The sequence below is a fragment of the Tyto alba genome, unplaced genomic scaffold (genome assembly GCF_018691265.1).
Source record: "Tyto alba isolate M040663 unplaced genomic scaffold, T.alba_DEE_v4.0 Super-Scaffold_9, whole genome shotgun sequence".
Lineage (NCBI taxonomy): Eukaryota > Metazoa > Chordata > Aves > Strigiformes > Tytonidae > Tyto > Tyto alba.
This window is the reverse complement of record NW_024881330.1, coordinates 40,977,099-41,095,636: the sequence shown is the minus strand read 5'-3', so window position 1 is coordinate 41,095,636 and position 118,538 is coordinate 40,977,099. Positions and strand designations below refer to the sequence as shown.

Sequence of the window (118,538 nt, the reverse complement as noted above, 5' to 3'; positions counted from 1 at the left end):
GATTTGAACCTTTTGCTGTCCAAATCGAATGCTACACTGAAGGCAGTGAGCTGCAAATCTGGCAGATGGAAATATTGTCATGGCTTCAAACCACGGAAGGCACAACGTAACTCTGTGCACACGCCATTACATTTGAGGCAATTTTTGAGTTGCTGTACTGAAGAAATAAACTCTTTTCGCAGCATTCAAGCTTGCCCTCACTTAATCTAAAAGCCGAATCTTTTTGCAAGTCAGCTCAAGATCCAGTTCCCCACCTCCATTTCCATTTAAGCACAGGCATCTTTTTTATTTTCCTAGAAAACCTGCTTTTACATCAGCTGAATTTAGCCTGTTATAACAGAACTGCTTTATAAAAGCCATGCTTTCCTATTTCCTGCTTGCTTCCGTTACGGGAAATTTCAGTTCTGGTTGTCATCTTGACTACATCCTATCACCTCCTCATCCTAAACAAGTATGATCATTTTATTATGTTGTTGTCTAATTCTTAGTGCATGTGGAGGTCTCAGCCTTTTGAAGTCCAAACAAAACTGAACAAGAAGGCAGGGAGCTTCTGTCAGTTTTGTGTCTAACACACAGGAATAACGTTCAACCAGCAACAGATACTTGTGGCCCCTCACACTATCATGTGCTGAACCAGGCAGAGCTGCCAGTCACCCTTGCCTCTTCCTTACATGCTTTGGGCAGTTGTACCACAGTGTGATGATAACATCACTTCTAAACAGCATCCTGCTGCCACAACAGGAATTACTTCTCGAAAGCTGCCCACCTTCTTTCTCTTTTTTATTTGGACATCCACCTTCTTTCACTTTTTTTATCTGTACATATATAATAGTACTCACAGTGTAACCAAATGCAGGCAGAGAACAGGAGCTGCTTGGCAGCCTACCTTAAATAACTGTTCTTTCTCTCAGGAAAATCAAACGTGCCCCCTCTTTTCCATTTAGGAGACCCTATGTGGCAGCACCCTTGATAAATAACTATTATGATAGAACAGAGTCACTCCTGCATAGTTTGAGGTGCCTCTTATTTCTAGATAATCTCCCACCTAATTTCTTAAATAGGCCAACCTCCAGCCCCAAAGCCAGCCAGTTCTATAGTAGGCTGCAGCCGGTGACATATGTCTTTGTGGTAAATGTAAGCAGGAGCACTGTCTGCCACAGATACTCCCCCCAGTCCAGCAGATGAGAAGTGTGAATCTCCTTTCATTTATGTCAGCGGGCATTGGGCTTCACTGATTTTTCAGCAGCACCATTCGAGTGCTCTGACCTTCTGGATATGGTATTTCAGCGTTCTTCAGTTTCAGACAGAGACATGACATCTGGCTGGACTCTAGGTCCCCACTGCCAAAGCTCAGGCAGTTGCCACAAATCTGTGCCACAGGGCTTGGAGGCACCATCTTGTCCCCCGTGGTGACAGATATTACGCTTTCTGCAGCACACTGTGTGTTGTATACGAGGTTGGCCCTCTTGCCTCAGTCCAAAAGGCCAGCATCTAGGGGTTATGGATGCAGGCAGAAAAAAACACACTGACTCATTTTGCCTTGGCTTTGTGAAGCAGACTCCTAGCATAAATGGTAAGAAGAATATTAGTGCAAAGAACTGACATGACTCGGGCACAAGACTCACCTCAGGCCGATGACACCAGAGGAATAAAGCACCATGTATCTCTGAATGTATAAGCCTTTGTCATTGCAGGTTTGAACATGGGTATTATTAATTCCTAAAGAACAGTGGAGAAACTCAGCAGTGCATTGGATGGCAGTTAGAAAGTGCAAAACCCTTTAACAACTGTCATTTCACCTCTTGGTTGAGCCCTAGTGCATACTGCGTAAGAACCAGTCCAAAAAGAGCAACTCAAGAGAACGTGGATGCAGACAAAGCAGCGTGCTGACATTTTACCCAGTACGATGTGCTCAGCACCTCTGCCTGGCCGCCCACACCAGCTGCAAGGTCAGAGAGATACGGCTCAGCTTGTGTCTTCAGGGCCAGGACTTGCGTTGAGACCGATGCATGGCTACATTGCACCACTTTCCCTAACAGAGCACCAGACATTTTTCACCCAGATATGCCCACTGCCTGTGGGCAGAGGCTGCCAGGAGCACTCTTATCTATCACCTCTGCTCCAGCCGGTGAGGCGTGTTTGGTTGTGGCCTTCGTGGAGCCAATACCGTTCCCACAAAGCAAACATGCCCAGCTCCCTTCTGCAGTTATTCCCGAAGGGTAAGAGAAGCCTTCTGGCTTGCTTTGTACAACTGCTCGGAAACAACTCATCAACCAGCCAAATCCCAGCTTCATCTCATAAATTGTAGCTATATGGCTTTCATTAGTCATGACCCACACATGGTATTTAAATAGGCAATAATAGATAGGCCAAGCCGAAGGGAATCCCTTTTTTCCAGTGCTACTGGTGGTTTCATAGCTTGGGATCACTGGTGTGCAGAAGAGTGTGATGGAGTTACAAGAGGCTGATGATTATATTTGGCAGTAAATAGCAAATTTGCATGCAGCTAATGATGAAACCTGTTTATTCACTGGAAGTAAATAAGAGGTACATCCTATACAGAACTTACTGACTTTTTTTCTCTTGCATGTGTTGTGAGAACTGTGTTAGTATCTTTCATCAACAGATGAAAAACACTGGAACAACACACACACATACACAAAAAAAACAACCAAAAAAAACAGCTCAGCAATGCCAGGGCAACCCTGCAGTTCACAGAGCAGGAGAGGACTGATATGCCAGGAAAGACAATTGCAGCTATGAAACTTTTCTGCAGCTGTGAAACATGTAAAAGTTATCTCAGAAAGGTGGAGCAATATGAAGGGAGAGCCTACACAAAAAGTTGCACAGCTTAGCTGCTTGTAGCTCAGAACCTTTTGCAGCTAGAAGATTGCTAATAAATAATTCTATGTCACCACCTACTGGTAAACCCCTTTGAATAACTTTTCTGCGTTGTGTTCTACAGCAGTCACTGAACTGTGCTAGCATTTGTTTCTTGTTTCTATAAAATAAAAATGGTATTTATTCTATGTGCCGATGTATTTTTCTTTGTATTTACATACAAGTACAGCTTTCATGAAAGCTATCATACTACTGGTTTCTGCAGAAGAATGACATAGGTTTGTTCAGATTGTGGGTGTTTTGGAGGCCATGGATTGCTGTCTGTGCTGATATGCTGGGTAAGACTGCTGAGGTTCCTGAGGGCTGAGCTTTTCTGGGGTCACTGCAAATGTTGCCGTTGATGTCAACAGAATCAGGGTTTTACTCTTCTCCAGCCATGAGAAGTAGCTATTTTTAGAGAGGAATGATCACTGCCATCACATAGGATCCTGTACTAAGGGGACAGTCCAGAAATTGAAGGTCCTTGCCCAGCATCACTGTTGACTTGACACAGACACCATGTGTCTAGAAACTGGAAAGCATCAGTGATGCTCCAGGCACAGAGGAGAGAACGCTGGCTGCCAGGTCCTCTGGCAACAACAGGCCTGACCTCCAACCATGGCGTGCCATTGCCCAGTCTGTCTTCACTGTGGTTTCCAGAGCTCAGCACTGGTTCTCAGCTCTGCACTCCAGTTTTTCTGTGCTTCCCCTTCGGGAAAAATTACTACTAAGAATTAGAATTACAGCACCTCTTGATTGCTGCCTCTTCTCATCCCATCTTATTTTCTCTACCATTTTAAAGCTCTGTTGAAAGAACATAAACTAGCTGCTGTTATCAAGTGATCATGACAGAAAGGTAGTATCTTCCCCAGAGCGACTGTAATCCCCACAAAAAACCCCAACAGATCCCCAGCTGGATTCACCTTTTCCCTGATTTTCTTGGGTCAGTGGAAAAGTTGGAAGTCTTGTATACCTGGATAAGAATAGAGAATCTAAAAGAATATGAGGAAAATTATATTAAAGATGCTGTAGAGAATAATGCTAATCAGTTTAATTATTTAATGACCTACACAATGTATAATAAATTCGTTGCTGCTACAGTATCACGCTACAGCTCTACTTCAGCAACTGTCATGGTTGTTCAAAGGGCATTTTGTCTACATTGCACTCTGTCTTCTGCAAAATGTGTGAGTCATCTGGCTCCAGGGAAATAGTGTGCTCAGCTTTCTTTTTTATTATTATTATTTGTTTTCCTGTAGGTTATTTGAATGTATTATGGTAGTGATACAACTCTTTTGTAAACAGGTACCTTTGTGGTATCTTTGACCCTGTCATTTTGTTTCATTATGAAGCACTCTGCATATACAATGCCTTATATTTGCATTACGATAATCAACATTGCTGGGTTATAAAGTTGAACAGGCTTGGGAAATGGGTTTATTCGCATCCTGTTTCAGGACAATTGCCCCACAGCATTTAAATAATAGTATGGACAGATGTTTCCTCTAATGACCAAGTTAATATTTACATATTTATCTCTGAGTGTCCTCTGAACATGCTCATATACCAAATAATGAACTTTGCTTGCGTATGCTATATCAGTTCATTCTCTCTGGGGGATTTTCTTTGTTCTTTCTGAATGTCAATTCAAAATTTATCAATCTTTCCATCAAAATCTGGAATTTACAATGCCACTATCTTCCCTTTAATATCAAGCATTACAAACTAAATCTCATTAAAAAATACCATCCTTTAATTTGAATGAGAGTATTTTAATAATATGTTGCATTCTGTCATGACAGTTGTCCTTAAAACTGTAGAAAAGGGAACTACTAAATGTATGGTTGCTTATAACAATTGATAATATTAAGACTTAATTAATTTACTTTTTCATATGTATTGCAGCGAATAAACTGTAAAGAAAGAGAGCAATTATGAAAGCAGAGACAAAAAAGAACTGAGATGGCAACCCAAGCAGGGAAAGGAAATGGATGCAAAATAAACCATGAGGAGTTATTACTACTCAGTGCAGAAAACTGCATCTTCTTAAATCAATTTTTTTTTTTTTTTTTTTTAACTCTGGAGTTGAATCGTATCATTTGATAACAAAACAGCAGCTTCTATATTATCCTATTACACCTAAAAGCCTAATTGCAGGCACTCAAAACACTGAACAGGGAGAAATCAATGCTCAGATGTGATTACAAAAATGATGCAGCTCACTACTACAAAATAATTATTTGAAGAAGGGTAGTTCTGTAACAAGCCGGTAGAAGATTACTACAGTACAACTGTCTGGATGAACATGACAAGTTATTCTGGGCTGCCCCAGCAGATGGAGCAGGGAATGTAACAGCACCTTCTGCCTCACTTTGCTTTCCTTTGCTTTTCTTATGCTGATGCTTTTTCCTTTTTTTCTGTTTTTTTTTTTTTTTTTTTTTTTTTTTCTGAAAAAGAAGTGCACTGTCCTGTCTCCCACATACAATGTAGCTTCCTAGCTGCTCTTTCATCTGCTGATGATACTCCATATGCCTGAGTTAGACATCCACTAAGCTTAGCTCTTAATTCACGGCCCTGTCCTGGTTTGAGCTCAGTGGGGAACTGAGCACTACACAGCCTTTCACTCCCCCTTTCCCCCTCAGGAATGGGAAGGAGAAAATAAAGCAAAAGGCTCTGGAATCCAGATAAGGACAGGGAGGGATGACTCGCCCATTAAGGTCACAGACAAAAGACAGACTCGTTAGGGGAAGAAAAAGAACATTCTTTTAATTCAAACACTAACAACAACACTTAACAGACAGAGTGGGACAGTGAGAAGCATTATCATGTCTTAAAAACACCTTCCCCACCTCTCTGTTCTTCCTGGGCTCAGTCTTACCCCCCTATTTCTCTACCTGGTTCCACCCAGCAAGCAGATGAGGTTTGCAGTCAGTCCCCTGGCTCCTCCCTCCTCAGGGGGAGGACTCCTCGCATTCTTTCCCTGCTCCACATAGTTCTCCTCTCACAGGAGACAGCCCTCCACAAACTTTCTCCCATGTGATTCCTGTCCCTCCCACAGGACGCAGCCGTTCCCAGGCTGCTCTGGTGTGGGTCACCCACCACGTGCTGCAGTCCTCCCAGCACCAAACTACAACAGAGAGGGCTGCTTCTCCCCTCAGAGTCCCGGCCTTCTTTGGGTACAGTCACCTGCTCTAGTGTGGGCTCCTCCACAGGCCACAGGTCGGCCTCTGCTCCACCGCGGACCTCCGTGGGTGGCAGGGGAGGGTTGGCCCTGCCACCTCACCACGGGATACAGTGAGGGGGGTGTCTCTGCTTCGGTGCTTCCTCCTCCTTTCTTCCACTGACCTTGGTGTTTCCATAGGTGTCCTCCTTGCAACTCTTCCTCACAAGTCCCCGTCCTTCTCACAGGTTCCCCTTCTTAAACACATTATCGTAGAGGTGCAGCCACTGTCACTAATTGGCTTGGGCTTGGCCAGAGGTGGGTCCGACTTAGAGCTGAGGAATCTTTGAGAAGTTTCTCACAGGGTCCACCACTGTAGCCTCCCCACTATCAAAAACACCCCCACACACAATACGCTACTTCATCATACTCACAACTCAATTTACATGCCCATTTAGAAGCCACGGAGGTTGAGATGATGGAAGATCTCTACACATCCATGTTTATGTCAGCAGTAGCAAGCGGTATGAGACAACAGGAGTGGATATGTAGAGTACAATGGTGCTGAAGACCTGATGTCCACTCTCTCCATATTTTGTTTTTTCTTCTGTCTTCACACTAGCTTTCTGGCCCAATGGACTGAGTACTCACCAGCAGAACAGACTAGATGTCCTCCTGTATTGCAGTTGTATTGTATTCGTCTAAAATAAAAAAAAAAATGCACTTTGTGAAGTCCAAGCTGGCTTCACCAAACGCAAACCAACACATTGTAAAAGTGGGACATCTGGAAGATTTGCTTTGCACTCCTGACCCAAACTAAAATGCTAAAATATGTACACCCAAGTTTATTTCTACAAAAATACATAAGACCTTCCCCCTTTTATCTTACATAGCCACATAAGATACTATTGCATGTCTCTTGATGGACATCTAAATCTCACATTTGCCAGGGAAAATATAAAAAGGTGGCCAAGTGAGTCAAAACAAAGCCCCCAAATCAGCAAAGACTCTCAACCACCAAGAAAGCACCAAGCCCTTTCATAGATGCCTTGGCTGTTGATTTAGCAGACACCTGAAATGGCGACCAAAGGACAATCAGAGAGAAGGACTGTTTTGCTGTTCTTCCTTCCAAGGCAGCCATCTAGGTGAAATCAACCTGGTTTTAGCTTTAACAGACTGGAAGATGGATGCAAGGCTTTGGTGACAGAATACGAGAAGGCAGAGTGTGGCTGGCCAGTTTGTAAAGGACTGTGTGGGCATGTCAGGCAATATTAAAAATAACCAGTGACACCTTATTCTGTGAGAAGGATGGCATCTTCAGAACCACTCTGTTGTTTACAGCTATCTCCATCTTCTCCGTGCAGGTGCTGGTATCCCTCTGGTCCTGCAGTCTGGGTTTGTGCCAGCTCAGCAAACCTTGCGTCAGGTTGCTGAGAGGTTGGCTACGCGCTCCGTTTGCTCCTGAAGTGATCAGCCTGTGCAGCGGCATCCTCCATTGCTGCCGTATGGAGGGAAAGCAGAAGGTCCACCACCTTGCTGGCAGGATGCCACTTTGGCTGGGGGTCAGCTTGGGACCTGTAGTCACAGTGGGGACTCTTCCTTCAGGCTACGGCCACTGCAGATCTAAGAGGAGACAGAGGCCAGCAGGGAACCAGCAGTTGGAAACCATCAATGGGTTCCCCTTGCTGGGGATTTCAGTGGCTATTGTGGCCACTTTGGGATTGGAGAAGTCTCCAGAAGTTTGGGGGAAACAGAGAAGATGGATTAACAATGCCAGCTAGAAAGCATCCACTGCCAAGAAATGCTGGGGGCTGCCTGGTGGGCAGAGAGAAGCTGTCATCACAGCTTTTCCCATTTTCTCTCCTGTTTCAGGATCCTCTATCACTTTTCCCTTGGATCTATACATGAGCACAGGGATTGTTCTCTGAGAGCATCCTTGGTGGATTGCTGCCAGCCTGTTGCTTAGGTCTGGGAAATTTTGCCTAGAACAGTTGTACATAAATGTGTCTTTTAATGTAGATCCAAGCTTCAGTGGACTGTGCAAAGTGTGAAGAACTAGATGAAGTGTGGGGAACACAGCTGTGCAACTGAGCCACATTTTACTTTTCCATGGGAAAATACACATGTCCTTCTACTACTAGAATTACTTGAATATTTATTTTCCCCATCTCTATGTGCTACGTTTTATATTGCGGTATTTATTGGAGGATATAAATGAATTGAAGAGTGAGTGCCTTTCTATATTACAGCAGAAAACTGCCAGTCATAGTTTCAATCCTTTTCCGTGATATATTCCTCTTCATGATCATATTTATATGCAGCCAAAGCTTTTTTTCTTTTTGGTTTTTCTTTTTTTTTTTTTTTTTTTTTTTGGCTAAGGGGAATGGTGGCAGCGAACAATGTCTTCATTGTACAGAAAAAAGGAAAAATAAGGCATGGTGTTGTGACAGACATAGTATGAAAGCAACTTCAAAGTGTGAGGCTGTTCAACTGTCCAGATTAGATTAAAAAGAGATGAATATGGGACTACATAAACAAGCTGTCCAAAGCACAGCCCGCTAGCTTTACATGTGAATCAGCCTTCTGGCCTGAGAAAACTGAATTGCAGCTGAATGCAGATGGCTAATTTGAAAAACTGTCTATCTGTGCTGATGTTTAATAAGTAATTCTGATTTGCCACTACCAGAATTGCTATAATATTGCATTTTACCCATTTCTTTATGTATGTTTTATATTATTTTTTAACTTAAATAGGCAAAGACCAGAGATCTACCCCTTACGGCTTTGCAGGTGAAAATTCTTAAACCACAAGTAGAAAGACCAAAAAAGAAAAAAGAAATACACAAAAAGAACATGTTAACATAGGAAGAAAAAACTGATGGATGAGGAATGACAGGTAGATACGGCAGGGAACAGGAGCTGAGAAAGATAAAAACAAAACACAAGGTAAAAGACAGAAGCATTGAAACAACTGGAAAGTTTACAAATGGGAAGAAATCATTGCTTTTCTTAACAAATTAACAAATATCAGTGCTCTTGTCACCGTATGACTCAAGACTGATCTCATAAGTCAGACAGGTTTGGTGTAGTCAGAAATGCGGTGGCAGACTTCCAAAAAAAGCCACTCCTGAGCTACGGAAAGCATTTGACTTGCCGGGTCAGTGCAGAAACAGTTCCCCAGAAAAGCGCGGGCAGGGCGCCAACACCAATACATGCCTTTGGATGAGCCGCCTTCTGATTGCTCATGGCAATTCAAGTTCCCACGCCAGTCTGCCCCAAAAATCTTCAGGTTGGTCTAAAGACCCACAGTGGTGGCAGACGTGAAAGGGAAATTCTAATTATAACGGCTCAGCTGTGGTAGTTTGTGACCGATGAAAGATCTGGCATGGAGGGCAAGGAAGCTCAGCTGCAAGAAGGGGTTAAGCTGCCTGGAAGCGGGAATGCCAGAGACAGAACAGACTTCTTGCAAGGGAGTGAAGTTTCCTTTGGTGATGAGATAAGAAACAGCCTCAGCATTGTCTTGTAGCCATCTGCTCTAGGGTTTGGTGCTGGTGCAGATGTACATGAGAAACCCGCTTGTGACACATCTTTGCAGATTCTGTGTAGAACCGTGTATTGTTCGTTAATTTCTTTCTTTTATATTTAAGCACAGTTGTGTTTAATTCGCCTCAAGGGGTACCATAAAAATTCTCCAACAGATGCTACCGGTGAGCCTTGCCGAAGCAGTTGACATTGCTGTCAGCCCCAGCTCTCCTTCACCTCTTCTGCCAGAGGTTACAGCCCGAGTAGCCAGAGCAGCACCCACCTCTGTCCCACCACCCCAATCCAGAGGCCAGCGGCTGCTCAGATTTATCCTCGACGGCATTTGAAGACAAAGTGCCAGGCTCCCGTCGAGGCACCAGAGCTCATGTTTCCCTGTGCTTGTGCCCTGTGATCGCAAAGCGTGAAGGAGAGGTGGCCCCGGTGTCCTCCCTGTGTGCACCAGCAGCCACCACAGCGTCTGCTGACCAATCTTGGTGGAGCTTCCCGGGCAGTGGCACTCAAGTCCATCTAAATTCTTGCTGCTTTTTCACATTCAGCTGACTCCAGTGTATCACTACAACCCAGCAAAGGCAGAACACAGAGGTATGCTCCAGCCGGCTATTTTATTCACATATTTTGAGTGCAGGGGGATCTGTCTGTAGTCCTCTAGTCTGGCTTGACGCTTTGTCTAGACCACAGAATGTCACCTAAAACGGAGACCACAACCTTGGTCTGAACCAGACCGTATCTAATGTGAATGTATAAAATGTTGGTTTAGTGACACTGGGAGAAAGGAAAAAACACTGAATCCCCGGGGAAGCAGTGAAACAGTAAAAATCAGTGTTATTGTGAAATATGTGCCTTATTTCTACTATGTCTAGCTTCTGTTTCCAGTCTTTACCACATGAAAACAAAGAATACAGATTTTAAAACATTGAAACGTGTACGTCAGAGACAGGGAAGAGCTGTTCAGTCTATTTAAGTCCTTTCCAGCAAAGTCCCACTTGCGGATTAGGAACAGGAAGAGCAGAGTCAGCCCTCCCACCAGACCATGCAAAGCTCAAACCCACCCCTTCCTCAGCTCTCTTTCCTGTCTCCTTTCTCCTAGGACTGCCTCAGGGTCGTGCATGAAGGAACCTGTTGTCTGCAGGATCTCTGCTTCATCGGTCGTAGAGGCTGGAAGGTGTCTAATGAATGAGGGGACGAGAGGAACATCTTACTGCTCACGCCCTGGCCTGGCAGGCTGCAGAGCTGGACGTTCCCACCTCTGCCGCAGAGCTCCCCTGCAGTGACAAACAAGTCCTCTCGCCAGGTTCTCCACAAGCGGTTCCTGTGTTGTCCTCATTTTCCAGTTGTCCCACAGAGGCCCTAGAGTCTAATTTGCAGAAGTGTTGGGCGCACGCAACCGTGGGAGAAGTCAGGAAGGTGGCGATTTAACAAAAAATCTTCTGTATTCTCACAAACATGAGACACAAGTCTGTAGAACTGAGAGCTCAGAATAATGCATTATAAGCATATTCAGCTTAAGTGCCTGAATTCCCTGTCTGTATCTTGGGAATTATGTTAGAAATGAGTGATTGTTTGCACAGCACTCGGACACTAGAGTGTTACTTAGAAAAGACAGTGACAGCATTAGTATTTCCATCTTTAGAGCGGAGTTTGAATAGCAGACAGGAAATAAGGCATGAAACTGCCAACTGAACAGTGGAAAATTATACACTCACTGAGCACCATCCACCCTGTGGGCTGAGGAGGGGACAATGAAAGTAATATGTTATATTGCCCTTAAAAGACATGATCAAACATATATGAACAGAGAGTGAGAAACTAAGTGAGCCAGGCAATTTTAATTCCAGCAGTTTCTAATGTTAACTACCTTCCTGGACCGAAGCTCCTGTAATGTAATTTCCTCTGTATGACAGGGTTTTATGCTGAAATTCTTGTTTCTATCTGCAAACTCCAAACATTTCTGTTTACAAAGTCTAGAGGTGTATCGGCACAGCTCAGTGCAATGCAGCACAGTTACTTATGCTGGTTTGGGGCGGGTTTGTTCTAGAAATACAAACAATATGTCAAGACAGTCCTTGCACCTGGCTTAGAGTAGAACCTGTTAACTCCATCGTAGCTGCCCCAGGTACAGAACTGCTTTAATACAATTATTCTATTTCCAGTGCAGACAGGGTGCTATCTTGCACGGTTCATACATGTTTTAAGTGACCATTGATAAGGTCTCATTGTTGAATGGGTGGAGAGTTTCCTAACGAACAAAAGCACAACTTGTTTCCAGCTTCAAAGGAGAAATGTGCATTTTTGGGTAACAACCATGTATTATTTTATTAAGATTTTTTGCAACAGCTGAGACTGATACTGATCAGTAGGTGGATTTTATTATTCTTTGAAACTTGGCACAAGACTAGTAAAAAAAAACGAAAACCAGTATATTGACAATGGAAAATTACCACACTATTGCCCATGGCTGTTCTACTTTCAACAAGCAAAGTCTGATAACTTAGCCATGTGTTCCACATCTCTCAAACAATAGATAATCTTTCTGCAAATACCTCAGGAACTAATCAAGAGACATTTGCTTGGATGATCCACCTCTGACTCCTTAGAGTCCCCCAGAGTCAGTGGAGTTCCCATAAAGATATGGCCAGGCCCTTCTGCTGCTCCCCTCCAACCTCTGGGGCACAGAGTTATCTCCCTTCCTCAGGTCCTCAGTTCACATTACAGAGTCACTGAGGTGTGTGCCATCCCCTTCCAAGCTTTGGTTTCCCCGGGAAGGAAACAAGACTAGAACAGTAGCTGGAATTGCCTTTGGTCTCTGTGTTTGAAGGATGAGGACCCTGAGACATGCCAAACTGCACTAGTTGCATGGATCAGACATAGCCATTTCCCAGCAAATATCTTTCTGGTTTACTGTTTTATTCCTATATTTAAATGAACCATAATTTTGAGAAGGCTTTTTCTGTCCAAAACCCGTTCTTAAGCAAGAAGCAACTTCATACTGTTCTTTGAAATCTTTATTGAAGTTATGTTTCATGATACGTTTGGAGAGGAAGAGGATAAGATTCACCTTTATGACCAAGACAGATGTCCCCCAGGTGGACGTGGTGTCAGAGCTGCAGAGCTACTGCCTGTAACCTGCTTGGTTTTAGATTACGTAATGTGGTAATAGTGCACACACAGTAATGCCCAACAAGTAATAAACTATATGGAGACGAGTGTTTGGGCTAAGACATCATCACAAAGAAAATGAACATCCGTTACAGTCTTGTGGGTAAAATCAGGAAGTTTGCATTGACAGTTCAGGTCTGACATCCACCTACAAAGGCTGCTCCCTCGACAGCAGGCTGTCTCGAAAGACCACAACAAGCAATAATGTAGAAAATATCAAATAACAACCTAGCTTTCCGGAGAAAATGAGAGGGGCATTCAACATCAAGCCAAAAGAAAACATTGCCCTTCAGTTGTCAGCACCATCACCCAGCAGAATTGTACCACCTGAACAACTGTCAATCACACATCTGCAATTTTCATGCTATCTGGACACTGAGGTGCTCTTGCTTTTCCAGGGCGGGTATGGGGCTTCGCCGCACTGAACTCACTGCAGGCTGAATAGTTACACACTCAGTCTGAGCACACAAAGGATTTTCACTGCACTTATGTTAAAAATCACTTTTGGCTAGCAGAAAAATTAGCACTTCAAAAGCAGTAATCGTCTGTCATCGTTAAACCAGAGCTAGATTCCCTCCCTCCCTCCTGGCCCAGAAGGCACCTAATACAGTAATTTTGTGAATTCATACACTGAGCCCCAAATTCTACTTTTATGTATTTAATGATCTGTAGTTGCATGACTTGGTAGCCGATGGTTCAGGCTCTGGCACGCAGAAAGGTGCTAGGCCCGGGTGATTGTTGGATATAGAAATGGACCTTCTGAGCAGCCGGCGAGAGGCCGTTCCTCTGTATTTAGCACTGCTGTGGCTGCCACCCCAATCCTATGCACCCCTGTGTTGCTCACCAATGATGCTGGCTACCGGAAAGGACCAAGAAACTTATGAGGATCGGAAAATACACACTGCAGCAAAATTTCTGTTTAACTAAGGTTATAATTGTGCTGGCAGCTTCAATGATGAAACAGCCTGTTAGTGCCAGAAGGAAGGGAGATACCCTTCCCTCTCATTTCTGTTTCTCCTTCCTCCTTTCTCCTGTTTGCAGACACACCCTCCCTTCCCTTGCTCTGGCTGGTGCTTGCAGGATCCTTTCATTGCTGGTTTGGTTCACTAACCCAGCAGAAAAACACTTCCGTTTTTTGGGTGGATTTGATTTCTGCTGGAGCGGTGAGACAATCTGTCTGACAGAAGAGCCTGACAACTCCTGGGACTGGCTGAGGACCAGAGAAAGACACTGGAGGTGGGAGCAGACCTCCATCCTCGGTGCTGGCGAACTGTTAAACTTGTTACTGAACGGTCTGGTTTCTTAGCTGAAGAGACGCTTCAGGGTGCTCAGCATGTTTAATCATCTATGTGAACAAGATAGGACAACAGCAGTCTAGTGCAGAAGGATTTTAAAGACTGAAACCTGTCGTCAGAGCAGTTCCTGCTACATATATGGCAAATGTGGAATAAGTTTGGTAGAGCATGAAAGTCTCTTTCTGAGCTTGTTCTGGGATTCCCCTGTTGCTGGTATACTTTAAATCGCGATTTCTTGAGGGGAGCTTCTCCAGGAGTCCTGCTCTGCTCCAGGGGCAGGCGGGTGGCGCAGGCCCACGGCGGGGCTGGGCGGTGGGACAGCTGGGGCCGTCACCCCGGCCGCGGTGTGTCGCCTGGCTGGCAAACCAGGGCTGACACGAGGCAGTCAGCACAGCATGCTTTATTACACGAAGGAAAGTTGGGAAATAAATAGAAAATTACACTTTTTTTTTTTTTTTTTTACTTCGTATAGATGACAGCTGTGAACCAATAAAGGCACATGAACGGTGCAAAAACGAAGGATGCCAGTACTGAGCTATCGGATAAGTAAAAGAAGGGACCAGAGGGGCGCCTTGCCGGCCGAAGTGCGGAGCGGGGACCCGCTTCTAACGCCGCTGGGCCACCGCTGGGCCACCGCCGCCCCGCACCCGCCGGCGGAGAGGCCCCGGCCCCGGCCCCCGCCCCGGCCCCGGCCCCGGCCCCGGCCCCGGGCCCGCCCGCCGCATGCGCAGGGCCGGGCCAGTTCCGCCCCCGCCCCCGCTCCCCTCATAGCGGCGCCGCCGGGACGTGGGGGAGCTGCCGCCGCCGCCCCGCTCCGCGCTGAGGGCCCTGACCAACGGCAGCCGCCGCCTGGGCCGAAGGTAAAGGAGGGCCCGGGGCCCGGGCCCCTTCCCACGCGGCCCTTTGTGCGTGGGGCCGGGGCGGCGGCAGCAGCGGCCTGCCCTCGGGGGTTGGGGTTGGGGTTGGGGGGGGGCGGTCATGGCGGAGCGGGGTGGGTGGCGGGGCCGGTGCCCACCCGGCTTCGCTGTGCCGGTTGCGGGGGCAGCGTTTGCCCCCGCTCCCGCCGGGGAGCCACGTCGTGTTCGTGCGGGGCGGCCGCTCCCCGCAGCCGGGATGTTGGGGGGGGGGGGGGGGGACGGGACGAGGGCGGCCTCCCTGAGGGTCTCTCGCCCGCGGCCGGAGAGCACAGCGAGCAAATCGGCGTCTGTGTGTCTGTCTGCACCCACGGGCCTTCCGCGGACTTGGGTTTGCGGGCGTCTTCTGACCTCTTCGCTCCCGCTGCGGGGTCACTGCGTGGGGCCCGTACTTCCCGGTCAGGGTCTGTGGGGACACCCGGACATTTGTAATAACTTTTTTTTTTTTTTTTTTCGGATGGGTTAAGTATTGCTTCAGGGGTGGAGTGGATGTGACGTGTCTTTGTGGGCGAGCGAGCCCTGCTTCAGGTCTGAAATGGAGGCAGCAGATTTCAGAGCTAAATACATAATGAGAGCAATTGCTCAGAGGCTAATTAGATAGGCATCAGAAGGGAAACACTGAGTTATTAGTGGAGAAAGTGTTTTGCAAAACAGTTGCTCAGCTCCCGATGTCTTAGCTTGACCTCCAGGAGGTTTTGTCCCAGATCTGCTTTAAAAATGAATTTTTGAGTTAGTAAGCTTTTAACTTCTGGAAGTGGAAACCAGTGTTTCAGTATAGGTGCTGGCTTTGTGGCCTGCTGTAATCTTTCCACGGGCCACAGTCAGAAAACGCTTGTGGTTGGCGCTGGTTTTGGTTTGGTTTGATTTTTTTTCCTTCCCCTGGTATTGGCGGCTGGTGCTCTCGGAGCCAGCAGTCACTACAGGCCGGCCAGAGTTGGGGATCAGCTGGATCCCGTGCTGCCTTCAGCTCCGACCAGGAGAGTGTGTTGGGAAGCTGGTCTTCTGCCAGCTGTGCCACCCAGGGTAGTTGGGGATCCTTCCCACCTGCAAGACTTCCTGCTGGCAGCCCCGGGGTGTCACGAGTGCTGCCTTTCCACGGGTCTCTGGCCAGTGGCCCGGCGCTTCCCTTTGCAGGCAGGATCTGTTGATGGACGCCAGCGGTCAGACTTCCCAGCCAAGGGTGCTGAGAAATGGGAAGAGGTCTGTCATCCTCAGGTTTTGTGGGTCACTAGTTGAGTGGTGGCTGTCCCTCTTGCCCAACCCTTTTCCTTTTGCTTTCGTAAATGCTTGTGCTCCTCCCAAGATGTGGCAATATGGAAATGATCAAAGAAAGTAATTCCAGTGTCAGTGTAGATTTTTAAGAGAGAAAAGGAGGTTATAATGACTCATGTTTCGTGGTAGTTGCTCCCCAGCACCTCAAGCCATTCCTGCTGAAACTCATGTTTATATTTTGAATAATGTTGCACAGAAGTCATGGACAAGTTCTTCCTGTAGCTACTGGTGGTCACTGACAGTGGCAATTGTTATTAAAAGGTCATATTTTTAAACTAAGCATAGTATTTTTTCAGATCTTGCTTTACCTTATGAGGTTTATTTGCTACAACTGCCTGTGCAGAAATTGAAAATGCTGTATGCAGAGTTACAGCTCACTGAATGCAGTTACAGCGGTGACAGTTATTCTGGCTATTTGGAAAACTGAAAATAGTAACTGGTGAGATAAGGGAGCTAGCTGGGCAGCTCCTTGGTAGCGTTGACAAACGTTTGAGTTTGTGAGCCCTGGGCTGGGGAGGAGAGGTGGGCAGGAGGGGATTGTAAAGTGGCAGGATAAGCTGCTGGAGTGTCCTCTTACGCCATCTGAGAACTAACATATGTTTAGCTTTGCTAATGCTTTTCTACAGAAAGCACCGTGCTTCTCTTTGTAAATTAGAGGAAGGCTGAGGTTGCCTCTCTGTGACAAACGTCACCAGTATTCGCATGGAGACTGGTCTGTGGAAGGAGAGCTAAAGCTGGCTGAGATGTATACACGCTGGGGTTTGTGATGTGGAAGCTGGTCCCTGGGACTGGGGAGCCCGCAGACCCTGTGCTGTGCTCCGCTGCTGTGCCAACGGCGGGGCTTGCCATCGGCAAAACGTTGCTTCTGTGCCCCGAAAAGAGGTGACTCCTTTGGGAACGCACTGTCCTTGGCCTGCCTTCTTGTCTTGCTGGTGTGCTGACTTTGAACGTGTGCCAGGGCTCGGACCAGCACCTGAGAACGTACTGGGGCTGCTGTAGGTTGGCAGTAGATGTTGAGGCTGATGCTGCGTGTGACGGGGCTGATGTTGGCAGCAGAATGCAGCGTCCGGGCACTGCTTAAGGGGTTTGCTGAGCTTGGGCTTGCGTATTTGCTGTTACCCATTTTGGATGTGCAGAAGTGCTTGATTGTTTCAGGCCAGTGCTGGATTGAAACAGAACTTTAAACTTTTAAAAAAATGTCTATGCTTCCAGGCTTCAGCTGTGTTGGGTTTAGTTGCAACATTTAAGTCAAAAATGTCAGTGGCAGTTAATTACTACAGCGTAACAGCCGCAGTCACATGTTCACAGTTTAGATCTCTGTCATGTTTAGGGTGAACTTTTTTGAAGTTTTAATTCTAGTTTGACATGATACTGGAGCTTTTGGGCACTCTGCTGAAGAGAAAAGCTGTTGATGAGCTTAGTGTGATACAAAGAGATGTCTATTGTGTTACTGCATTATCACATTAGGTATCAGTGTGGTTTGTGTGTGGTGTTGTTTCTTTTTTTAATCAACTTAATATCTGCACTTAGAGAAGCAGTAGCTCAAGAATTTATGCAGTGGTCACTTTTAGTCTGGAATTTTTGGTAAATGGCTGCACAAATAAGAGCCTGTGTTCTCTGGATGAGAAAATTAATCCCCAAATCAAAAGCTTTTAATAGAGCTGCCTCATTAACTGCGTTCTCAGGGCCTTCTATAACTTGCAAAACTATATCACATTTTGTTGTCTTCTGTTTCTGTTCCACACACCTCCCCCCTCACTTAATATGTTCCCATACATTGATGTGAAATGTTTTATGATTTTGAAATATTCTGCTGGCCTCAGTGACAATGTGAGCAAAGGAGCTCTGGAAAAATGAGATTTCCTGAAGCATCAGGTGCCCAGGACTAGCAGAGCTGGATGTCAGCATGGTGCCTGAGAAGATCATGTGAAGTGGATTTTTTCCCTGTGGTGCTTTTTTTGTTATATTACTTCCTGATAAGTTGTCACAGGGCTCTCCCAACATCACATGAGAGCCAGCCTGAAGTCTCTATGTGTTTTGAAACTCACCACTGACAGAATATTGCTGGTTTATGGTCTCACACTGCAATTAATATATTCCAAATGGACATGGGAAGTTAGTTCTCCTTAGTGGCTTCTTACTGGAATATCAGAACTGCTGAAAGTGTTTAGATACTTTGGGTAAGGGAGTGAAAGCTTCTGCAGTTGTATATAAAATACTGTCCCAGTTGGGAGGAGGAGTAGGAGGAGGGTGATTAGATTTTTCCTCTTAACCCTCATCAGTCATCACATCCAGGCCTCCTAAGGTCTGTCCTTGCCATATTTCATGTGAAATGTTTTTTTCTGTATAGGCTTTCTCATCAATGAGAGCTCAACTTTGACAATGCTGAGCATATTAAATCTTATTATGCAAAGGTTATTATTGATAATAGATTAAATGAGTAGTCTTAATGGAAATTATCTGTAGTGCTAAGACTTGCAGGTCACAGATCACTTATTTAACACTTTGTCTACTTTCTTCTTTTTTTATTTCTTTTAAGTTGTAATATTTGATGGCTAACCCTGTTGCTTGATTGCTTCCCTCCTTGTTTTTTTTTTTTTTTTTTTTTTTTCAGTCTTCCCGCTACCCAATTGAGACGACATCAAAATGTCTCTCTATCCTTCCCTGGAAGATCTGAAGGTGGACAAAGTTATTCAGGTATGGTGAGTCTGGTGATCATAAGATGAGTTTAAATTATAGTAATATATCTGATGATGTTTAATCCAGGGAAGGGGAGAATTTTGTAGGTGAGAGTTCATTTTGCCATCACACTCTAAAAGGGGAAAGACAAACAGTTAACTTTGTAGTTTGATATAATATAACTAAGCTTATTTTATCACGGTTTTATTTATTTTATATATTGATTTATAGTTATTTGTCTTTAATGTGTTGATATGTTTGGGTTGGGGTGGTTTTTTTTGAAGTATAGGTACTTAGTCTTAAGTAGACAAACATAATCAGTCTCATAATTCAGCTCTGATGTGATGAATTGGGGTTGACTGAATTAATAAACCTGCTGTGTCTCGCTCCTGATGTCCAAACCTGTGTCAGAAAGCTTTCATGGTCAGTTGGGCACAAAAAAAGAGCACTGGCTCTGTTAACGTAGTCTGGAATCACAGACTTGTCCTCTGGCTATTTCATGCTAGTGACTAGTTCTCTCAATACTTCCAAGACTATCACGTTTGTATAAAACCCTTTATGTGTAAGAATATTGGCAACTTTATTATTAGACAGGATGAGGATGAAAAAGAAAAAAAATCTGTGAAACAAAATAATGAAAAACATTTTAATGGATAAAATATCCATGGGAAATTTGACATGTAGTCTATGAGGGTTTTCCTTGCTTTTTTTTCAGCATATTGCCTATCTTCCATTTTTCTTTCCTAAACTTAAACTGGATTCCCTCCCAGTTTAAACAACAGCAGTGTCTTATACTGCATTTTAAGGTGGCTGCAACTTCTGTCTTTGTCCTTCTCACTGGAAATCAATCAAACTGTACAGAACAGCTTATTAACTCTCCTGTGCTGTGCCAGAGTGGAGTGCCTCAGTCTCACCTGTGTTTGTCAGTGTGAGGTGGGGCTCTTGAAGTTGTGGGTGCTGTGTTGGCGTTTCTCCCTGTTGTGTTTGCCCACCTCACCCCATTCTCCTTATCTTGCCAAAGTCCTTTATCTACAGTCAAGTAATGCTGGGAAAAAAAAAAAAAAAAAAAGAAAGAGTAGCCTGGAGCCAAGAATGTTCTCCTTCAGCCTTTTAACAACCAACTGCTAGAGTTTTTATATTGCAAATAATAATATTAAATGTGGTCTTTCTACTGCTTAACTTTTGTGACCACTGAATGAAACAGTGAGGAAATGGAAGTAAGCTATCTCTGTGCTGAGTCCTGTAAACCTTGAACTGTAGATCATGTTCTGTCATTTTATAGAGGAAGGACTCTTGTACATTGTCTTCCCTGTATACTCAGCAGGGCTTATGAACTTGGGCAGGGTGCCTTGTTTATGTGACTGTGCTTGTAGTCTATTGTGGCGTTTCGCAGCCAAGTAAGAGTAAAACCTGTAGAGGCTTCTATAAGGAGCAAAACAAATTTTTCTGTTAAGGCAGTTTTATAGTCCTTGGTGACACTGTAATCTCAAAGGTCAGTTTTCCAGAAATCAGTTCATACAGGACATCCTTGCTGTCATACTTAGAAATTACTGTCCACTCAGAGTTTAAATTAGGATTTCACGAAATTGTTCTACTACTTGATGAGTGGTATGTCAAGCAAGACAACCTTTGAGAAAATTCATGTGGATGTGGGAGAGAAGGGAGGTAGAGCCAAGAGCATTTGGTTACAGATCCCCAGTGGAGAGGCTTGGGTGTTCTTGTCGCCATCGTCAGTGGGGAAGATGCTCTTCAGCAGTTTCATGACAGCATCTCACTCCTACCAGCCTTGGTAGGAACTAGGGGGTAGTAAGCTGTGTGCTGAGTGTAGCTGTGAGGGAGGGGAGGTAAATACTGTTGTTGCTGAATATTATTTCAAGAGTAAGACATTCCATTTTCTCTGATATTATTAATAGAATGGTTTGGGCTTGGAAGGGACCTTTTAAAGATCATCTAGTCCGACCACCCTGCAACAAGCAGGGACCTCTTCAACTAGATCAGGTTGCTCAGAGCCCCGTCCAATCTGGCCTTGAACGCTTCCAGGGAGGGGGCAGCCACAATGTCTCTGGGCAATCTGTTCCAATGTTTCATCACCCCTATCATAAAAAAAAAAAAAAATCTCTTCCTTATATCTAGTCTGAATCTACCCTCTTTTAGTTTAAAACCATTACCCTTTGTCCTACTGCAACAGGCACTTCTAAAAAGTCTGTTTGCCATCTTTCTTCTAGGCCCCATTTAAGAACTGAAAGGCTACAACAAGGTTTCCCCAGAGCCGCCTTGTCTCTAGGCTGAACCCCATGTCTCTCAGCCTGTCCTCATAGGAGAGGTGCCCCAGCCCCTTGTGCCCCTCCTCTGGACCCGCTTGAGCAAGTCCATGTCTTTATGTTGGGGGCCTCAGAGCTGGACCCAGCACTGCAGGTGGGGTCTCACCAGAGCAGAGAAGAGGGGCAGAAACACCTCCACAGCAAGTGGCAAAGGCTAAATTTTTTGCCTTCCAAAAAGTGCATTATAAAATTACTGTCTCTTTAAATGTATCTGAGAACTCTTGGGAGAAAAGGGGGCAGAGTACTGAAAGGCAAAGTCTGTATCCACAGCACGTGAGTGAGATTAAAATGACTGCTGGTTAAAACAGACTTGTTACATTAAATATTTTAACTTGTTCTTTTTGTCCAGCATTTGAGTTGGAGGTTGTTCTTCTAAATACATCTAATCGATAAATAATGAGTCATTCTTGGTCTGAAACTTTTTTCTAAAAACAACATCCTGGAAAGTACAGGAATATGAAGTCTTCTATTTTTAAGCATGATTTCCTTAAAAACATTAAGTAACTTGACCGTCATGTTGTGGTAGATGATTTATGTGTCCTGCTTAGCATAATGTTTCACTGTGCATTTAGTAATTTCCCGCCCATCTTTGATATTCAACTTCAGGAAAGCCAATGGGATAGCTATTTCATCACACTTAACAGGCCTCTGTAAGGCAGTGGTTTTTTTCACTGGTCGTGATTACACAAGGCCAAAAGCTGAGGTATCGAGAAGGAAGGAAACTGGCTTACTTTCCTATGGCCTCTGGCATTTGTGAGTTGGTAAGCAATATAGAAGTTAAGCTTAGTGTGTTCACTGCAGTGTCAGCTTCTGTAGAAAAATCATCTTAGAAGGTCCGTTTCTTTCGGAAGGTATTAAACGAGTAGCATTGGATTCTGTGGAACTGCCATAGTCCCTTTCAGGCTGCTAGAACTCATGAATGACGTCTGTAAGTGGTGAAGAGGTAAAACTGCTGCTATCCAGTTGGAAAAAGTAATTACAAAACACTCTGCCAAAGTTCATACCTTAAAACTCCAAGTTATAAAGCTTTGACAGCCTTTGAATGTGTCTTTTAAGGCTCTTTAACTTGCTTGATGAGAAGAACAGAACAGGCCGATAGTAAAGCCTTTCTGCATTACAACTGTAGCCTTGTCTCTGAGGAAGATACAGGTTGATGTACTGAAGTAGTTTAATACTATTACAGCATACTGATTGAAGTTAGTTATTTCAAAGAAAAAAATTGACTTCAGAATTTCAAGATTAATAGTAACTAGCGTGTACAAGAAAAAAAAAATTGTTTCCTGCATGCATAATAGAGATTTCATAGATTATTTTTTTTTCTTGTACAAGATAACGTATGTGATTTTCTTTGTTTTTAGGCTCAGACTGCCTTTTCTTCAAACCCAGCTAATCCAGCAATCTTGTCTGAAGCTTCTGCTCCTATTCCTCATGATGGAGGTAAGCTCATGTACTTTATAGTACCCCGATGTTGTGAAAAGCAGTTATGAAATCCTGAAGTTAGCAGTACAGTCAAAAATACCTATAAATATGTAACCCTGTTTACAAAGAGTGGGACTGTGCCTTTTGGAAATGCCAACACCCACCTTGGGAAGGTGCCATATGAGTCAAAAAAACAGCATTTGCTTATAAAAGGAAGTTGTGGCAAACACTAACGCTTCTCTTAATTTTTTTGAAACCTTTTCCGAGTGAGCCTAACATAACAAGATTTGATGCTGGTACTATTTCAGCTCTTTTTGACTTTTACCTCAAACATTTAGTTGTCCTTATTTATAACATGTATATTTGTAAGCTTCAGAGGGCATCATGAGTCCGAGTGTCTTTCCTCTCCAGATGAGCTTGCTTAGGAACAAACACAAATCTCTGTCAACAGGGAAGTGCTCTGGAAGGTGGTGGAACTTAGTCTTCTCATGCTATCAACATAAAGCTTCTGCCAGATTTTGGGATGAAATGTCTGGTGGGAAATCCATCAGACCTAAGGCTGAATGACTTGTACCCATTTCTTCTCCTTTTCTCCCATGCCCGTGTACATCCATGAAGGTGCGCAGGTATGTTTGAGGTCAGAGATCTGGATTAGTGAGTCATGCCTGGTCTCAAAGGCCTAAAGTCTCTAACCAGCACGACCAGCAACGGTGCTGGAACAGCTGTCAGAATGATGGTGGAACACTTTAAAGCTTGGTGGATGTAACTTGTCTACAGTTCTCTTCTTGGCACTGGTGTGTCTAAGATGACTTGAAGGAAGGAGTCTCTTGGTTCACCAGAGAGCTGCCTCTTGTCGATCCTTTCTGGAATAGATACTTACCTGGCCTAAGCTCACCAGACCAGACCTGAGTTTGTTTCAGCAGTCCCTTCTTGGCAGCATTCTTTCTGTTGTCCAGGGTTTGAATTCTCCGGCTGTTTTTGTGCCCGCTGACCAAGTGACATCATTTTGACATCTGCTTGTATGTGAATTTCCAGGAGCTGTGTGTGGCTGAAGTGTGACTAATCACTAGATGTATCCCAAATGAAGGGAGGCTTACACCATCTATAGGATGTGCCAAACCTGCAGGAAATCCATCTGCTCTGGCGGAGGCAGGAGAATACGCAACATCAAGAGCTTTTGGATGTGTTTTGCTGTTTGGAGGTCTCTGTTTTGAATGAGAATGTAATACAGCCAGCAAAGATGCGTCCTGTGTTGTGATCTTGGATGAAGAACAAAAGAGAGAAATCAAGTAGCTGCAGAAGTTTTGTGCGGTGTTAATTGTGTGTGATCCTAGGGGCTTGAAAACGCAAGCAAAAATAGAAGAAATATTCATTAACGGCTTGTTAATCAATATTGGTCAAACTACAGGCTGATAGATCAATCTGGAAACAAGATCAGACAGCTCTCACGTGAAGCAGCACGCAAACGTGACCACTGAAAGTATTAAGGAGCAAAAAAAAAAATCTCTTGTTTATACTGGAATTCACCTTGCAGTGGCCTTTGTTCCTTCCCAGAAAAGTTATTTTCCATTTCTGGTGAAATGTGGATTCTTGTAATAGCTGGTTTTATACGTGTACCCATAAATGAACACTAGAAGCCTGAGTTTTGTGAGCTGGGGAGCCTACTTGTTTCCAAGGCTCTCCCTTGCACCACCTTGCTTTCCAAGCAGCTTTTTCTGTCCCCACTGATTTGGTTGAATGCCGGGTGGACTCCTCATAACTGCCACTTGTTAAATGGCACCAGTTAGTTATCTGGGGAATATCAAGAGCAGTAGCAAGCTTATTTCCAGAGTGGTTTGACTCGAGACCTGACAAGTCTGTCGGTTTAACTTCCTTTCCTCCCACTCCCTGCACCCTGCTCCTTTTGAGTGGAGAGGAATCTCCTGCTGTGGGTATTTTAAGGGCTGTGTTTTCTCTTGTCGGGAAGCATGTCTAAAACCAAATCATTTTGAAGCCATGAGAAAATGACAGCTACTTTCTTATGAAGACTCTTAAAGCAGACTGTGCTGTGGATCTTGCAGCCAGGCGGCTGTTTTCTGCAGAAACCTTACCGTGCCTGGGATCTGGAACGTCCTTGGCATGTCCTTCCACCTCTCTTGGTGGAAGCTTGTGCTGTGTGTGTGTGCGTTTTCTCTCCCACATATCTGGCTTGGGGGTGGGAGGGGGAGTAGGTCCCCACTAATTGCCCAAAAGCTTTGGAGGAAGGTCGTATCGTAATGGATGGCAGCACAGCATTGATTTTGGACCTTATCACCGTGTACCTAATGCTGCTTGTGCTGTAAAGGATAAATGGAGTGACTGAAACTAAAAGTTCTCTATAAGCTCTTTCGTGATGAAGTGCTGCTTGTCTAGTTACTTTTCTAAACTGGCTAGAGTAACAGTCCTGATTCAGGTGGGTCTTCCATCATAATTTTCAAATACGTTGTTATAGCAGAGGATTTGTTGAAGTACTTATACACGTGAAAGCAGTGACTGCTTGTTCTGTTAAACCAACCATTGTATTGATGGGGGTTTTTATTGTTTTGTTTTTTTCTCCTGTAGGCTTATACCCCCGATTGTATCCAGAACTTTCTCAGTACATGGGCCTGAGCCTCAGTGAGGAAGAGGTGCAGAGAAACTTCCCAGTGGCAGCAACTGCTCAGCCACAGGATGTAGGTACCAGTCGAGCATGTTTTGGAAAGCAAAAGCGTAGAGACGGAATGTATATGTAGCATTCAAGAAAGTGGACTACTATTTGTCCTGTACTTGACTGATAAATGAATTGTTTTAAGTAACACTGCCTATTTTAATCTGGTCTTAAACTGAGCAGTATATTTCCAGTGTTGGGGTGGGGAAGAGCTGGTGGTGTGACTTAGTTTGTGTGTTTGTTTTTTTTTAAATATCATGTCATATAAACTGACATATAGCTATTTTAAAAAGTTGAAACTAAGTTGTCTGGCTATTTTGTTTTAATCAGCAACTGGTAACACGACCTTCTACTAATTACATGGTAGCTCCAGTGACTGGAAATGATATTGGAATTCGCAGAGCAGAAATTAAACAAGGCATCCGGGAAGCAATTTTATGTAAAGATCAAGATGGCAAAATTGGACTTCGCCTTAAGTCAGTTGACAATGTAAGTACAGAAGCTTGCATTTGCCTGTAGAGATCTTACTGCTGGATTAAATTAGTAGTGAAGCTAGTATATGATCACAAAATTGTCTTCTGTATAATAGTGGCTTATCCATTATCAGAATTAAAAAATCCTTCATTAGAGCCGTAACTAGATTTCCATCTCTCCAGACTAGGATCTAAACTTAGTCACGATTTTCTTCAGTGTGTTTTATAACACCTGAAAAGTACTCGTTAATTTTTTTCACTTTAGAGCAGGAAATTCACGTTGCAGAGCTGCTGTGATACTTGTTAGCAGTTCAGCACTCCTTGTCTCTATCTTTGTGAAAATGCTGGGCAGTATGTGAAGTTCAGCAGTGTGGGGAGAGCTGCCCTGCCTTAGAAGTAGCTCCTCTTTTATAGATTCTTGTAGTGTGTTGCTGGTGAGAACAGTAAGGACAGTGAGGGTGTCATCTTACCTATATGTAAAGAATAATTTCAGAGTAGGCTATTTCGAGTTTCCTTTAACATGAACATAGCTGCAAGGTGATCTTTAAGCCTCCTCTGGAGCTTCTCAGTTTCAGTATCTTTTGATTATCAACATAGGAAATACTACTCTGTGTATTTGGGTTTGTTTTGTTTTCCCTTGGCAAGGCCATTTACTATGAATGTTAAAAAAAAAAAAAAATTATACTCAAGGTTTCATAATAGGGCTAAAGTGCTTTTATTCCTTTTTTTTCTTTTTTTGAAAATCCCATTTACACCCACCTCTCCCAAGGTATTAAGATAATATCTACAGTTTGCCTTGATATGTCTTTATTTTTTAGGGATACTTTGACTAGAAATAGAGTTTTTTACCTCCTGTTTGTTTTCTTTTTTGTTGTTTGTTTGGTGGTTTTGTTGTTTTTTTTTGTTTGTTTGTTTGTTTTTTTACCTAGGGTGCTAGCAAGTCACAATCAGTAAACAGTTGAAAACTAACTGGGTTGTGAAAGAAGGAAAAAATCTGCCATAGGGTTCCTAGCATTGCTGATTGATTTCTCCAGCCATATATAGACTCTGATGTCTGACAAAGGAATTAATAGTTAAATGCACAAGGAGATATGCAAATTTACCACTAGTCTGTCTTGCTCCAGTTGTTTAGATATCTTGTTAAAGCACAATAGTATTTACCCCTTCAAGGAATCAAGGAAGGTTTAAATGTTATGCTTGAATCCTTTTTTTTTTTTTTTTTTTTTTTGTCTAGAGATCTAGACAGAGCTGACTTGCCCATTTCTGAACTTTATTCTAGCATTAATTATCTGTCGGTCTCTTAAAGACACGTAGAAACAGAATGAAATTTGAAAAACTTCTCTTAAGGAGAGATAATAGCGAGTCTTTCTGTCTATTTGGTAGTAGAGAATGGGAAACTTCAAAGGGCAGTGTTCTGTTACTGGTCTACATCTTTAAGAAAACATTCTCTTTTTGTTTGTGTGCTTTGGTGTTTTATTTTTTTCCCCTTTTTTCTCTTTTGTAGGGTATATTTGTCCAGTTAGTTCAGGCAAACTCTCCAGCATCCCTTGCTGGTCTGCGGTTTGGGGACCAACTTCTGCAGATCAATGGTGAAAACTGTGCAGGATGGAGTTCTGATAAAGCTCATAAAGTTCTGAAACAGGCTTCTGGAGAAAGGATTTCGATGATCATTCGGGACAGGTAAAGTCAGCTGCAGATCCGGATTGTCATTATGCATCTCAGAGTAGTTCTGTGGGCTTTGGGTCTCCCCTGGCTTGAGCAGGACTTCAGGCATAACAAAATCTATTTGTCCGTGTACTTCAATAGTAAAGATCCTCAGAAATGTTCCCTTTTATGAGGAACAGTCAAAAGAGTTGTTAACTTGTAAACCTCCAGTGCATACTTGGCTGGGTGTGATGAGGCATAACACTTTTCAAGGTAAACTGATGAGTGATAGCATAAGTTACATTTAAACTTGGACTTCAAGAGTTCTGTGCTTACTTTGGGCTCGACTTTTGCTTATGTTAATTGAAAAAGCAATAAAAGATGGTACCAATGTATTTGCTGTATTAATGAATACACTGGCATTTTGATGTAGCGTGATAGCTTTCTTGTGATCTCTGCTTACACATGAATTAATGCCAGTGTCACTGAAAGTATGCTTGATGAACCAGCACCAGTTTTTATTTGTGTTAAATAATGAGCTTGTAGCTAGTTGTATGTAGTAGTAATAGGTCAGATTCAACAGAAGGTCCGTAGGCTGTGAGAAGACAGATGATGTGACTAGATAGACATCTCCAAAGCTTTTTTTCAGTGTTCATTCTTATTTAAGAACAAAGTCTGACCCAGTGGAGGGCATGCTGCTTCTGGCAGGGCAGGTACCTCTAACGTGTCTCGAATCAAACCGAGGTGGTAGCAGATTCCCTGCTCTGCCTACCACCCCTGTGCCCAACTCCCCACCCCCTTCCTGGATTTACTAGCTTTTTAAAACACCATTTAAAGGTTTAGTGACTGTAAAGCAGTAGAAGTGTTGAGGAAAGCCTTGTGCTCCGGAATCCTGTGGTCTACCTACAGTTGTTAAAACTGCCTGTGCTGTTTTATCTACCTTGTAACATTTGTAGAGAAAACTGAATTTTTAATGGCCATTTGTGTGTGTGTTTGGTGGTTGTGGTGGATGGGTGGGTGTGCTTGCATTATTATTAATCCAGGTAGTAAAATGCCTGTAGAACAGGGAAAACATGTAAGGTTTCTAAACAAGTATATGTTCATATAACAAAATTAAGTTAAACCCAACTACTTTTCATTATAGTTGATGTATGAGTCTTTTGGAGTACAATTACTTTTTGTAAATCAAAGGTGCTGAAATAATACGTGCTTCTTTCTGTGGTTTAGCAGACTGAAAACATGGTTTTGCATTTTAAATGTCTTCTGTAGGCCTTTTGAAAGAATCATTACTATGCATAAGGACAGCACAGGGCATGTTGGTTTCATATTCAAGAATGGAAAAATAACCTCAATAGTGAAAGACAGTTCTGCTGCAAGAAATGGACTTCTTACAGAGCACAACATCTGTGAAATTAATGGCCAGAATGTAATTGGATTGAAGGTAAGATAAGTACTGTGTGGTGGGTGTGGATAGCTGTGACCTTTTTGTGACAAGAGTCACTGTTTTGGAGAGGGAAAAGGACTGTGATGCCATGTTTTAATGTTCATAAAATAAGAAAGTCATTAGAGGTAACTTAGCTTGTACATGAGACATGTCTGTCTTGAGGCTTCTTTACAGTTTTGTATCTATAGGTAGGGCAACTCCTTTTCTTCCCCTCTGCCTAACTAGGCTGATCCTCAGTTCTTACCCTTTGTCTAACTGTTGGCAAAACAAAAAAATAAGCTGCTTCCTGCCAGCCTGCCTCAAATCACAGTAGGAATTCTGCGTCCAGTGTCTGTATCCCTTCTCTAGTCCTTGCAAGTGAGAACCAAACGTCTCTGAAGTGGTATTGCTGCTTCAGGCGTTTGCCTGGAAGGTTAAATACTCCAAGCCAAGGGGTTGTGGGTCTCTTAAGCTGCATGAAATGTGTCTAGAAAAAGCTTCTGAACTGCTGCTTTATTAGTCAGCTTGAGTAATGTTGCTCATATGACTTCTTGTTTTATAACAGGACCCTCAGATTGCAGACATCTTGGCAACAGCTGGAAATGTCGTGACCATTACTGTCATGCCTTCTAGTATTTATGAGTATATAATAAAGAGGTGGGTAATAAACAAAGCAGCCGTGGTGTTAATTATAATCAAATTGACAGTGACTGGTTTTTGTAGGTTGGTTAAAATGTACTCACAGTGAGACCCAATAACAAATTTAATAAGAAAGGCTAGAGAGGAGGGGGGAGAAGCCTGAAAAATTGCTTAATCGGATGTTTTAACCAAAACACCCTGGTCTGGTTCTGTTCTTAAACTATTGATACGTTAGTGAAGCTCCTTTTGCCTTTTCTCCCAAAAAACCCTGTTCTAAACAGCGTCTGACTAAACTTCAGTTCCAGAGAACTTTCAAGTACACAAGTGTTTGTTACCTCGTAACCAAAGCGCACCTAATTTTGGTGACATAAACATGATTCTTGGCAGGATACAGGATTTCTTCTAATCCTTTGGCAGCAGTGGCTTTCTACAGCTAAATCTCTCCTGCAAAAATACGAAGTTGCTAGAAACTAATAATGCTTCAGGTGTAACGGAGTCGCTTTTTTGCTTGTCCCCTCCACGTGGTATGCTCCTACAGAACAGCCTCACGGCCACCTTGCCCCCCGCGCTCCTTCCCTGGGACTGGGGCCGTGGCTCTGCTTGCACGTGTGCTCACGCCCGGAAAGGTGCTGGTAACACAGCTCAGTTCCTGATAAAAACACTGAGCGTTGTGGGCTCCTCTTCTGTGCGTGCAGGCTGGGGCAGCTTCCTGCAGCAGTGTATTTGCTGAGTGAAAGGCCAACTTCTCAACTGCATTCAAGGGCTAGCCGTGACAGAGATGCAGCGATCAGAAGATTTTAGTGGTCTCCTACAGTTGTCTGTCTTACAAAACTGAACTCCTTTTCCTTCTCTTTAGGATGGCAACTAGCATTATGAAAAGCCTGATGGACCACTCTGTTCCCGAAGTCTAGACTTGCATCGTGTATGTGTGTACATATCGATAATGATGATTCCGCTATTACACTCAGTGATTTCTTTCTTCTGCACATGAGCCTTTCCGGAGGCTAAGAGAAGATATGCTGCATCAAGCATTTGCATCTATAATGGCTGGGAATGTTACAGTTCAACATATCTTGTTTCTTCACAAACTGTAAAACTTGTAGCCTTATATGCTTGACAAATGTGAAATTCCAGTTGTGTTATGACTTCTTCTCGTAGGTCTTTAGTTTCCTACTACTATAAGCCATTGCAACTAAAGGAACCAGATATCACTTGCAAAGTTACGTGTCGTTACCTAGGACAACACGGTGCTTTGTATGTCTTAAGACAAATGAGTATTTTTACCGCTTTTCTGCTTGCAAGAGTAGATTTGAAATAGCAGATTAGATGTATGGCTAGTACTAGTTAACTTCTTGTTCTAGTAAATACTGTTTACACAAGAATGCCAGCTAAGCTTGAATATAGCTGAAGGCATCATTCAGTAAGTAAGCGTCTTAAATAAAAGTAGTGTACAGATACTCAAATCTTTTTATTACTTGTTATACAAACTGTAACTAATATGCTTCTCTCTCGCCTTAACCATGTTCGTAAGGATTTGGAAATCACCAAATAAATGACTGAAACTTAAGAGACTCTGTGTGTGCATACTTAAGGTGAGCAGACACACTTATTTTGTTGAAGTCCGTCTCCACCAACAACAAAGACAAGATAGGAAATAGTTGAAAATATTTTTCTAAATAAACTTCCCGTGTACAGTGCTGACGTTTTTTAAAAGGGTAGGACTGGGATACTTAAGACAAAATATGCTGAACTTTATTTTTTCTCAGCCTTTCAGCTTGAATAGCAGCCTGGTTGCTCTACGAGACATACAATTTGTATAGCTGTAATTTAATTTTAAAGGCGTTTGTGGCTTGCTGGGTGTGCAGGCTCTGGCTGGGATGGAGTTAACTTTCTTGCTAACAGGGTGCTGTGTTTGCCAGGGGGGTGTGGCTGCAACTTGATGACACACCCACCTTTTGGCTGTTGCTGAGCAGTGCTGGCACAGTGCCAAGGCCTTTCCTGCTTCTTGCCCTGTCCCCTGCTCCAAGGGAACGGGCTGGGGGTGGCCAAGAGGCTGAGAGGGAACCTCGCTGGCTCTGCTGACCCAAATTGACCAAAGAAAAATTCTGTACCATTTGACATCATGCCAAGCAATAATTTACCAGGAGTCTTTCCAAAGTGGTTGTTGCTTGGAGACTGGCTGGGCATCAGTCTGCTGGTGGGAGGTGGTGAGGGATTGCCTTTGCATCGTGCTTTTTTTTTTTTTTTTTTTCCCTTCACTTAGTAAATTATCTTTATTGCAACCCACAAATTTTCCTAGCTTTTTCCCTTCCAATTCTCTTACTGACCCACCCCACAGCAGGATGGGTGAGAAACCTGGGGGGAGAGGGGGAAATGTGCAGCTGCTGCTTGGGGTCAACCCACCACACTAGGTCCTAGGCATGCTCGGTTGAGACTATCAAGTGATCTGAAGTTAAATACCAGTTTTGGTAAGTGATTTCATTTTTTTTTTAATGCTCTGTTGCAGGTTTCAGCTATGAACAGCTTTAGTATAGGTATTATTTGTTGTAAAATGGGTGTGGAGGATCAGTTTAGCTATTCTTTTAGAACTAACTTGCATCCAGAATTAGTCGGGGGATGGTGGTAATCTTAATTATTTACCTGCTTGTCAATTCAAATGAAATAATACCTCAAAAGATAACTGCAGGAGCTCACCCCAAAAAGAAAAGCACACCGTTCATAGCTTGGCACCCTGCAATACTCTCAGGGGCCAGGCCCTTATTAGCACGTGGAGCGCGTGGTCGCTTTTCCATCTTCTAGGAAAAATAGTGATGGGGGCAGGGTTGGGAACTGGGGTTGTGGGTCTGAACTGCAGCCCTGCTTTTCTTCCTGGGAGCGCTGTTAAATTTAGCAGCCTGCGCTCAGCCGCGCCGGTCCCAGAGCCTGGCTTGTAGCATCCTGGTTCCCAAAGGAGTAGCTCGGTTATGGTAACTGAGGGAAAACCAGTCCACTAGTTTGGGCTGTAGCGGTGATCAAATTAATCCTGGGAGATGTTTTAATTGGGTTGTTTGGTTACTAAATGATACGTCTCTGGAACCACTCTGGCAGGCACTTACGGGCAGTAACTGGGGACTTCGTGGAGCACTGGCATGATTCAGGCTTATGGGCACAGGACCCGTGCCCTGCAGCAGTCAGCTCCGAGTTCCTTGGCAAGCTAGTCAGCTTAGCTGCGAGACCCCTGGAGCCCAAACCAAGGTATTCTTGAAATGCTGATCTCTGCCACTCACTAGTTTTGCTTAGGAGCAGGTTATTCAGCAGGGGCCAGTTCTCTACCTGCTGAAGCTTTCAAACTACTTACTTAAGCAGGCATTGTTACGGCTTGACCAATGTGGTGTGGCCACTTAAACCTCCTGACTTGCTCCTAAGTAGAAGTCTGGCTAAAAGTTCTTTTTAAAAAACAGACAGAACCAGGTTGGCAGAAGATAGCCACAGAGGATAAACCACACTGTTGTTGTTTAACAGCTGTAACTAGAGGAGCAAGCTCTTGGAAATGGAGAGGTGGGACTTCAGTACAAGTGCTTAGTGTTTTCCTTCCAGGTGTAGCATGTAGCAACCAGAGACTTGAAAGAATTAATCTAAACCCCTCCTATTCTCATGCAGAAACAAGCTTGCATTTAGTCAGCTACGCTTAAATGAATGTATGGAGATAAACTTTACGTTAAGCTTTAAGAAAATACTGGTCTGTATGTGTACAAATCTGACTGAAGAAGAAACACCAAAACGACATACTGATGATACAACCTAGTAAGAGGGTTACCTTGATTTTATTTCCCCGCTGCCCTCAAAGCTGAGGCTGCTTCAGGCAAGGCAGCAGCTCTTTGTTTTCTGCACATGGCTTTACAGCAGAAAGCAAGCCTCAGGTAAGAGCAGGGTGTTGTATGCATCTGTATTTAGCCCAGAGAAAGTTAAACTACCTCACAAAGAAAATACCCTTCAGTCAAAATTGAGGGTTCCCAAACTTCAGTCATTTTCCTCTGGTTTAGATCAGGAGGAGGAGGACCCCTAGAGACAAAGGAGCAGAGCTGTGCCCAAAATCTGGGCGAGACAGACAGCATCAAGTGAAAGTGGCGTTTGCTATTGCTCAGGTACTTTGTGATTTTTTTTGAGCACAGTGGAGTCAAACTTGAGTTGCAAAATTGCACGTTAGCAGAAACAATACAAGACCAGGATGTGCTAAAAGGTAAAATAAGTCACAGTGCAGCTTTTAAACTCAGGCTGGTACTGTAATACAGAAGACCTAAAAATTCAGTATGGGTAAACAAGCAACGATAGGCATACTGAAAACAACACAGAGAAAGATTTTAACGCAATCCAGAAATCACTTAAGACATTTGCAGGTACGTGTAGAATTATTTTCTGTATTTGGGAAATAAATATAATGACAGGTGAAGAAACAAGGCAGACGCCAAACATTGTGCTGCAAGATTAAAGTTGGGAATGCATGCTGTGGCTTAGTCTTGTCTCACGTGCCTTCACCACACAGTCATGGATTACATCAAAATTCAGCTCTTTGCTAAGCCAAGCGAGTAATGAAGCTGGAAAGTGACTTTGCTTTAACATTTTGCCCTTGCCTTACTGAAAAAGAAGTTCAAGCTCCAGCATAATAAAAAAAAAAAAAAATGAGGGAATGAAAAAACCCCCTCACCATAAAAAAATTGTTGGACTCTGCTAAAGAAAACAAGTGTAAGGTGTCAAACCCAAGGCAGGACGGCTACAGAGGAGTGACTGAACGTATTTTAGAAGAATGCTTGGCCTGGGCACGGTGACAGGGCATCTTCATAGCAGCACTAGAGAATGCCAAAGAAATAACTATGGCTCTTGAGTCACGCTAGGGCAGGAGCACAACTGCAGATGGCTGCTGCTGTAATGGTCTTTCACTGGCTTCTGTCAAGTCTTTAAACTTCAGAACAGCTCCTTGCAGGGGATCACAGCCTTGGGTCCCCCAGAGAAAGCAACGCTGCTTTGTCACTGGGTTAAGGCAAGGGGTTGGCTAAACCCAGGAGCTGTAGCTCCGTTGAAATGCTGTATTTAAATTACATCTCCAAGACAATTTGAGTTCAAAGGGGTTGAGAACCCCAAACAAAACAGGAAAATGCTGCAGATTAGTAGGAGGATAGTAACAGAAGTGATGAAAGGCAGAAAGAGCACAAGATTAACTTCAGGCACAGCGTCAGGGGAAGATTGATATCAATCAATCCATTACTCGTCTGTGTAACTTCTCTGTTAGGGGATCAGTTTTATGTTTGGCTTCCTTTCAGGCTGACACATTAGTGCCGCTTTTCAATAGGAAAGAGCAGCACAGAATCTGTTGTTATTCTCTGTGCCTTTGCAAAACGCCCCGGTTGGGGACTGGCCCCTGCGCAGAACAACAGCTGCCTTGGCGCACAGGGCGGTGGTGTCCAGCCTGAGCCTCTTCACTGGCAAGAAAAGTTGACTATGCAAGAGGGCACGTACGTTATGCCATGAGACGTGGCATGAAGCTCTGAGCATCCTCTAAGACCTAAGAATGCAAATGCTGCTGCTTTTAAACCAGTTCAAACAGCAAGCTATGATGCATTCTACGTAAACCAAACAATGAGTGCAAGTTAAGAGTTCTTTAATTACAGAAAAATAGGTCTTTAATTTCATCTCAGATATCATTTTAGACAAGCATTTTCCGTATGATAGTCCATGAAAAACAAATGCATACATTATGGAAGTTAAGAGCTCTCAGTGAAGTCACCATAACCTAGAAAGTTGTAGTTGAACAAAGCTTCCTGTCTGGTTGAACTTCAGCAGCCATCATTGCACACAGTTAAATTCCTTTAAAAGGTTTGGTTTAAAATAAGAGTTCATTTAAACGTTAGAGGGAAAGGCACTTAGTATTGCAGTTTCCAGAACATGATTTGTTTGTCTTCCCCTCCTGTAATGACACTGTTGCACTGTTCGCTCATCCACATGGCCATTACAGCACCTGGGGAAAAAAAACAAACCAAAAAACAAAAAACCCCCCAAAGACACAAAACAAGTAAATCCAAATGCAAATAAAAGTGGTACTCAAGATGACGAAACAGATCTTTTTGAAAGTTTAAGATCATCTGAGCATTAGTTTAGATTATGCTGACACCACATAAGCTACGAAGAATTTTAGCACGCTTCCAGGTGGCTGCTCTTAGTCCCAGTGACGACTGTTACTGCTATATTGCATCAGCCAGCTGGAGGGTACTGGAGGGACAATGTCAGTGGCAGTGTAGAACGCAGATGATACTCCGGGAAAAGAATTCACGGGGCTAAGGGGTGGAGGTTTCTCTAGAAAGTAAGATTTTTCACTCTGCCATCTGGATTTGCATTAAAAGCGTATTCACATCTAGCATGGGCCTAGAAGCCCGAGCTACAGAACGATCTCTGTACAGCTCAGCTTCCAGAGTACTAGCTTATAGGTTTAAATAACTGTTCGTGAAGGCAGCCTCAAAAATCAAACTGAGATAGTTTCTCCTTCACACATCCTGGTTGCTAATGTACTAAGGAATATACAGCTAGACTTAAGAAGTCTATAAATCCCCACCCAAAATAAGTTCTCCAGTGAACCTTACTTAGTTTGTTGGACTCACCGCCCGGATGGACTCTGACAAAGTATACCATGCAGCCTATACTACGCTTCATTAGGTCTGTGAGGTAGAACAACGTTGACTTCTGTGATGTTGGGTGAATTAGAAAAATCCCAAGTCATTTACCTTCGGTCAGTCTGGTGAACAGCAACGTTCCTCCACTGTTATTAAATTGCCTAGGAGGCTCCCGTGGACCTACTTTCAGTTGTGGTGTTCCAGGTAACACGAACAGGCAGAACAGCTCACTGACTGCACAGATGACCCTCAAACTTTTCAATTCTAACAGAACTGGAAAATAGGAATCTTCCATTCAATATGAAAATAGGAATAGTCCAGGCATACCTGTATGTCCTTTGATTCTTTCAATAACTTTTCCTCCAAGAAGGTCCCAAATCAGTAATTCACCAGACTGACTTCCTGATAAGATGGTATTTCCATCCCATTTGAAGCACCTGCAAGTCAGTCTGAAATCAGTTCACTTCAAGCTTTTGCATAATGAGCACCAAACACATTTCCAAACTAGGCCCAAAAGAACTGAAACTGGAAGTATGAAACTGAAGGAAACTCTACCCTTTAATAGTCTGTCTGGAAAAGTTATTCCCAAATTATCCTAAAGGGCCATGACCCAAACTGGCTTCTTTGACTGGCAGAGACCCAGCCAGAAGGATGAAACCTCTTCCCTTAACAGAAGAGGCCTCAGTCAGCTGCACATGTACCCGAGTGCCACCACCTTCACTTCTGTCCCTTCAAGCGATTGTTTCGGGAACATGAAGTGCAAAGAGGGCTTTCAGGGAAATAACTGAAGAAGGTAATATATATACACATATATTTATGTCTACACGCACACAAGAAACCAACGAGTGCACTCCATGTATGGCTGCTATATTTTCACTCCAGTAACTGAGTAAGCATTCCATCCGTTTACCTGATAAACCATGAAGAACTGTATGCATTCTGGTTTGGGAAAAAAAAGTGATCACTCTTTAAATATAATAGCCTATCTTTTCTTAGATTATTGAAACAAAAAAACCCAAAAAAACAACAACAAAAAAAATCAAGATTATTGACAGTGATGATTCAGGTAAGAGAACTGTCTCCTTGTTAGACGTTTCAGGAGCTCAGCTGCTGGAAGAGCTGGTTAGCTACAGATCTCATCATCTTTTATGGACACTAAAGCTGGTGTTGAAAAAAAACCCAGGAGTTATTTACTTCGATACTTGTTTGGTTTTGTCCCAGTTTGGAAGGTTTGATCATAACGGACACAGCGTGCTCGAATGTCAGCCTTTGCAAGTCAAAAAGTAATTCAATAAACCAAAGTTGCTGGTATTATTTCCCTTTCCATTCTGCTATCACCAACCATCAAGAATCTCCACAGTTAACTAAGCTGGCCACAACGCTTCATAATCTGTATGTTCTCGGTTACCTCTGTGGCTCATCAGCAGTTATAGAAGATATAAGCATTCCAGTTTGTACATCTGTTACTTTAAAACAACAGTCCTCTCCTGTGCTGAGTAGATGTCTGCTGTCTGTACAAAAGAAAAAAGCAAACAAAAGAAAGGGCGACCAAAAAAAGCATGTTTAGACATTTGGTTCTAGTTACCAAAGCAGTCCGCGATACAGCATGTCGGATGTGACACTGCCTGATCAGATAATTTTTATTATATTTACAGATAATTTACTGTAAACTAAGTCTCTAAGCAAGCAATGATACACAAAACTGGTTCAGAGTCTAGATCGCTGGTCTACAGTCTAGTATGGCCTTGTGTACAATTAACACACTCTTTATGATGTAGGTGCCTGTCAATCCAAAACACCTCACCATCCCCATGAAAGTAGTAATATCCAGTAACAGGGGTATGTTACATGACATCAAGAATAAGATTCCCTTTGAAACTCCCAACGGTGCATGTTGAAAACTGAAATCCAACGTACCAGGACTAAAAGCAGCATCAAACACAGTCCCAGAATGACACGGCAACTGGTGCAGCGCTGCCGCTGTAGTAACATCCCAAACAGTGATGGTGCCCTCTTTGGTTCCAGATGCTAGCATAGTATTTGCAGCGTTAAGGTCGATTGTATTTACCTAGGGAGTTAAACAGCCCATGAGTTTCCTCCTCTTTCATGTAAAAGCCATCTTGAGACAGGTCTTGAGCATACACAAAGCAAGCCTATTGTCCATAAGATGATATTATTTACAAAAAGCTTTTACATGTAATTCTGCAACATCCTTACTTAAGTACAATTATTAAAAATACTGCCTATAGAAAGTAAAAGATAGGTCCCTTTGATGATATTTTAAAATGTTTTTTCTTTGCAGAAGCAGAAACCCAGATTGACATTTCAGAGCACTTCTAGTACCCACGCTCTCCATCTAAACGCAAGACTTGACCCTTAAGGGTAAAACTCTTCTTTACTTTTAAAGAACTCCCTAGCTATCAGTTGTTTCCAATTCTCTTGGGTACAGTTCTTAAACGTTATCAGAACTGGTTCAGTATTTGCCTATGTTGTGATCTGTTAACAAACTAATTGTTAAGAAGGTTTTACACACGATAATTCTAAATATCCTACTAGAGTGACATTAGAGGCTATAAATAAAAGTCTGCAGTTACACATTTATGATCCACTGCACGCAATGTGTTTATATATTTACAGTGAAATTCACTAATGCATTTTACAGCGTGATAAACAACTCAGAAGAATTATTTTTCATTTGCTTGCCTTTGGCAAAGATGCATTAAGAAGAAGCTGTAACAATGAAACTACCTGAAAAATATTAGTCTGTTTTCAAAAGCAAAGAAACAAACAAAAAACCCCAGTCCTCACTGTCCCTCTGGAACTTTGTGCAGACAAGCTGAGCAAGACAAATTAAGAAACCTCTGTCTACACTATTGCTTCAGTCCCCAGGAGCGGACCATTCCACCAGCAAAGCAGGGGACACTGGTGCAGGACACGGGGGGAAAACAAACAAACAAACAAACAAACAAAAAAACAAAAAACAAAACAAAACAAAACAAAAAAAAAAAAAACAAAAAAAACCCAAACCAAACTCTACAGGTACACTTTGCAAAACAACATGCTCCCTCAGCCCCTTAGCCCAACCCTGGTGCTTCACCACTAGATCCTGACTTCTATTTTAATGAGCAATTAATTTTCATATTCTGAGATGCTATATACCCACATACTTACACTAACATCGTGTTCTAACTCTGCAAGCAGTTCAAAGTGGTGTTTTTTATTGCTCCGGGTCTCTCCAGGGACACAGTGCCACACCTACAACACAGATATTTAAGTTTGCACAGATATTTAAGGGAGCATTAGTATAACCCTGGCTGAGTGTCGCCAGCACCGAAGTCTCCCATTACAAGGAAGGCTGATTGTGCTAACGAGCAGCCTTGCCTAAGTGGCAGGATACCGCAACAGCAAGGGGCACCTGGACTTGTTGACCCTAGGCAGAGCCACAAACCCAGCTATGCTGACTGCAGACAGCTTACAGAAGCCTACCTAAGTGCAGGTGTATCACCGCCCTGAATGCATACTTACCCAAAAGCCATCCACAGAAGGCTTCGGGAAAGTCTTTCCTGTCCCTCACTTCCAAATTACCTTTTCACCTAACTGCAGGCATGCTCTTTAGATTAGCAAGTTCCTGGTCCACTTAGCTGAAGAACGTAAGCTACAAAACTATTAAACATGTAGAAGCCTATTCCACTCAAACAGAATCACCAGTCAAGGTCACAGAACATTCCAGTTCCTCCAACAAATAGTCTGACTCCAAAATCCCCACGTTTAGAATAAGTTAGAATGAATGAAATTTCTTTAAAGTAACACTTTAGCCTTGAAACAGTTGAGATAAAGCTAAATGAAGAAGGTATTCTAGAAATGAACTTACTGTGATACTAGCGAAATTATTATTCTAGTACAACAGGTATACCCACTCCAAAGCATTTGGCTGGCTGAATATTACAAAGTGCAAGCTATAAATAGTTACTGAAGTATAATAAATCCATATACAAACCTTCACAGTGGAGTCCCAGGACGCAGAATATAAACGCCCATCACGCCAACAGATCTTACTGACTGCATCATCATGTCCCATTAAGATGTCTTGCCGTCTTCCAAACGCAATTGAATAAAAATATCTAACAGGAAAGGATTACAGAGGCACCACATCTTCAGAAAACTTAAACATTTTTTTCTAAATAGATAAAGATAACTTTGCTTCTACAGTTTCTAACAGAACTCTACCAAAAAAAAAGGTAGGAATATAGATACTGTGTTTTAACCATTCATTTCTGCATCACTATCTAAAACCATAAACATAACGACCAAGACACTCAATGTAATTCAATTAAGTCAGTAAGAAGCAAATACACACATATGATTGTCCCACGAAGAACTTATGACAGTGGTATCTCCTGGTAAGATTAGACAAGATGACAAAGCCTGTTAGAAAAAGAAAAAGTAGTGTTCAATTTCTTACCCCAAATGGAATGTAAGTACATTAACAAGCTTTTGGAGAACAAGAAACACTTTAATCTTCTATACACCCAATATACAGGTGTTGCACGAACACTGATCAAGAAAAATCTCATAGGTTGGACACTGAACAGCAAGAATACTTAAGCCCTCGTAAATATAAAGGTAGCACTGAAGTTCGGAAAAGCTAGTATTTCAGGGACCTGGTATGTAATTCCTCACTCAGGAGAAACTGGGTCAGCTCTTCATCTTGTAAGCTACTGTCAATTCTAGATGCAAACAGCTAACAGCAACTAAAAACGAAGGTTTCCTTTGATGTTTGTTTTCTAGAGCTACTTATCAGCTCAGCTGTTTCACACAAATAATGTAACTATCTAATTTCTACTATTCTCAACAGTAAGCATGGTTTGCAGACAGCTGCTCAGTTACATTACCATCACTGGATAGAGCAAGGAGGGGAAAAAAAGAATAATTAAAAAAAAAAAAAAAAACCCAAACCCAGTCAAGCAGCTCTACTAGTATCATTACTGGTCAGGTTTTAGATCTGCTCCAAGAAACAATAAGCTGCTGGACTGTAAATAGAGTATTGCTTCTAGCATTGCTGCAACAGATCAGCACTAAAACTACAAAGAAGAGAATAATAATTAAAAAAAAAGTATACAAGGCCTCCTCATGAAAACCTGATTTTTGGCCTAGGAGTCAGCAAAGAGCTGCCTTTTTACAGGGCCAAGAAGCAACATTCCTAAGTTTGCCCTGGCTAAAGCATTAGGAATTGCTGTGTCTAGATCCACGTGGTAGCATGTGCCGTGGCAAGCCGTAAGGTCTTGATCCTGCAGCTTACTTGAGGACTTGTTGGAGCATGCTATGGCTTCTGTCTGGGCAACCCATTTGCCTTTTCTGTTCCCCCTAGGGATGAGGGTACAGAGAAGGCGGATATATCCTAGTGCCTTGCCTCAGGAAAGGACTCGGAGCATGACAATTGGGACTGAATATAACCCAGGTGTGACCACAGTGCTCAAGCACAGAAATTCAAATATAGAATCTCTTTCCAAGTTCTGTTTCAGAAGCAGGGGAAAAACATTGTTCCGAGGTTGCCGAGATCACTGCTCATCGAGGAAGGATGGCTCAAATTCAGCCTGCACTGATTCCACTCTCTGTGCTTGGTTCTCCTCTGCTGGTTGACTCACAGCCTTGTGAGTCAGCTCCCAAACCCCTGGGAGCTGTAGGGCAACGCCGGATGGGAGCACACGGGTGGAATTTAAACTTTGAGATTCCGGTCCCAATGGCAGTTCAGGGCTGTCCATGAAGACTCTACCCACGCCAGCCCATCTTTGTATACAAGCCCTTCCCTGGACAGCAGGGCAACTCAGGACAGAGCTAACACAGAAGGAAAGTGCAACCACTTAATGATCCCCCTCCCACGTTCGCCGAATGTGCTCTGTCTCCCTGGAGGCCTGACAAGAGTCTCAGTTCACTCTGCTAAATTATTCACACACAATACACGTGAGTAGGCAGGAGAAGAAAAGAGGCGCTGATGTATGGTAAGAGTCATTTCTGTGAGTAGCTTTCAGAAGATTCCAAACGATCTCATTTTTATTTTGGCAACAACTTACCATGTTTGAAAAGGACACACTTCTCTGGGTTGTTTTTGATTCTTTGGAAAACATCTTCAAAGTTGAATCTGGGGATAATGGACAAAACAGAAGATAAGAGGACTGTTTTCTATTCTAGAAGATAGCAAATTTGCTCCTGTTTGAATGTTCAAATATCTTGCTATGAAAAGCAGGTATAGGTTGCTCACAGTCTTTGAGGAACTCTTTACAAAGCTTGTGACTTGAACCTGGAACTAGCATGTTTTGCACCACTTACAAATGGATGACACCCCCCCCCCCCCCCATGCTCATCAAATGCTAAGAGAACTCTGGTACCTAAAGGAAGAAACTACCACTTTCCCAAGCCTAAATATAGAAAATATCGAAATCCTTGAGTCAGAATGATCTAAAACTTAACCAATTCATGTACTTAAGCTATTTAATTACAGGAAATACATATTTAACTTAATTTCTGTAATAGGCAACTTGCAAAGGTGACAATCCAAAAGCCAAGCAGATGTACCCTTCGCATATGAATTCTGAAATTCCCTCAAACAGTAAGAGGGAATTGAGCATGAAGTGAAAACAAGAATCTTGCATTTGGCAAAAGATTAGGGCCACTCCTTTCACGACTGTAAAAAACAGAACTCGGTGACTCCAGAAATATCCCATTTAATGTTGTCTTCATTTTGCTCTCCATGAAGCTATTAATGCGATTCAGTCTTAACTACATTTCAGTGTTTCATGCTATTTTGTTCACAAAACATTATTTGGTCTTACAACCTGCATTGACACTGCAGGTTCTAGTAAATAACTTTGCAGTAATACTTACCCTGGGATGTAGTGAAAACAGAAGACCCATTGCAGGCGACTGCTATGCCAGTAATCCCCCTGTTTAATACAAGTAAACTTGCAGGTGATTTCATATGTTTTGAAACTTAACCACCATACTGTATATTGACTATAACTGAAATTTGTTATTTTATCTAAGAGCTAAGACATTCAAGGAGATTAAAAGTACTGCAGTGGTGCGTTACATGCCTGGAGACAAAACTGTATCTTAATATAAAATATGAAACCCTCAGTACAGGTTCCTCATTGTTCTGCAAAAACTTTATCCTCATCAGAAAGGACACGCCCATGTGAGAGGATCAATAGCTTCACATTCAATCTTTCCCATTTGGGATTAGCTACAAAGAGAGTCAGGAATCCACCTACAAGCAAATACTGAATACCTCAAGTGTCAGGAATCAGAACCTGCATGCCTCTTCTCCTCAAATCTGACACTGGCAAAGTCACAATAGTTTAGAAATTTAGACATATGGCTTATGCTAGGGAGTTCATTGTTAGGAAGCACAGAGCATTCTGCACAGCCCAACTTCAGTTATACAGACCTGCTTCTATTTTTGTCTCCGCAGTCTTCAGAAATAAAGCATCAGAAGCTGAAAGTCAAGTCTGTTTTCAGGATGAGGATCTCCCTAACTCTAACCACCTGGTAACAGGGGCACTTTCTCACTGCAAATATTACCTTATTAGTGGACAAGAGAATGTCTTTTCTAGATTGGGTTACAGTCACCAAGAAAGTAGTTGCACTCCAGCTAGTAAGAAATCATCCTATTAGTCCAGCCACTAGGACAAGGGATGAGGCCAATGGAAAACCTGTTCTTTGAAATAGAAGCTGCTGTTGTTCACTGTTAGGTATTTTCAAAGTTCACCTGAAGTGCCCTTGCTGACTCATGGCTGCCTAGAAAACCATCAGAATAGTAGTCTGGTACCTGGATTAACTGAAAACACATAGCTGGAGGCTCGGAAAACTGCTCATACAGCAGCAGCTCAGTGTCTACAGTAGTTGAACATAAGTGGTTTAACCTTTCAAATCAAGTGGGATGAAAAAGAAGTTAGGCCCTCCTGGGGTTATAAATAAATAAATGGAAGTCTATCCGGTTGCTGCTATCACAGTTTTATAGAAGGGTAATCAATATCTGCTTTAGGTACTAAAAGGATAATGAACTTAGCCCTAGATCTGTATAAGAAGCAAACAAACGAAAAAATTCCAGCTGACAAATATCTTTGCTGGATTGAACCCACCATATACTCAAATTCACCTTGCATAATCAATGAGCTGTCTCACAAAGAAAAGTGTTTACCTTAAACCCTAACCCTGCCTTCAGATTGACATGCAGATACACCTCCCCCCTCCCCAATTAAATGGAACAATTTTGACTGTGAAAAGAAAAGAATAGTACCTACTCTTTGTGAATTTTATATTGCTCATCTAATTTTAGTTTGGCAATATTGTTCCAAGCAAGTGTTATACTTTCTTCTGTCAAATCTTCAAATGATTCTTCATTTGGAGGAACTGCAATAAAAAAATACCACAATAAAGTTTCGTTATAAACAGAAAAGAAAAAGATAGATTTCAAATAGCTAGTTAGCTGAAGTGACAAACATAAATATGAGAGTACAGAAATCATGCAGAGCTCCAAGAATAGGAAAGTTTGGCTAATGCAGAGAGTGACAACATCACTAACTTTTTTCCCATCTCTTCCTGAACGCATAAGCTCATACAGTCAAAAATACAATTTTTCTCCCCAAACCAGGGCTTTTAAACTGGAGACTTTACAGAATACATTTCCAAAATGGGAAAACCAAATCAAACCAAAACCAAACTATTTTCTTCAGAGATGTTTTAGTGTTCCATTGAGATGTCAAGAGCTTTCCAAATGGAAAAGTACCAGGAAAGCCATCTACTGCTACAATACAGCATGTATTTTTATTAGTCTATTACATTCTGTTAGGAATGCCACAGCTTCATTTCAGTACAGTGTTTCAGAAGTTAAGGGATAAAAAAAAACACAACAAAATTGAGACAATTAGATGTCAATTACTGTAAAAAGGCCAAACCCAATAGGAACTGTTGATGTGTGAGTTAATGGCTTCGGCAGCATACCACTATATCTGTTTAACACATATGAACATTATTATCACCATATATAACTTTCAAAGCCCCTCTTGCCATTTGGATGCTACAGGTTGCCATGCCAAGTAGCACTCATCTTCACTTGTCTGCTTAAAGATGAAAGCCATCCAAAGGTAAGTGAATTTTAGACAACCAACTGAGAAAAACCTTTCCAGGTCATACCTGGGCTTAAGATTCTGTCCAATTTATGGTAGACCACTACACATACGATGAGGACCATAGTATCTTAGTTTCAGAAAAATGGTCCAAGTTCCACATTGAACAGAAGCCTGTGATGGCATCACATATCCTTTTCTTGAAGATAGTTATTCAATCAACATTGTCCCTACAGTATGTAGGGAAAACTAAGTAATTTCTTTACAGATTTTCATTCGAGTCATGGAAAAGGAAATAAAAAAAAAAAAAAAAAAACAAACATCAGATGCTTAAGTTCTTAGGGTTTACTTAGATCAAGCCAATCGATCACCCCAAAGACATCCCTCTTCCGAGACTGAACAAATCTTTACATCATTTAGAACGCCTGCAGACACGGTCATTGAAGCTGCTGTCATACCAGCTTGATTTTTGAAGTGTCAGGAAAGGCCAGGGATGATAGTCCTCCCACAGCTTTAAAAGCAGAGGTTAGCAGTCCCAGAGACCACTGGAACAGAAGGGGAAAAAAATGGAGGACCATGCCTGTCTGTTCAAATTTGAAACTGGTCTTGACAGTTCTCCCTTAACAGTTAGTTCGAAGACTTATTCTGAGTTGGCTTACAGGGAAAGTGGCCAAAATAGTTGTATAATGAGATCCTGTGGGAGAAAGATACAGAACTTCTCAAAATTACAAATCCGTTACGTCGTCAGTTTATCTGTTACACATTTACCTGGAGACTCAGTTACGGAAACACTGTGACTAGACGTTCGAGACAAGCTTTTCGACTTCGGTATTATCCTTCGGGGATGAGGAATTGTAAACAACTGTTTTGGCGTCTGTCCAAACTCCAAGATTTGTGTCAGCAGGGCTACTTTTTCATTGGGGTCCATAATACTTTACAAAAACAAGATCTTTCATTAAGCCAAGTACGTGAGTGCTTTTTCTTCCTCCCCTCCCACGAAAGCGCGGGCCTGCATGCGCGGTTACCACAGCGCTGCTGGCCGCCATGAATTCTTACAGAACAGATTTACCACAGGTGTGACCGACAGTCATACAGCACCTTCATTCTCTTGTTTATGTATGATGGCAGGATGCTCATCAATTAAAAAAAAATAAAGCAATTTCATGAAAGCCAGACTTAAAAAAAAAAAGTTCAAGTAATAATCTTTCAATGCCTGCTAAAAATAACAATCTGATGATGGTTCTCTCCATATTTGGAAGTATAAAATGGATGATCTACACCATTCATCTACAAAACACTTTCACAGCCTGATGAGAACCTGGAGGGATACTGAGAAATTTAGCTAACTGCTTCAACAAAAACTTTCTGATTCTTGTTAATTACCTGTTTAAATCCACTCCTCCTTCATAGGTTAATGGGTGAAACACTGGGAAAAAAAGAAAAAGTTTATTTGTACAATGTAGATATACAAGGCTCATTTTCCTTCTCTTGCATACCTACTATAAGAAAAGTTGTATTCTTCACTCCACTTGGCTATATTTAAGCAACAAAGCTATTTCAGCAGGCTACAGAGTTTGAGATCGTGTTTTAATCCTGGGTTTCTTGCTTGAAAAATGTTTAGAATTTCTAAGAGACTCATGGAAAGTTTCAGAAGAAATCAGTCCTTCATAAAGGAAGAATGACTTATTTAAGCTTCATTAAACACCTGCCCCCTCCAACAAATAAGGGGAAAAAAAAAAAGCACAGTTGTATAATCAGTCATTACAGATACGCTGTTATTTACCATTCCTGCCTAATTAAAGCATCCTTTTTATTTTTCCCCCCCGCTATTTCTAAAAAGTGTGTATTTACCATTGTGAGCTGCAACTGCTTCGCTTCCTTTCTGCTTGTAGCCAAATATTATGTCAATCCATTCATGAAGATGTTCTGATACATACTGACTTTCTAAAGCTTCTTGGCTCTTCTGAAGAAAGTCATCAGGACCTGGCAAGAGAAAGGTCAATTAAAGGAGAAGATATTCCACTCAGTATTGGTATCCAAACAAAAAACCCCAACACCACACACCAAACCTACAATTTGCTGTAAAAATTAATCACAACTATTAATTATAGCAATGTTTTACAGCAAAAATAGAATGGGCATTTTTGAAAGAACCACCACCACCATCCCAGGAATCTAGATAATCTTGAATTAATTCATAATACAAGAAATTTGACTATTATTACCTGATGCCCAAGGGGGAAGCTCTACATCTTCAACCATCTTTCCACCCTGCCTTTTTCCCAAGTCCAACTTCAAACTGTTTACTAGAAAATTAGAATCATTTTCATAAAATTCTGGAATCAACTGGAAGAAAAAAAAAAAAAAAGGAAGGTTTGAGATTAGCTTAGCTTTAATCACTTACAATCAGCAAAACCTTAAATTTATCAAAGTTCATTTGTAAAGCCCAGAAGTTGAGTAGTAATTTTTCCAGGCTTTCTTCTCTGATAGTAAAGAAGCACCAGAAACTTCCTCCCATTATCTTTCCCACTACTTTTAGGCTTCTTGACTACCTAACGAGGCAATTAGAGTGGCATAAATATGTTTAACATGTAAGGTGTGACATAAGAATCCATAATGAGTAAGAGCACCTTTAGAACACTAATTGGATAGGTACCTTCTCATTTTTAAGACATCAGTTAAGAGTCAAGACAAAAATCTAGAATGAAACTAGAATAATGACAAACGTTTCAGAAGTTAAGTCAATTATTTAAAGATCACCATGGATAACCAACCTTAATTCCATTACTTTTTTTTTAAAAAAAAATATCATTATATTAAAATCCTTTATCAAAGAAACATTATTTAACAGCACCCTCTATTTGACAGTTAATGATTCTCAACATAGTCTACAAGTTATGGTTCCTATAAAGCTCAAAAAACAAAGATAAAACTTCTATAATTTAATCTCTCCAGCTGTACTGTTGTAATACAGCCAAATTCTTATGAGATTCTAACAGACGATACATAAAATTGCATCTTTTCAGCCTTAATCCACTCTAATTATTCCCACTTATTTCAATAACATATCCACAATGACACTTCTGTTAAAATAAAAGCCAGAAAGCACACAGACAAGCAATCATGGAATTACAGAAAAAGAATCTAAAAACACTGAAGGATTCATAAAATGCAGTCTTTAAAACACACACACAACTAAACCCCACAAACAACATAACAATAGATCAATCAAACACACCCCACTCCCACCCCAAAACTTCCAAATCAACAGGAGACATGTAAGAACAGAGAGCTTAGCACAGACACCAACAAGGACTTGAATCGTTCCCCAGCCACTTACCTCTTTGAAATCTGTTGCACCATCCAAACAGTTTTTCCACGTTTCTGCAAGACTAGATAACACGTGATAACACATATCAATCACAGATTTGTTAAAAAAAAAAATTTTTTTTAAGGCTGTGCACTCCCTTGATGCATATTTGAAAACAAACCCAACCTAGCTGTAGACAAAATGTAAACAAACCTGTTGAACATTCTGTCAGCATGATCAAACTTTCCATTCTGCAGACAGAGCATGTATTCTGGTGCTAAGGAAAAAGAAAAAAATCATCAGCTCACTCCAAGCCTTGTCCACTTTGGAGGTAACTGTCTGCTCAGGGGGCGTGTAAAAACTGTCTTACCAACTCTAACGAGATAAAACAAAACATAACCCGGAGATGAATAGTGGCTCCCATACATGAACTTGGGCTCTGGCATTTCCTGATAACGTGTCTGCAACATATGAAGAAGAGAGAGATGTCTGTTTAAAATCAGCACTCCTGCTTTCCTTCAATATTGAACACATACACACGTTTGGTTTTTTTTTTTTTAAAGACATGTATCAGGAAAACCTTTTTTTTTTTTTTTTTTTCCTAATGATAAAACAAACTCTAAGTTCTAATAACCATGCGGCTTTAATCAGATCAGTAGATCAATAAGGCAAAAAATTTGTTGTAACTTATCATCCAGAATTATCAGGTTTTCAGATTTTTTTCCTCTCTCACTTTCACACATAATGACTCAACTTCAGAGGACTACAAACAAGTATTTCCTTTTTGTCTTTCACATGAAGTTTAATGAGAGTATGGAAGAACATACTGACTTAATTCAACCTGGAAGATTCCTTCCTGTCTGAAGCTCCTATGCGTTATCCCTGAAATCTATCATAATCTAAATAAAATAACTTACTGTAGTAAGCATGAAGCAGCTGACAGTTTGAGGAAACAGTCAGACCTTTGAAAGAAAACTTTTTTGCTGTAATTGAAAGCATAATATTGATCAAGTTCTTACCTTCCACAACCTTAGGAAGGTTTATGATTTTGAAATATTTAATCTTTTCTGTCAAAATAATGCAGTTAGTTTAGCAATATTTTTTCTCTTTCTAATGCTTCATTAAGAACTAATAAAGGCTCTAAAAGATTAAATATAGTTCTGTTCTGTAAATTACTTTGGAGTAATTAACTTACCATAAGAGACAATAGTTTTATACAAAGAATTAAACAGCAAGAAGCTGAGGACCTTCTAAGCCTGTATCTATGTGTTTAGCTGCTTATGGAAAGAAAGCCTGCCTATTTTGTAAAATGCAAAAAGTTTGCACACTATTATCTGCATGTGGTAATTTAGAAGTTGGTGCTCTGATCGCCATGGATTCAGATTTCCTCCCTTTGAAGTACTCTCCCTCAAACTCAGCATTTTTCTTAAATGCAAGTACTTAAGATTTCTACTACCTTTGTTTAATTCATACATATATTTTACATTACACATTTAAATCCATTGGTCTTGAGGTTTTATACTTCCATGTATGTTTATAGCATCTCAGTGCCTGCCACACAAATGCAGTTACAATATTGAAATGGATTTGGGGATTTTACTTTAAAAGTGATGTAAAAAATATAAAAGTATATATAGATGGAACTATAGTAAGAGAGAAGAAACAGATTAAAATAATTTTAAATTAGTACTGATGAAATCAAGCTGAAAATTAATGTGGTGTATTTACAGGTAAGTTTGCTGCTGATAAGGTTTATAGTTAGTTTTAGATATCCACATAAATCCCAAAGCGTGCTTGACAAAGCTTCTTTTATTGCCAGTATGTACAAGGCCCAAAACGTGCCACACATAAAAGCCAAGATTTACATACCAATAGTCTATCCAGCCTTTCCTTATTCAGGGCACCAATTGGTTTACTAAGGTCACGGAATGTTTCAGGTTTTGTCAGATCTAAAAAAAAAAAAAAAAAAAAAAAAAAAAAAAAAACCAACCAAAAAAACCGTAGTTAAACTTTGTGAATTCTACTAGACAAGAATGTTGCCCAATCAATATTTAAAAACAACAACCCTCCAAACATCAACAAAACAAGCAAAAAAAAACAACACAGAAGCCCTCCAGTAATTTTCACTGCTTCCTAACTGCAAAAAAATAAAGGCTTACTCAATCTTCCTTCTAGGTAGATGTAATATCATACCTCTTACTTAAGAGCTAGTAGTTACATGTACTTGAACTAGTAGTTACTCGTATGAGATTCCCCTACTCTATCCCTTGTAGAGGGACAGGGCCCTCAAAAAGACAAAACTTCCAACACAGACTGCACTTAGACCCTTAATCAAGGAGCCTATTTAGGCACAACCCTAGTTAGCCTCTTCCTTTCAGCTTGCAATGCTAAGAATTGTAAAAAACCACCTGGATTCTATACATTTCAATGCATCCAACTTGTTCAATAAAAAAATCATTTTACAGGTTCTTTTGCATTTATTAATATCACAGAGTTTCTGAACGCTCAGTACTGCTGATTTTCAAGGCAACCAAGCAGATGTGTGTAAAGAATGAAATATTTAACAGAAAAAGGTAGGTTATTTTGTCCACTACACTGAGGAGGGTTAAGTGCACAAGAAACCACTGAAGATGACTAATGCCAGGTTCATTCTGATGCAACATGAACTTCATGTGGTGTAAAACCCCCGAGACATTTTGCGTTGGGCACGATGCACTAACATGCCTTTTTGTATACACATACCTAACACTGAACTAGAGTAGTCTGCTATGATCCAGGGAAATACAGGATACTGGGAGAGATCGTTGCAGCTTCTATCAGCCAGATTGTTGAGATGAAGAAGATATTGGTAATTTGATATATGTCCTCGCTGCCATTGCAACATATAACTTTCAGCTGTATGCTCTGTAATATGATTTTCTAAAATAAAAGAAAAAGAGTTTTGATGTTTGGAGTTCCACCCCCAAATTATACTGTGATTAACATTATGCAATGTACTATAAACTAACCGAGGGCATAGTTGTTTAAAAGAACAAGTCAGAATTAAGTGGTAACTTCACGTTTCAAGAGCTATCATACTTTATACATTTTTTTCAAGATCTGTTCAAGCAGGCCTATATTTAATTCAACAACAACAAAAAGAAAAACACACAGAAGGAATGCTGAAACCAAACATAGAAACAAGGAATGGGAAAGCCCCGAATCATTTATGGAGGTATAGACAAATATTTGCAGACCATGAACGACTCTTGGCAATTAGGCAACTTTTAAGACTTCAAATTTCTAGAAGTTGTTCTGCTAGAGTAAAGAAAAAAGTTGAATATATTTTCCTACTGCACAACTAAGTATGCCCACTAACAACGACTTGTGGAAAGAAGTCGTATGTATGTAAATAGGATTCAGTTTCAGAACCACTGAAACTGAGAGACTAGAAGATAAAACTTGACCACCACTCAAGAAAGTAGGAATTATGCACCTGGAGCTTCTGTCTGAAGCATTAGACAGTGGCTCAAGAAATTAAAAATTGCACTACTTTCTACTCAACAGCTATACAGGTATGCTGCTGGACAGCAAAATGACCTGGGAATATTGATTTCATTTTGTCCCTCCACCTTAAAATGAATTAAAGAGGTTTCTTTGTTATCTTAGTCTGTTCTGTGTGTGGCAGGTTTAGCAAGAGAGATGGTGGTGGGGGGAGGAGAGGAGGGGGTGGTGTAGTTTTGCACAGGGGCTTTTTTGAGTTTTTTATTTTAATTGTTCCTCTAGTTTACCACACCTTGGCAAGTGCCTGAACTAGCAGAACTGAAGAACTGCAACTATGGCATGACGGTAAGAAACCATCCAAACATCAAGTAATCACAGTGAAACCACATCCTTGCCACACAAAGCATTACATGGCACACTTCTGCATGCTTGCTTTACTGCATCCATGTAGTAAGGCTGCTCTGCCTCCTACTTAAAAGTCTTTAAATATCTTTTACCACCATCTGCTGCTGAAGGCTACAACACAAAGCTAAAGAATTAGTATTTCCATGGAACATCAAATTATTCAAATATTATCACTACAGTTATTAACTAGAAGGAAAGGAATTCCAATTAGGATATGGCAGGCCTCTATTTTAGTTCAGCATAGGCCGTTAAAACATATTCAAACCCCCCCTCACCTTTAATACTTTAAATTCTACAAGTGAAAAGTGTTAGCACCTTCAAAAAGAGAATCTTCTGCTGTCAGAGAAAGCTACAGAGGTGCTGTAAACACCTCCAGAGAAAGGGCTCACCCTTTTTTTATTTCTAAGCTCCAACAATAGCATCATCATCATCTGCACCTTGAAATTTCATCTTTTAAGCTAACCAGAAAACAAAGTCTGAAGCAGGGTAACAGCATGCAGTTATTTCAATAACAGAGAAAATCGTGTCAGAATCTACTTCCTTTTTCTAAAAAGAAAATCTAAAAGACTGAAATGATTCTCAGGAGAAGTGATCGTTCCTTTGTGGACTTTCCACTTTGCTTTGTGACGTGGGGAAAATGGCAACTGATATTTAGGCAAATTAATGAAAATAGAACTAGAGTTCTGGTACAACAATAAGATAGTACAAAATTTACATAAACACTTTCAATATTGGCAGTAAACATGAGTTTCAATGTTTTAGTTGTAAGTAGCATTACAGAAAAACTACTAGTTTTCCCCCCTCATTTTTCCAGCACACACTCTAGCCTTTTAGAAAGTTTCCGTTCATGATCTGCAAAAGATATGTATAATTTTATAGGAATTAATGCATACAAGATTTAACAGAAATGAGAACGTAACTGTGTCAAAATGGTAATTTTTATCAACCACTATTAAGACTGAGGAAAGTTTGAGTATTTGTGTGTGCACTGGACATCCATCCATTACAGGAATTTTCTCAATAGGATTTTTACTTGAGTGGGGGCCAGGGGGATCCACTCAAGTCAGTCTATATTCTTTCAGCAAAACACAATTTAGATGAGCGGATCTTATTTATCCCCTTCTTTGAGGACAAAGTGTTTTGTGGGTTTTGTTTGTTTTGTTTTGATTTGTTTTGGGTTTTTTTGTTGTTGTTGGTTTTTTTTTGTTTGTTTGTTTGTTTCTTTGTGGGTTTTTTTTTTTGGAGGGAGGGGGGGAGTTAAATGACAGACCATATCAAGATTTCAAGTTGCAAATAAAAATAATTACTTTCACCTTAATAATTGTATCTCAGCTTTCAAATTCAGCTCTCCAAACAGAAACAGAATATATGCAACTTTGCAACATCCATTCAGAACTTTTCTTACTTCTATCAAAAATTTTTAGGGCTAATACATCTGTCTACCCTTCTCATTCTTCCCACAAACCAACAGAGCAAAACCCAGACAAATTTCCCCTCACAAGTTATTATGGACTACATTAATAAATAAATACTGCAAACCTATATATGTCGCAATAAGGAAATAGAGCTCATCTCGATCTTGATAGTTGTAGAATTTCAAGTAGATGTCAGAACACAGATCATTTTCTGTGCAAAATACTTCAAGTCCCTTAGAAGTTAAAGCAAGAAGAGAAAGTAAATGAGAGCAATTACTGACGAGCTGTAATATTCATGCTTTTTTAACAGAACATTCCGGTTACTAATATCTAAAACTTGAGACTCTAAGCTGTGTAGCAGTTTTGCCCACAAAGGCTAACATTTTGATCTTTCCTATTTCCAATCATAAAAGCATTCTGTTTACACCCAACTGAGCAAATAGCTTTATAGCTGTCCAGAGGGGCTCTGTCTGGATTGATTAAGCAGAGGTAATACACTTTTTTGTCCTAAGTGAATGGAGTGAGGCAAAGACTTAAATGTCTGTTTAGTTTAAATGTATTTTGAGACAAAAATTTTGTTCAAGACTGAAACTTCAGTGCAAACACTGAAAGCATATAGCTGAGGTTCTACTGCAGCACTCTCATCATCCCTCAGCCATATACAGCGGGACTCATCACTCTACATTAGTCTCAATCTGAACCAGTGATCAAGCTCCCTCCATGAATCAATCCAGAGAGAAAATATACCATGAGAGAGCAATTCATTCTACCCCAAGATCAGTGTTAGGAGATAAATGGAATGAATTGCTCCCTGGAGGTACTCATTTATCCCTTCGCCTACACTGAGTGCTTATGAAAGAAATTTTTCAACCTTGACAGAGTTCACTCTTCCCATTTTCATCTTTTTGACAACACAGGGAGCTAAACCACTTAAAAACCAGAAAGGATCTTGGAAGTACTGTCCACTACTTAATCCAGCGTTTTCTAAAATCGTGTAGCTTTTACCTAATGATAAACACAGCTTCAGCTGGTCATTTTAAGAAACAATATATGAAGCAAGACATTGAAAAAATAAAATAAAATTTGAGCTTACCAGTGGCATTAGCCCATGTCTTCTTTTATAGATGCGACGCACATTTTGCAGTGTTATTTGTACTACCGGTTTCTGTGGAGGGTGAGGGAGGGGGAAGAAAAGATGGAGATATTCTAGAAGATATTACTCTTCTACATTAAACTCTCCAGTCAATTTGTAGCTTTGCTTGACTAGTGATACTAGCAATGTGAAAATGATATCCGTCCATGTCATTTTAGCAGTGTAGCAGTGGTGCTAGGAAGTTACGTGAAAAAAGAAGCAGCTTGTCTTTGTTGTTGGTTCTTGTCTGAGTAGCAAAGCAGTTTAAGAATAAAGAATAGTGTACTAGCACCCGAGTCTGTCGCCAGTTATAACAATCATGCAAGAGAGGAGCAGAACACAAGAAGACTATATAAAAAATAAGGAAGCCTTTGGGCTGCTGGGCAAACTGTTTGCCAATGGTACCACCTGGTGGAGGGAAACTGAATGGCATTTTGTCATCAGCTGGGAAAATCCATTTTCCTTGTCTGGACATACTTTCAGCATATTAGTGGCCTGCTAAAACTATTGCTGCTATTTCTGTTATAAAGTTCCAAAGCATTAATCTGTCTGCAACATACACTCAGTTTTTCTCGAGAGAAAGAAATGATCAGTTCAATAAAAAACCTAGCTAAGATATTCCAATATCAACTAAACACATATAAAGCTCTCACTAGGTAGGAACAGCATCACAGAGGAAGATTAAGAAATGTATCTTAAATGAAATGTTACAAAAAGTGATCTTTAGATATTAATAGAGAATGAGCAAAGGATATTTTGTGCTTAGTAGGGGGGTCAATTTTAAGCAAGTTAGCACAGAATAAAGCCTCAGAAGTAGAGAGACACTGAATGCAACAAAGCAGCACAGATCACAAGAAAACCAAGAAGCTTCTGATTATGACAGAAAATAGAGTCTTCTTGGAGATATGCTCCGTGTGCATTAAAGAGGAATAATATAGAAAATGAAAACTGTCCACTAGAGGAGCAGTGTGCTCACATCATATGCAAGACCATCTATGAGGCACTTACAGGATATCCATTAAGAGGCTGGAAGTACAAGTTAGCATCAGTAACACACACATGCCCTGGATTAGTCACCAGAGGTGTCACCATTTCTGCTTTACATTCCATATGCAGCGTTTCAGAAATGCTTTGAAATCTACAAGTGAAGAAAAGGAGTAAGTTTACCTCCAGTTCTTACTTAGGTAGAGCTACCCTTAAATTCTTTAGAAAGGTTTTAGGTTAGTTTATAATCTTGGGACATCAGAATGGGGACTTCACTAAGCCTATTTTAGATATGAAGAAAGCTCTTTGTTGAGACCTCTACTTTAACAGGCCCTCCAGAAGGGAAACTTGCTGTGCTCTGCACCAGTCTCAGAGCAGTAAACCAGCAGACTTTGCTATACAGAGCTTTGTTTGGCATCTATAATGATGCCTAATTTGCAACAGATTCACAGATAAACATAACAGTTTGGAGAGATAAAAATGTAACACGTTCATCTTCACAACACAGAATTTCCCACTGTCCATTCCAAATGGTTCAGAATACAAAGAAGGTAACTCTCTGAATCAGAGAACTTATGCTGCCCCAAACGAGCACCTGTTAAGTACTGATGCATGAGACTAATCAGCCAACAAGCTGAAAATAATTTCCCAGTAGAAAGTGATTAGAAAGATACCTGTTTTTATCAAATGAAGTTCTAGCCAAGCGTGACTGCAATATAGCAGTTATCTAATGTGGAGAGAAAAACAAGTTAATATGGTCTATGATTCAAACACAATTAGGTTTTATTATTAAACAGTGATATCAGAAATACTCAGATACTTACCATGGCAGCTTGGTCTCCCATCTTATCTAGACAAGAAGCCCTGTAAAGCTAAAGAACAATGAGCTTTACGTGAAATAGCACAGAGATCTCCCACACAGCTCAGAAGTCAATAGAAAATGGGGGGGCTTTAGCATTCTTGGTGACAGAGTACTAAATGAGCGATTATTATTTCTTTTTAAAGTCAGACATATTTGTTCATTGCCACTGTCATGTTATTACTTTGTCTGTATACCACCACCCTGCATAGTAAAAGCTAATATGGGTAGCTTACAACAGCTGTCAGAACTAGATGCTGTGTTCAACTGTTACATTTTAAAAAGAGATACTTCACCTTGAGATTAAATATTTAAAGAAAGCTCTCCATTAAATATCAAAAAAAGATGCTGTGAAGTGTGTAATGATACTAAATAATCGCATACCTGATGCAGAGTTTGCACAACATCTCCTAGTTTCCCAGCAACATCTAGTTGAAATAAGTGTTCTGTTCTACCCTAAAATCAGAAATACATTTACCACAAATGAGTCTAAAATAAAGCTCAGTGAAAAAAAAAAAAAAAAAAAAAAAAAAAAAAAAAAACCAACCCTAAAATCAAAATATTCTAAAACCTGGTCAAAGTATGTATGCTATCAAAGGTTGCATAAACATTCCAAAGACAGATGTTAAACCTGCTTTTTATTTTTTTCTCTACAAATGTATCTTCCCTGTGGTAATCTCTTTGTGCAGCATTTAGTCTGTTATTTACTACAATGAAACATAATAGCTTTGAAGTGAACAAATTAATATAGTGTAAACATATGCAGTAAATGCAGAACTAGTACCTGCTCTGTCTATTTTAATATCAAGTAAACACACGTAAATATAGAACTAGTAAATGACATTTAAACACCTTCTGTATCTCTTTTGGAGAAAAAGATACTGGCCCATCAAATCTTTAAAGATTAGGCTATAAAAGTTATCATTCTCTTCTATATAAATAGTTTTGAGCTGATCCAATCACAACCTGTTTTGACTAGTCATAAAAACCTCACTAGCATATCACCCAGCATATGTGGCACACTCATTTTTCCCCTACTAATTTTTCCCAGCTTTCTTAAGCATTGTTGCATAGTACATAGTTCTGGTTTTGACTTAAGTGTATTAAAAGTATGTTCATGGATCAGCTGATACTCTTACACATAACTCATATTTAGCAAAGGTGGTGGGGTCAGTATGACACCTGAATAAAACTGTACCTACACATTTATGCAGGGTTTTGTAATTTCTTGCAATAGACTTTAAAAAATTGATCAGTAAGGCTACATCAAGACACTGATCAGTGGATACGACTGGATTAATTTAAAACTGAAGGAAAGAAGACATGGAAATCTAGATGGCCTTCGGTGTAATGCATGTGACCTGAGCTGAACTGACAGCAATCCAAGAGGAAAGAGTGCTTCAGGAAGCAAATGGAGCTGGAGTAAAGGGAGATGAGAAACTCAGTAGCAATTTAAATAAAAACCTTGTAACATTTCACCCAGAGCACCGTTTCCCTTCAACAGGGAAAGCACAGCTCTCAGAAATCCTAGGGGATGGTCTACAAGGTTTTCTTACAGCCAACAATATGAAAGCTTTTGTGAGCAGTTCTCTCTGTAGCTCTCCAGCCATATGCCAAGACAATACCTCAGTATTTTGTAACTGATCCAAAACAATCCATGCAAGACATGGAAGATAAAGTGTAGTGCCAAATTCCAGCACTCTGGGACACATCTGGAACTGGCAATGTTTTAAGCAGAAGTACTTAGCAGCAACATAAAAAATTTGAAATGATTGAAGGCAAACTAGATTTCTTGTTTTAATATGCAGAAACAGCTGCGTATTTGTGAAGCAAATTGTAATGGTTAACTCTCAGGAACGTTTTAGGTATGAATAAATCTTGACTTAAGAGAAAATAAAGTGACAAGCCTTCCAAACAGCCCCTTCGATTCTTTTCTTTTTCACTGTGTTGGCAATATAAAATACTTGTATGATACTTAATAAATCTTGCACATGGAGGCAAAACAGAAAATAGAAGGACTAGAAAACAGATTCAACACATGAAGAACTAATGGCACAAAGCAAACAAAGAAAATTAAAAAAAAAAAAAAATCATCCTAGTTTAGATACAGATCTAATCACAAAACCAACCCAAAGCAGTTGTTGAGAGAAGAGAGATCATCTCTTGACTCTTTGCTGTTCATTACAATAAGACAAATTTATTGTCTTTTTGTACTCCATTCCTTAAATTTATTACTTGAACAAATATGTAGAGAAATATAATTCTGTCTGTTTCAGTTCCTGAGCAAATACGTTGTTTAATGACTGCATTTTCATTTTGTGTTTGTGTCTTAACCCATCCCACATTCTAGGTGAAAACCCCCTACTTCTATGCCTTGACACCTCCAGGCTCAGAACCAGAGCAGACCCACCTCATCAGCAGAAAGCAACCAGAAGTTTGTTCTGATTTCTGCTGTGAGCAGCCTTATCTGCCATTTCTTTGCACTGTGAAGCACTCAGCTGAAAAATACCAATTAGAAACCTCTTATCTGAGGTGTGAGCAGAACTGAGAAGTCATTTAGCCAGGATGCAGTGTCCACTGAATACTAGTAGCCAGCTAAAAGCTCTGACTGTTGAGCCTACATAGTTACACATCAAGGTAAAGAGCAAGTGTCAAGTCTGCAGTATAATCCTCCAAGAAATAACCCAAGCCCATTATGGAAGAATTCAGACACTTGTTTTATCAATATGCACAATTACTTTTTTAAAAAAAGGAAAAAAGCTATCATATTCCTCAAATGATAATTATCTTACTCTTTCAGAAATGAGAACATAAATCCTTGCAAAACATTAGTTTGCTAAGAGTAGCGAAAAAATATATACTTACTCTTACTGTTTTATAGGGTGCAATAATGTTTCTTTCTTTAATGAGAAAAACCTGAAAGAGCAAGAGATGTTACAGCATCAGTCCTTAAAAAAAATAGTAAAATAAACCAGAAGCACTGATAAATACAAAGCTAAAAATGCTGCTTAAGCAAGCAAAGCACTGGGTTGCAATATCCTGCTTTGGCTACCCCAGATAAACTGCAGAAAAACAATGACCTTTCAGAGCAGCTAACTGCAAGAGGGGCAAGTGTTCAATTTAGTTGAGAGGCTTACTTACTTATGCAGTTTATTAGTGGGCTTTTATTCTAATCATATGACCTTGAAGGAGCTGCAACATTAAAGCCAACAGGCACAGCCATCAATCTAATCCTAGTCAATGGAAGGATCCTCCCCCTCTTTTCTTCTGGTGGCTCTTGCCCTTAGGGTTCTGTCCTGATGGGAATTGCTACACAGTGGCAACTCACAACGAAGTACTGTGTAAACCTTCTCAAATGAACCCCTTCTTCCACTGCCAAACATTTCACTTCCAGTTCCAACCACCACGAATACCAGATGTCCTCTCTTATCCAACAGGATGTTTTTGAACAGATTGGTTTCTCTGGTGCTATTCTCACATCTGAGAGCATCTTCCCTCCCTAAAACCCACATGAAACTACCCTCCTTCTTCAGAGCATTCTCAACTCCTATAGAAAGACTTGACTGCTAGCACATTGGTTTGCAGATATCACTTTAATATCTGCTGTCTGAAAGAAGACAAGCCAGAAATAAGCCATGCTTTTGCTCTGTTTGTAGGGAAGGCTCAAACTTGCTGAATCTCAGGCCTGAGCACAAGACTCAGTATTGGTTAGGAACTGCACAAAACACTGGACTGCACTACCAGCTGTCTTCTATTTCATGGCCCAAGAGACTTGGTCAATCAAAGGGCCTTTTCTGGCGTCTCAGTTTGCTTCCTGCAGGTAGCACCATGCCTCTGGTTCCACACCACAAGGCGTTGTGGCAGCAGCCTCAAACCAAGAGCAAATATTAAATTTACAAGAACAGATGCAGTACCATTGTCTAGCCAGAAGCCTTCTGGCTGGCACACACAGCCTTTCCCACTTCCCCCCCGCCGGCTGACAACAGTCAACCTTCACCACAGGACCACTCAGAGCACCAGCCAGCCAGAAGAAAGTGAGTAGTATGCTTAGAAGCTTACAAGCTCGGCGTGCCTCTCTAAGGGCTGCATTAAAAAATAATAGCAATTAGTGCCCTTCATCTGACATCAGCATGTACAGACCTGAATCAGGCCATAAAAGAATAAGAATCAGACACCTGTTTTACACTCAGATCACTCTTCTGCAGGATAATTAAACATTTTTGTACACTGAGAGCCCCAAATTACATAAAAAAGTAGACAATACAAGTAAAAAAAAAAAAAAATGTAAGCAGAGGAAAAGTTCAGCATACTGTATTCATTTCCTATTCTGGAGAATTTTTTCTCAATTTTATCTTGAGAAAAACACTACTGAAATAATCTACAATTATTATTTCCATTTGCTATATCTTGTAGCCATTAGTTTCTAAGTTGACTGTTATGTAAAGCAAATCGTTTTATCCAGCTATGCATTAATAGTTTTTTTTGAGCCTGAAAAGGCAAAAGATGTTTAAGATGTTCCAATTATTTGCTACCTGCGGTTTCCTACATGATAGAAATTCTACTTAGAAGAAAATATTTATCATTAGCTCATGATTTGTCATAAGTACAACTAGCAAGTACTTCACACTCAAAAGTCCCTATGCCTTTTACACAAAATACCAGCATTTATCATGGTACCCAACTATTTCAGAACATTTCCCCAGACACAGGAGGATGACTGGCAAGCTGCACATGGGAAGGGCAGGGAATAGGGGGTTCCAACCACACTTGCTGTTTTAAAAGTTAATTCTCCTTTCCTATGACATGTTTTAATAATCATCTGTTCTTCAGAACATACCTTAATGTTGTATAGTGGAACAACTGCAGGGAACAATTAGAAATACCTTTTTTTGAAAACACTCAATACACGAGAAAACTGCCAACACAAGAAACCTTGACAGCACAATACTCTTCATAGAAGCAGTTTAAAGGTGAAATTAAATATACTTATTTCTTTAACACAGTCCACAAACTTCTCCAGCATATATAATATTAAATGTTTGAGTTTGGTTTTGACTGCACCAGTAATTAACTGAGCAAGGCTATCAATTTCGGTAAATCAGAAGTGCTAAAGACAGATTTTACAAAGATGCTAGAATGTTTAAAAGAATATTTCCCACTTCAACTCTGTTCTCTCCTGAAATTAAAATATGGACATTTTTTGGAAACTTTTTACAGCTGTGGAACACCTATCAGGTGAAACTCATCAAAGCTTGAAGTATATTCTCTTGGTTAACATTAAGTATGAACATATCCAAGTTAATCACAACTCATGATTGAAACTTGAACCCGATATTTCATCACAGCTACTGAAAACTATTTGGTGGACATACAGCACAGTCCAATATTTTCACAAAGCTGAACTGTAAGGATCAAGATGGCTTTGCCATTACCACTACACACTGCAGAAAGTAGGAGAACACAATATAGCAAGACCAAATCAAAGATGATTAATAACCAGTTTAATTTCAGTCCATTCTCCTTTTTTCATTCAACTCTAAAATTGTCCTAAGCTCCATTATAAAATGCACAGTGCAAAAAGTTCACTTTATCAAATTAATGACTTAAGTCATTAACAGTTTGAAATTTCCAGCCTCACATTAATGCTAGGGTTTTGATACTAATTAGTTTTGTTTCCAGTTAATCCCCTACCCTAAGACTCCAGCTTCAAGAAAGACACCATTAAAGAATGTAACCTCACTCATTCATACATCAAGAACCTGTTATATGCAGGTCTTACCTGGTTACATACAACAGAAATCCCTCCAGATGTATCCCTAAAATGTAAATAAGATATTTGAAGAGATGGGCATTTCAGCTTTAAGTGGAGTTAAATGCATATATAAAGGAACTCAAATTCACATACCGTGTGAAAGGGTTATTTGCTTCATTATCTTCTGGGGCTTTTATACTACTGCAGTCTCTCAGTGGTATCTGTAGCAAGTTATAAAGATATATATTCCTTCTGAAAAGCTTTTTAAAGAGAATCTTAACTTACCAAGAAATAGTAAGTTTGCACTGCCTACCTTGATAATGGGTTGGATATTGTCATCAGGTTCAAAAATGATTGACTTTGAACAGATTTTCAGAGAACCTCTGAATTTTCTAAAACAATTGAAAATAAAAGTAGTTGTGTATGTGTTAGGGATACACGAGACCAAAACGACTCCAGTAAATGAATATAAGAGTTTTGTACCTTTCATCTCTGCAACCTTTATTTATAATATGATTGGCTGTGTGCTGTTCAAAGTAATATTCTTCCAGGTTAAGCAGCAGCAGTGAAAACCTACAAATAAATACAAAATATTTATTCAAAAAGAATACACCATGACGGTTAGTACTTTTGACAAAATATACCAAATGTTTGGGAAGTCTTCACTGATTTCTGTGCCATGCCTCACAACCCATGAATGAATTAATTTAAATTAACATTTTAAAAGAACAAACCCATATAGAAAATTTGGGTACACATGAAGAAGATTGATTGATGCTCTTCCAACATATATAAGGTTAGATATTTGATGTCTCAGGTGGGAACTATCCTAACACAGCTAGGCTTTCCCCTCAGCAAACGCTAGTTTAGCCCTGATGCCAGTCAAAATATGCAATGACACAAAAGGAGGGGCAGGAACTAACCGTGTGGAATGGAGGAGATCAGATCTTTCTGAAGCAAAGCCAAATTAGATGGGTCTAAAGTGTTAAGTGATAACACAGCCATGGTTTTTACAACACAGCTGAGCCACTTGAAGGATAGCTTCTGAGGCAGCTTTACCTTCCTCTCCAAGTATATTTCTGCACTCCCTCTGCAACCCGTGTCTGTTCAACCTCACAGGAAGCCTGTTTATGGACTAATCTAATAGACAACAAACCTCAACATCAAACAAAAAATAAAAATTGAAGTCTCCTAAAGTATTTAATTGCAGGATCACAGTACTGACAGTGCTGGTACGAGGTGAATGCAAATAGGCTAGATTAGATACAACATGAAACTGCGTTCTCTGATGATTCAACTTAAACTGCTGCAAGCGACTAAAACTCACCAACTTTACCAACGGGGTGACCATGCGGTCAACCTAAGCGTTTGAGCTGTGCAGAATGCCAGTGGGCACTGGCACAGTAGGAAGAGCAAAACCACCCTGGATCACTTTAGTTGGAAGTACAACAGCTTGTTCATGTGCAGCGCTGGTCTGATCTGCAGAGGTACTTAGTATTTGTTCTCATCCACGCTTTGAGCTTTTTGTACTGTATTCCTGATGTGCTTTATGAGAAATGCCCGTGACAATGCTAATAAATGCCAAGTGTCCCCAGAGCAGTATTCAAACAGCAGTAAACATGTCGAGAGTTCACAAAATGAACTGAATAGCCTGCTCATTAAGAAAGCATATTTCACAGTAGAGAAAACAGCATTATTGGAAAATGCATCTTGTTCGCCTGAGATTTGTGTTGTGCCTGTTATATTAAACAGAACATAACAATAAAGGTTTACTGTAACTACAAGTAACAGTGGGTCTATATACTCAAAAATGCTTGTGTGTCCAAGACATTTTGTCCTAATCGTTATTTTTACCTCTCTTCTCTTGAAAACAGATATTTTATGATGCCATTAAGAAACAACTGATGTTAAAACGTTAGAAAACATATGAGTTAGAACAGTATAACACAATACCAAGCTCCCTAAGCAAATTCAACAAAAATCTCAAAAAAATCTCTTCAGCCTCTATCCCCATTGCTGGTATTGTGTTGTTGTTAAATATCTCTAGTTTCCAGTGGGGTATTAGGGCTTTGCCTTCACGTATCCTTTCTCAGAAGGTATAACTTCAGTTGCTTTTTATTTCTCATAGAATTCTGTTCTTCAAACTTAGTACCACCTATGAAAGCATGTTCTATCAAAAGGTGTAAACTGAATTTCCAAGTTTCTGAGGCCTTGTTGTCTTTGAAGGAGCCAAACAATTATTTTCATATTTATTTTAGTCACTTACCTTCAGAAAGACTAAAATAGAAGGTCTAGCTCTGCATTTTGAGGAAAAAAGGCTTTGCTAGGAACAGTCTACAAGCTAAGAGGGAAGACGACTATGAAATCAAAGTAGCTTCTGTACAGTTACCATTAAATCCCATTTTTCAACACATCGTCCATTTGAAATCATCTGGGACAAACTTAAAATACCTGGGATTCTTCAAACTCAGATCTAGCAATGCTATCACATTTTGATTGAAAGCTTTTCAGTAAAGCTACGTTAGGATATATAAAGAACAATTCACCATAAGAATGTTTTTCTTTCTAGTATATGCCAGCATACACACTGAGTTTATTATCCACAAGCCAACATATTTAAATAAAAAAAAAAAAACTAAGCACAAAGGTAATACCCATATTTGTTTGAAAAAAAAAAAAAATCTTCTATTCTCATTCATCAGAGGACAGATACTATTGACATAGGGAACAATGAGCTTCACAGCAATAAGGTTCATGGTCTCACAACTTTTATTCCAAGAAAACTGATTTCTGAAATTCTTCATTCTTGGCCTCTTTCCTTTGTCAAAAGAATAGGTGGAGACAAACTCCCCCATGTTTTTATACTCTTTCCAAATTCACCTGTTGGCAGCACTGCTAATTACTAGACTTCCCTTGTAAGTTTTTGGTAAATGCAGGAATCTTTCAAATATTCAGGATAAGCCATGTTTTTACATCAAAACATTAGCTCTGTTACTCACAGTAACTACAACACGCTTACATAAGCTGAAATACATAAACCGAGTGCGTTATCTTTCAAATTTTTCAGGATAACCATCCCCTAGAAACTGTTGCATCTTTATACTCAACGCTTTATGCATCAATTCACTTTCCCAAAATCAGAAGCTGTGGGCTACCGGGAAGGATTTGAGGTACAGTTTCCCTGGCATCATCTTCAGAATGGTTTGTGTTGAAAGGGACCTCAAAGATCATCTAGTTTCAACCCCCCTGCATGGGGAGGGACACCTTCCGCTAGACCAGGTTGCTCATGATTTCGTGGAAAAAAAGTAACGCACAAATTATGCACACAACCTCAAGAATAACTTCATATACACTAACTAGGCACAGTGGGAAATTGTAGGTTTCTTCCTTTTTAAATACAATATGTAGTAGCAGCATCCAGTTCACCCTTTTGCTAATAGTCTCTCTGTGTCTCTTCCACATGACTACTCACTACCTAGTTGCAGAGAAAGCATCACTGTAGAGCTCCTTGCTGGAGACCAGCAACCTCCAGTGCTGTAGCCTCCTGTCACTTTCTGATCTCAGCTTTGCTGTCTTGAAAAGGGTTGTACGGCTGGCAGCTGTTGAAGTGTTTTCCTCCAAACACTCTATGTCCTATAGGCCAACTGCATTTTCCACATTTTATCTTTACCTCCCACACTCTCCACAAAAAAATCTTCCAGGCAGTTCTGCAGTCTTTTCCAAGCATTTCTGTACTTGTTGCTACTTTCCTACTTGCAAGTCCATTTACCCTAGCTGCATTTTCCTCTATTTTCAGGCTGCTATGAGTCAATTCTGCAGGCAGACAGAACGAGACATCACACCTCCACAAATACAATCATCAATCTCTACTCCTTCTCAAGCACCCATTGCAATTGGGACAAACTTACAGCCTGTCCGAAGATTCTGTCACAAAAACTGCATCTCTCAAAATTCCACCTTTCGTGGCCACAAAGTAGCCCTCAAACCACATGCTTTCACCATCTGCTTCTTCACCAGGACAAAAGAATTTATGATTAATCACAACATTAGCTAAGAGGAGATATTGCTATTCTTTTTCCTGGACTCCAGCTGCCTACATACATTTATCAAGACTATCTTTAACTCCTTTTCATGATACTGCCATTGTGTTCCAGGTCCCTGGAGCTTTTCATGTCTCCTTTTCTCTTGCTGTTTTCTTTCAATCACTCCTGATGATAGTCCATCTTACCTTCATTTCTACAAATACATTTTCAAGTTCTAGTTAAGACTTGCATCTCAACTACTGGTAAACAAATCTAGAGCAGTTCAAGTTACTGTTAATTAAGAACTTTGAAGATTATGAAGCATGATCTCTGGAATCTCTCAATTCATCTCAGTCCTTACAGTTTAAGTATTTAAATTTCACTTGTCTGTGTTAATGATCCATAGGGTTGTCAAAAAAAGGAAAAGTCAAGTTTCATCAGATGTTACTAGACTACAGTCAGAGCTTTTTATCTTCTCAGAACAGATTTCTTTCACATAAGTAAGTAGAGGCACTGACAGTTATTGTATCAACAGGGTACCTCTTGAGAACCATCACTGCACAGGATGATACTTCGGGCTTGCCAGGAGGTTTAACAAGTATTTACAGACAGCAAGGGAACAGACCAGTCTCTGCCATGTTGCATGAGCAGGCAAACACAGTGTTGTGAAGGCCTGAAAAAATAGGAAATCAATCACAGTATCTATACAGTTAAAGCAACGGGGATCTTCAACATGCAACTAAGCAGCTGGACTTTAGGCTAACTGTCTTCCAAAGAGCTAAAGAAGGTATTTCAAAGACACTTGTGATATCAAGCTGACTGACACACAAAATTTATATACTATCAACTGCTATGCAGTCCCATGACAGGAATTTGTACGCACACTTAGTATAGATCTAAAATAGTAATTTAATTCTTCTGCGTGTGACAGGAAAACAAACAAACAAGCAACAAACAAATAATAGTAGGAAGAGAACGCATGATATCCTGTATAAGAAACTAATTAAATCTGTAACATTTGAGAACTGTATTTTGGTCTTCAGCCACTAAGCAGTTGTACTGTTTCCTGTGCTGAGTAATTAACAGCACACACTGTAAGCCTATAACTTACCACACTGCACTGGAAGAACAGCCTGGATCACAAAGCCAATGTCAAGTCAAGTAAGACTAAGGAAGTCTGTTCCTAGCTTACCCTCCCTTGCCTGACTCCAAGACATAAAAATTCCTCAACTTCAGAAATTAGTCAGGCAAACTGATCTTCCAGTGAGAAGGACTGGACAACTTCAATAATGCAACTGCTTCCCTCTTAAAAAATAAAAAAATATACCAAAAAAGAAAAATATTTTTCCTCCAAAAAGCAAATTATAATTATTAACTGGGAAAAGTACAAATATACTATCATATCTAAAATGAAAAAGGTTTTTTGTGGGTTTGTTTTTGCTTTGTTTTAAATTATCAGCAAAAACTAGTATCTGAAAAAACAGCTCTGGTTCTAACAAACAGGTGTAGTTTTTAATAAAAAAAAGCAAAGGGATCTTCTACATGTGCCTGCTGCTCTCAAACTGCATTCCTATAATACAGTAATAATCAAATATCAGAAACTAATCTGTTTCAGACAAACAGAAAAGGATCGCATTTAAGATATTTTTCTTAACATCAGAAAGTGGTTCATTTTAACCCATTTTTAAAACTTATAACCCGATTGTTACTTGAAACTTCTCAAGTATAAATGATTTAAACAGGATTTATTAAAAATGTACTTAGAGAAGGTTAATGCTATATCTTCTCTTGGAAAGCAACTCAAACATCTGTTGACGCAAAATCCTTTTAAATCAAGCAATAAAACACACCATAAAGTGTATTACAAGCTATTTTTATGCTGGCTTCCTAATAAAGACACATTTCACAGGTTTATGTTCACAAAATTTGTGGTCACCGTGCTATTTAATAGCTCACAACAGACTGACGGAGTTAGTAAACCACAGTCGTGTCTTCAGGGATCATTTACCATTTTCTCCTGTATATTGAACTTAACATACTAGACTATTTTAACAAAACCCAGTATATTCTTTTGAAAGTGACAAATACACAAATTAGACAAGCTTTTCAAAGAAAGCTCAAACCCCACGAAAGAACCTGTAAGGGGTGAGAGTTCAAAAGATGTTCAATACCTTATATTATAGCTTCTTAACAGTCTGGTCTTTATCCTCAAAGTGTCAACAACAGCAAACAAGTTTTCAGAAAACTTCAGAGAACACGATATTTTCTTAATACATGTGATAATTTGAAAATTGGAACTTAAAGAGAAAAAAAGCTTCAGTAGCTTCGCTGGTCCAACCTAGCCCACCAACTTGTAATGCCTCAAAAAAAACTTACAGTTGTGGAAACCATCCACTTCTGACTGAAAAATCTGCCTCATTAGCAGATAGATCAGAACACAAACTTCTGTTCAGAACTACGGAGTTTCCCCAGGACAGTTTTGCACAGATTTAGTAACCTGAATCAGCCCACGGAAGGGAACATGGAGTACCAGAGACAGCACAATGTGAAGGGGTCAGGGGCAAGAACAAGGTGGCCAGGAAGAGGACCTTACCCTTTGGAAGGCAGCAAGCCTGCGCAGTCGTTCTGCTGTCAGAGACACTGAGAGAGGCAGTTTCCAGGATGAAATTAATTGGTAGCCATCACTGCCACGAGGGCAAAGCCTTGGCCCTTAGAGTGGGTGGAAAGGCACTTCAGCTGTTAAACTGCCAGTTTAATGCAAACCCTGTATTTGAAATCAACAGCAGAAGCAGCTTGGAGTGGGGAGAACAACACGCTAGGTCAGGGAACATCTTCTGTTGTAACTCGCATAGCTGGAAAAAGAACCCCACATCTTTAAAAAGCATAAGGAGTTTCCCAAGTCTGAAACAGAAGGTCACAGTTGTGTCTGTCTGGGGGGCATATGTTGGGGGAGCAGGAGAGGAGGCAGTGCATAATCAGCATAACGTAGTCACACAGAATTCCAAACGCTCCCAGATAAGTTTAATGAAGGCTCTGACAGCTTCTGTGTTGGAACGTCTTCAATTCCCATCCAGTGTTAAGAGGTATACAGAACCTGGTAGAGTAAAGAGTTAATCTTTTCATAGCATATGATGGAGCTGTTTGAGCTTAAAAGGTACCACCTACACTTAAGGGGAGAGGTAAATTAAAGCACGCTAATATAATTTGGCTTGAAGACTTATTTCAAATGCCTGGATTCATATTGTCCCAGAAAAGTTATAGTAAGAAAATCCGAAAAATTCCTATGGAAGTGATGTGAAAGGTATTTTCGTGTGAAGGGAATCACAAGAAGCACACAAGAAGCAGCTTCTTTTTTTTTTGGGCGGGGGGGGGGCGGGGAGGGGAGTGGAGGGCTAAAAGAAAATAAAAAGGCAAGCACCTTGCCAAGAAAAACAGAACTTGATCTACAGCAGGAGAAAGCTAGGGGTGACACAGGTAAGGCTGGTAAATGAACAAAGCAGTGAAGAACTCTGGTTCCTCTCTTCTAAATACAAAGTTGAAGTGACTTGTTTATTTATGCCTTTTTCACGAAGCTCCCATATAATTGCCACTCAGAAAAGAGCCGAGGAATATGAGTCAAGAACACACCCAAGACACATAGGAAAACTAGGCATGACACTAAGTAGCAGGAAAATCCTTGCAAAACTTCACTTTGTATGATGTCATCCTCTATCCACAAGGTTTGGGAACCCAAACGGAACCCAAACATTCCTGTTCAGAGTATGCAACAAAGAAGCAAATCACACTTTACAAACTACAATCTGGGGTTTATAAATCCTGCCAAGATGCTATAAAATATCGTTCAAATACTGTGTTGTATCAGGCTTAGTCTACTTGAGAATTTTACTGTTACTTTGCTTGATGTGCATGTCCCCCTATACTTCAGTTTGAAAAGATCTCATCTGAGATACAGCAACACGGGGCAGGGGGTGGAGCAAAACAAAACCCTCAAACGCACTATTTATTTTATATACTAATGCCACCCATCACCTGAAGCACCGGACTTGTTCAAATCGGACACAGGAATGAATGTGCAGCAACCACTGTCTTGGCAAAATCCTGCTTATACCACCCAGAGAAAGTACCCCATTGGTCCTGCTTTAAATTCTTAATCTGTGATTGAATTCTTACCATTTTCATCACTTCATCAGGAAAGCACATGCTGGAAATCTACTTGGGCACAAGGGTTTCGAGTGGCTGATCTGATATAACCTGCACAATCACTTGACCCAATAATGGAACTACAGTCCTGCTAATGGAAGGACATTGCCAGGGATGAAACAGCAGGCCAGCCAAATCAGCAGCAGGACACTGCTGTATAAAACCAATTCTAAAATGAAACCTTTGCCTAATGAAAGCAAAGTTTCTACAGGCCAGCTGTAGGACTCATTTGTGGATGGTTGAATAAAAGCCTTCATCATGTATATTTTGTCCCAGGAGAGTAATATAAGGCTACAGATTTAAAAAAAAAAAAAAAAAAAAAAAAAAAGCAAAAAATGAACAAAAAAACCCAACCAACCAAACAAAACAAAACAAATGCACAAGCAAACATCACGTGAAAGATCCATCCACAGGACCTACACACTGCCTGTGTGTTGCTTTGTGTGAGTGATGTTCCCAGCAGAAGAGATAAGCCCCTCGAACAGGAGGCCGAGCAGCGTGCAAGACAAACTAGCAGAACTGTGTTATAAAGAGTCTCTGTACCAAGCGTTAGACTTGGTCTTCTTTGGGCACACCACCAACAGAACCCAGAACTCAATCTGTAACGACAGCAACAACTTGAGCCAAACACCACACCATTTAATTTGATGTTTTGCAACTAAAATTGTTTGTAAAAAAAGATTCTTACTCATGAATGCTGAATATTTTAAAGAATAAATTATGTAAGCATGCATGTAACTCTAATTGAAAAGGGACATATCTCATTTTTCTTTACTCTCAACACCCGGGCAAAGAGAAAATAGATGTCTACCAACGTAGATTAATTTGAAGGGAAAATTCCTGACAGAATGAATGCCCCTTAGTAGGGACATGGATTTGTTTAATCACATGAAAAGTAAAACTTGCTGCTTGTTCTCTGTGTGCGCGCACAGGACATTTCAGTATTTCCTTGTTTTCTTTTAGAAAACAGCATAAAGTCAGAAAAGTATGTTTATGTAACCACATTTTAAAGCAGTCCAACTAATTAGTTACGTGATCTGAAAAAAATTATTTCCTCTTAAAACTGATCTTCCTTCTCCCCAGAGCAACTATGTAAGATTAACTTTTAACCTACAAAGTGTCACAGTACTCTTAACCAGAACTCTCCTAGTTTACATTTTTTGTATAAAGCAACATACAAGTGACTACAAAAAACCCAAAGGACACATGAAATGCAGTTGCCACAAAGTTTCAGAAAGTCCTGGTCATCTCTCTTGGAAATATCTACACCAAGATGACATCAATCAAGTGAAGGTTTGAAGCAGGAGTTGGTATCTCTGTAACAACTACCCAGCAAGAAGGCTAAAAGAAAAGCTTTCAGAGACTATTCCTTCAATTAAGTGTTATAAAGAGCTTTTTTTTTTTTTTTTTGTATTGTTTTAAGGCAAAACTACAAAGAATATGGTAGTCAAAACTTTATATTTCTCATTTGTTATTTCAGATCCCAAAACCTTTTAAATTACCTAAATGTTTTTTAAGATTTACTAATTTAGAAAAGCACAGAAAGAGAGGGAGGCAAAAAGACCTGATATAGGGTACAAAACATATACAAATCTACTTCTGTTTTACACAAATATCAATTGTCAGGCAAGGGGAAGAAACAGAGAAATGAGTTTACAGATATTTAGATAGGAAAAGCTACCAGTGAAAATGAGAACAAGACTTATTTTTCATGACGTGCTCAAATTACAAACTCAGATAGTAAGATCCTAAAATGCTTCCAGATACAAGCAAAGAAAAATACTTCTCATTAGACTTTCCATAACTGCAGGTCAGTAATACCGACAGACACGGGTATGTTGGTTTTGTTTTCAGAGCTTTTTAGAAGAGATTTAGATTCCACTTGGTTTCTTTGGGACAAGTATGATGAGTTTTGGCCTTCTCAGCTTCTCATAAAAAAAGGAGGCTATGTACAGTAAATCCTTAACAGATCTAATATAGTCAATTATTCTAGCTTTCCCTATACTTAAGATGGTTTACTTCAAAATTTAAAATCCTCCTCTTTTCCTCCTATTCAGGAAGTTTATCCATTCTCCCTGCAGCCCCTCAGACACAACTGAAACCAACAGCAGCCCCCAAAAGCAACAAAAGATACACAGGAAGACAATAAAGGATCCAGAATAAGTCTGTACTTTGAAAATGTTTCAAAAGCTGTAGTGGCTTCACAGGCTGAATAGCTATGAATCAGAATTTATATGAACAACCTGAGCTGAGCTCTTTGTCATGGGGCTTTCTCACCAACAATAAAGTGCTTTGTAACCAGCAGCATCAGGCACATCAGGAATTTGCACAGGACTCGTGTGGGACCTGTCTGCTGCCCGTCCCCTGTGCCTGCTGGCCCCCCAGTTTCTGCAGTGGGAGGCAAAGGGGGAGCCCTGCTCCACCCCCCCAGAGAAGACACCCGTGTCCCTCTGCTGCATGACCCTGCTGACCTACTGCTCTCACCTCACAGAGATTTCCTACATGGCAATACTAAGACTGCACAGGGCTTCAAAACTTGGTGACAAGCCAGATGCAGGTAAATCACATAAAAGAAAGCATGACACTAGCTAAAAATAAGAGAGTAAATTCAGGACATACTCAAACACGTGTCATAAGCCTTTCTTGTATGTTCAGCTAGCCACACGAACACAAAAATAGAGATTACAGTCAGAAAGCAGGAATGGGCTAATTAAATTTAACACTTTAAAGAGCCATCACAGAGTCTGTAATTTAAGGGATGACAATACAGTGATTATAGTGCTCAGGAAAAAAAAAAAAAAAAAAAAGTAAATAAACTCCATCTATAGTGAAGCAGAGCTGTAACTCCACGCCACTAACGCGACTGAGAACAAACGAATAAAAGTCTACACATGCTATTTCCATGCAGCGTACACACGGCGAGCGGCATTTATATTCTCCCAGGTCTATTCCGCAGCCTCCCCGCTCCCAACTCTGGCGAATCATCGGCCACCGGATTAAAACCGCCAGCAGAAGGAGGGCGAAGCCCAGCTGGCCGGCCGGCCGGCCTCCGAGCCCGCCGCTCCGCCGGGGCCGGCGGCTTGCGTGGAGGCGGTCCCGCCGCCCGCGGCGCTGCCCCGGGCCCCCCGCCCCCCCGGGTCCGGGCGCCCCCGCCCCGGCGGAACTGGCAGGCCGCGGCGGGGGGCGCGACTAGGCCGGGGCGCCGCGCTACCGGGGCTCTCTCGCCGGCGGGGGCCGGGGAGGCAATGCCGCTCACCTCTCCTTGGAGTACAGCTCCCGCTCCAGCCGCCGCTTGCGGATGAAAGCCATGGAGGGCCTCGCTGGTGCCGCCGCTGCCGCAGCAGGCCAGGCCGGGCCGGGCCGGGCCAGGCCGCGGGGAGGCGGGGAGAGCGGGCCGCCCCGCCACCGCAGGGCAGGCAGCCGGTCTGGCGGGCCCGGCTGCGGGCGCCCGCCCCGTTTATACCGCCGGAGAGGCGGGGGAAGGTGTCACAGGCAGCCGGAGAAGGGAGCCTCGTGGCACCGGGGGCTCTGCGCCCTCCCCCGGGCTGCGGCGTTTCTGCTGCCCTTCAGGGCCTCCGGGGAGACGGGGCCTGGGCTGGGCAGGGGCCCGCACCGCGGGAACGCGGCCGCCCACCCACACCCCTCCCTCTCTTCCTTAAAGTTTCTGCCGGTTTGTGTGTGTTGTTGCTGGCGGGGAGGTGCCACCCGTGTCCGCGGCTCACGGCAGAGGAGGCTGCGTGTGGAAACGCGGGGCGCCGGGCGGCCCGGCCGCGGCCCGGGGCGGCCAGCGAGCGTAATGCCTGGGCCGAAAATCGTCCTCGTGTGCGCACGGAGGGAAGTGTACGCTTAATGACATAGCAAAAGGGGCAGTGTACTGGCATTTATATAAAAAATGTAAATATAACGCCGTTGCAGTGACTTCCTTCTGCCTGTAAGGTGTGTGACCGATGCTGTCCGGGCAGGAGGTGAAGTTCTGCCAAGTGTTCAAAATGTGAAAAAACCTCTGCGGAAAGGGGAGGTAACTAAAATCGTGTTTACTGACACAGTCTCTTGTGAGATAGAAAAATACTATGTGCATTTTTATAAGTTAAAAAATTATTCACAGAGGGGATGTAATTTTTCACATAGAAAAAAAAAAAAAAAAGAATTATAGGTTTATAGGCCTCAAGAGATTGTCTAATCTAATCTCTGCACTGGGGCTGAATCATGTATATGTTGATCAGTGTTACTCAAACATTTCCAGTTTGTGGACCCACAAACATGAATATGAGAAGTGTTGTATATACTGAGAAGAGGCTTGCTTTTGCTGATTTTTTTTTCAGAGACCTCTTAGGAGTAGTTCACAGACTCTAAGGAGGCAACATCACAGCTTGAAAACCAGTGATATCATCTGTAAGACCTATTTGTCTAATCGATTTGTAGAAGCACCTGTTTGAAGGAAATCTGCAACACTTGTATGTAGCTTGTATAAATGCCTAACAGCATTTATGAATGTGTACTTGTCCAATATCCAACCTGAATTTTATTTGCTGCATTCCTTGTTGTCATACTGGCAGTGGAAATGGACGAGATTTGTTACATTGTTCAGACAGGTTTTAATAAATACGTGTGTGTAAATATATATGTATTTATACAGTTGTTTATATGTGCAGATACTATATAATCTCACAGACTAAACAATTTTGTTCACTTTCCTCATAGACTGCATTCATAAATGATTTATTATTATAGCTTTACTTGTGACTTTCTAGCATGATTTTTTGTCTTTATCTTAAGGTATAAGACCCCTTACAGCAGTCCAATTGAGGGATCAACATTGAGGGATCAACAGCAGCTGAAGTGCAGTACTTACGTCCCATGTGTTACACAAGAGGAATGTCCCAGAAATAGCTTGCTTTTCTTCTTGTGACAGAAGCTTTTCTTCTTGTGACAGAAACTTCCACTCTGAACCTTTTCTAACATATTGCCACCTAGTTCTCCCCATTTTATGCTATATTTTAAAATTTGTCTCAGGTACAATGTTTTGCCTTAGCCTTGGTGATTTCATCCTGCTAACTTTAGACATTTATCCAAATTATGAAACTAGTTTTGAAATCTGATTCTATCTTCTAACTCCCAGGTTGGTGAAAAACATTTTTGCATATATCTGTATTCTGTTGCATCTTGCAGATGACTAACTGAAGTATTGAATAGAACTGAAATGACAACAGATCCTTACAGGTTCTCACTTGCAAATGCTGTCCAGGTTTGATTTTTGCAAGCAGCGTGCCAATTGGTTGGTGGTTTCATGAAAACTATTTCCTTTGCTTTTTTGTTTTAATGAAACTGTCATGGGACAGCATCTAAATGATACCAAACTCAAGGTCTATGATACTTACTGTTTCTCTTTTTCTACTGAATCAGTGAAACTGATTGTAAAAAGGGGTATTAGACTAGAGTGAGAGCATATGTTCCTGACAAACTTAGGCTAACCGCTTCATTGTGGAATTTCTTCTGGAATATTTATTGGGATCAAAATTAATCTGGATAGTTTTGGACCTGCTTTCTTTAGATAGACACATGTTAGCCGTTTCTAGTCTCCTTGAACCTATATAGTCTTTTAGCAACTCAGAAATTATTTTTGCTATATTATTAGGTAAAATTCTTCAGGCCCTATTAACTTGAATATATACAATTTAAATACTTTTTAACTCATTCCTTCTCTAAATTCTATGGTAAGATAAATTAACTGAGTATCTGGGCACTTCTAATGTATTTCCAGAACATTTTCTTGTTGCCCTTTATACCCTTTTTAACTGTCACTCATTTTGTACTGTAGGCTTTGTAATTTTATTCTTTTATTCATATTCTTTTATGTTACTCTTATGTCACTTTATTGTGATTTTTTTTTTTTCCAAATCCTTGAAGAGCTCTTAATGTGATGTTAACACAGTCTACTTAAGCTTCCCCTGCTTCCTTTTGTTCACATCAAGATAGCCTGCTATTGTATGGTTAATTAAAAATGAGTCTATTGTTCTCTGTAGAAAATCTAGGTTAGCTTTAAATGACTGAGCTCAGGCCTAGACCATACAGAAAGGAGGTTAATTAACTCATATAGAATGGCATGCTGTTATGATGAGCCTGCTTTTAGTACCTAGACTAGCTTGATTAAAGCTAGTTTAGCTATTTCTATGTAACAATGCAATCCACAGTTGGCAGTGCAGGCTTGCTTTTTCTTCCTTTTTTTCTTAGAGTAGGGAAGCCTATTTTGGTGAAATGTGTCATGATCACTTTCACCCAGTTTACCTTCTGCTTTTAAAATCAAAATGTGCTCCTCCCTACCTGTCATGCAGTTTGAGTTGGTAATGCCTCTCATAACTTCCTCTGTTACAAGAATTTGATGGACCTTTTATGTCCTGCCATATTATTTTCTAACTGATATTCGAGTAATTGAAATCCGCTGTTATCTCATGGGCAAGCTTTTTGAATACCTTTATTAGTTGCTCAGAGTAAGAAAAAGTATCCACTTCCTCCTTTTGAATACAGCTATAGACTATTACAAAATATAGACCCCAATCGTGACATACTTTTACTTCCCCCATTTTATTTTCACCAAGAACAGTATCTTTTGTCTCTTCCTGGATTCAATACAAAATGAATCATCCTCCCCTGATTTCCTGTGCCCATTTTCCTTTAGCATTCTTATACACAACTAGCACTGAAGTGTGCCACCATATCTCTGGGATGATAGTAAACCCATATATTTTCCATAGGTTGACTGGATCCCTGGCATTTGACTTCAAATATCCTAAGATGTTTTCCATTATTTTCTTCTGTCTCTTAATGCCTACGCCTTTATTCTCTCTTCCTCTCTAAGATTCCTGATTTCAAGCTCTTTAAGTAACTGGCCTCTTTCAAAGCCCCTTTCTAATGTTGTTAAAAGGTCACCTCCTCATGTCTGTTGGTCACTGTCCTCAAATGATCTTTCCTGTCCTTGTTGAATGCACATCGTATCTTCCCAATAATATTATGGAGCAACACCCCATGGTCGAGTAGTTCAGACTTACTGCCAAACCATCCACAATATCGTGCCTTTAACCCCAGTATTTGTCACAGAGTAGCCAAAACTCAATCCTCCCCATAGAGGTATTAGTCTTTCTTCTGTCAAAGTGCTGTTATAATCCTGTCAGTCTGGCTAGTTTCCTCCCTTCTAGATTTGTGCCAGAATATTGCTAATGATGCTGTTGTCTTCACTTGTATTTTCCAGGTAAGCACCTCTGCCCATTTTCCTTTTCCTGAAGAAACTGGTGGGGAGCAGATGATTGAAAGAATCAGAATGACAACACCTAGAACCATTATATTTTCACGCTGGTAGTGCCACCTTAAATAAATAAAGGGTTCAACTCAGGCAATGCCCACTTGTCAGCCCAAGCTTAAAGATCTATGTAGCTTTTTCTCTGAGGAATGGGGAAGTACATATGAATGTATGTTGCTCAGTGTATACATTAATGTAATTACGAACATAGGATTCATGTCTCGGGTTGTGCTGGGTTTCTGTGGCAGGGGTTTTGGTAGCTCCCTTGGCTCCAAGTCAGACGCACCTCTACACCAAGGTTGATCCAGTTAGTGATGGTGGACACACCTTTGTGATAATGTATCTAAGAAGGGGAATCAGAGAGGAGGAGTTGGGAGGAGGACTTGTGAGGAGGACACCTATGTGAACACCAAGGTTAGTAGAAGGAGGAAGGGGGGAAGGTGTGCCAGAGCAGAGCACCTCTATATCCCATGGTGAGTTGGCTGACTGTCCCTCTGCCACCCTTGGAGGCCCACGGTGGAGCAGAGGCCGACCTGAAGCCTGTGGAGGAGCCCACAACAGAGCAGGCGGCCGCACTCAAAGAAGGCCGGGATTCTGAGGGAAGAAACAGCCCCCGCTGTTGTTGTTTGGTGCTGGGAGGACTGCAGCACGTGGGGGTGACCCACGCGGGAGCAAGTTCTCGAAGGACTATCTCCAGTGAGAGGGGAACCATGTGGAGCAGGGGAAGAATGGGCGGCGTTCCCCTCCCTCTCCCAAGAAGGAAGGAGCGATGGACTGATTGTAACCCCCATTCCCTTCCCCCTGCGCCACTGGAGGGGAGAAGGTAGAGAGATCAGGAGCAGAGCTGAGCCCAGGAAGAAGGGAAGGGTAGGGAGAGGTGTTTTTTGGATGTGGTGGCACTTCTCACTGTCCCACTTTGTTAAGTGTTGGTTTTGTTAGTGTTTGAATTAAAGTGATGTTCTTTTTTCTTCCCTTAACAAGTCCGTCTTTTGCCATCCCTCCCTGTCCTTATCTTGATTCCCAGACTTTTGCTTCATTTTCTCCTTCCCAGAGCTGGGGAGGAAGGGGGAGTGAATGGTGTGGTGCTCAGTTCCCCTCTGGGTTCAAACCATGATGGCTGTAGTGTTATACTTACTGTGCTGGCAGTTTTATTAGGGAAGGTCTTTACAATAGTGGGTTTCTGGCAAATATTCTTCAGGGTGTTTATCCAGTAAAGCTTTGTCTTCCAGGTACCTAAAAAGCCTTTGTGAAATACAATGCTCAAGGGTTCTGTGTCAATCCGTACTATTATACTGAGAATTTTTAGACATGCTCAGAATAGGCTTATCCTCAACTGTTAAGTCAGTGGTGAAGTTCCCACTGAATTGTTGGGAGCGTAAAAGACTCCTGAGTATATTTCAAGGATCCATCCAATAATATATTTATTCTTCAAGGTATGTCAATGGCCAACCCGTGACACATTAACCAAAAGCAAAGCTACTGAAGAATACTTTATCTTACTGTTAAAAGAACTAGTCAGAAAACAGAAGCACATTCTTTTAATGGAAAATAACATAGTCACCTCCCACTGTTTTTCAATTACATTTAAACTATTTAAAATAAGTTTGTGGTTTTGTAAAGTTCGCAGTTTTTTAAAGATACAAATGAATAGTTTTGCTTTCAGCCAAAATTTAAGGTAGGCTAAATTCTGCAAAGCAGGTGCTAGCTCTGAGTTCTTTGTGGCATACAGAATCTTTTCATGGTGTGTGTAATCACAGCCTAGAATAATAGATCCTTAACTGGTACATCTTGCTCCTACCACAATATCAACAATAGAATCAGCATCAGCAACAACGATTAGATGTGCCATGGCTTACCCGTTGCCCTGATCTGAATGATGACTTGGAGGTACATGCAGAAATTGCACTAATTTAAAAATAATCATATGAAGTTTAAACTGATCGTACCATTGCAAGCTCTGGTGTGAACACATTTAAGCTAGTTTGTAATCAGCTTATTCATACTAAATTCTGCTAAGCTTTTTTGAGCTAGTTGTAAATTAATTTATATGTGTACACAAGTCTGTAAGTGATTTAAAACCAATTTTAATTAAACCAATTTTTGTCAATAAACCAATGCATAATTTATTGTTTTACCCGGAGCAAAAGAATCCTAGAGGAAGATTTTCAGTGTCAGCAACAGCTGTTCTGTAAGTAAAACCATGAAGGCAAGGAAGAGAGAATTTTGGACAATTATTTTACACATCAATTTAAATTGACAATTTTACATAAAATTAATGTTTCTAGTGAAATCCTTCTGAACTACACCCATGATTAAATGGAGTCCTTGACTGTAAATTGTTTTTTGTACTCACTGAAGGATTAGGTAGTTAATACATCTCCTTTAGGTCTCTATATTCCGTTGCTAACATTACTACCAGCTCTTCTTCATAGGTTAAGCCATGCAGAATTTGAGGGCTGGATTCTCAGCCTCTGGTTCGGCATACACTGCTCAGATAGATCCCTGCACTTTATTATGGAAGGGTCCTGAAGAGTACTCGTAAAGTAGTGCTGGATGTATGGTAATCCAGAAGTAATCTGGGACACTTTTATATATCTGGACTGCTGGGGAATGCAACGATACTAACTTAGTCTCTTTAAAGGCATGTCAGGTTTATTGATCAGAGACAAAATTTTAACAGAAAAGGTTATATTTACTTTATTAAAACAGGTTTAGAATGCATGCTAACTATACTGGAAAAAAACAGCTGAGTATGTTCATTAAGTAAGATCCCTCCTCACACCTTCAGTGTCCCAGCTACTTTATGAAGCTGATGACTTGGCTCCTCTCCAACACCCATATATATGTAATTAGACATGTAAGAGTCACCCTGCTCTGCTGTATAGCTACTAAATACGGTACCACAAACGTTGATTTGAAAAGTAGGTGAACGGTTGAGTCATTTCTCTGTATAGTCAGTGTTTTAAGAAAAGGCCACTCAGTAAACTTGTTACATACAGTCCACAGGACAATTTTATATAATAGTAATGGAAATAAGTATGGATAGTGGTGGTCAGAGAAAACCCAGAAAATCTCAGGAAGGGAGGGAACATCTATTGATGACAGATACATTATGCAAAAGTAGTACACAAATACAGCCTTACGGATTAAATTCTGGTTTCCATTTTATCCACCACCAAAATGTATCACTTAAATGGAAATTTTAAAAATAACTTGTAATGTCATTGGGTTTTCCCTGTTTTTGTATGGGCAACGTTGATTTGTTGGCAGAATATTAGTTTGCAGATTCATACATTGTTTTATTTCTTTCCTTGTGAGAAAGTGCACGTGACTCTATGTTTAAGAATATATATGTATAAAACTCTATGTCAAAGGGAAGTTTAAATCCGACTCTCTAAATGTTACAATCACAAGTCTCCCTTTTTTGGTCAGCAGGTTCAGTGTTCTGCTAAGAATTGTGTTCTCTAGCTGGGGCTGGTTTGGTTGGATATGGGGGAGAGAAAGGAAAGCAAAAGAAGAACTGTGACTGAAGAACAACAGGACTAAACTGTTTAATTTGCTTAGGTAGGTTGCCTTTAAAACTTTTCAAAGGCTTCAGCTAAGAATATTTTAAATACTTATGTTTTCCGTAGGCAATAGTGCCAGGTATGGTAGGCCATTTATTTATCAACTATCTATCCAACATCATTCTTGCTGCAAAGAAGAGCTGTGACAGAATAATATTCATGCTTCCATTTTTGTTCAGTAAAACAAATGCATAATTTAGATAAATTTTCAGACCTATGTGCAAGCATGTAATGTCTTTGATATATATTCTAAATTATTGTTTGAGTGTTCCTTCTTTCCATAAATCAGAACTCAGTTCAGCAAAGATAAAGAGCAAGCCTATGATAACATAAGTTCTGTATAAAAGCTAATACTGTGTGATGAACTGGAGAGATACAAGATCAGCTCACCCAAAGCTTGAATAAACAAATTAGACTGCTTTCCCTTTATTGAAGAACACACAACAAATGTATAAAGCCCTTCCTTCTTCATTCCCATCTAGAAAACTTGACACATTTTGTATGATGTGTAATACAGATGTCCTATGAATATATTTTTGAATGCAAGACCAGATTTTTTCTTAACTGGAAAATACTGTCTCATCTGTCACCAGTCAATAGAGTTATATTTTATTTCAGAGCAGCTGGAGAAGTCACGAATACAAACTACTCTTCTACTCGGAGCGATTGTTTAGAACAGCATTTCCTCAGGAAATAATTGTACTCAAGGCACTAAGGATAGATTCTTCTCACCTAAATTTAGCCAAATATGTAAATTAAGCCCCTAGTCTGAGATAGTTTTCCATGTTTCTACTGTACATCAAGGAGAGAGGTAGGTGATTCACTGTTCTTACCTCAGACATCACACCTATGGAGAATGAACTGCTTCTCATAGGATCTCCATTCACTATGGAGAGAGTCCAGATGACTGTCTTAAATTAGACATTTAATTTTAAGGTAACTGCAGCTGGCTAAAATGAGCCACGTGCTGCAGGAGGTAATTTTCAAAGAAAAGTAATGGATTATGTTAACATTATTTGTTAACAGCAACCCCAAAATTGTCCTAAATTTTGAGCTAACCAGTTGCCATATCACACACATGCAGGAGTATCTTCCAGCACATTTTAAGCACGTCAAAATCTCTGTGGCCATGCTGATCTCATGACTTATAATGATCAGGCATGCCTGGACAGGCTGTCCACCAGGCAGCATTGTGGAGGGAGAGTTCACCAGTCAGTAAGCACACTGCTCTTATAGCTGCTTTGTAAGTTGTGCTTTTAGTGGTAGAAACATAGCTGCTATCAGCTGGCTGGTTAGAAGGAGAGAGGAAAGGCAGTCTTTTGCTTTTAAAGAGGACTGCTTTTAATTTGGGAGCAGAGGTGAAATTCTAGGTTCTTGTGCGCTCTGAAAAACTTCCAAAACCAAGCTAGCGCTTCTGCTCGGTAGTCATAAGCATATGGTAATTTTTGCAGTATCACATACAGAGTTCCCACTTTGTATGATATGAAAGAGAAAAAAATCACTGTTTGATATTGCTGCCTCATTAGAATAGCCCTACTTCAATAGCCTTCTGTTCAAAGAGTTGGAACAGAATAGGGTGTGAGAAGCTACTTAGGACTACATCACTCAGCAATATACAGAAAATAAATTGAACAGCTTCTCATGCTGTATGCCTTCCAATATTTAAACATTTTTTAAAAATTCCTAAAGGGAAAGACCATTAATGGAAGAAGCTGTTCAGCTTCAAGGTACCTGATCACTTATTTCAAAAGGATATTGGAAAAATGGTTTAGACACTGAAGTAGTATTTGGTTTGTCATTCTTGGGTGGTAAAGATTAAAGAGTTCATATGCTGCAATGGCATGCTTTAAGTAACTAAGGATTTTTGAAAGTCTAAAGCAAATGGCACCTACTCTTCTTCTGAGGTTTGGAACCTGAAATCCATTGCTTCAAAGGAGCCTGTGTGCTCAGCATCTCTAATAGTCAGGCATCAAGGCATGCAGCACTTTGGTTGACAGTTTAAGGAATGAGCTGTGGTGGTTTGGGAAGAGGAATCAGAAGAAAGAAAAATCAAAGAGTATGGTTTATCATCACGACGTGGATCACCACATCTGTGTCCAACAAGTGGGATGTGTTCTAGCCAGATGTACCTGTGAATTGGATGGTTTTGACTCTGGTAATTTTCCTTCCTTTGACTCTGATTTGATACTTCTTTATGTAAGAAATCAGTAATTTGGGGGGGAAAGGAAGCATCTTTCGATTTCATTTGTATAATATGTAGCAGGATATTGTAGTCCATGACACTAAATGAATTACAACAATAGAGCTACATTGGTTATTGATGATGGCAGCAACTGGACCATAAGAAAGTCAAGGAAACCATTAAGACCCCAAAAGCCTAAATTAATTTTTGGGACCAAAACCAAATGCCATTATCAAAAAGAAATGTTATGATGGACAAGGTAAAATTCTACCTCTACATTACTGACAGCATTTGATTGACGTTCAAGTTTTCCTCTTCTCTGACCACTGTTTCTCAGTCAGTCACCAGAGCAGTATCCAAACCCTTCCAGAATTTGAAACCTTGTATTTTAGGAGTGATGTTTAAGTGAATTTGTCTCCTCAAAAATATTTTTCAGATTTTGCCAGCAGATACATATCTCTCTGCAACTGGTACAGAGATTTCTCTGGCTGATTTCTGCTGTTAGCTGTGCTCTTGTCACTGTCACATGTCCCAAAAAACATAACAACTCTTTTCTCCACAACCTTTTTTCTAGAGAAGCAAAGAGTTTTTAAATTATAAATTTTTATAACTTCATAGGGAAGCGAGAAACGAAGCAGGAGGAAGTGTAATGAAAAGACAAGAAGTTATCACACATTTAAATATGCATTTAAAATGTAGGTAAGATATAAATGTATGAATACTGACTACACAGCTCCCAGTGCACTTAGGACACTCCCAGCCAACACATGAAACCACTTTAAAAGCTCAGGGGTATGTACAGAGCTTTCAATTCTCTCAGGCTTTTCACAAAATAGATCCAACTATAAACCACAGGCTCTTGTGAAATAGCAACACCACAAAGGTTTGTTCTTCTGTGTATTTCGTCAGAAGGTATAACCACAAGTGCTAACTGTCTACACATGATATAGGAATTAATTTGTAAAGGGAGAGACACAGTGAACTGTCAAGAAACAACCTTTACAAAATCACAAAATGCTACTCTTTCTGCTTTTGGGACTACCAGGTAACAAGCATGCTTTGTAATGATGCTGCACTCTGCTCTCAACCACAGGAAGCCCTGGCAAACCAGTATTCTTGAAGCTTGCTTATCACTCACCAAGGTGTGACCTGGGATTTTTAAAATGCTTGTATTTAGTGTCCTGTCTGCGGATGCTGAGCTCTGTCACCTCTCCCCTATCGCTCAAAGGTGTTTTATGGAGTGTTTGCATTGCTATTCTGCCAGTTTGCAGGGCTCGCATTTACGTGGGGTCCAATGCGCAGCCCGGCTGCTGGTGGAAAATCAGTACAACAGACTCGGGAGGAAATGCGCTCACTCCACCTTGGGGGATGATGCTTCTGAGGCTGATTCAACCCTAAGAAATCAGAAACTTAACATGTATTTATCTACTACATTAACTAGTGTTTGAGATTAATTTCTATTTCTCTTAGATAAAATCTGGAAAAATATTTTGTAGAAATTTCGTCTTAGAAGTTTACATTACCTATGCTTTTTTATGCAATGTTACATCATATAATAAGTGAACATACTAAAACCTAAACATATTCCTTCACGTATCCATTTTAATTCATTTAGGATGCTTGCTTCTGACAGATCTGGAGTCTGCATTTCAGAAACCAAATAAGCATTTATACACCAAGTTCATGATATCCTTCATTAAAAAACACTCTGTCAGAGCCATAGGATACCACCACATGACAAAAATTGTTATGAGTTTTCACCTAGGTGAGATCTTCTATTGAAAACTACACAGTGAAGATTTCACCCAGAAAGGTGGGTGAAGTTCTTCAAACCTTAGAAGCTGAGAAACTGGACGAGGCCTTGATTTATTAATGCATGCAAGACATTTTTAAGCTAACTTCAGCATGCTTATTAGAAATGCCCTAGAAGTAGACCATTAAAAGCCTGTGAGGCTATTTCGCTGTACTTATATCAAACAGATAACAGGTCAGCCAGCTTTCCCTAGATTAAAAAAAAAAAAAAAAATCTGAAAAACCAACAAAATAGAAGTGCTGTTTCACATTTTTGGTCACTTGGTGGCACTCTGCTAACACTGTATACATATTAATCACCAATAGCATAAGAATATTTTTGTGCCAGTGTATTTTTTATTAAGGCCTGGCCTGATGAAAGTGCTTTGTTTTGTTGAGGACAGATTTCAGACATAAAAGAGATTAAAAAGTAAGTAAACATAAACCCAAGAAACAATTGTGAAATCTGGCTGTGTTCTGTCTGTCTTATTAAAGTTCATGACATACTACAAATACCACGACCTAATGGAATACATAGCATTCCTGAGAAAAACAAAAGTCAGCTTTCCAACATAACACACTGAAGACCAAACCAAGCCTTCCAGCATAAAATCTGAGAGAAATACCCGCAAACTTTGGACAGTGGTGTTTCCACCAAAATGTGTGGCCATCAGGTGGGCACCTACATGAGGCAGAGCACGCAGACATCCTGGCCTTTTCCATGACTCAGAATCTACAGGGAAACTGCCGATATTTCAAGGCTAAATGTTGGGTATATTGTGTGAATGCAGAGGCAAAGCAGGGAGAGCTTTTCTTGGATGGTCTCAGTCATGTAATAGGAAGCCTCTGGTGTGGCGGGAGGCTGAAGAAGGGATTGCAGCCTGCCGTGTCTCCCAGTAAAGGCACCTCCTCACAGATTGTCCAACAAAATGTCTGTATTATCTTTATTTGTACTTAGAAATCTGAGAACTGAGAAATCCTCAGCTAAATTGAGCCTTTTTTTTAAACTTTTCAGGATGTTATTTAGAGTAGTAAGGGAACATTTTTATTTGACTGTCAGAAGTTTTGAGCTCTCAAAATATTTTCCCCTCCTAAAAAGGTAGGAAACCCCAAATTTTTGAAAATTTTCACAAATCGGCAATCAAAAATGTGTTTGTTGGATCAAAGTACATATTTTATTCTGATAAGGCCTTTTCTCTGGATGTTTTTAACTTCTTTTTCAACAGGAAGTTACTTAGATTTCAAAACCTCCAAAAGTTTTGAAAGATTTTTTTACAACCTCCAAAGGCAACTTCTTATTTTAGAAACCTAAAGCAGGATATTTCAGCAAGTTGGAAAGGCAGAGAGGTGATTTTGTTGTTGTTGTTGTTCTTTTTAAAACGGGGATTACATTCAAAACTTTCCCACAAATAGTTTTTAATGAATCAGTAAACACAACAATTCGTGGCACAAAATTCCCAAGCTGCTCTAGAAATGATGCTGCAGATTGCAGCCGCTCTCCCCCTTCCTTGCAGCACTCCTGAAAGAGCTGTTGTGACCGACGGAGCAGCGCTTGCACAGGGGGACTTTCAGAGAGCTGAATATGGGAAATCCCATGACGCTACATGCGCCTGTCCTAGCTTAAGGGGAAGGAAATGTGGTCATTGTATCTTAAGGCAGTGGTTTTTTTCTTTTGTTAATTTTTACAGTTAAAGACTTTTTTTTTTTTTTTTGCTGTGTTTCCGTTCTTCTTTTATTGCCTATTACATTTTCATCTACTTGCAGTACGGGGGACTTGGATGGTACTCATCCTGAGGGGAAAAAATCTCCATGACTTCACCACTTCTGGAGCACTGGAGCATTTATCTGTGCAGGTTTTTTCACGTTGTCATTGTCTAACTGAGGGTCATGATGGACTTCACTTTCTCATATACTCATACTTTCCTATCTTCAATGATTCTCCAACTTTTGAGAAGTATGGTGCTACCTGGGAGTTTTGTGAACTTTACAATGCCTTCGGTTAAGTGGAAGATTTGCAATTTGCCAGCCAGTGAATGTCAAAATTTTGGTTGGATTTGTCATCTCGTGTATCCTTAACCACGTTAAGCTTGAGGAAGGGGATTGGCCAAAGCATTACAGTGACTTCCACAGTCTGCAAAGCCAATTTCTGCCCTCCTTTCTACTCATGAAAGTTAATGGCTTCCCGCAAGAGGCAAATGAAGACAAATTTGTCTTTCTTGGCTTAAAAATACCTTGTTTTCATGGTTATCTGATTATGTACTCACTAAATTTAATCCAGCTACAACAAACTGAATCTGTTTATGAAGTTGGATAAATGTGAGTTAAACTAAAGTAAACCATGTGAAAAATCACACTGTTCCATGCAGTACCAGTCAAATGGTATTTGAAAAATACATGGAAATATAAAAATATATATGAAAATCTTCTCGAAAATAATAGATTCAGGTCTAGTTTTTAGAAGCAGATCTATTTTTTACATGATAAATAAAAGCATAGGATCCAAAGCCTAAATTCAAATTCACAAACTCACTGCCAGACAAACAGAGAAGATAAATGAGGAAAAGCTCAAGAAATCCTCCTTTCTATATCACACACTGTCATGTAAATTTTCCACTATTGCATGTCTTAGTCTCTTACGCTTCCTGTACATGCGCTGGAATCACATAAAAACCTATTTTTTTACAGGTCTGGTAAAAAATGGTCATCATTTTAATTACATATGAATGTTTGATTATGGTGGTATGTATGTAGCTCAGAAACTGCCCTTTCCTTATGTTGCTGGACTGTGATAATTTTCCAAATTGTCTTTTGGTCATAGAGCATATATCACGTTTTTTTTCTTCTTTTATCAGTTTCTAAGGGGTTTTAAAAACATCACAAAAGTCATCAGCCTGTAGAAATCTGAATCAAAAATCTGGCATTTGCTGAAAGGGATACTAGAATGACCTTTAGGGAGATGAAAACAGGGAGACTCAGTGGATCTGCCTGGCTGAGGGGTGAGTTTGCTGCCTAAATGGCATGGGCACTGCTGCCTTGCCCCTCTGTGTCTTCATGGAACCTCATGATCCTTATTCAAGCAGATTTACATTACATTTCTACCTGAATAAAATGGGATAAAATGAAGAGATGACTGTCACTCAACCAGAAACACTCCTGGAGACTCCTAGGGAGAGCTCTCACGCCCACTCACTCCGCTGCTTATCCCTTTCAGCCCTGATCACCCATTATCTACCTAACAGGACGGACCCACAGCTCTGCTGTATTCAGTTCTGTCTTCTCTCTTACAATTGTGTATGATATATACTCAGATATGCTAAGATTTATGCATCTGACATGTTTGGCCTAACTAAATCTTCATTACAATCTTAGCTGTAGGCCTTCCTAATTGTTGAATGTGCTTGCCAGAGTTTCATAATACAACTAAAAGATAAACTCTTGATCTCAGTGGATAGGTTAATACTGATTCTTGAGGGACATCCCGAATAAGGCTCAAGTTTGCAGCTCATCCACTCAGCAAACCTGGCCACAGCAGTGGCTCCTGCAGAATACCCAGGACCTTGCACAATACTTGGTTACTTGTTAGATGCAAACATTAAATACAATTAAATGCAAGGATTTAGCTAATCATTAAATTCAAGGAAGTGGATGGCAAAGGGGTCGATAGGGAGAGCAATCCATGGGTGTCACCAGTTAAGGAATGGGCAGATGAGGGAGTCTGGGGCGGCCTCAGGCTGCTTTTGAAAGATGTAGACATGGAGACTGATGGCAAAAGTCGTGTTGCTGTCACCTTCTAATTCTGGGCAGCTTGTGTCTGAGTGTAAAAGATGGAAGGAAATCGTCGCAACCTCTTCTGCCTTGCAGAGACCAAAGAGAGTCTGTCCCTATGATTTTGCTCATTCTCTGCCCTGTCAGCATTTCCACTGACTTCAGTAGAAGTCTAAATTGGCAAACTCCAGCTTTCATATCTTTTTATGCCTACAACTTTCCCCTCCCAGAGACTACTAATTTTCTCAAATTCACAGACTATATTTTTACTTATAATAAAAGAAAAAAACATTTAGTTACAGACTTCAAACAAATTATTAGTGCATGAGTACTGAAGGCTGAATTCAATACAAAGAGAAAAAAAGTTGTGAAGCCAGATACTAAGCTAATGCAGCTTGGCATAGTTCCCTTAACATCAGTGGAGTTCTGCTGATTTACCCAAACTGAGAATCTGGCCCATTAAAATTTAAAAATAAAATTATAAGTACCTACTAAATTTGAACTTTGTACTTTGAAATATAAGGCAGACACTTTATCCATGGGTCTGTGCAGTCTTTGCTTAAAATCCACTGGAATTTAGACATATTATTTTTGGCCACAGGAAAGTGCTCTTATTGTTCTCTGAAAGAAACAGAAACGTTGTGAATTCAAAAGAAAAGTTAATAGAAAAGTTTTTAAAAAGTAATTAAAATAAAGAAGGCTATGGAGTTCACACAAAGTGCATTCCTTCATCACAAAGTAACAACTGTGTGCATGAAGATCTGCTCAGGAAGTCAGTCTTAATTTAACTGTCTTCCCTCAGTAATTAAGTGTGGTAACAGTAGTGAAGACTTTCTTTCCTCTTTTTGCTCACTCTTCATTTTCCTTTTAATCTCTCAATTCCAGTCCTGAATAATGTGTGAAATTTTGGAAGGACTTAGTCTTTACCAACGAAGTGCAGTTATGGTTGTGTGTTGATGGTGCAGTTCCTCGATGGTAGCTGTCCTCTCCGCCTTTTTAGGTTCCCTGCCTGCTGAGGGACCCCCCTCCTCTGCAGCCCCCCGTGCCAGCGGGGTCCTGGCGGAGACCACGGCTGCGGGCAGACAGGCTCAAAGGCTCTCTAAGGAATATATCCCTGGAAATGTTATACAGGTAAGATGAACTCACCTGCCGGGCTGGACGTGTCTATGAGGCCACGCACAGCCCCGTAACTCAGAGCTGAAAAAATGGGGCGGTTTTCCTGTTATCATGGGTTAAGCACGACAAACTGGGAGTTTTGACTTTTCAGTCAGCAGCGGAAATCAGGAATAACGAAGTGAACGGTTAATGGTCTCAGGTGGAAAACTGAACAGAGGTTGTATGTACCCAGACAAACATACACACCTGAATCCTGTACTCGCCAACCGCGGGAAGCTGTGGAGGTGTTTAACACACATCTACCCAGCTGCACAGCAGGAGTCATGTGGGAAACTCATACTCAGATCATCCGCGCTGATTGATTACTCAGGAGCCCACTGGCGTGATTTTGTGCTGTGCCAACTAGCATGCTCTGACATAATGGTCAGATTCAGATTTGGGGTTTGGAGGCACTAAGGACCATTCCCAAAACGGCAGCATGAACAAGAATGACATGACTTGGCTCCCCCCCACCCTTTTCAGTTCTCCAAAACTGTACTACCAGCTTTTGTACCTCAAGCATGTCAGCATATCAAACCCAAGCTGTGCAACCCTAATTTTATTTTCATGCTGCAAAAGCACTGTTTTGGTAAGCCGCAATGCACTTTGTATTACTGTGAACATTTTGAGCACACACACACACACACACATACAATGATAATTATATGTTAGAGTCTCAGGGGTACCACACCAGGCCTGAAGGAGACCTGAAGGACAGGTGATACCTAGTGTAGTCAGGATCAGGCCAGGACACTTTGCTTCAGGGCCAGAGAATGGTCCCTGAACAGGTGTTATTTAGCAGTACAGCCGTAGTCACAGTGATTGCAGCATCAGGTTCAAATAGGGAATGTTAGTGCTGCAGAGTAACTTATTTTTGTGAAATGAAATGCCATCTCACAGAACATAGCAGGTACAAGCATAGGAAAGGCTTTTATCCTATTCATGGTTTAAGTAAGCACATTAATGTAAGGATATAAAAATAAACTAAAATATCAAAGTATAAATCAATCTGGCACATGTTTTTCATTACAGTATTTTTTTTTAAATAATGTCCCTTTAAAAAAAATGTCCTAAATTTTTAGACAAGTGCAACTCATTGATATGCTGTATTACGCCTAACAAACCAGAACACAACAATAATAAAGCCCCATGTTTTATTGGACAGAATGCATAATGTAACATTTTCCATCTAGAGAGGTTCCTCTTTTCTCATTGGGATGAAGTAAGAATATGAATAATAAACTAAGTGGTAGCTCTGAGAGACCGGTGCTCTTTCTCTCTTGTGGAAGTTAGAAAGACAGAAAACAGGAAAAGCATCTTGCAAGTGAGAGATGGCTATTTTTTAAAACATTAGGTACAAGGACATTTAAATCCAGGTAGCCATTACTCAGATACACTCACCCAATTCCTATTGCCTTAGATGTGTATTTAGTGCTGATCTGTGCACTACAACACTTACATATTCATGTTCACTTATTGAGAGTAAATATTCTTGAGACAGACTGCTGAAAACTCACTATGGAAAAACCACTTCAAGCATAGCTGAGCAAACATTACAAATCCTTGGCCAGGAGAGGCACAAAACATCCCAGCAATGAGAAATAGATATTCAGAATGGCCTTAAGATAGAATGCAGACTTTAAATTAGTTTGTAATGTGATGGACATTCTAGTCTAAAAGGGTCAGACTTTCTTAGGAATTGGGAAACAGCCTGAGACTATGGGACTTCTCCCCACAATGCAAGTCTGATGAAATGGTGTTGACATTAATATAGAGCCTGAGTTGCATTCTGCCAGTGTAAGGACAAAAGCAAAGGCTCAGTAGCTGTGTTAGGCCACTGGTTTGGGCAAAAAGTTGGCTAATCGTTGCATGTATATGTGGAAACATGCTTAGGAAATGACAGAATTCTGGTTTACATTTTATCGAAGATCTTCTGCCACACTGCATGAAAACTGTTCTTAGGACTGCTCTCTGATGTCTCCATCTGCAACCCACAAACAGTGTGGGATGTACGTGGGAAAGTGCATAGGGAAATTAAACTTGTTAGAACACTTTCTCCTCTTAGGGACAAACAAATAGGTCGATGTTTTCCAATGTTGGCACCTACAGTTAGGCACCTGAGTCCCCAGTTCAGCATCTATTTTTAAGATTCTTAGTCCTGATTCCCCTAGTGAATTTGAGAAGAATTGGTGATACTGTCTAAGGATTAGGTAACTGATCCTTTATTCACCACATTTTTAAAAATACAGAGATATTTCTCCACTGGAAGACGGCTCATTGTTCTGTAGATTATGCATTTGTAGCAGGTTGCATTTGGCCTTCGGTTATTGATTACAAAAAGTTGAAAGCATGTGAGTTTACATATATAGATTTAGTTAAAATAACAAAAAATCTTTCCTGATACTGTACAAGGCAGTAAATGTTAACTTAAAAAATTTCCATTTGACATATGGTCTTCAGGTGATTTGACGTAATTCAAAACAGGCATTCAGTAGCCTAATAGTTTTACCATACCACAGATGTGTGCATTCCCTTGAAATATATTTTTAGTTTGCTTCTCAGGCCTTGATTCTTCTGCTGGCATTAGAAGCCCAATTACAGAAGCAAAGCAAATTCCAAATTCAGTCCACAAGCCTGCATTATCAAAAGCCTCCACTGGAAAAATATTCATGTCAGGCTTGAAATACCTTAATCATATTTCTCTTCTTCATCCCCCAACACAGTATATGAGGATATGATGTAGAAGAGCTAGAAACTACTCAGGAAAAGCTTTTCCCTGTGTTGTCCGGGTCATTTCAGAGAACTGTGATTTGAGTCTGAGCTTATGCTCATGGGTTCGCAGTTTTAACACGATTATGCACATGCATGACTAGCACCCATACTCAAGTGCACATATTGTAGATTTTAAGCCAGTGGTTCCAAACACATCTTAGGGTTTTTTTGTTGTTGTTGTTGGGTTTTTTTTTTTGTTACTGTGTCTGAAGCAGCAATGATAGCTCTGCTAGAGGCTTTAGGGAAAAGGGTTTTTTTATTTGCTGCACTGATTTCTTACAATAACAGAAGTATTAGTGTGAAACCTTTGAGCTCAGATGGGCAAATTTTCAATCAGAATGACTATGTATTCATAGACTGATGAAGTTGAGATACCAACAGCCATTTGTTTGGGCTGCTGTCTAACAGCTGATGCACTATCTTTCCCTTTCCAATCTACCTCATGTAGATCTGACAGATTAAATAGGGAAGGTAGTAATTCTACAGCATGAACTTCTTCTCTAGGTGTGGCCAGTGTGAGCTAAGTGTTCTGTAATTGAAAGATATGAATGTTTTGTTCTGTTTTAACCATATGGATGAAAGATTAGTGTAACAGACATCATAGCTGGCAATCCTCTATTAAATCACGTCTTTCTGCCAGTTGCTCACTATTTTTCCAAGCATTATATCCATTTCCATCTAGTATATACTTCTGGTGGTTTTGTTTTAAACGACTGGAGTCTGAATGGGATTGTTTCAAATGACTGGAAAGATGATGAAGCCACTGGTTCTTTAAAAGATTTTCAGATGCTTCCAGAATGAGCAGTAGTGAAACAGGACTTCACACCCACCAACTCTCACACCAACTCACCAGGGGCAGTAGTATATACTGAAACCACATATGTTGTTAGCATGGTGAAGGATTCACCATACCTTATGAGAACCAGATATTGACAGAAGGCTGAGAGGTAGGGCTGTAGTGGAGTAACGACACAGGGCATGTTAGCAGAACAAAGGGGACCACAGTTCATGAGATATGACATATTCTTGTCTGAAATGAGCTCTTGCTTTGCTAAGTCACCCATGTTGCAAACCCTTATAAAGTATTACTGCTCTTTTAACCTTAGCTTTTATTACATTAAAGCTAATATGGCTAAGGCTAGTCCTATAGTTGCACTGTCATGTTGCCACACTGTCACACCACAAAAGCCAGCACATATTAGAGGTACGTGGTGGCACAACATTTTTTTTTTGGCACAGTGGTTATTCTCTTGGAGAGCCTGTCCAGGAAGAGGGTGGTGCTACCACATTCTGTGGCTCTTTTACTCTCTTTGCAGGTTAGCAAGTACAGCCACGAGCATCTTAACTGCTCAAAGGTGCCGGGATAACAGTCGTGTGCCCTGTCAGGACTTGAGCACAGAAAAGGGAGAGCCCCTCCGTTCTTTCTCAGTCTTGTGTGTATGTAGGGGTAGTTACAAAGCTCTTGATGTGGGAGGGACATGAGTTGTGAATCATCACGAATGCTGCTGCTAGGTGTCACACACTCCTTTTCCAGCTCTAACACAGGGATACTTACGGGAACTACAATGAAACTGAACACTATATCTAACCTTTTATTAATGAGAACACAGTTCCTAGTTCAAAGCAGGTGAAACAATAAATGCTTAGTTTGAGCAAAAAAATTTAAATGGTATATGGAACTTCTTATTAAATAAAAAGTAAAAAATTATATTGCAGACATGTTGCTTCTTGCCAAGCTCTTGTTGGTGTTCCAAGAAAAACTAATAACTGACCTACTATAACACCCTATTCTCTTATTATTTTCTTCAAGCTTTCATCAAAAAATAGATATCTTGAGTGTGTTGGATATTTCTCGTTCTGATGATTTGCTGTAATGTTAATCTCCACAATGTGGTTGTATTAACACCTTCCCTCTGCTAAACCAAATTTCACCTTCAGACACAGGGGGACTGAATTTTTAGACAGGGATAATCCAGAACTCAGCAGCGGTGGGTTTTGGAAAAGTGAGTGAAATATAACCCAATCTGGGCTGACTTGGTTGGCAGGCTGAAGCTGAGACAGCTTAACAAGAAATGAGTCTTTAAAGATCCTGTGTGTTGTTACGTCAGTAGTATGTTACTTTTCTGAAACTTCCAAGGGACTTCATGAGGACTAGAAAGCACTATTTTATGGCTGCATAATAACAGATTTTTTCCTTGGGAACAAGGGAAGTCCATCTCAGCTGAATCTGGCCCATCATCTGCTCTGACACCATTGATCAGTGGACCTATTAAAATGGCTGCAGATTTCCTTTTCTTCATGAGTACATAGAAATTAGAGTTGAATGTTTGCTCAAGTATTGCAAAGTTACAGGTACTGCGGTGATATGAATTGTACAAGTCTGATGGACGGATATGCGGGCAGATAGACATAGGAATGTTCTCAGAACCTAAACAAGACCCTCAAAAGTTGATGCCATCGGTATGCGTATGACATCAATTTGATGTAGGTGAACCTCTCCTCAGGCTGCAGTCTGGGTAAGAGATTGCTTGGATGAGGTTCGACTAACAGCGCTGCAGGATGTTCACTGGATATGAGCAATTCCTGAAGGGCACAAGGGAGGTGAAATCTGAGCTATGGGTTTCTACAGCCATTGCAAATGAAGTGGGAAATCTGTCCAGCTACTGGTACCTTACCTCTAGTTACAGGAATAAACTACTGTGGTGGTCCATTGTCCTGGGAATGTAACTTTTCATTTCAGCTCAGAACAGTTCATTATGCCTATACATATATATATACATATATGCATCTATATGCAATATATAGCATTGTGTTCTGTGTCAGCCTCTGCTTGGAAGAAAAATCTAAGCAGAAACTTCAACTAGTGAGTGTTATAATGATGTGTTTATTTTGTGTACCTTGCTTGTGCAAAAAGGTTCTTGCATTTACTTATTTTTTGAAATAACTCAGATTGCCCTTTGACCTGAAAAGCTCTTTGGCTATGCCTACATTACATCTGCAGACATTCATATTATATACATTTAAGGTGCTACTTTGAGCTAATTCTATTCCAGTCATATGGGCTGAATACCTGTCAGCAAATGGAGTGCACTAGGTGTGCTGTTGGAGGTTTTTTTTTGTTTGTTCGTTTTTGTTTGTTTGGGGTTTTTTTGTTGTTTTTTTTTTTTTTTGTTTTTGTTTTTTTTTGTTTTTTTTTTTTAATAATTTCTACAAGTGTCCACAGTTCTGAATGTCTAAACGTTACCCTTTAAACATTTGATAAATGGGCCTCAGGGAGCTTTATAAATCTTTGCAGATCCAGGGTGGTTGAAGTAAATGCTGCTATCATTGTAGGGAAAGCGTAACTTGTTAACAAAGGAAGTCTTTGTTTGAACCAGGAATATATGCCGTGTCTATTGACTTCCAGCTAATTTTTAAACTTCTCTTCAGTAGTTTAAATATAGTGTCTTTCAGAACAACAGATGGTTATAGATTTGTACCTCAATCTGTGCAAAATAGTATTGCTTATCACCTAATGGACAAAATACCTAAGCTATATCAGGTTTGTTCTTTGTGACCACACAATGTGAAAGCATATGCCAAACACAGACAAAATAGAATGGTATTTTAGTCAAACCACATTCACTTTGTGGTACTGTAAATATCTACGCAACATACAGGGTTATATAAGTCAGGCATGCAACTTGTAAGCAAAGATATTCACCAGCAAAATGTCTTATTTAAAATGAATGAATAAGTAACAACCAGAGTGCAACACATTAACATACATATTCAACTTTGTAAACAACAGTGACATATCTCTGATTCATACTTATTTTTATTAAAAACAAAACAAAACAAAACAAAAACAAACAACAAACCACTTTTAAATCTTGTCTAGGTTAAAAATATTCATACAGCAACTTTTTGTCTTCTGCCAAAAGCCTGCCCTCTATTAGATCAATGACATTTGCTTTGAAAAACACATCTGGCTTCTGCGACTACAGTGTCCATCAAAGAAATTCCTGGTTGTGAAAGAGCAACAAGAAGGTGATGTAGCAGATAAGGTTACTGACATATCTCCAAATAGGATTTCCTCTGTGGCAATTTTGAATAGTCAATTTTGAACACTTATAAAGAGTTTCTCAAATAGACAGTGAAACTTTATTATCTTTAACTGGTAAGGAGATAGGGTATGCTAGAGTAAAATAGATGGCTACCCCATTCAATCTGTCATTCTGCCTACAGATGTGTTCGTTGTCTGATTGGAAAAGTTTAAAAAAAAGAGTCTGCAAAACAAAACCGAAATACACCTGACTGGTTGTGAAATGCTGATTTCCTAAAACATATTCCTTCCTGGCTTCTGTAAGTAATACATTTGTATCACAAAGCATGAGGTTTCATTATACTTAATTATCTTAGCGTAATTATAAATGCTAATGGTCATATAATTATCTAGATCTTTTTAAAATCCAATCACTCACCTCACTATTTCACTCAAAAGGTCTCATAGGGCAGTAAATCCCATATTTTGCATGAAATAATATTTCCTTGAATTTGTTCTTCATTTAACTGCTATTAATTACACCATATAACCTTTTCTCATATTTTGGAATAGAGAAAGATTGAGTGCTTGTTGTAGTTTTGTAGTAATACCACTATATTTCAGTCCTTGTTTTATAAGTTAAAACGATAAAAGAATACATAAACACCTAATGAATAAGTTTATGATGATCATAGAAAATAACAAGCTTTATAAGCACTATTACAACTACTACCTTAAATCATCATGCAAGTAGTACTATTCAAAAATATGTCAGGTCTGCAATCAATCCAAAGTCAAAGTATGTATGTGAATACCGAGGAGATGAATCCAGATTTTAGGACTGTATTATAATCCTATTCCACAAAAGGTACCATAGAGAAACCCTGCATAGCCTGAAATTGTCAGATAGGTCCCACAGACCCCAGGACCCCAGACCAGTTAAAAGACTTCATAATCACTGATGGATAATCTGCACCTTTTTACTCACCCCTTCATTTTAAGGTCTCAATTCTGGACAGCCCTCCTCTTGCACCATTGCAGATAACAGGGTGTTGCCACTGATGCTGGCGAGCACTGGACTTCCACCAGTCCTTCCCCCCACTGCATGGCTCATCGCTGCTGTCACCACTTAATTCCAGTCCATCCCCACAGGTCATTAAAAATCATTACGTTTTTCATTTCATAAATCTGACTCTTACCATAAAGCCCACTCTGGGGTTTCTTTTCTTTAATTAGAAATATGGGGAGTAAGGCACCTGCATCAAGCAGAGCAGGGAATACTACTTGCCATCCTGTGATCTTTGTTTTTCCAGCCTGCGAGCATTGTCCCTGATCTCCACTCTTAATAACCACCTTAGCTGTCATCTCCACTTTCCTGTTTTTGTAAGTGTCAGCAAACAGGCTCCTTCTCTCCTTATTCTTCAGCGTACTCTGTTCTTACCTCTTTCACAGTTTGAACCAGATTGCCTTGCCAAAATGTGACCTTCAGCATTTATTGAGTGTTTGTACTCTCATTCCACCACTTGTTGAATGATGTCAGTGACACTCAACTCTGCTGCAAGGCTTTGCTGGTTAGGCAGAGGCCTAAACCCATATTTAAAGTTTCATAGGCCCTCCACGGCTTTTAATTTTCTTGTCTCACGCTGGCATCTAGCCCTGCACCACTGAAGTTAATGAGAGCATCCATTAATACGAATTCAATCTGTATGCCATCAGCCCGGGTCTAAGCGTCAGTAAAAATGACATGTGACAGTTAATAAGACAATAGCCTGTAGGTTCTACATCTGGATTAATGACAAGACTGATAAACGAAACTAAAGAACAGTGGTTTGTCTGTCCCATCTGAAAGCAAGGATGCACTAGTCCGGCACGGAATCGGGAGGCAGACTGCTGTCAGTGTGTGGCTCAGACACGTCAGCGATCTGCGGTGTGATGCGAACTATCAGCAGCACTTGGGGTATAAAGGAAAGCGTGGTTAGCACTCTGCAGATTTTAGGCACAGACAAGGTGGGCTCTCGTGTGTCGCCCATTTTGATTTGAGGCTAACATGGCAGTGTTGCGCAATTTTGCTGCCTGCTCAATTTCCTGAACAGGGCAAATGCAAGCAATGATTTTATTGTCAAGAGTAGTTCTTGGCAAAAAGATGTCAAGGATCTTTAGCTGTTTATAAAAGCGTATCTCAGAGGATAAATCAAGATTTATAAGGCTCAATACTGCAACTAACTAGGAGATTATGTTACATTTCAAGAGGATCCCAAGTTTTTAATCCTGTATTTTCTCCCTTGTTGTTCATCCTTCTCATGTTTAATAATTGGTGTCACAGTTATATTTTTAAAAAATGTAATACACCAGAATCTTTCTCATTCTCTGACTCTTTTCTGAACCTTCACCCATTCAGTGTTCTGTTCTGTCTCATCCCTTCTGGTGGCTTGCTGGAGCCTAAGACTGATAGAAATCCCCTTAAGCTTGGTTAAGAGACATGGGGCTTTCTGCTTGGGAAAGAAAAGATGATGTTTCACAGAATCACAAGATTATTTGGAATAATAGTAATGATAATTTGGAAGGCACCTCTGGAGACTGTCTAGTCCAAACCCCGCTGCTCAAGCAGGGTCAGCTAGAACAAGTTGCCCAAGACTATGTCCAGCTGGGTTTTAAATATCTTCTCTCTGCTCTGCTCTCCTATCTTCTAGAAAGAGAGATCACATTTTTAAGTCCATAGCCCATGAGCCACCTGGATGCAAAATCTTAATTTAAAACCAACAGACAAAATAGTTTATCACAGATTTATTTTATGATTGTTTAACTCTGTTTTTAATATGACACACTGTTTGCACATGGTTGCAGAATCCACGGTGCCAGCTATAGATCCCATAGCACCTATCTGAAGAAGAACCTGCTTGTTATTTTGTTTGTCATCATGTAAAGTTGTAACAGATGAATAAGGATTATGTATGTGTGTGTATATATATGTGTATATGTATACGTATGTATGCATATTTATGTGTGTGCACATATATATACACATATAAAAGGTGTTTCCTTTGTGTACATGTACAAAGTATTTTCAAAGACAATTTTACTGCTTTTGCTCTTTCATAACAAAAAAAAATGTTGTTCCCCTGTACACAAAAGCTCAGGCAAAACCACAAACATCTGCCCAGCTGCAAATGTTGAACCAGACAAACATTGAAAACAGTAATAAGGAATAGAAATAATTTAATTTCTGTGCTATCAGTAGCACAGAAAAAAAAATAGCCTTTCTTCTTCTGATGTCAAACAGATTGCAGAACAGTTATGTAAGCTAAAAAGAAATTATTTACTTATAGACATCATTCCACTATGAAAACCACAAGTGAAGTGATTAAAATTTGTCTAAGCAAAGTCAAATAAACAACATCAAAAGAGGTACAAAACGTCATTGATGACCAGCGTCATTGTCATGCTCACGAGTACTTCCATTTGCAGGGATGATGGGTCAGATCCCCAGCTAAGTGAAAGAGTATACATTCAATTTAAATCAGTGGACCTACTTTGGTTGCACATAATCTGCTGGTACTTCATCCCCCTACTGCTTCTACACTTCTTGATGTGGCTACGAATAAAGCTTGGCAACTATCATGGCCAATGAAGCTGACTGAGTGAAGCAGGGAACAATGGTAAAGTGTAACTGAAAATGATAGTATAACTAAATCTTAACAAAACTTGTGGTCAAAAATTGCCATTTTGAGTACTCAGAAAAATACAGAATTTCTGAGTATTCTTTCAGACAGTCTTTCCTTGGCCAGCATATGGTATCTAGAAACATCTAGGAACATGTACATGTGTCAGTGACCCAGCTATGTTTACAGCACAAGTAACTTGTAATCCCTTTAAAATTTGTGTATCCCATGGGCTGATCACCGCAAATGATGATGAAATAATCATAATGCCTTCTTTACAGTGAGCAAATCTTCTATACTAATAGTGTGATCATGTAATGACTAGATGACCTCTTCCCAGAGGCAGTCTCAATACTGAGTTGCAAGTTATTTTGAGGGTTTTACTGAAGATCATTTTCAGTTCTGAAGAAGCATTTAACTTCATTCAGAAGTTCTGTCACTGAAGCTACTTCTGATCCACTAACATCTAGACAGAGTGCAAAAATTGCTTTCTTGGCACAGCATTTCAAATACACACACCTCTTGCTCTTGCATAGCTGCACTGACTCCACTTCATTTTTTTTTTTTTAATTATGTTGAACATGAGATATTTCTATTTGCTTTTGTGTCTCCCTCCAAATCCTCTTCATTTTAAGGTCTTCAGTAAACTAATCCCAATCCCAATAATTTGTTGTATTGCATATTGCGTATTTGTTATATTGCATGACTGTGTAAATGTACATTTTGAGCAAGCCAGAAATACAGAAATAAATAATTTCTAAAATTTGTAAAAAAAGTTCTAGTATATAGTTGATGTGAATTATTAATTGCAAAAGTTTATGAACATTGTATGAAATAGCCCAGAAGTCACATTTCCCAAGTGAAAAGGAGAAGCCTAGCTCATTCAAACTTGTTAAAGAAAGGATTAAAATTGTCCCTCTATTTATTGGAAGAAAGGAGAAATTGCTAGGAATAAATATTAATCATAGCTGAGAATTTTTGGAACAACCACAAATTAAAGAATAATGCAATTCTTTCTGAGGTTTATTAATGTGAAAACGGCAAGTTATGTCAGTCCAATAAAAAAGGGGAAATGTTTCTATTTGTACGTATGTACAGCATGTAGTGTAGAATATGTCAATGTCAAATACGTTTTGTACTGAAAACCATTTGTAACTGAAGAATATGTTAGAGAACAGCTGTGGAAGAAGATATTTTCAAATCAGCAATCTGGTCATCCCATACCCATGCGTTTTAAAGGAGCTGGCAAAGGGACTCAATGAACATTAATGCTGAAATTTAGTCAGTCTTGGAGCACTAACGAAATTCCATTAGACATTTTTAAAAGTTACCATAGTATTTTAATAGGTAAGAGGAATAGTCTAGGCAGTTATGGGCCTATCAGCCTCTTCCTGTTCAAATAATAAACAGCTGACATGGAAAAAGCAAACCTAAGTGCTAATATGGTTCTGTGCTACAGTTCCCTTTAAGTGCTAATATAGTACTAATCTAGTTAACAGCAATTCACATGCACAGATGGAAAACAGATCCTGTCTGACCAACCTGATAGGTTTTTTCAGTGAAGCTGGGTGATAAACATAATGATGCTTGACTTTTAGAAGTTTTTGACAGGGTTCAGCACAACCTTCAGTGTGAAAGCTGGAATGATAAAACGTAGTGTGGCACAGGCAGCTGATAGAAGAACTACTAACCAGTCCTTGCAAATGTGGGGAACATGTTGGGCAGAATTATTTCTTCCCACTGGGAGCAGATCTGGAACCATTTCATAACACTATCATTACTGATTTGGTTTGCAGATGACAGGGAGGCTGTGGGAAAGGCAGGTGATGAAGAGGAGGGGGTGAGCTGCTCAGTGTAAGCAAATTTTCTTTTTCATACAGCCACATATAATGTCACTCCAGTTAGCCCTCTTTGTGCAAAGGGCATCACCAAGTTGTGAAGAAATATCTCAGTACATGCGCTTATTGTGTGGCAGTGGGCTGCAATGATGTGATCCTTGGACTGTAAACAGAGTGATCTTAAGAGCTGGAAAATTATATTCCCTCTTCATTTGGCATGAATCTGACCGTTACTGCAATCCTGTGTTACTGTTTTCTCCACAGCCTGAGGAAAACACTTACAATTTGGAGAGTATTCAGGGAACAGTCATGACAGATACAAAAGGACAAGTAAACATACCTTGGAGAGAGAGGGGGAATGCAAGAGCTCTGTCTTTTTAGCTCAACAAGGAGCAGATAGGAGCATGCCTTTGGTCACAGTCTACAGTTGAGTGCAGGGGCAAAATAGATCAGAATAGAGGGTTCTTCGATCTGGATGTAAACGTGTAAAAAGATCCAGAGTTGAGAAGTTGAGGACAAACACCATGGTAGTTAAACACTTTAATTGTTTACTGAAATCTGTGGTGAAGTCATCTGGAAATATCTCAGTTAAGGTCACATGTTCTTTAAAGTGGTTTTCATTACAGGCAGGAATGAACACAGTGAAGTCCTATGGCCAATATCTGAATGCTGACCTCTGAGTCAAATCCTATCCACAACATTCTTCCTTCCAGTCCAGCATATTTATTTCACTGTCTGGCAGGAGATGAAAACCCACCATTTTGGTACCTTCTCCTGCACCCAGAGAGCCTCTTAGAGCCAGGAACTGTTATATTTGCATGGGATAAGCAATTTGTACTGGAGTCATCTCTCCTATGCCATCTGCTCATGGCTCAGTATTTAGGACTGCACCTGCACTGGAGTGTAAATCAGATAGGCTTGTACAATACAGGCAGGGAAGCAGGTTAAGTGGTCACAGTGGTATCTTCTCTTTACATATCTTTGAGTCTAATTAAACAAGACTGCGTGACTTTGTTTAGTACTGTTCTTTAGCAGGGCTGTGTATTGCATGCTAAGGCCTTATTTAGACAGCCTAAGAACAGAACAGGCTTGCACACAACGGAACACTTACTTTATATTTATCGGAGTGCACTCTGAGTGCACCAGTGGGCCTTAGATGCCCTTACCAGACTTAGTGCCCTGCCAACATTTTTCCTGATAACTTTTCCTTGACCACAGCTTGGGAGATGATTTAGACTCAGTGGACAGACCCTTTCTGGGAAAAAGCTACCTTTAAATCTCCTTCACTTTTATCTTTATATTTCTGTTGTATTTTTCTTTATTTACTAGTTCCAAAAGTGTTTTATGAGAATTTATTTTCCTCTCTCAGTGCCTGTATCTGGTTATCACCACGTATAATCTTTGATAGCACAAGCATAATAGTGTTTTGGGCAGTTACATTAAGGACTTGCTGCTAGTTATCTAGTTTCATCAAATATGAATTTCAGCTAAACACTTAGCTGTTGGAATGAAAGAAGATTCTTCTGCAATTTCTGTTTTCTGAATATTGTGTTCATAGTATTATAAAAGCCTGTATTCTCCTCAGCTATTTGTCTGTACTGTTGTAAAGCCCAGCTGTTCAAAAGACAGCTGGACAGTGGCATAGTGTTGCTTCTCTAAATCACTCAGATACAGGCACAAAAGATGGCAAACACACAACATTGCTTTAGTAAATGCTTTAATCTCAGAAGAGTAGGAAAAAGTCTCTTGAAAAGTTCTGCTCTTTGGCCAGAACTGGAAAAAATGTTCAGACTGAAAATTGAAAAGGAAGATTACCCTGAATTCTTCACAATTTGGGAAGGGAAGATGAGATGCAGGTAGAAAATTGGGTTAGATTTCCAGTCCATCTTAATTTCCAAGTTAAACGCAGCAGTCAGATATTGTGAGAATGCCGCCTAATCCTAAGGGCACCTACATATTTTACACAAATGGTTCTTTAGAGCTAGAGCTTCACTTCAGGGGCATCATCTCCACTACTTCTCCTGAAGGAAATCTTTTCATCCTGTGGTTGAGACACTGTGCCGTGGGGTGGGACAATGGGTTGTTGTCCTCTTTGGAAATGGCAGAAAATGAACTCAGGTTTTCTGCTTTCTGGCCAGAAGACTGCTGCTGCTGCTGTCACCTGAGACAAGGGATTGGTCTCTCCCAGAGCAGTTTGGAGAAAATCCAGGGAAGTCGGTGTCTCGTGGCAGCACAGAACCGTTTGCCACAGGGCAGGAGATGGGCAGGACTTCAGACCTACCTCTGTCCTCAGCTTCTCCTAGGAAGTACCTGAACTCTCTCAGATTGCTAACTTCTGTGAAAGCTGTTCTGAGGCAGCTAACTTGCCTTGTGATCACACTGAGTGCTTACCTGCCTAACCACATGAAGGCTTTCAATTCAGAAGTCTAGACACATAAAAAGTAGGAACCTACTTCGGCAAAGTGCCGAGCTTTGTAGCCTCAGTCTCCCTCTATACCTCATTAAAAGCACCGTAGCAGGAATTGTGCTTGCTTGCTATATCAGTGTGTAGGTTTTGTACTGTTCAGGTGAGAAAAGTAAAGCCTATAATACGGAAAACATTTATTAATGTTTTGTGAGGGAATGTCATGTTGACAATGGCCATGAAGTGAATGGTCATTACATTTCCTCAAATATATGGAAGGTCTTGAAATCCTTAGAGCTTTTGTAGAACACAAACCGGCAAACCTAATTCATTACATGGAAAAAAATTTAGGCCTGCCCTTTCTACACTATTATTTTGCTGGGTAGATCCTTTGCTCCAATTTTGCTTTTTGTTCCAGCAGTTTTCTGAGGCTTCCCAAGTTCCCCAAGCTCCACACACTCTTTCTTTTCATGGACAAAGCATGTGTCTCTATACAATGTCTCACCTACTAATCACATTGCTTCTGTCTCATGTTGCTATCAGATTGCCATGCCATAGTATAAATATGTAATGAAATCTGTTTTGTGTGATTATTTCTACACTGTGGGATACTCAGTGCAATTTCCTCACCCTAACCTTTCTGAGATATATGGATGTCCTTCAAGAAGGCCAAGGATTAGAGAATGACCAGCTTTATCAAACCACCCTTTATATACTACTGTCTACATCCTGGGATTAGGTTTTATGTCCTATGATGGTGAATGCTTCACAAATACAGAAATTTTTACATGATTTCTTTGCCCTTGCTGCAACACCAAACCACGTGCTGTTTGGCAGACCCTTGAGCACAGACATGGTGCAGCACCGTCTCTTGGTAACAATGCCATTAGCGCATGTGGTGATGTCCCCACTGCACAGCCAGGGAGTTAATTTTACATTGAAAACTACAAATCTCTCTATTTGGATCAGGCTTGGATTAATTTGTCAAACCAGACTTGCAGGGCCTGCTATTATCCTTTCCAGGGGATGGTGATTAGATCTGTACATAGGTTGGGGGTCTAATCACTGTCTTATACAGGAATAATAAATATTATAACCTTCTTTGCTTTATGTTTTTCTAGCTGTGCAATCTGTCAACCAGTTTATCTTCTTCACTAATTAGGCTGGGGCCTTCAGGGGAATTATACAGTAACTCCTAAATCTCCTTCCTGATTAGCTCAGTATTTACCTTCATCGTTTGATTTGATAGTTTTAACTATTATTTTAATAGAGAAGAATACAATTATTAATACCCTTGATGGGGGTATTGGTACCTTGACTGTATAACAATAGTGTCAACTGCTACCCCCCTGCTGTGCTTTCCCAGTGCTGAAAGTGGCTTTCAATGTCAGTAGGAGAGCTGCTTCTCTGTGCTTCCAGTTAGTAGTTAGTGCTTGTAAGTAGCTGTTGGGGACACACACACACACACACGACTGCTTTCTCGCTTGCATTACATTTTGGAAAAGCATAAAGAAACGTATTTGTGTGGTGGATGTGGGGATTTATCCTCTGTCGAGGCACTAGCAATGGGGAGTGAAAGGCTTCTTTATTCTGCCAGGAAAGTAGCTTTTGGATGGAGCGGAGGCACTGCCTGCTGGACCGCATGGTCCCAGAAGTAAATGAGATCCATCATTCGGGTGACCAACAGTTGGTAACCATTGGATTTTGCCCTTTGATGGGAAGTCGAGGAAAAGTTTCCCGAGCAAAACTTTTGACCTGTTTCTTTGGGAACCGAGAACTGTAAGCAAGGGACTACATAAATACTCACTCTTCGAGGAATTGTAGAAGGTAGGAAAAGCACTCCGAAAAATGTTATCTAAGTTTAAATTCTGAGGTTATGAAAGGAAGTGGCAGACTACACATAAAAAACCTTGGAACAAAATATTTTCTATTTTGCTGATAATAGCTAAGGGCAGTGTTTAGATGAGGTAAGGAAAGGGGGCTCTGGAAAATGGGCATCATAAAAATGACCCTTAGGAGTTCATGTCCAAAGAATCAATAACTTTCTCAAATCAAATAACTCCACATGTTTTTGTATTTAAAAATAAAACAAGCAACTCAAAACAGGAAACTAAATGCAAACCCACAAAATCTGCATAGGAAAAAAATTAAAAATCCAAAGGAAGAGAAAATTAAATTTCTTACAGTAACAGTGCCTTAGCTGCAGGGAACGTTTACAAAGTCATCTGTGTTCTCTTTTTCTGGTTAAATGAGTATCTTGATATGCTGTATTGGTTTTACGTGGTCAACAGCTATGGGAAAACATACTTCAACTATATTGGAGCCAACTAAAATCTACTATTGAAAGCTTCATTTTTATATTTCCTGATTTTTTTTTTTTTTTTAAATTTGAACCACGGAAACATATCATAATATTACTACAGCTGCTTGGATTTAATAAAGATCTGAAATGACACAGAATCAAACAAGTTGTGGCAAAGCCCTGTAAGTGATGCTGGTCTAGTTTACAGACAAAGGAAATGTGAAAAAGTGGAGGAGCACAGGATCGTAAAATCCTAGTTTGGGGAGCTTAGCTTTATTGTGAGTTTAAAAGTACCACTGGGGCCAGGGCCACGGGGGAAATGAAGGGTTTGCTTTACCATAAAGGATAGTCATCTCTCATAGTTCCAGCATCAAGAACTTAACGGTTGGTGGGAGGAGGGTGTGGGAGATGAGGGGGCACAGCTGGGGTCATGGAACTCTATGTTAGAGCCAGCGTCAGTACATGCAAGGACACTGTCCTGTTGTACCCAGGGGACAGAGGAAAGAGGAAAATTAAGCTAACATTCTTCAACAGGAAGGTGTTGAGTAGAGTGGATACTCCAGTTAATTTTAGAGAATTTCTTCCTCGGGTCCAAAATCTAATGGATTTGTAGTAACTTCAGTCAGGGCAGCTTAAAAGTTGATCAACAAAGAGAACTTGGGTGGTGGACTAATCCTGGAAAGGAAAGAGGAGGAAAAAAGTGTTCCTCAGACCATCTTGTGTGTATTCTGTCCAGCTCACTGCCTGCAGCAGGGGCTGAAAGGGAGACAGAGATGGTGCCTTCCTGCAGGAAAGCAAAAAAGAAGATCCTCTGGGCCCAGACAGGAACAACAGGACTGTGAGCACAGAAAAGGTGCCTGAGGCAGGCGAGACAAAAGGAGCTGAAGGGTCAAAACTCTCTGTCTTATTGCCTTGACCACAGCCACTCAAATCTAGGGGTTTCCAAATGAAAAAAAAAAAAAAAAAGAAAAAAAAAAAGAAAAAAGGAGAGAGGTTGAACCACTGAATTCTCAGTATCATCTGTGATAATGAAGTTTTGGATAAACAGTTTTTGGAACTTAAGCTTCTTAGAGCATTAGGGAGAAGAAATCCTCAGATGTCACTGTAATGTGTCCACATATTTTTTTTAATGCTGTATGTCGTGGAAGTGCAGTGGATGGCAACTCTTAAGTATGGTTCAATAGACTAGCACACTGAGACGGCTGTATGTGGGGAAATAAACACCTTAGTAAACTCCTTGGCATGTGACCAGTATTGAGTATAAATCTACAGAACAAGAAAAAGCAGCCCTTTGTGCCACAAGATTATTTTTAACTTGAGTTTTCAAGTAGCTATCAGAGATTACCTCTCGTATTTCACAGCGTGAATTTCATGTCCATATTATTAGGAAATACAGAACAATATGGAAAGCACGAAGGAAGAAAGGAGGAATTAAAGTACCTAAATCAGCTGAGTCATGGCTGAAATACAAAAAGGATTTCTGAAGGGTTGAGATTGAAACAGTAATGAAAAAATCCCTCATCTATAGCTATGGGGTTACTTACTACAGTGTTTTTGATGGGAATTATGACAGGGTTCCTGGGGACTCTCTTGCTTCAATTAATTAAACTCACACCGAGAGGAATACTTCAGCCCTGCAATGATTTTTTTTTTTTTTGTTATTAATGGGAAAGTAGGAAAAGCAATATGAAAAGAATTTGGTGGGCCTTTTTTTCCATTTTCTGATGTTGAAGGTTTTGAGTGGAAACCAGAGCTCAAACAACAGACCGAAGTCTGGGAGCAGAGCACGAGGTGAGAGGTGACAGGCGCAGAGGGGAGAACAGTACTGCAAGTAAGAACGGACAAAATCATTCCAACATCATCACCCCTCATATCAATTTGTTCTCCTTTCTTATTTGTTTTCTGTATTCCTACTGCTTTTTGCCTCTCCTCCTTAATTCAATTTTGTCTCTGAGCTGTGATACACTTTTTCAAGAGAAATAGCAAATTATTTTGTTTTGTTTTGATTACTTATTTTATTTTTAAGTGAAGCAAAAGGGTAAGTTTTCCTCTCCAGGGAAAAATGAATCACACTAGCTCCTGTGAGCACTAGGCAGAGTGATAACTAACTCATTGGAGCCGTATGGTCTTTCAGAAGTTTGCTATTCTCTGAGGTATCAGTTTAACTCCCGTAGGAGACACCACTCCCCAGATTTTGCCCCTTTCCCTTTTTTCAGAAGAAAACCAGGTTATTTGAAACTATCTTCCTTTTTGAAACAAGTAACCCAGCAATACAATATTCTTTTCTCTCTTTGAAGTTGGACATACGGTAGTGCATGTGGTAAGTATGAAAACACCACTGGGTGATAAGAAACATACAATTAAGCCCATGAGTGATAATGAACAGATGCTTCCCTCCCACAAATGCTTTCTCATATCAAATGAAGTCTGGCTGCAAGATTTTATCAATTCTAGGAGTTTACTCAACTTTAGAGAAAAATGTGACCTACCTTGATAATATCCCATATGGTTATCTCTTGCCCCAGGGCTTTTACATTTGTGGATAAGCTCTTGTTTCTGTTAAACTGATTTTTCTGATCTCGGCAAAATTAAAAACAAAATGGCATGTGACTTCTTGTGGGTTTACAATAAAGCAAGCCAGCACACACATGTTATCTGATGGGCGATCTTTCTCTACACTTCTATTAACTACTGAGATATTTTTCCTCTAATGGGAGCAGGCAAAGATAAAACCAACCAGTTTGTATCAGTAACATAGCAAGTAGGTGCTAGCAAAATTAGCTTGTTGTCATATTTGATCCAGGAGTGGCCAGAATAAGATGGTTTCCAGCAACAATCTGTCTTTAACACGCTGAAACTTCACTTTGTCCTCTGGTATGACCACGCTGGTACTTATTATAGCACAGCAGGAGTGCCTGGGCAGAGATTGGGACCTTTTACAGGGGGAGCTGTGCAGGTCTCAAGCAGGAGGGACAGCTGTGAGCCCCTGCAGCCCTGGGGTGGCTGGTGTGGCCGGGAAGGCAGCGCAGCACCGGGGGTACCTGGGGTCCTGCACCCTCCTGCCCTCCGGCTCTGCCACTGAGCTGCTGTAGAGCCACCGGTCAACTATTAACTCCTCTGCGTACCTGTTCCTTTCTTCCTTTTTACCTGTCCTGACATTTTAGATGGGAACCTCTGTAGGCGAAAGATGCATTTGATCGCGTGTCTGTCGAGTGCCATTCTTGTCTGGGGAATCTTAGTACTCCTGTAATATGAATAATAATTCCAAGAGTAAAGTCAAAGACTGACCATCTGGCTGCCGTTAGGGTCATGTCTTGCTCTGTGGCGGTAGGTCACTCTGTGCAGCTGCTTCTCTGGCTCATTCTGTATTGGAAAAGACTACTCTTCAGCTTTGGGTTAAGTCTCCATGGCTTGAAGATAGAAAAGGACTGTGGTAGTGCCATGTGCCCTAGGTATGGAGGCTGAAAAGAAACCCACCATCAGAAGAGTATCACTCAGGGTTGTATGCTTTGATGCTCAGCTGTGAGCGACAACCAAGCCACTGGTTTCACCCCCAAAGTGAGCGATGGTCACTGCTCCCAAGTGATCATCTTCTCAGACCACTCCATCCACGCCTGTCTGGTGTCTGGAGAGCATTCTCCATCTCCAAAGAGTATGAACTCTCCTGATTTTATTCAAACATTTTTGTGCAACGACAGGATTTTGACTCAGCAGCGAACCTCTCCATGTCCCAGTCAGCTCCAGCTCTGGTTCCTGTGGTGTGGGTGTCATCCTCGCTCACCCCACTCCATGTGCTGCTAGCAGAACCGCTGTGTTCATGGTCAGCGTATAGCAGACTCTTCGGTGTTTTGGGATCAAGATACCACTATAGCTGTGAGTCACAAAATGCAACAAAACATAAATTAGAAATTACCTATGAGCTGCATCATTTATGTTGATCAGAGTTTTCGAATGTGGCCTTTTTCATATTATAAGATGAAGCATGGTTCACATGGCTGCATATAGTGCTACTGATAATAATACTCAGCAGTGGGAAACTGTCAGATACTTAGCCTCACTGCTTATCTATTATATTCTCCCATTAGCTGTTTTATTTTATTCCACCTATAGTTTGCTTTAGTTTGTACAATATGATTGACACAAGCTACATTAAAAAAGTGCTATTGCATTTACAAAATGATTTTCACTGTCTCAGAGAGATAGCTTGCGAACTCAAAATTGAAATTAAACCTCTTTCCCCCTCATATTTATGTAGAACTCCAGAACAGACAGGGACGTGAGCATAACTGAATGAGCAAGAAAAATTTCAGTAGTCCTTCCTTCCTGCATGGTACGCAAAGACCAGTGCTGCTGTGTGGCTGATGCCTTGCTCATGGTGCTGGCCAGTTCAGGGCCATTTGGTCCCACATGATTCTCATGTGAGGCACAGAAAAGGTGCAAGGGATGGATGTCTTTTTAGCTACGCGGGGGGCTGATGCCAGTGTAGCAGTTTGGTCCCCAGACCAGGCTGGTTAGTGTGGTGGAGCCCCACTGCCTGGGGCCAGCCTCCCCCCAGGCAGGCTGCCTGCATCCCTACCACACCGCTCTCTTCCCAGGGTCCTGGGCGCTCCCCCGGTACCCTGCAGCTGCACAGATCAGTTTGCTCGAAAGCTTTTTGTTTTGTTTTGTTTTGTTTTTTTATTATTTTTCCTCAAAGCCCACGGTGAAGGTTTTGTAGCCTCATGGAGCATACAGCAGGAAAGGAAGGCTGTGTGGCGGTGTTTGAGTGGGCTTTTTTGTGGCGATGGGCATGCAGGGATGATGCTGGAGTACTACGTAGGGCTGGTGCCACCTTGTCCATCCTCAAGGACAAAACTGAAGTGTTTCCATAGGGAAGTGTTCTTAAAAACACACACAGGCTTGGAGTGAAGAGGAGCTTCACTGCAAGAAGTGAAGCCCAGGAGTGAGCTGCTACCACTTAAGCAACACAGATATCAGGGCCCAAAAGTGAACTAAGTTATTTGGCAGTGCTGACATACCCTTTAAATCCCAAAGATCTGCTGAAGGGGTAACAGTTTATTTACCTGTGGGTTTTTTTAACACTGATCAGGCCAAACTTGCTCGTATCCAGAAGTCATCCCAGGCTGTAATTTTTTAAAACTCCACAGAGATCTTGCTGCAGCAGTGTCCTCAGGAGAAAGGCGGGTTCTCTGTGCGGCCCAAAGCAGGAGGAGCATTCACATGTCATATTGCAAATTGGATGTTTAATTCCTTTGGGAGCACGTCCTTTGTGTGAGGCAAATTAAATCTCTGGCTTGTATGAGGACAAGGAAAGAAGACTCTGTTTTGAGGACAAAAGGAAATTTCAACCCTCTTTTGAAACACGGCTTAATTCATTTTAAGTGTTTGCTTCTGTGGCTTTATGTATTTTATCTATTTTCTCTTTTGAAAAAAAAAAACAAACATAGCATGGAATTAAGGCATTCATTTAATATTGTTCTGTGCTTGGCTTCACTCATATATTTTTATAGTCTAAATTGTTGTTCTACATTTTAATTCAGTTGTATTCAAAGCAACGTCAAAAGTCTTTTTAGTCTTAATGATAGAAGATCAGGTCTTACTGGAGGAACATCTCAGGCTTTTTGACTTGCATGTGTCTCTCAAGAGGAAATTTTCAGATTCATTTTGAGAAAGACATGGAAGTCCTGAGATAAATTTTATTTCCCAAACAAGTTATAAAGAACCATTTAGAAAGTAACCAATTCAGGCAAATCAGTTACAACAAATTATTCATACAGTGAATGCCACTTTTTCTATTTGCAAATATGCACCATGAATCTGATGTTTAGAGAGATGAACTAGCTGTTTCTTGATATACAGCTTATTCATGAATAGTGCATTGTAATTCAAGTCATAGCTCTTCTGAGGGCACACAGGTCATGCTTTGAGTCCATTTTCCCTGACTGGATGCACATTATTCTTTTAGAATCTGATACAAATATTCATTTTGACAAAATCATGGTCATGATTATTTGTTGCTATCATGGGAGTTCCTTTTTATTAGAGCATGGGGGAAGGTATGCTCACCCAAAACAGCGTGCTGAAAAACTTCCATGCAATTGGAATGCGATTCCGTACACTCCCAGCCATGGGGATGGTTCTCACTCCATCTCAGATATTTTGCATGTCATACAACGATCAGTTTTTTAGGTGTTATTGAAATAGTTGGCAATGGTTGATGACCCAGCTTCAGTTGACTTCAAATCACAGAGAAAGGAGCGGGAGGTCAGATCAGAAAAATGCTGGTGGAGATGGAGAAATGAATTTCCTGCCCACCTGCTGCAATGTTGGCGAGTTGCTGCAGCATTGCTGGGTGTGGAAATCCCCCCAAAAGGCAATTATTAGACTCCTTACTAGCCTGTGAGTGTAGATGTTTGCTGTGCTCCTGGGACTGGTCTCTGGGAGGGCAGGGAGCAGCACCAAAGCCTTTTGGTGGAGCGGAGTTGCTCAGGGAGGGATGGACTCTGGCCTAAAATGAAATAAAGTGCAACCTTTAGCTGCTGTCAAATGGAAAGCTAACTCCTGACCTGAGCAAACAGACTCACATCTCCCAGTCCAGTGAGGAGCATCAGATGGGACAGTTACTTCTGGTGTAACAATTACTCCGTGGTGGAGATCCCTCATCCAGCCCTTGGTGTCCATGGATGCAAACACCTGTGCCTCAGCTACAGCCCATGGCTCTAAGTGATGTGCTGATATCTCTTTGGATTAATTTGGAAGGAAAAAAAAAAACAACAAAACAAAACAACAACACAACACTGCTGTTTACCATTTTCCTATCCAAATCTTTCTCTTGATTTGGGAGGTGCACCACAAAAATAAGCCTTGGATCAACAATTATTTCTGACCCATGGATTATGTTTGCTTTTGTTTCATATCACAGGGCCTTGTGGCTGTCTTGGCCTGGCTTAGATTTTCGGGTGCTGTTCACTGAAATGTTTTATTTTTCACCATTGCCTGCAGGCACTGACATGGATTAGCCTTGACAGCACCACACAGGGGGCTTACACACCCTGATGCTCACTAATTACAACCTCCTGAACATCCTAACAGCTATAGTAATTCAGTGATGTATATATGAAGTCACAGTCTGTCAATGTATTGCTCCTGTGGTGTAAATCCTGCAAGCAATATACTCATGATTGGAAATCTCCTTATTGCATGGAGAGTTTTGTTCTTTGGAGTGGTTTCTGCTTACATATGCTCCAGTTCTCTGAATGTCCAACAGAATGCGATACTGCACAAAGCTGCATCTTGAAGACCTGTGGGGATGTTATTTCCTTTCTTTTCTTCTTTCTTTTTTTTTTTTTTTTTTTTTTTTTTGTTTTTGACTACCTTACCTTATTTCTTCCCATAGCTACTTGCCACCATTTTTTTTCTGGCAAAGTAGCTGAAGTACCAAATCCCAGAAAACACATATAAGGTGTATTTGTTTGTTTGAAACCTTATGCTAACAGTTAATGCATTTGACCTGCTAAAAACCTGTCAGGGTCTAAATATGAGTTACTGCTGATGAGGTGCAGTTCAGGGGAAGCCAGTAAATTTCATGGTGAAGCCCCTGAACCTTATCCAGCTGTAGGAGCTTTGGTCCCCTGCACTTTGTCAGCCAGCTGATTGACTCTTAATGGGTGGAATTACTTCCTAGTGTAGTGTAGACATTGGTTTTTAGGCTTGCCAAGTACTGTAGAGAAGTAGGCAAAGGAGAAGGGTGTTTTGCCCTACATAGTGTGCACCCTGGAGGTGGTAATCCTTCTCCTCTGACTGCAGAGGGAGGCCAATGCGTTGAGGTTCCCAACACTGTGCCTCCACTGGGTGCTAGAATTAGGTCCTAGTGCTCTGTACAGCCGATGGGCTGGGTGCCAGACACCCCCGGGCACCTGGAGAGCTCTGCTGAGATGACACAAAACGGTGATAGTGAGATAGTGTCTGCTCTGGATCAGCCCTGATGACCTTGGTAATGAAGAGATTCTGGTGTTTCCCATGTCCTGCTCTTTTTGGGTCGAAATGAGCTCTTTGAATGATAAAGAAAGTCCTCACAGAATTAAAATTACTAATGCATGCCCTCCTAACAGCCCCTTAGCATGTGTGTGGCAGAGCCACATTCATTTCATTACTAGAGGGAATTCCCTACCTCCAGAAATGGGAGTGGATTTGCCTGTAATAGCAATTAGGGTTTCCAATAGTGAACCTTCTCCAGTTTTCACACTGAATGTGTTCTCCAAAGGAATGACATCGAGACAAAAATGGAAGACAAAGGGTCTGTATGTGCCATTATGTTTGATTGAACATATACACTACTTTTGCAAAGATTGCAATAATCATAACTAAGCTCATGGAAAATTGCAAACATGTAAAAGTTGACTGAAAAGATAAATAAATCAAATTTAAGAAGTAATTTTAATGCACTTTTTTGTACGTAAATTCTTTTAGAGGACTCATCAACCACATCCTGGCATGAACCTTATTTGATAGTCAGAATGGTGGTGATTAAAATATTAGACACTAGTGAAAACTTCTCCACTTCTGCAAAAAAAATGTTAAATCCAAGCCTTGAGGCAAAAATGTTTTAAAAATAGATATTTTTTGTATGAAACCATTTGCACGAATGAAACTAATAGGTTTTTATCTAAACCATCTGGTGGAGGAAAAGCATTGAGATGTAAAGTCACGTACTGAAGCCCCCAGAGACATTTTTGAGTGCTCTATGTTAAAAAAAAAAAAAAAAAAAAAAAGGAAAACTATATCTTTTCCTTCATTTATCTGCTGCCTTGCTCCCCAAAGTCCAAGCTTTAACCAGTCAGCTCTGCTTTGGGAACTGATACACTCCTGCTTGTCTTTCCATGAAAGTTGCACTCCCAATAATGCAAACTCAATTCATTTCAGGAAAGTGATCAGTAGGTTAGGGTTTATAATTTGCTTGGAAGGCTTTTTTTTCCTTAAATAAACCTCCACAGGAAACTCAGATACAAATGACGTTCACTTTTGCTATTTCTGTACATGCAAAATCAGACTGTGAAACCTCAGTTTAAAATAGCACAATTTACTGTACTACATGAGGTGTATAACGGGAAATAACTAACAAAGACTTTCACACTCTCTTTCCCAATCCGAGGCCAAACAAGCATGATCTGCTGTTTTTGCTTTCTATCCCATGTGTAGGGGATTTGATGCAAAACAGAATCACAAACTGGCCTAGATTGGAAGGGATCTCTGGAGTTTTTCTGGTCTACCCTATCCCCACAGTCAAAGCTGGTGCAACTTAAGTTGGCCTGTTCAGGGCTGTCCAGTCAAATTCTGAATATTTCCAATGACAGAGACCCCACAGCCTCTCTGAGATCCCATGCCAATGTTATCAACTTCTCTCCTAGTATTTTTTTTTTTTCATGTAATCAGAATTTCCTCACTGCAACTGGTGTCTATTTTCTCTTGTCCTTCATGTGTGTTTCCAGAAAGATTTGGGCTCTGTCTTCTCTATAAAGACCCACTAGGCCCACAAACTGCAGTGAGAGCTCCTTTTGGATTCCTCTCCCTGAAACTCACCAGATCCAGCAATCTCAGCCTCTCCACCCGTGCCCTGTGCTCCAGCCCCTGAACATTTGTGGGTCCTATGAGTCTCCTTGGTGTGCAGATGTATGTATGTGTATGGCCTTTTTGAAATCTGATGCAGAAAGTCCAACAGGTAAAGGACTTTGCTGGGTTTTAGGGAGAAATTCTGCAAAAAGAGAGAGAGAAATGAAGAAGTTTGAGGGTTATGAACAGTATAGTCAAAATTCCAGTCTCATATGAGCTTTGAAATTTTAATCCAAAGTTCTAGCAACACGGGACCAGAGATTACTCAGACGTCTCTCTTGTTAATCTTTTTAAAGTCAGTTTACAGTCAAATTTGAAAATAGGACTCAGCTGTACACATAAGACTTGAAAGTGGAAAACTGCTAAAGACAAATAAAACCTGGAAACCTCCTCCTAGTCATTATTATTTGTAAAGTCTCACCTGACTTAAAGTTGCCCTTGTAGATCTGAGCACTGCTTCACAGTTGTTGAACTTTAGTTATGACTAAAGCAGAAGGCTGTTTTTGAAAACTCTCAGATCTCAGCTACTCTTCCTCTAAATTACTGTGTGTCCCTGGACACATCACTTACTTACCTTCTTTCATATTCATCTCTTTAACAAAACCGTGTAACACATGCTTGTATGCCAGAGGAGTGGAGAGACTCAGCTCATTATTTCAGAACTCTGAGCAGAAGTAGGTATCAGAACATGAAGGCTTACTCTACTAATTAGGGCATCAGATAGCCTTATTTATTCAAGTGATGACACTTTTGAATGAACTTTGCAACTTCATGTTGCTATCTAAGCTGTGCTGTATAGACAGCAGGAAAAAATCTCTCTAGCGTCTTCAGTATTTAACAATATGACTGTACTGATGGCATAAACATGGATCCAGGTGTTTCACTGTGAAGAAAGCTGGTGTTACAAAAGCAACCTGCAGGCTTTGTGACTGCAGAGGGCTTACATTGCCACCGTTGCTGTGCTAGAATGATAAGGTGAATAGCCCCTCTGCCCCCTACCCCCAACCCATATGGGAAAGGATTTGGACATTTTTACTTCCACTGAACCTTGGGGGAGCACCAAGGTCAGCATATGTGCTGTGCACAGAGCCAGGAAGATTTTGACTCTATGTATCAAAATATAAGAAGTCTGAATATTCACTAGAGGTTTTTTTTTTTTTTTTGTTATTTATTTATTTTTTAAATACTGAAGCAGTGCAGATTGTAAGGCAAAACTTCGAAAGCTAGTTTAGAGCAGCATCTGAAATGTGTGATTCTTGGAGCCTTCAGAGACTTCTGTATTACAAAATGTGTGTGCAGCCTTCTGTGAAACAGTGGTGCATGGAATATCATCTATCTAAATGCTTTATTTAGCTAAAGAACACGT

The 118,538-nt window shown here is 40.5% G+C and overlaps 2 protein-coding genes across 3 annotated transcripts; one reads left to right on the top strand and one right to left on the bottom strand.

Annotated features, from left to right (window-relative positions):
• Window positions 1-14,776: 14,776 nt before the first annotated feature.
• LOC104368654 (syndecan binding protein) lies at window positions 14,777-31,050 on the top strand. The gene is made up of 9 exons (XM_042786032.1): window positions 14,777-14,894; window positions 18,835-18,917; window positions 22,579-22,657; window positions 25,220-25,329; window positions 25,635-25,793; window positions 27,282-27,457; window positions 28,691-28,862; window positions 29,410-29,501; window positions 30,340-31,050. The coding sequence occupies exons 2-9, from the start codon at window positions 18,867-18,869 to the stop codon at window positions 30,392-30,394; spliced, it is 894 nt and encodes a 297-aa protein (XP_042641966.1). The 5' UTR covers window positions 14,777-14,894; window positions 18,835-18,866; the 3' UTR covers window positions 30,395-31,050.
• Window positions 31,051-35,101: 4,051 nt separating this feature from the next.
• On the bottom strand, window positions 35,102-75,449 carry NSMAF (neutral sphingomyelinase activation associated factor). Of its 2 annotated transcripts, XM_042785933.1 has the most exons (31): window positions 74,068-75,449; window positions 63,073-63,162; window positions 62,903-62,981; window positions 62,743-62,810; window positions 62,617-62,653; window positions 59,703-59,753; window positions 57,222-57,293; window positions 56,803-56,850; window positions 56,653-56,705; window positions 56,003-56,132; window positions 54,956-55,027; window positions 53,987-54,095; window positions 51,302-51,478; window positions 50,429-50,508; window positions 48,930-49,020; window positions 48,773-48,836; window positions 48,590-48,641; window positions 47,475-47,595; window positions 47,101-47,232; window positions 46,633-46,675; window positions 46,018-46,181; window positions 44,425-44,533; window positions 43,007-43,065; window positions 42,196-42,263; window positions 40,482-40,549; window positions 40,122-40,245; window positions 39,296-39,379; window positions 38,042-38,192; window positions 37,533-37,635; window positions 36,452-36,561; window positions 35,102-35,475 (listed from the first exon to the last, which is right to left on the bottom strand). In XM_042785933.1, the coding sequence occupies exons 1-31, from the start codon at window positions 74,118-74,120 to the stop codon at window positions 35,381-35,383; spliced, it is 2,757 nt and encodes a 918-aa protein (XP_042641867.1). In that variant the 5' UTR covers window positions 74,121-75,449; the 3' UTR covers window positions 35,102-35,380. The 2 variants fall into 2 exon arrangements, with proteins under 2 accessions (XP_042641867.1, XP_042641868.1); XM_042785934.1 differs by lacking the exons at window positions 62,743-62,810; window positions 62,903-62,981; window positions 63,073-63,162; window positions 74,068-75,449 and having other exon boundaries at window positions 56,803-56,842.
• Window positions 75,450-118,538: the final 43,089 nt, after the last annotated feature.

Excerpts from the sequence above, each read along its gene's own strand:
- NSMAF (XM_042785933.1), bottom strand. The coding sequence starts at position 74,120 with ATGGCTTTCATCCGCAAGCGGCGGCTGGAGCGGGAGCTGTACTCCAAG. Across the intron at positions 57,294-59,702 it reads CACCCTATAAAACAGTAAGA|GGTAGAACAGAACACTTATT; the intron begins GTAAGTATATAT and ends TTCTGATTTTAG. Across the intron at positions 47,596-48,589 it reads GTGCAACAGATTTCAAAGAG|TTGATTCCAGAATTTTATGA; the intron begins GTAAGTGGCTGG and ends TTTTTCTTCCAG.
- LOC104368654 (XM_042786032.1), top strand. The coding sequence starts at position 18,867 with ATGTCTCTCTATCCTTCCCTGGAAGATCTGAAGGTGGACAAAGTTATT. Across the intron at positions 27,458-28,690 it reads TCGATGATCATTCGGGACAG|GCCTTTTGAAAGAATCATTA; the intron begins GTAAAGTCAGCT and ends TGTCTTCTGTAG. Across the intron at positions 29,502-30,339 it reads TATGAGTATATAATAAAGAG|GATGGCAACTAGCATTATGA; the intron begins GTGGGTAATAAA and ends CCTTCTCTTTAG.